The sequence below is a fragment of the Lethenteron reissneri genome, chromosome 12 (genome assembly GCF_015708825.2).
Source record: "Lethenteron reissneri isolate LAM-NWPU_2019-01 chromosome 12, ASM1570882v1, whole genome shotgun sequence".
Lineage (NCBI taxonomy): Eukaryota > Metazoa > Chordata > Hyperoartia > Petromyzontiformes > Petromyzontidae > Lethenteron > Lethenteron reissneri.
The window spans coordinates 607,994-731,863 of NC_083790.1; the positions used below are offsets into that span (position 1 = coordinate 607,994).

Consider the following 123,870-nt stretch of genomic DNA (forward strand, 5'->3'; position numbering starts at 1 on the left):
CACAAAACCTGGCATGGAGTTTATAATTGCGGATTGGATTCCTTAACCCCACCTGCACCACTATCTATGTCGAACCTCTCCAACAGTGCGAATCGGATGTGCGGAGGGTAACAACAAACTAAACACTCAACCTGGACTGGCTCACAAATCGCGGCCTGAATCTCAAAACTTGACCTGGATGTCACAACCGGACTGCACGATGAAAAATGCGGCCTGGATTTCAAAATCCAAGCCGCATTTTTCATGGTTATTCTGACCCTTCTCATCGTTTTCTCTGCTGCCCCCCCCACTCCGCGCCCCACTCCCCGCTCATTTCGCAGTGGCTGTAATGGATGATCAGTTGGCGCTGAGCGGAGCTCATTAAGGGCTAATTGACCAGGCGCTGCTAAGGACTCTTCTCTCTTCAAAGGCTCGCCATGCGGGGGGAGGGGCTCGGGGGGGCGGGTCAGTGTGGTCGGGTTTCAGCGGGGAGAACATCACAAGTATAAAGATCCCCCGTGTAGCCCTAACAGCCTGTTCGGGCAAGTGCTGTTGGCGAGCGCATAGAAAGGCCGCCTCGACACATGAGGGGGTTGGTGGCCAGTACCATCCCCGGCCGCCTTTGTCTCCCACCGCACCAGGTACTCACTGGACTCCACGACCACTGAACTCCACAACCCGCTCGAGTCCGAGCAGTGGAGTCGCCGCACACCGAGGCCCCTCCCCCCGATCCCCCGCCTCCCAAGCCCCCACCCTCCCCCCGAGGCCCCCCCCCCCTCCCCCCCCGCAGTGAGAAGACGCGTGGCCTGCCCTGGAAGACGTTGAATGTGGTGAGTATCGTGACGATGTTGTAATGTGAGGAGGGGCGTCATGCCCAAGTCATGTCACCCTGGGCGTGTGCTCGCCACCCCCCCCCCCCCCAGTTGAGGAGTTGCGTAACAGGAATCGAGGGATGTGATGGCTCGAGCCAACAGAAACATGCGTCTTGATTGTTTGGATAATTATTTTTGCTACTTTAAATTTCCACACGATGATAACATGTCGCTTCCGAAGCTAATAGCTCAGGGGGGCCCTTACCTGGTAAAATAAAAATAGTTTAGTTTTATTTGTATACTTTATAAAGCGATGTGTTTACCTTCCCTCTGCTCTATCGTGTGTGTGTGTTGTTTGTTGTTGTAATGTGCTGACCCGGCCCTACTGGACATCTGTGAAAAAGAGCTTTATAGCTCATCGGATTCCTCCGGTACAAATACAGATTCTGATTCTATCCCACACTCAAACTCACCGCGCCCCTCCTGCACCTTCTCCTCCGAGCTCTGCTTTTACCACGTGAATAAAATTATTTTGTTTAATGTTATCGAAAGGATCTGTGGAAAAAAATTACCTTTCGTTTATGTGGACAGACAAATATGTGAAGGAAGCACATGTCTGATGCATTGTGTTGCTGGCGTTGTCCAGGACCACGCCGATTTGTTTGCGCAGCGCAGCCGAAGGAGTGCGAGTGAAGATGCGGGCAAGGAGTGGGAGGCGATGGTGGAGACTGCTCGAGTGCAGCTGCTGAGAGGATTGTCACGTCGCAGGGTCGTGAGAAGTGTCGGCGGTGGATGAGGAAGGCCTTCATCCAGCAGTGGCTTGACCATGGTTACTGATGAAGATGGTTATGATGACGCAATAAGTCGTATTGTGGCTCATGAAGAGCACAGGACAAGCACCCCCCCCCCCCACCCCCGCAGTGTGGCAGGACCCTCCTGACCCAAAGAGTCTTGAGACTCGTCGACGTTTTCCTGGGTAAAATGACGCCGTTATTACCAACAATAACAACAACAACCAGCAGCAGCAGCAGCAGCCCCCTCCCTCTGTTCGTGGGGGGTCTAGAGTAGTGGGGTCGCTAGGGGGGTCCCTATGCATTGGGTAGTGGGACCCCCCATGGCTCTGGAGTGGGATGGGGGGGGGGTCCTGGGAACGCACGTGGGCACGCGGCGGGGTGTTGATGCAGCTGCGGCAGGGAGCGCCGTGTCCAGGCAATTAGCGAGCAATTAATTGCCAATCAACTCTGATTGGTCAAAGCACCCGTAACGCCCAGAGCTCTCCAGCTCTGCTTTGATGATGATGATGGTGGTGCATGGCGGTGCTGCTGGTGATGGTTGTGGTTATTTTGGTGGTGGTTGTGGTGATGGTTGTGTTGGTGGTGGAGCCCTGACCCCATTAGCCACCCGCTGCCTTTAGCAACAAGAAAAACAAACAGCGAGGAAGCCGGGAAGGAGCCGCGTGGCCATTGGGAGCGAGGAGCGACTTGGGGCGAGGAGCGACTTGGGGCGAACGCTTCCCGGCTTCAGATATCCACCCCAGCCATCATAACCACCACCATCATCATCAGAAGGAGCAGCAGGCATGCTCACTCCACTGCTGGATAGAGGCCCACCCGCCGTAGTCGATCGTGCGATGTAGTAATCCACCAGCACCTCGACCTACCAACCCATGTCGCCGCTTTCCGCTGCGCGAGTCATGGCGGCTGCGCTGCTGTGTGACGCCTGCTGCGTTTGGGTGGTCGCGGCGTTCGGCACTATGTCCGACGTTTCGCGCCACGTGCTGGAAGCTTCTTCAGGGATTGTATTCAGAAGCTTCTGGAGGAACTAAAGGCGTGCGTGTGTATGAGTTTATGCCCAAGAAGAGTGTTTTAGAATGTTACGTCTCTTTTTGGGAGCGTTGCTGTTGTAACTGCCACCAGACCTGTCATGGTCATGATCATGATCCTCTCCACTGCGGGAAGAAGGCCTCCCCACGCCGTCGCCATCTCTCACAATCCATCTACATTACTGTCGCTCCGCTCGGAGCGTCCTCAAGGCGTCGATCCTCCTTGTGGCTGCCACTCTCCGCCGTGAGTCTCCACCACGGGCCACCACCACTGCGCCGTCTCCCCTCCGCTCCTTCCCCTCTCTGGCTCGGGGTGCAATTCCAAGCGTGCTTCTTTGCGCACTTCCACATACTTTAAGTCGGAGGGGGGGGGGTATTTGAATAAATAAATAAAATATATTTTCTTAACAGTCATTGCTCGCTTGATGTATGAATGTAAACACCGATCATGCGAGGAATGGGCGCTAATTAAGAGCAGGCCGCGTGCTCCGGGTGATGAATTTCCCTCCTTTTGCTGCCAATCCGTCCCGAGTCTCGACCACCGCCCACTGTTCCGGAGCGCTGAGTCGCGCGCACGTGCGTGACGGCTGTTCTGTCACTTAATACGGAGCCCCCTGCCTCCCCCAGCTCGCCATACACGTGCGGAGCGGATATAATTAGGGTGCAATTGTGTGTGTGTGTAGTGCTTGCCTGTGTGTTGTGTGGGCCTTCATAGGTGCTCGCTAAGAGCACTTGCCCCGACAGTCTCTGCAGCCTGTACGGGATACCTTTGCCTATTTGTTTTTCTGTGGGTGTGTCGGTATGTGTCGGTGTGTGGAGGCTGGGGGGGGGTGTTTATTCGGGGAGGTGGGGGGGGGTGCGATTCGTTTTAGTGTTGGGTGTGGGGTGTTTTTTTGGGGGGAGCGGTGGCGCAGTGGTTAACGCACGCTGCTCACAGCCAATATAGGTGACGCATGTCTGAATCGGTCCTGGGGATCCCCTAGGTCGAGTCAGCCTTAAATGGGTACCTGGCGCTTTGTGTTAACATCGCCACTGGGGAGACAAAGGCGGTCGGGCATGGTGCTGGACACCTACCCCATTGTGTGCCCTGACGGCCTTCATAGGTGCTGCTCGCGAAAAACACTTGCCTCAACAGTCTGATAAAGGCTACACGGGGGAGCTTTGTGTTGGTGTGTGGATTTGAGGCGTACGAGTCATCAGGCGCGTGCAGTGTGCCACTAAATGTGCACTTGGCCGCAAGATCACGATGGACGTGACACGTTCCTACCTCGCGCAAATCTTCCACAAGGCAGAGTCCGGTCCCGAGTTTGCGGTCAACTTTCCTAGTTAACGGGAGTCAGCTGGGGCCAATCGATGGAGGGTTGGCAGCCCGTGTCCAAGCAGTGCACTACCGTGTGCGCACAGCGTGGTGGTGGCCACGCTGCACGTGACCTGTGTCACCCAGCACCGTGGAGGCAGCAGCGAGGGTTGGTGGATCACGCACAGATGGGGTGTGAAGCTGCCCATGCCGAGGGTGGGTGTCGAGGATGTGCCGTGCCCTGGCTCGTTAGTCAGAAGGCGGTACAGCAAGTGGGATAGTCGCCAGCTGTTTATTCCGTCTGTACGGGGAGAGGCGTGGGGTTATCTCCCGGCTCCTTCCCACGTGAAGAATAATAAACACGACTCATCATTCATTGTATGAACAACATCGTAAAATAAACACCCAATGTGGCAGCAGCAGCCGCAGCAGCAGCGGCTCTCGTGGGCACATAAATAAAATAATAAATAATACACCTAAATAGCCCTGTGTGAGAGGCCGTGGGCGATGCTGGCGGGATGTTGTTATTAATTCGTGGTTGCGCATAAACCACAGAGAATGTCTTAATCGCCGCGATTAATTATTAATTACTGGGAAGATCCTCCCACGTCCCTCCTGGTGGCCATCCCCAATCCACCTTCCCCCCCCCAGCTCGCCTACCCCCTCCATCACCCCCGCTCGTAATGGGCTGGGGGCAGAGTTAGTGTGGGAGGGCGGAGCGAGTCCCTTCTCAAGTGGTCATTAACTCCCCTCCCTCCCTCCCTCATTATCTACCTCCTCCCCCTCTCCCTCCTCCTCCTCCCTCCTCTCCTCGGGATCCCTTCCCGCTCCGTCTACGCTCGAGGCGTGTCCGCGCGGTGCACGTGGACGGGCGAGCGGAGAGACCCACACAGACGGACAGGCAGTGGAGGCGGACTGACTGACTGAGTGACCAGCAGACCGGCAGGCAGGCAGGCAGGCGGACTGACTGAGTGAGTGACTGGCAGGCGGGAAGGCAGACAGACTGAGTGAGTGAGTGACTGAGTGAGTGACCAGCAGGCCGACAGGCAGGCGGACTGACCGGCTGAGTGAGTGACTGGCAGGCCGGCAGGCAGACAGACTGAGTGAGTGAGTGAGTGACTGAGTGAGTGACCGGCAGGCCGGCAGGCAGGCAGGCGGACTGACTGACTGAGTGAGTGACTGGTAGGCAGGCAGGCAGGCGGACTGACTGAGTGAGTGAGTGACTGAGTGAGTGACCGGCAGGCCGGCAGGCAGGCAGGCGGACTGACTGACCGATTGAGTGACTGGCAAGTCAGCAGGCAGGAAGACAGGCAGGCGGGACTGATGGTCAGGGATCGACACCACTCAAGTCAAGGAGGACAAACGGACGGAGACGTCGATAAACACATAGACACACAAATAGACAAACACACAGACACACATAAAAACAAACACACGGACACACAAATAGACAAACACACGGACATACACATAGACAAACACACAGACACACACATAGACAAACACACAGACACACAAATAGACAAACACACAGACACACACATAGACAAACACACCCACAGAAGTTGACAGACAAAGACACACAGACACACGACGCGTCTCGCGCGAGAACGGCTGTCTCGGCATGTGGAGTTGACCCGCCCGAGGAGTGACCGAGACATGAGTTGGATCCCGGGTGCGGCGCGAGGGGGCACAGCGAGGCGCGATCGAAGCTCCCGGGCCCCGCTGTGGCTCCCTCTGCTCCTGCTGCTCCTGCTGCTGCTGCTGCTCACCCCGTGGGCCCTGGGTGTTGGTGGATCACGCGCCGCTCAGGTGAGAGGCGTCTCGCGGCATCAGCGCGCTCTGGTGACGCCACCGCGGCGCGGACTGCGATCGTAGCGGTGCCCCCCACTCGGAGTCTCACGACTGATACTCAAGAGGGTCGTGCCACACACACGCGAGGTCGTTTTGGCCACGCGCGTGGTGTTGAAAGCGTTGACGCACCGGCTCCGTCTGTGTCTCAACGGGGGGGGCGGGGGGGGGGTCACGATGGAGAGGGCGGTTCCGCCGTGGTGGTGACACTCGCAGCAAGAAGGGGTCTGGGTTCGATTCCCGACTCGGGCGCGGTGCTGTGTGCAGTCTGGAGGAGTTCTCTCTCTCGCTGCCTGTTCTGCAGCGTGACCGGTAATGGCCCAAACACATTCCAATGCTGAACGAGTCCCTGCAAATCACTCGATCGGGATGACCCAGCAGCAGCAGCAGCAGCAACATCGCGCCCCTCGACTGCGATCGGCAGGAGCCCCCTGAAGGAGAAGGAGTCTCGTGTGTGACTCAGTGAGACCTTTGCTGGGTAGAGGAGCGGGATAAACAACAACAACAACTGGCGGAGCGACGAGGCCATGTGCGCGAGACTCCAGCGTGAAGTCGCGTGTCTGGTGGGGGCTTGACGGAGAGAGAGAAGCGGGCACATGGAGACGACTCGCGCCCCCCCCCCCACTGCCGGAGTCCCGTCGCGACCCGCGGCTCCCCACGGCCATCCCCGTGTGGCCCGGCGAGGCCGCGAGCGCTGCCGTTGCCTCGCGTGCCCCCCCCCCGTGCCCCCCCGTGCCTCCCCCCGTGCCCGCCCTCACGCGCCCCCCCCCCCCGCGTTCCTTCCCCTTCCCGAGCGTCCCCCCCGCATGCCCCCCCCTATCGCGTGCCCCCGCCCCCCCCCCCGGCGTCGCTCTTCCCGAACCGCGTGCGGGCACGGCGGCGAGGAAATCCCACAGGAGGAGGAGGGAGTCGCCGCGCCCCGCGACGATTGACGCAGACTGCTGGGGGGGGCACGAGTTCCAAACCACAGCAGCAGCATGAGCAGCAGCAGGAGCAGCAGTAGCAGGAGCAGCAGCAGCAGGAGCAGCAGCAGGAGCAGTAGCAGCATGCAAACAGAGCAAGCGAAACTCGACCCTCAGCAGTTCCTGAAGGACTGCACAGTGGGTCACCAGCCGAGTGCATTCGACCAAATGTGACACGGCTCGCTCACAACTGCAGCTGCAGCAGCAACCGCAGCGGGGAGACGGCGCTGTGCTGACGAGTCCCAACGAGCACGAAACCGCTCCACAGCCGTCTGTCACTGCAGCTCTACTGCGGCGGGGTCACGTGAGCTCGAATGTAAGGTGATGGTGAACCAAGGTGATGATGATGCTTCTCTTGGTGCTGATGATGATGTTGACGATGTTGGTGTTCGTGTCTCTAGGAAGAGGTGTCGCCACTCGACTATCGGCCACCCCCCGCGCTCACCCCAACGCTGACCCCCAGTCTACCCCCTTACCGGCCGGGACGCGACCCCCTGCGCGCTCCAGACCCCCGCTGGCAAGGGGACCACCCCCCTTCGCTTCGCCAGGAGTCCCCTCTGTTGTCCGGACCTCGCCGCGTCCGACTCCCTCGGCGCGCGGCGTTCGCAATGGGGGTTGACGGCGCATGGAGAGATGGGACGGGCCACCGAGAATTGGCGGGTCTAGACGACCTCCCGGGGTCCCAGGAGGAATTTCAGTTCGACCTCAGCGACCCTGGCTCCTGTAACCCCGGCGACCCCATCTGTGAACTCAGTGACCCCGCTGACCCTTGCGACCCCAGTGACCCCAACTGTTCATTTGACCCCAATGAACTCAGCGACCCCGTTGAACCATGCGACCCCAGTGACCCACACTGTCCATTTGACCCCAATGAACTCAGTGACCCCGTTGAACCATGCGACCCCAGTGACCCACACTGTCCATTTGACCCCAATGAACTCAGTGACCCCGTCGAACCATGCGACCCCAATGACTCCAACTGTCCATTGGAACCCAATGAACCCAGTGACTCCTGCGACACAAGTGACCCCAATTGTCCATTTTACCCCAATGAACTCAGTGACCCTGCTGACCAGTGCGACCCCAAGGACCCCAAGTGTCCGTGTGACCCCAATTCCTTGTGTGACCCCAATGAACTCAATGACCCCAATGAAGCCCAGGATTCGGCCGATTCGCCCGACTCCCGTGACCCCGCCGATCCCTGTGACGTCAGCGAACCCCTCGGTGACCCCATGGAACCCAATGACCTCTGTGATCCCAATGACCCCGGCGAGCCAGAAGAACCCACGGAGCCTCCAGAAAGGCCCCCCCTCGTCCTGCCGCCGAAGCGGGGCCCCCCTGGGACGTCAGGGTCCCGCGGACCCCCAGGATCACGGGTAACACGCCACGTGATCAGTGACGCTGCGTGCCCCGGTGGTGATGGTGGTGATTGTTAATGGTGATGATTGTTAATGGTGATGGTGATGATTGTTAATGGTGATGATTGTTAATGGTGATGATTGTTAATGGTGATGATTGTTAATGGTGATGGTGATGATTGTTAATGGTGATGGTGATGATTGTTAATGGTGATGATTGTTAATGGTGATGATTGTTAATAGTGATGGTGATGATTGTTAATGGTGATGATTGTTAATGGTGATGATTGTTAATAGTAATGGTGATGATTGTTAATGGTGATGATTGTTAAGTGATGGTGATGATTGTTAATGGTGATGATTGTTAATGGTGATGGTGATGATTGTTAAGAGTGATGGTGATGATTGTTAATGGTGATGATTGTTAATGGTGATGATTGTTAATGGTGATGATTGTTAATAGTGATGGTGATGATTGTTAATGGTGATGATTGTTAATGGTGATGATTGTTAATGGTGATGATTGTTAATGGTGATGATTGTTAATGGTGATGATTGTTAATAGTGATGGTGATGATTGTTAATGGTGATGATTGTTAATGGTGATGATTGTTAATAGTGATGGTGATGATTGTTAATGGTGATGAATGTTAATGGTGATGATTGTTAATGGTGATGATTGTTAATAGTGATGGTGATGATTGTTAATGGTGATGATTGTTAATGGTGATGATTGTTAATGGTGATGATTGTTAATGGTGATGATTGTTAATGGTGATGATTGTTAATAGTGATGGTGATGATTGTTAATGGTGATGGTGATGATTGTAAATGGTGATGATTGTTAATGGTGATGGTGATGATTGTTAATAGGATGGTGATGAAGTGTTAATGGTGATGGTGATGATTGTTAATGGTGATGATTGTTAATGGTGATGGTGATGATTGTTAATGGTGATGGTGATGATTGTTAATGGTGATGGTGATGATTGTTAATGGTGATGATTGTTAATAGTGATGGTGATGATTGTTAATGGTGATGGTGATGATTGTTAATGGTGATGATTGTTAATGGTGATGATTGTTAATAGTAATGGTGATGATTGTTAATGGTGATGATTGTTAAGTGATGGTGATGATTGTTAATGGTGATGATTGTTAATGGTGATGGTGATGATTGTTAAGAGTGATGGTGATGATTGTTAATGGTGATGATTGTTAATGGTGATGATTGTTAATGGTGATGATTGTTAATAGTGATGGTGATGATTGTTAATGGTGATGATTGTTAATGGTGATGAGTGTTAATGGTGATGATTGTTAATGGTGATGATTGTTATGGTGATGATTGTTAATAGTGATTGGTGATGATGTTAATGGTGATGATTGTTAATGGTGATGATTGTTAATAGTGATGGTGATGATTGTTAATGGTGATGAATGTTAATGGTGATGATTGTTAATGGTGATGATTGTTAATAGTGATGGTGATGATTGTTAATGGTGATGATTGTTAATGGTGATGATTGTTAATGGTGATGATTGTTAATGGTGATGATTGTTAATGGTGATGATTGTTAATAGTGATGGTGATGATTGTTAATGGTGATGGGTGATGATTGTTAATAGTGATGGTGATGATTGTTAATAGTGATGGTGATGATTGTTAATGGTGATGATTGTTAATGGTGATGATTGTTAATAGTGATGGTGATGATTGTTAATGGTGATGAATGTTAATGGTGATGATTGTTAATGGTGATGATTGTTAATAGTGATGGTGATGATTGTTAATGGTGATGATTGTTAATGGTGATGATTGTTAATGGTGATGATTGTTAATGGTGATGATTGTTAATGGTGATGATTGTTAATAGTGATGGTGATGATTGTTAATGGTGATGGTGATGATTGTAAATGGTGATGATTGTTAATGGTGATGGTGATGATTGTTAATAGTGATGGTGATGATTGTTAATGGTGATGGTGATGATTGTTAATGGTGATGATTGTTAATGGTGATGGTGATGATTGTTAATGGTGATGGTGATGATTGTTAATGGTGATGGTGATGATTGTTAATGGTGATGATTGTTAATAGTGATGGTGATGATTGTTAATGGTGATGGTGATGATTGTTAATGGTGATGATTGTTAATGGTGATGGTGATGATTGTTAATGGTGATGGTGATGATTGTTAATGGTGATGATTGTTAATGGTGATGGTGATGATTGTTAATGGTGATGATTGTTAATGGTGATGATTGTTAATGGTGATGATTGTTAATGGTGATGATTGTTAATGGTGATGGTGATGAATGGTGATGGTGATGATTGTTAATGGTGATGGTGATGATTGTTAATGGTGATGATTGTTAATGGTGATGATTGTTAATGGTGATGGTGATGAATGATGATGGTGATGATTGTTAATGGTGATGATTGTTAATGGTGATGATTGTTAATGGTGATGATTGTTAATGGTGATGATTGTTAATGGTGATGGTGATGAATGGTGATGGTGATGATTGTTAATGGTGATGATTGTTAATGGTGATGATTGTTAATGGTGATGCTAGTGATGATTGTAAGAGAATTGGTAGTGCTAGTGATGATAGCAATGGTAATGAAAGTGATGATTGTCATGGTGATGATTGTGACATGATGGTGATGCTGGTGATGATGCCATCATCATCACTAGCACCATCACCTTTTCAATGATGATCAGAGTGATGATTATGACAATACTGATATCAGTACTATACTGATAATAATCATAATCGTATATCTGATCATAGTGATAATTATAAAGTTTACGATAGTAATGATGATGATTATAAAAGTTGTGATAACGCATTGACGATAATGCTGCTCATGATGAAGCAATGTTATTGATGTTTAGCATCATTCCTCATTACGCTTCTCTACTCTGCAGGGTACCGAGGGAGAGATGGGCGAGAAAGGGGACAAGGTGAGACCCCCCCCCCCACCATGACCCCCCCATGAAGAGACCCCATTCATGTGGAGTCGGGAGCCCCCCCCCCTCACCTCAGCGCGCAGCGAGCCGTGTCGGCTCTGGTGGAGTCGAGGTGGCCGAGGGAGCTGATTGGGGCTCGCAGGGTTGAGTCGGGGCAATGCTCATAACGGTCCCCCCCCCCCTTCTCTCTCCTTCCCCACTCTCTCCCCCTCTCCCCCCCCACCCCCCTTCTCTCTCCTTCTCCCTTCTCACCCCCTCTCTCCCCCCTCTCTCTGCTCTCTCCTTCCCCACTCTCTCCCCCCCACCCCCCTTCTCTCTCCTTCTCCCTTCTCATCCCCTCTCTCCCCCCTCTCTCTGCTCTCTCCTTCCCCACTCTCTCCCCCCACCCCCCTTCTCTCTCCTTCCCCACTCTCTCCCCCCCCACCCCCCTTCTCTCTCCTTCCCCACTCTCTCCCCCCCCACCCCCCCTTCTCTCTCCTTCCCCACTCTCTCCCCCCCACCCCCCTTCTCTCTCCTTCTCCCTTCTCACCCCCTCTCTCTCCCCCTCTCTCTGCTCTCTCCTTCCCCACTCTCTCCCCCCCACCCCCCTTCTCTCTCCTTCCCCACTCTCTCCCCCCCACCCCCCTTCTCTCTCCTTCCCCACTCTCTCCCCCCCACCCCCTTCTCTCTCCTTCCCCACTCTCTCCCCCCCACCCCCCTTCTCTCTCCTTCCCCACTCTCTCCCCCCCACCCCCCTTCTCTCTCCTTCCCCACTCTCTCCCCCCCACCCCCCTTCTCTCTCCTCTCCCCCCACCAACCCACGCCCACCTGTAGGGGGATGAGGGCCCCCCCGGGCGAGTGGGGATGACGGGGGCATACGGTCCCCCGGGCCCCCCAGGGCCCCCCACCTTCCTCATCTGGAGCCACGCCCTAGAAGAGTGGGAGGAGTTCTTGGTGAGTTGAGAGCGATGGTGGTGATGGTGGTAGTGTTGGTGGTGGTGATGGTGGTGATGGTGGTGATGGTGGTGATGGTGATGGTGGTGGTGATGGCATATTGGTGGTGATGGTGGTGATATTCATGACACTAATGGCGACGATGATGATGACGATGTAGCTGTGATGTTGGTGGCGATGATGATGGTGGTGGTGGTGGCAGGGAAGGTGATTTGTGATGATGACGCCAGACAGTGGCAGACATCGCCAATAGTGATGTTGACGACGATGGTGGCTAGTGGTGATGCTGATGCTGGTGGTGATGATGATGTTGATGGTGTGGTTGTGGCAGCGGTGATAGTGATGGCGATGATGTCAGATAATTGATGGCCGTGTCAGGCCATGACGGCCATCGGTGGTGGTGGTGGTGATGATGTTGATGTGATGACAGCGATGGTGGTGATGTCATCCTCCCTCCCCTGTGCTCACAGAAAACCCCCTTCTACCGCGTGCTGTCCACGGGCTGGCCAGTGAGTTGTGACTCCCATCCCGTGGTGATGGTGGTGATGGTAGTGCTGGTGATGGTGGTGGTGATGATGGTGGTGATGGTAGTGCTGGTGATGGTGGTGATGATAGTGGTGATGGTGGTGGTGATTGTTATTGTATTGTATAACATATGTTCCATAGCAAAACACCCGTCTTCACGGGCCCTTCCAGCTAAAATAAATTACGTTGTACATTTTAAATGTGAATCATCCCCTCGTGTGCTGTGCCAACCTCCATCGGTGCTCGCTAGCAGCACTTTCCCCAAAAGTCCGCCAAGGCTATCCGGGGGATCTGTGTCATGTTAGTTGCCTGTAGAGTAATTAGTTGAAGCTGCCCTGGGCGATGATGATGGTGGTGATTGTGATAATGTAGTTAGCGACTTTGCTGCTGCTGGTGATGATGCTGCAGGTGGTGATGATGTAGGTGAGTGAATGATTAGGTGATGAGGATGATGAGGATGTTTGATGATGATTTCACCGACTCCTCTCTCGTTCCGTCTCTTGACTGGCAGAGGAAAGGAGAAGCGGGGCCTCCGGGATTTCAGGGCCTTCCCGGGCCCCCCGTAAGAACACCCTCCCCTGCCCCCCACAAACACAACCTCCGACATTCACCGTCACAGTTCAACAGGTGTCAACGCCATCGTGACTTTTTTATTTTATAATTTCCTCCAAGTTTTTTTTGTTTATCGCGGGCCACCTTCTCGACGCCACGAGACGACGATCTGTTACGGCGCGGTGCCGTTGTCGATTGGCAACGTTGTCCGACGTTTTGCTCCGCATGCAGTGCCATTCTCCCATCGTCGTCATCGTCATCAGCCGTGGTCGATCCACTGCTGAATGGAGGCCCCCCTAAGCCGCCACCGCCTCTCACGACTGATCACAGTGCTACATCTCGGTGGACGTCCTCTCGGCAGGCGTTCCATTCCGTTAGCTGCCGCTCCGTCGTCAGTCTCGACCATGGCCTCCATCGTACCGTCTGGCCGTGACGCGTTCTGCCCAAGCCTAGCTTTGCGTCACAGTTTGAATAGTTTGAATGACGTCATTGATCCCAGGCGCGCGTCCGTGTTTCGCTGTGAACCTGTTTTTGTTCATCCATTGTATCGTTGGTGACCACGTGTCTGACCCGTGCGTCATAGCAGACAGAGCACACCCGGCCACGTGACTCAGATAGAGCACACCCGGCCACGTGACACAGCGGCAGAGCGAGCGGCTTGCAATCCCACGGTAACGAGTTACAATCTTGGTTGGGGATTTGACTCATCATCCCATCTCTCTCTCCGGCATCGAAAAAAGCATTGCCACTTAGTGGATAAATCAACAACGATTGTCCTGTGGATAGCATCATCCTCGTCATAGGAACGTGGAATTTACGCCACCGGCCCTGCAGCGGTCAAAACAGCGGAAGAGTCCTTCCACGGGGTGGTGACGCGATGGCGCAGAGGTAGCACGTTCGCTAATTGTTGCCGCGGTTCACGTTCGAAAGGCCACCCTGGTGAATACTGCGGGAGCATGAACGATAAGAACACGAATCGCCACCCGCTTCACCGTGCACCTCGGTGATCCCGTGACGTCATTTGAAACGAGTTGTCGGCCAATTGTCCAAATTTTTGCCATATTCGAAATGTTCCCCCGAAGAGCGATGGCACAAACTGCAACATCGCCCCCCTGAAACCGCCCTGCGCTCTAGGAACGATGGCGTCAATACCAAATGTACTCAGCTATTATCGAGTCGTATCATGACATTTTATATTTCTGGACTAAAAAAAAAGTTTTGCTGGCTGGCTCGGACAGCCACGTCCTGAGGACGCGCGCGTGCCGGGTTGTCGCCATCATCATCATCATCGTCGCTTTGGCTTCGTGAGCGACGGTGCTGGAGACTGTCCCGGGCCAGGCTGCGGGTGAGAGACAGGCGCGGGGAGTCGGGATAATTGTCCCCCGCCGCCCCTCCCCCTAATAAAGTGGAGCCGTCGCGTCCCCAGCTCCCCAGCGGATGTAATCGCGTGGTAATTACGGCGATTACTTCCCCCCCCCCCCCACGCGCAATGTAAGATTCGTGCAGACCCAGCAAAGCGCCTCCACACGTCAATCAGTCCACTTATGGCGTTGTTTATTTATTTACTCACGAGACGACTCGGTGTGGCTCCTGCTGCTGCTGCCACGTGGGGTTCTTTTATCTGTAAGATGTTGTCAGCCGACGTGATGATGGGTCTCTCGCCCGCGTGTGTCCGCTAATCCACGTGCTCCTCTCTCCGTCTCTCGGTGCAAACTCAGGCGTGGCTCTCTCCATGCTTCTCTGCGCACTTTCCCGTAGAGCTGTTGTTGTTGTTGGGGTGTTTAGGGAATGACCGCGGTGTTTCTGACTGTGACACAGGCGGCGGTGAGGCTGTGCGTGTCACCTGCCGTGTGACCCAAGTGAATAACCAGCGGACCTAGTCCACAGACGATGACTCCATGCCTCATGGTGGTCGTGGTGGTGGTGCTCGTGGATGACCATGGCGATGATGTGATCGGTGTTGATACTGCTGAGAGAGTGGCAGTGATGACAGCGGTGGTAGTGATGTTAATGATGATGATAGTGGTAGTGGTCGTGGTCATGTTGATAGATATCATCATGATTATTGATGATGATGAATATTAGTTATGATGATGAGGAATATGATGATAGCAGTGTTGATGGTGGAAATTATGTGGATGATGTTGATGATGCTGATGTGATGGTAATATTACAAAAATAGTTATGACAGCAGTGATGATAATGGTGCTGGTGGTAATTGTACTGTAATGTTAATGATGAAAATGACAGTGGCTGCTGCTGCTGATGATTGTACTCATCATGATGGCGGTGATCGTGACGGCAATGATCGTGGTGTCGATGATGAAGATGATGACGATGGGGGTTCAACTAACAAGGTCCCTTCTCCTTCACAGGGGCCTGATGGGGAGCGGGGTCCAGAGGGGCTCAGAGGGGACCCGGGGAAAGAGGTAGACAAGCGTGATGCACCGTGCAACCCCCTACCCCCTACCCCCTCGTTCCCCCCGCCCCTCCACACAGAGTCACCGCCGCAACTCGGCAGCAGCAATGGGGGAGCACAGCGACTGAACCCTCTCGGTTTGTGCTCCCCGTCACAGGGCCCCGTTGGACCCCCTGGGAGACCGGGACCCCCGGGTCGCTCCGCCTCGCAGGGGACCCCGGGGGTGAATGGACGCGCGGGACCCCGAGGAGTCCCCGGGGACACGGTAAGGGGTCCTGGCCCCCTGCCCCCTACCCCCTAAGCACGCCGCCCCCCCCCCCCCTCCCAACTAAACGCAACGCAATGCGGCGGCAGCGCACAGGGGATGGCGCGCAGTGCGATGGTTGGTGACCTGACCACACCGGCTCGACTCCGTCTCCCTGCGCAGCAGTTTGGGTAATTGGGCAACTTCCGCGTCCTCCCCACCCCCCGCGCCTGCGCCCCGCCACCCAGCAGTGTGCAGGGGTCACGTGCGGTGGGGTCAAGTGTGGCTACTGACACCTCCTCCAAGACGTGTGGCCAGCGAGGAAGAGTAGGCCAATGCCCCAGGGCTGCGCCTTCACCCCGAGCTGGGGTCACGATGTGCAATGACCTCATGGCCTACTGCTGCCATTGCAGGAGTCGTGTGGAAGACAGAGCCTCGTTCCCACTTGGCACTGGGGCTGTGCGGTGCACCAGCAGCGCTGCTCGATATTTTACTGGTCATATTTATCTAAAAAGATGAGTTTCTTTTGCAGTAAATACGTTGCAGTTATTGAAGGGGGTTTGTCTGTTACTCGATAGCTGCTGATAGTGCAACTACTCATCTGCCGATTTACACGACTGGGTCAATAACTGAAGTGGCTTCAACACTGAATTGCCATCAGGCCCTTCCACGGTGTAAACCAATCCAGTGTCTCACTCTTATCGACTGGCCTCTCTATCCACGAGCTTTGAAGGATTAGGGCCATAGCCCGAAACGTCGCCTGCATACTTTTGCTTTTAAGACTGCATTCAGCGTTGTTCGCGACCGTGTTATGTATTAATTAATTAATTTAGCTTGTGCACCACTGCCAACGCAGTAGCAGCGTCAACATCATCGCCACATTATTCGTTTGAAGACCCAATGACCTTATGACCTGCGCATCCCTCCCACCCCCCACACCCCTTCCCCTGCCTGGCCCCCTTTCCCTGGCAGGGTCCTCAAGGATACTCAGGGGACAAGGGACGCAAGGGGCAGAAAGGTTTTGCGGTAAGACAACACCGAAGCCAACAGAGGCAATTTCACATTCCCATGACAGGCTCAAGTCAGAGGGGGAATTATACATTCCTTCTGATAAAATTATTATAATAATGATCATAACTCTGCTGCTGCTGCTGTTGAGTCAGCCCATCATCCGCCCCTCTGGGGTCGATAGAATGAGTACCATTTTGTGGGGGAAGTCAGCAGTGATTAATATATGGTCAAACTCACCCTCGCCATAGGAATGTGGAACGTCCACCACTGGCTTAGGACTGTAGGCAGATGAGCACCAATGTACGGATGTTCGTGTGAACAGCAGCCAATATATTTTATTTAGATTGTATTATTATTTTATTTAGATTGTATTATTATTTTATGTAGATTGTATTATTATTTTATTTACATTGTGTTATTATTTTATTTAGAGTGTATTATTATTTTATTAAGATTGCATTATTATTTTATTTAGATTGTATTATTATTTTATTTAGATTGTATTATTATTAAATTTAGATTGTATTATTATTTTATTTAGATTGTATTATTATTTTATGTAGATTGTATTATTATTTTATTTAGATTGTATTATTTTATGTAGATTTTATTAATATTTTATTTAGATTCTATTATTATTTTATGTAGATTGTATTATTATTTTATGTAGATTGCATTATTATTTTATTTAGATTGTATTATTATTTTATTTAGATTTATTATTATTTTATCTAGTTTTGTATTATTATTTTATTTAGATTGTATTATTATTTTATTTAGATTGTATTATTATAAAATTTCGATTGTATTATTATTTTATTTAGATTGTATTATTATTTTATGTAGATTGTATTATTATTTTATTTAGATTTTATTATTATTTTATTTAGATTTTATTATTATTTTATTTAGATTGTATTATTATTTTATGTAGATTGTATTATTATTTTATGTAGATTGTATTATTATTTTATTTAGATTGTATTATTATTTTATTTAGATTGTATTATTATTTAATGTACATTGTATTATTATTTTATTTAGATTGTATTATTATTTTATTTAGATTTTATTATTATTTTATTTAGATTTTATTATTATGTTATTTAGATTTTATTATTATTTTATTTAGTTTGTATTATTATTTAATGTAGATTGCATTATTATTTTATTTAGCTTGTATTATTATGTTATTTAGATTGTATTATTATTCTAGTTAGATTGTATTATTATTTTATTTAGATTGTATTATTATTTTATTTAGATTGTATTATTATTTTATGTAGATTGTATTATTATTTTATTTACATTGTCTTATTATTCTAGTTAGATTGTATTATTATTTTATTTACATTGTATTATTATTTTATTTACATTGTATTATTATTTTATTTACATTGTATTATTATTTTATTTACATTGTATTATTATTTTTATTCCGTTTCTTTACCGAGGAGAGCCTCATTTTTTCTGGAGAGTCCTGCCACATTTCCACAGTAGGAGGTGGGGAGGGGAGAGGGCGATGCTGCTGCTGCTGTTGTGCCTGTGCGGTCCCCGTCGAGTGACTTGCAGGCGATTTCTCAGCATTGGGATGTTGGTCAATATCGGCTACGCTGGGTGGGTGGGTTCAGCCATGGGGGGGAAATCAGCGAACCTGGAGAAAACTCACGCAGAACAGGGAGAGAGAGAGAGACCATAACACTCCACACAGAACAGGGAGAGAGAGAGACCATACCACTCCACACAGAACAGGGAGAGAGAGAGAGACCATAACACTCCACACAGAACAGGGAGAGAGAGAGAGACCGTAACAATCCACACAGAACAGGGAGAGAGAGAGATCATAACACTCCACGCAGAACAGGGAGAGAGAGAGAGACCATAACACTCCACACAGAACAGGGAGAGAGAGAGACCATAACACTCCACGCAGAACAGGGAGAGAGAGAGAGCATAACACTCCACACAGAACAGGGAGAGAGAGAGAGACCGTAACACTCCACACAGAACAGAGAGAGAGAGACCATAACACTCCACACAGAACAGGGAGAGAGAGAGAGAGACCATAACACTCCACACAGAACAGAGAGAGAGAGAGCATAACACTCCACACAGAACAGGGAGAGAGAGAGAGACCATAACACTCCACACAGAACAGGGAGAGAGAGAGAGACCGTAACAATCCACACAGAACAGGGAGAGAGAGAGATCATAACACGCCACGCAGAACAGGGAGAGAGAGAGAGACCATAACACTCCACACAGAACAGGGAGAGAGAGAGAGAGACCATAACACTCCACACAGAACAGGGAGAGAGAGAGAGACCATAACACTCCACACAGAACAGGGAGAGAGAGAGATCATAACACTCCACACAGAACAGGGAGAGAGAGAGAGACCATAACACTCCACACAGAACAGGGAGAGAGAGAGAGACCATAACACTCCACACAGAACAGGGAGAGAGAGAGACCGTAACACTCCACACAGAACAGGGAGAGAGAGAGATCATAACACTCCACGCAGAACAGGGAGAGAGAGAGAGACCATAACACTCCACACAGAACAGGGAGAGAGAGAGAGACCGTAACACTCCACACAGAACAGGGAGAGAGAGAGAGACCGTAACACTCCACACAGAACAGGGAGAGAGGGAGAACATCCACACTCAGCGCAGAACCGCGCCAGAGTCGGGAATCAAAGCGAGGCCCTTCTTGCTGTGCCGCATCCACGCTGCTCACGACGTTGATCGTCGGAATGACGCCATCAACCAGTTGAAGTGACAGCTAGCTGTGATGTCGACATCCTGCCACCTTCTGATGTTTGTTGTCATTTTCCCCGTGGCTTCGGCTCTCCGATTTCACGTTAACAGTCAAATGTCTCGCACCGACACAGCCACCTCCACGATCTGACATGAACATGCTAATCTCTCACATTGACATGCTAATCTATCACATTAACATGCTAATCTCTCATATTAACATGCTAATCTCTCACATTAACACGCTAATCTCCCACATTGACATGCTAATCTCTCACATTAACACGCTAATCTCCCACATTGACATGCTAATCTCTCACATTAACATGCTAATCTCCCACATTAACATGCCAATCTCTCACATGAACATGCTAATCTCTCATATTGACATGCTAATCTCCCACATTAACATGCTAATCTCTCACATTAACATGCTAATCTCCCACATTAACATGCTAATCTCTCACATGAACATGCTAATCTCTCATATTGACATGCTAATCTCCCACATTAACATGCTAATCTCTCACATTAACATGCTAATCTCCACATTAACACCTGCATAATCTCTCACATGAACATGCTAATCTCTCATATTGACATGCTAATCTCCCACATTAACATGCTAATCTCTCACATTAACATGCTAATCTCCCACATTAACATGCTAATCTCTCACATGAACATGCTAATCTCTCATATTGACATGCTAATCTCCCACATTAACATGCTAATCTCTCACATTAACATGCTAATCTCCCACATTAACATGCTAATCTCTCACATGAACATGCTAATCTCTCATATTGACATGCTAATCTCCCACATGAACATGCTAATCTCTCACATTAACATGCTAATCTCCCACATTAACATGCTAATCTCTCACATGAACATGCTAATCTCTCATATTGACATGCTAATCTCCCACATTAACATGCTAATCTCTCACATTAACATGCTAATCTCCCACATTAACATGCTAATCTCTCACATGAACATGCTAATCTCTCATATTGACATGCTAATCTCCCACATTAACATGCTAATCTCTCACATTAACATGCTAATCTCCCACATTACTAATCTCTCACTGACATGCTAATCTCTCATATTGACATGCTAATCTCCCAATAAATGCTAATTCTCTCACATTAACATGCTAATCTCCCACATTAACATGCTAATCTCCACATTAACATGCTAATCTCCCACATTAACATGCTAATCTCTCACATGAACATGCTAATCTCTCACATGAACATGCTAATCTCCCACATTAACATGCTAATCTCTCACATGAACATGCTAATCTCTCACTATTGACATGTAATCTCCCACATAACATGCTAATCTCTCACATTAACATGATGATATCTCACATAACATGCTAATCTCCTCACATTAACATGCTAATCTCCCACATACATGCTAATCTCTCACATGAACATGCTAATCTCTCACATTAACATGCTACTCTCTCACATTAACATGCTAATCTCTCACATTAACATGATAATCTCTCACATTAACATGCTAATCTCTCACATTGACATGCTAATCTCCCACATTAACATGCTAATCTCTCACATGAACATGCTAATCTCTCACATTAACATGCTAATCTCTCACATTAACATGCTAATCTCTCACATTAACATGATAATCTCTCACATTAACATGCTAATCTTTCACATTGACACGCTAATCTCCCACATTAACATGCTAATCTCTCACATTAACATGATAATCTCTCACATTAACATGCTAATCTCTCACATTAACATGCTAATCTCCCACATTAACATGCTAATCTCTCACATTGACATGCTAATCTCTCACATGAACATGCTAATCTCCCACATTATCATGCTAATCTCTCACATTGACATGCTAATCTCTCACATTAACATGATAATCTCCCACATTAACATGCTAATCTCTCACATTGACATGCTAATCTCTCACATGAACATGCTAATCTCCCACATTAACATGCTAATCTCCCACATTGACATGCTAATCTCTCACATTAACATGCTAATCTCCCACATTAACATGCTAATCTCTCACATTGACATGCTAATCTCTCACATGAACATGCTAATCTCCCACATTATCATGCTAATCTTCCACATTGACATGCTAATCTCTCACATTAACATGCTAATCTCCCACATTAACATGCTAATCTCTCACATTGACATGCTAATCTCTCACATGAACATGCTAATCTCCCACATTATCATGCTAATCTCTCACATTGACATGCTAATCTCTCACATGAACATGCTAATCTCCCACATTAACATGCTAATCTCCCACATTGACATGCTAATCTCTCACATTAACATGCTAATCTCCCACATTAACATGCTAATCTCCCACATTGACATGCTAATCTCTCACATTAACATGCTAATCTCCCACATTAACATGCTAATCTCTCACATTGACATGCTAATCTCCCACATTAACATGCTAATCTCCCACATTAACATGCTAATCTCCCACATTGACATGCTAATCTCTCACATTAACATCACTAGCCCCGCCCACGTCGTTTGTGACCCTTGGGCTACACCCATTCTAAACCTTTACAACAGTCTGCTTTTATACTCTAAAATTAAGTCTGCTTTTAGCAGCTTCCCCCTTTGTTTCCCTCCTGATGATGCTCGCTTGTGTTGTCATCGAAACGTCGTAGTTTTTATTTTATTTTTATTAATTTGAACCTATTTACGTGACTTTACCGAACCCAACGACCCGGGTTCGATTCCAGTTTACGGCCAATACCAGTGACAATTATCTGAACCGGTTCTGGGCCTCCCCTAGGTCGACTCAGCCTTAAATGAGTACCTGGTATGGTGTGTAAACATCGCCACTGGGGAGACAAAGGCGGTCGGGCGTGGTGCTGGCCACCCACCCTCTCGTGTACCGTTGCGGCCTTCATAGGTGCTCGCTAACAGCACTTCCCCCTACAGTCTGTTAAGGCTATACGGGGGATCTTTGTCTCTTTTTTGCGTGTGTGGCAGGGTGGTATCGTCGCACGCTTCATAGGTGCTGCTCCTCGCTAACGGCACTTGCCCCGGCAGTCTGTTCAGGCTACAGGGAGATCTGTGTCTGTGTGTGTGTCTGTGTGTGTGTCTGTGTGTGTGTCTGTCTGTGGGTGTCTGCGTGTGTGTGTCTGTGTGTGTTTGTCTGTGTGTGTGTTTGTTGGTGTGTGTCTGTGCGTGTGTCTGTCTGTGGGTGTCTGCGTGTGTGTGTCTGTGTGTGTCTGTCTGTGTGTGTGTATGTGAGTATATATTTCTGTGTATGTCTTTCTGTGTGTGTGTCTGTGTGTCTGTGTGTGTGTGTCTGTGTGTGTCTGTGTGTCTGTGTGTGTGTGTCTGTGCGTGTGTGTGTCTGTGTGTGTGTCTGTGTGTGTCTGTGTGTCTGTGTGTGTGTCTGTGTGTGTGTTTGTGTGTGTCTGCGTGTGTGTGTCTGTGTGTGTCTGTCTGTGAGTGTGTCTGTGTGTATATATTTCTGTGTGTGTGTGTCTGTGTGTGTGTCTGTGTGTGTGTCTGTGTGTGTCTGTGTGTGTGTCTGTGTGTGCAGGGTCTCCGTGGACTGAGGGGCCCGCCTGGCGATAAAGGCGAGAAGGGATTAAAGGTAACGCCAATTATGGGGGGGAGGGGGGGTCCGGAACTCACCCCCCGCCCTCTAGAGCCCCCCCCGACTCGCCCCCCCTCCTCCCCCCGTGAGCTGCCAAACAGAAGCAAACTCGGCACGGCGCCATGGGAACCGACGCACGCGGGGAAGGGCAACTCGAGCACGAGGGGGGCGTGTGGGGTGTGAGTGGGGGTGTGAGTGGGGGTGTGAGTGGGGGTGTGAGTGGGGGTGTGAGTGGGGTGTGAGTGGGGGTGTGAGTGGGGTGTGAGTGGGGGTGTGAGTGGGGGTGTGAGTGGGGGTGTGAGTGGGGTGTGAGTGGGGGTGTGAGTGGGGGTGTGAGTGGGGGGTGTGAGTGGGGGTGTGAGTGGGGGTGTGAGTGGGGGTGTGAGTGGGGGTGTGAGTGGGGGTGTGAGTGGGGTGTGAGTGGGGGTGTGAGTGGGGGTGTGAGTGGGGGTGTGAGTGGGGGTGTGAGTGGGGGGTGTGAGTGGGGGTGTGAGTGGGGGTGTGAGTGGGGGTGTGAGTGGGGGTGAGTGGGGTGTGAGGGGTGTGAGTGGGGGTGTGAGTGAGGGTGTGAGTGGGGGTGTGAGTGGGGGTGTGAGTGGGGGTGTGAGTGGGGGTGTGAGTGGGGGTGTGAGTGGGGGTGTGAGTGGGGGTGTGAGTCGGGGTGTGAGTGGGGGTGTGTGGGGGTGTGAGTCGGGGTGTGAGTCGGGGTGTGAGTGGGGGTGTGTGGGGGTGTGAGGGGGTGTGAGTGGGGGTGTGAGTGGGGGTGTGAGTGGGGGTGTGAGTCGGGGTGTGAGTCGGGGTGTGAGTGGGGGTAAGTGGGGGTGTGAGTGGGGGTGTGAGTGGGGGTGTGTGGGGGTGTGAGTCGGGGTGTGAGTGGGGGTGTGTGAGTGGGGGTGTGAGTGGGGGTGTGAGTGGGGGTGTGAGGGGGGGTGTGGGGGTGTGAGTGGGGGTGTGAGTGGGGTGTGAGTGGGGGTGTGTGGGGGTGTGAGTCGGGGTGTGAGTAGGGGTGTGGTGGGGGTGTGAGTCGGGGTGTGAGTGGGGGTGTGAGTGGGGGTGTGGTGGGGGTGTGAGTGGGGGTGTGAGTCGGGGTGTGAGTGGGGGTGTGAGTGGGGGTGTGAGTGGGGGTGTGAGTGGGGGTGTGAGTGGGGGTGTGAGTGGGGGTGTGTGGGGGTGTGAGTGGGGGTGTGAGTGGGGGTGTGAGTGGGGTGTGAGTGGGGGTGTGAGTGGGGGTGTGAGTGGGGGTGTGAGTGGGGGTGTGAGTGGGGGTGTGAGTGGGGGTGTGAGTGGGGGTGTGAGTGGGGGTGTGAGTGGGGGTGTGAGTGGGGGTGTGAGTGGGGGTGTGAGTGGGGGGTGAGTGGGGTGTGAGTGGGGGTGAGTGGGGGTGTGAGTGGGGGTGTGAGTGGGGGTGTGAGTGGGGGTGTGAGTGGGGGTGTGAGTGGGGGTGTGAGTGGGGGTGTGAGTCGGGGGTGTGAGTCGGGGGTGTGAGTGGGGGTGTGAGTGGGGGTGTGAGTGGGGGTGTGAGTGGGGGTGTGAGTGGGGGTGTGAGTGGGGGTGTGAGTGGGGGTGTGTGGGGGTGTGTCGGGGTGTGAGTGGGGGTGTGAGTGGGGGTGTGAGTGGGGGTGTGAGTGGGGGTGTGAGTGGGGGTGTGTGGGGGTGTGAGTCGGGGTGTGAGTGGGGGTGTGAGTGGGGGTGTGAGTGGGGGTGTGAGTGGGGGTGTGAGTGGGGGTGTGTGGGGGTGTGAGTCTGGGTGTGAGTGGGGGTGTGAGTGGGGGTGTGAGTGGGGGTGTGAGTCGGGGTGTGAGTGGGGGTGTGAGTGGGGGTGTGAGTCGGGGTGTGAGTCGGGGGGTGAGTCGGGGTGTGAGTCGGGGTGTGAGTGGGGGTGTGAGTGGGGGTGTGAGTGGGGGTGTGAGTGGGGGTGTGAGTGGGGGTGTGAGTGGGGGTGTGAGTATGGCGGGGGGTGTTAAGTGCGGTGGTGTAGGGAGCGGTTGTGCAGCGGTTAGCGCGCTGCGCTCCGAACCCGGCAAGCCGAGGTCACAGCCACCATCGTTGGCCAATGTCTCAGCCAGGTCGACTTGGCCTCAGTTGATACGGCCGGGCGCGGTGCTGGCCACCCACCCACCCACCCCCTCGTGCGCCGTGCCGGCCTCCATAGCTGCTACTCGCTAACAGCACTTGCCCCAACAGTCTGCTAAGGCTGCCCGGGGGATCTGTGTCTGTGGGGAGTAGAAGGGCAGGGGGGAGACATTGCTACTGTCACCACGACTCGCTGGGTTATTCGTGAATGGCGGTCAATGTGCGCCCCCCCCCCCCAATCATTCTACCCACCCCCCCCCTGTAATTACCGCCCGTGCTGTTGCCGAGAGCAAGGTGGGTGACACGGGCCACGGAGGCGTCTTTACACTCGGCTAGAGTCGCTCTTTGGCCACTCTGAAGTTTCCAAAGAATTACTGGAAATGTTTCAAAGACAAGACGCCCGGAGTAATACTTCATGTTATAAACTGAAACGATAGACAATGTGCAGCTCTTAGTCAGTCCCCTGCTGGATGAAGATATCCACACGCGGTGTCGGTGGCCACGGCCATACACCGAGGGGTGTATACTGGATGTGATGTGCCGGGTACAGAAATATTTTCCCGGGGATGCCAACTTCGGAACTGGCCCGGCCGAAACGAATCGGTTTGCCATTGTACGCGTGGTGGCTTTCCTCCGGGGAGACAGCAGCACGGCAAGTGGGTTCGTGAATCCATCTGTGCAGAGCTTCGAGCGTGATCCCTTCCTGTACAGCGCGTCGCTGGGTTGTCGCCGGCCAAGCCTCCCACGGCAGCAGCAGCAGCAGGCTCCTCCTGGGAGCGAGACTCGAGACTCGCTGCGGCTCTCCTGCAGGGTAAATATCCATGCCGTGTCACCTTCTGTCATCCCCAGGGCAGCGACGGGGACGAGGGATTCCCTGGGGGATACGGAATGCCGGTACAGATCTCTCCAACACACGTGCACACATAAGTATACACATGATGCATACGCACAAATATCCCCCCTATAGCCTTTACCAGGCTTCTTGGGCAAGTGCTGTTAGCGAGTAGCGCCTAGTAAGCTATTAAGGCCGGAACGGCAGAAGAGGGAGTTGTGTGGCCCGAACCACGCCCGGCCGGAGGGTTCGTTGTGCGGTGCAGCAACCCCTGCGCCCAGCACTCCCCACACACACAGACAGGTGTACAACAACAAGACAGATCCCCCATACAGCCGTTTACAGACTCTGTTAGCAAGCACCGAACGATGGATGTCGCAGCACATGACGAGGGGCTGGGTAGCCAGGAGCCCGCCCGGTCGCCTCTGTCTCCGCAATGCTGATGTCCACACGCCGCACCAGGACATCGTGTTTGAGGCTCATTCGAACCCAAGCAAGGGAGAATAGAACTTTAGTCCCCCGGGTTCGTAGTGCAGTGCACTAACCACTGCGCCACCGCTCCCTACATGAGCACGCACCACGTGTGCCCTGCGCTCCTCCTTGGAACGCGCACACCAGATGGAGAGGTATTTCTCTCTCTGTAGTGGCCTTGATGATGATGATGGATGATGATGATGGTGGTGGTGGTTATTATCGTGCAATGTGCGCCAGATATTGCCTCGCGGCGGTTTGGCCTACAGACCTCCGTGTTTGATTCAGGGGCCCCTATATCGGACACCCACCCATGATGATTACCCTCCCTTGAGGACAATCGCCCCATCACCCTCGCATTGCTCGCCCCGTCACTCCATTCGCACTTAAACGAAACAAAGACAAAGATCCCACCGTGAAGCCTTCAATAGACTGTTGGGGCAAGTGCTATTAGCGAGTAGCACCTAATGAAGGCCGGCACGGCACACGAGGGAGTGTGTGGCCAGCACCACGCCCGGCCGCCTTTGTCTCCCCCAGTGTCGATGTTCATTACACTACACCGCTACGCCAGGTACTCGGTTGCCGGCCGAGATCTCAGCACTCCGTGTGGGGTCCGGACTGGGGGTTGGGAGTGACATTGAAGGTTGAGGGGTGGGGAGGGAGGGGGGATACCTGCTGGGGGAAGGGGGGGGGGCACTGTGCCCCCCCCTTTTCTCCTCTTCCTGTCCCCACTGAGCCACTGAGTACATCGTAGGTGGTGAAGATGGTGGTCGTGATGATGATAGTAGCGATGATGGGGATCCTGATGATGGCCAATTATGATGATAAGTGTGATGAGATGATAATGATGATGGTGGATTTTTTTGCAGGGCATGCTCGGACCACGTGGTCCCCGTGGTCTACCTGGGCTGTCGGGACCTGAGGTGATGCACAGACACGCACTCACCTGTACTCGCACACACCTGTACACACGCCAGTGCACACACCTGTACACGCGCATGTGACCACACACATACACACTCGCCTGTACGCATACCCCTGTTTACTCACCAATAAAGACACCGCTGCACACCTGTACTCTGAACGATGTACACTCATCTGTACGCACACTTGTACGCTCTCACCTGTACACACCTGTACACTCACCTATAGATACACATGTACACACACCTGTGCGCACCTGTACATACACCTATTCCCGCAACCTGTAGACACATCTGTTCGCACTATGGTCACCCGCTCAAGGCCAACGCCGGTGACGATTATCTTAACCAGTCCTGGGCCTCCCCTAGGTCGACTCAGCCTCAAATGAGTACCTGGTATGGTGTGTACACATCGCCACTGGGGAGACATGCAACGGAGCGTGGCGCTGGCTCACCCACCCCCTCGTGTGCCGTTCTGGCCTTCATAGCTGCTACTCGCTAAGACTATGTTGAAGACATACGGGATATCTTTAATTTATCTTTGTATCGGTGTGCACAGGTGGGTCACGTGTATGTCGGCGTGTCCTATAGGCACATGCACACGCCTGGTCACTCACTCACCTGGTCACTCACTCACCTGGTCATTCACCTGGTCACTCACTCCCTTGGTCACTCACTCACCTGGTCACTCACCTGGTCACTCACTCCCTTGGTCACTCACTCACCTGGTCACTCACTCACCTGGTCACTCACACGCCTGGTCACCGTGAACGAGTGCTAACGGCGCGACACGCGTGTCCTGCAGGGCGGATATGGAGACGAGGGGAGGTATGGAGCACGAGGCAAGCCGGTGAGAGTCCCTCTTGGAGTCAACCATTCGTTAACTGGCTCATTAAGCAACTCTAACTACCGTACTTACTGGAGTATAAGAGTAAGACGCACCCCAAAACGTGTGCCCGGTGTCAATAGAGTTCGACAGATCGAGTCACACCAGAACCCCATCGCATCATCGTCTCAGCGGCTATTATCTGAACCCATCCTGGGCCTCCCCTAGGTCGATTCAGCCTCAAATGAGTATCTGGTGCAGGTCGGCCGGGCGTGGTGCTGGCCACCCACCCCCTGGGATACCGTGCCGGCCTTCACAGGTCCCACTCGCCAACAGCACTTGCCCCAACGGCCTGTTGCGGCTATATGGGTGGAGGGGGGGGGGTCTTTGTCTGTGTCGTGTGTCACGGGGGGGAGGGGAGTGGGGACAGCTCTCGTCGAGTTGTCGCTGTCGGAGCCAAACTCTCGCGTCAAGTGGCGTGGGAGTGGGGGACTCACCCTTGTTGTCGTCGTTGTTGTTGTTGTTGTCGTTGTTGTTGTTGTTTGTTGCTGAAGGGTCAGAGGGGTCCCCCGGGGACGAAGGGGATCAAGGGTTACCCCGGCCCACGGGTGAGACACCACACCCCCCCCCCCCCTCCCGAGTGACGTCCCCCGTGGAGACGGAGCGATGAAGTCGCCTCGTGTGCTGGGTCTGGGTGGTGCGGGCTCGTGAGGGATGGCGAGAGGCGCGGGGAGGGCTTCAGCCAGCAGCGGATAGAGCAATGGCTGACGAAACCCTCTCCGCGCTCTGCTCCCTCTCCACTTTGATCTCGCTCAGGGGGATCACGGGAGCGCGGGTCCCCCGGGCTTCGCGGGGCTCCAGGTGAGTCGACGGTGTGTCTGTGTCACTGGGGAGACAAAGGCGGCCTGCGCGGTGCTGGCCACCCACCCACCCCCTCGTGTGCCGAGCTGGCCTTTCTAGGTGCTCACTCGCTAAAAGAACTTGCCCCGACAGTCTGTTGAGGCTATCCGGGGGATCTTTGTGTTGTTGTTGTTGTTGCTCACAGCAACGAGTGGGGAGCACCGCTGGTGTGCATCTGCCGGTCAACTCAGTCAGGCCACCTGCAGTCTGCCACGTGACCCGCTGTCAGCAGCGAGCCTTCGACACTTCACGTGGCCTTGGAGTGCACCTAGTCTGGCACAGCCGCCGTGGTGACGTCACCGCCACTTAGTGGTTGTTGTTGTTGTTGTTGCAGGGACCCTCAGGTCCCCCTGGCTCCAGGGGTCTCAAGGGGACCCACGGCTTGCAGGTGACCCCCACTCGACACACACAACACCTGCACACGCACACACAGACAAAGATCCCCCGTGTAGCCTCAACAGACTGTTGGGGCAAGTGCTGTTAGCGAGCACCTATGAAGGCCCGCACGGCACACGAGGGGGTGGGTAACCAGCACCACCCCAACCGCCTTTGTCTTCCCAGTGCTAAAGTTTTATACACAGCGTACTAGGTACTCATTTAAGGTCGCGTCGACCTAGAGGAAGCCCAGGACCGGTTCAGATATTCTGAATTCGAACCCGGGTCGCTGGGTTCGTAGTGAGCTAACCACTGCGCCACCGCTCCCCGAATACACGCACGCACGCTGACACACACACACGTGGGTGATGAATTGCTACACACACACATAAATATTAAATGATTGCTAGATCAGCGATCACACCTCCTGATCCGATACAAACAATAAAGCAACAGGGATTGCCTCTCCCCTTAGAGAGAGAGAGGAAGAGAGCGACAGCCAGAGAATAAAAATGCGTTGAATTATTAATCTCTGTGTAGTTACACGTGTGTTTGTGTGTGTGTCTGTGTGTGTGTGTCTGTGTGTCTGTGTGGGTGTGTCTGTGTGCCTCTCGTGTCTTGCTGTGTCTGAATGTCTCTCTGCGTGTATGTCCGCATGCCTGTGAGTTTGCATTTCTATGTGACTATCTGCATGTCTGTGTATCTGCATGTCTATGTGTCTCTGCGTGTGTCTGTCTCCATGTCTCTGTGTGTATCTCTGTGTGTCCGTGTGTCTGCCTGTATGTCTATCTGTGCGTTTGTATGTATATCTGTGTGTATGTATGTCTATCTGTGTGTCTGTATGTTTATCTGTTAATCTGTGTGTCTGTATGTCTATCTGTGTGTCTGTATGTCTATCTGTGTGTATGTATGTCTATCTGTCTGTCTGTGTGTCTATCTGTGTGTCTGTGTGTCTATCTGTGTGTCTGTGTGTCTATCTGTGTGTCTGTGTGTCTATCTGTGTTTGTGTGCAGGGAGTCCCTGGTCTGGACGGGTTGCCAGGGGACACGGGAGACCCGGTTCGTCTCGCAACCCGCCAGACCCCCACTCCTTTGACGAATCCCATCATTCACTATCGCCCATAGACTCACACGGAGCCCATAGACTCACACAGAGACCCATATACTCACACAGAGACCCATAGACTCACACGGAGCCCATAGACTCACACGGAGCCCATAGACTCACACGGAGCCCATAGACTCACACAGAGACCCATAGACTCACACGGAGCCCATAGACTCACACGGAGACCCATATACTCACACGGAGCCCATAGACTCACACGGAGCCCATAGACTCACACGGAGCCCATAGACTCACACGGAGCCCATAGACTCACACGGAGCCCATAGACTCACACGGAGCCCATAGACTCACACGGAGCCCATAGACTCACACGGAGCCCATAGACTCACACGGAGCCCATAGACTCACACGGAGCCCATAGACTCACACGGAGCCCATAGACTCACACGGAGCCCATAGACTCACACGGAGCCCATAGACTCACACGGAGCCCATAGACTCACACGGAGACCCATATACTCACACGGAGCCCATAGACTCACACGGAGCCCATAGACTCACACGGAGCCCATAGACTCACACGGAGCCCATAGACTCACACGGAGCGGAGCCCATAGACTCACACGGAGCCCATAGACTCACACGGAGCCCATAGACTCACACGGAGCCCATAGACTCACACGGAGCCCATAGACTCACACGGAGCCCATAGACTCACACGGAGCCCATAGACTCACACGGAGCCCATAGACTCACACGGAGCCCATAGACTCACACGGAGCCCATAGACTCACACGGAGCCCATAGACTCACACGGAGCCCATAGACTCACACGGAGCCCATAGACTCACACGGAGCCCATAGACTCACACGGAGCCCATAGACTCACACGGAGCCCATAGACTCACACGGAGCCCATAGACTCACACGGAGCCCATAGACTCACACGGAGCCCATAGACTCACACGGAGCCCATAGACTCACACGGAGCCCATAGACTCACACGGAGCCCATAGACTCACACGGAGCCCATAGACTCACACGGAGCCCATAGACTCACACGGAGCCCATAGACTCACACGGAGCCCATAGACTCACACGGAGCCCATAGACTCACACGGAGCCCATAGACTCACACGGAGCCCATAGACTCACACGGAGCCCATAGACTCACACGGAGCCCATAGACTCACACGGAGCCCATAGACTCACACGGAGCCCATAGACTCACACGGAGCCCATAGACTCACACGGAGCCCATAGACTCACACGGAGCCATAGACTCACACGGAGCCCATAGACTCACACGGAGCCCATAGACTCACACGGAGCCCATAGACTCACACGGAGCCCATAGACTCACACGGAGCCCATAGACTCACACGGAGCCCATAGACTCACACGGAGCCCATAGACTCACACGGAGCCCATAGACTCACACGGAGCCCATAGACTCACACGGAGCCCATAGACTCACACGGAGCCCATAGACTCACACGGAGCCCATAGACTCACACGGAGCCCATAGACTCACACAGAGACCCATAGACTCACACGGAGCCCATAGACTCACACGGAGCCCATAGACTCACACGGAGCCCATAGACTCACACGGAGCCCATAGACTCACACAGAGACCCATAGACTCACACGGAGCCCATAGACTCACACAGAAACCCATAGACTCACACGGAGACCCATATACTCACACGGATCCCATAGACTCACACGGAGACCCATATACTCACACGGAGACCCATAGACTCACACGGAGACCCATATACTCACACGGAGACCCATAGACTCACACGGAGACCCATATACTCACACGGAGACCCATAGACTCACACGGAGACCCATAGACTCACACGGAGCCCATAGACTCACACGGAGCCCATAGACTCACACGGAGACCCATATACTCACACAGAGACCCATAGACTCACACGGAGACCCATAGACTCACACGGAGACCCATAGACTCACACGGAGACCCATATACTCACACAGAGACCCATAGACTCACACGGAGACCCATATACTCACACAGAGACCCATAGACTCACACGGAGCCCATAGACTCACACGGAGACCCATATACTCACACAGAGACCCATAGACTCACACGGAGACCCATATACTCACACAGAGACCCATAGATTCACACGGAGCCCATAGACTCACACGGAGCCCATAGACTCACACAGAGCCCATAGACTCACACAGAGCCCATAGACTCACACAGAGACCCATATACTCACACGGAGCCCATAGACTCACACGGAGACCCATAGACTCACACAGAGCCCATAGACTCACACAGAGCCCATAGACTCACACGGAGCCCATAGACTCACACGGAGCCCATAGACTCACACGGAGACCCATATACTCACACGGAGACCCATATACTCACACAGAGACCCATAGACTCACACAGAGACCCATAGACTCACACGGAGACCCATATACTCACACAGAGACCCATAGACTCACACGGAGCCCATAGACTCACACAGAGACCCATAGACTCACACGGAGCCCATAGACTCACACAGAGACCCATATACTCACACGGAGCCCATAGACTCACACGGAGACCCATATACTCACACGGAGCCCATAGACTCACACGGAGACCCATATACTCACACAGAGACCCATAGACTCACACGGAGCCCATAGACTCACACGGAGACCCATAGACTCACACAGAGACCCATATACTCACACAGAGACCCATAGACTCACACAGAGACCCATAGACTCACACGGAGCCCATAGACTCACACAGAGACCCATAGACTCACACGGAGACCCATAGACTCACACAGAGACCCATAGACTCACACAGAGACCCATAGACTCACACGGAGCCCATAGACTCACACAGAGACCCATAGACTCACACGGAGACCCATAGACTCACACAGAGACCCATAGGTTCACAGGAGGACCCATAGACTCACACAGAGACCCATAGACTCACACAGAGACCCATAGACTCACACGGAGACCCATAGACTCACACGGTGACCCATAGACTTACACGGAGACCCATAGACTCACAAAAGACCCATAGACTCACACAGAGACCCAAAGACTCACACAAAGACCCATATACTCACACAGAGACCAATAGATGTACACGGAGACCCATAGACTCACATGGAGACCCATAGACTCCCACAAAGACCCATAGACTCACACAGAGACCCATGGACTCGCACGTAGACCCATGGACTCACACAGAGACACATAGACTCACACAGAAACCCATCGACTCACACGTAGATCCACAGACTCACACAAATACCCATAGACTCACACGTAGACCCACAAACTCACACAAAGACCCATACCAAATATTCTGGTGTTTGGTGAATTTGAGATTTTAGTTCGGGGGATGGAGGCCAGAGGGTGTGGGTGGGGTCACTAAGGGTGAGGCCACCATCACAGGGGTCCTTGATACCCGTGTATCCCCTCTGTACTCCCCATGCAGGGCCCTGGAGGAACAAAAGGGGTCCATGGGGAGTGGGGTCCAACAGGGGACAAGGTTAGTGTTGCTTTGTCGTGCTGATGATGGTGGTGGTGAGGGTGATGGTGGTAGTGATAATCATGGTTGTGGTGGTGATGGGCATGATGGTGGTTATAATTGTGTTGGTGATGGTGGTGATAATTGTGGTGATGGTCATGATGGTGGTGATAATTGTGGTGATGGTGGTGGTGATGGTGGTGAGTCGTGCTCTTTGTCTTCTAGGGTGACCCTGGGAACTTGGGCCCCCTGGGACCTAAAGGAGACCAGGTGGGTTGATTCACATCTTCCCACCTCGCGCGTCTCACTCACCTGTACCACTTACCTGTATCCCTCATTCACCTGTCACACTCACCTGTGGAACTTACCTGTCTAACTTATCACGGCTGAACTTCACATCAGCGTCTCGCTCGAATGCCGGTGATCAATCCCGGGACTCTTCCCGAGGCGCCACCAGTGCGGAGGTGGGGGTGGGGGGTTGAGGGGGGTGGGGGGGGAGGAGGGGGGAGGAGGGGGGTGAGAGGGGGGTGAGAGGGGGGAGGAGCTTTATCTGTCAGAATTTGATGGACACATCCGGACGTTGTTAAGAGAAATGCGATGATAATACTAATACTAATATCTGCGTAAACGTGACCATCTCGTCGGGTGGTGGAGGGTTCCATGACAAGGGTGTCACCACGCAATCCCTGCGCACACGGACTCGGTGCGTCGGCTTCTACCGCGGGCGCGTTCAGGTGAACATGCTCCTCGCGACGCTTCGAGGCAATCCGGGTCAAGTCACACCACGTGGGAACTTGAGAGTGGAGGTTGGCGTGACCAGTGGTTAACGACGATGTGGTGATTGTGGCTTTTCTTTGACATTGAATACTGGCGTCCATCGACATCATCACCATCATCACCACTATCACCATGATTGTCATAACTACCATCACCATGATTATCATCATCACCACCATCACCATGATTATCATCATAACTACCATCACCATGATTGTCATCATCACCACCATCACCATGATTATCATCATAACTACCATCACCATGATTGTCATCATCACCACCATCACCATGATTATCATCATCACCACCATCACCATGATTATCATCATCACCACCATCACCATGATTATCATCACCACCACCATCACCATGATTATCATCATCACCACCATCACCATGATTATCATCATCACCACCATCACCATGATTATCATCATCACCACCACCATCACCATGATTGTCATCACCACCATCACCATGATTATCATCATCACCACCACCATCACCATGATTATCATCATCACCACCATCACCATGATTATCATCACCACCACCATCACCATGATTATCATCATTGCCATCATCACCATGATTATCATCATCACCATCATCACCATGATTGTCATCACCACCACCATCACCATGATCATCACCATCATCATTGCCACCCCCCCCCCTTCCCACAGGGAGTGACTGAAAGAGGCCAGAAGGGGGACACGGGACCCCCGGGGTCAAAGGTGAGCCCCCCCCCCAGTCCCACCTTGCCCCCTGAACCACCCTCACAAGGTCTCTACCATCACCACCATCATCTCCATCACCGCGTGGATCCCCATTCATAACGCGAGCCGCCTTTGTCTCCCCCAGGGCGACCCTGGGGCCCCAGGCCCTGGGGGCCATCGAGGCCCCCGAGGGGCGGATGGCGACGTGGGGGCCAAGGGGGAGGAGGGGCCCGAGGGGGAGCCGGGACCCCCCGTGAGTTGGGGTCTGGGGGACAGGGGTGGGGGCGGGGGGTGGTAGTTGGGTGGGAGGGGGAGCAGGGGGGGGGGTGTGTGGTTGACTCAGTGTGGGGAGCGGTGGTGCAGCGGTTAGCGCGCCGCACTACGAAACCGGTGACGCGACTTCGATTCCCGCTCAACGCCAGTGACCGGTACCTGTGTGTAAACATTGCCACGAGGGAGACCAAAGGCGGCCAGGAGTGGTTCTCGCCACCAAAGCCCCTCGTGCCGGCCTTCATAGGTGCTCGCTAACAGCACTTGCCCCAGCAGCCCGTCCTGGCTATACGGAGGCTCTTTGTCTCTGTGCGACTAGCGGCGGGCCCCGGTGCGGTGCCGCCCTCTGGCGGCGCTGCTGGGAACTCCCACGCGGGTTCCCCCCCCGCCCCTCCGCCCCCTCGACGTTGAACTTCATTCGCACCGTACGTAGGTGCGGGGCAAGGACGACCGAACACAAAAGCGCCCCCCCCCCCCCCCCCCACTTTACTCTCCTAAATCTTCATGCTTTCATGGCCCCCCACACTACAACCGAGGTAACCCCCCAATCCTCACTCTTCACCCGGCCCCCCTTTCCAAATCACCGCCCCCCCCCACCACCACCACCGACCCCTTCCTCTATTGGCTGCCACACCAAAGTTCCCACGGCCCCCCCACACCTGCACACATCCCCCACGCAATGAAGCCCCCCCCCCCTCCATTTACATAATTGTTTTTTATTGCGTGTAATTGAAGGCCTCGATTTGCATAAAAGGGCTCGAAGTTGGTGCACGCGAAAGCCCCAATGGGTGTGAGGGGCCCGGCTCCGTGACTCCTCCGGAGATGCATCACGCGCCGCTCCCGATCACGGCGATCAGGAGGGGGGGGGGGGTGGATCACGCAGCAGGAGGAGGCAAGGGGGGGGGTGGATCACGCAGCAGGAGAAGGAGGCGAGGGGGGGGGTGGACCACGCAGCAGGAGGAGGAGGAGGCGAGGGGGGGTGGATCACGCAGCAGGAGGAGGAGGAGGCGAGGGGGGGGTATACCACGCAGCAGCAGGAGGAGGCGAGGGGGGGGTGGATCACGCAGCAGCAGGAGGAGGCGAGGGGGGGGGGTGGATCACGCAGCAGGAGGAGGAGGCGAGGGGGGGGGGGTGGATCACGCAGCAGGAGGAGGCGAGGGGGGGGTGGATCACGCAGCAGGAGGAGGAGGAGGCGAGGGGGGGGGGGTGGACCACGCAGCAGCAGGAGGAGGCGAGGGGGGGGGGTGGATCACGCAGCAGGAGGAGGAGGCGAGGGGGGGTGGATCACGCAGCAGGAGGAGGAGGAGGCGAGGGGGGGGGTGGATCACGCAGCAGCAGGAGGAGGCGAGGGGGGAGTGGTGGATCACGCAGCAGGAGGAGGAGGCGAGGGGGGAGTGGTGGATCACGCAGCAGGAGGAGGAGGCGAGGGGGGAGTGGTGGATCACGCAGCAGCAGGAGGAGGCGAGGGGGGGGGTGGATCACGCAGCAGCAGGAGGAGGCGAGGGGGGAGTGGTGGATCACGCAGCAGCAGGAGGAGGCGAGGGGGGGGGGGTGGATCATGCAGCAGCAGGAGGAGGAGGCAAGGGGGGGGGTGGATCATGCAGCAGCAGCAGGAGGAGGCAAGGGGGGGGGGGGTGGATCATGCAGCAGCAGCAGGAGGAGGCGAGGGGGGCGGTGGATCATGCAGCAGCAGCAGGAGGAGGAGGAGGCGAGGGGGGGTGGTGGATCACGCAGCAGCAGGAGGAGGCGAGGGGGGGTGGATCACGCAGCAGGAGGAGGAGGCGAGGGGAGGGGTGGATCACGCAGCAGGAGGAGGAGGAGGCGAGGGGGGGGGTGGATCACGCAGGTGGAGGAGGAGGCGAGGGGGGGGTGGATCACGCAGCAGGAGGAGGAGGCGAGGGGAGGGGTGGATCACGCAGCAGGAGGAGGAGGCGAGGGGGGGGGGGGTGGATCACGCAGGTGGAGGAGGAGGCGAGGGGGGGTGGATCACGCAGCAGGAGGAGGAGGCGCGGGGGGGTGGATCACGCAGCAGGAGGAGGAGGCGAGGGGGGGGGGGTGGATCACGCAGCAGGAGGAGGAGGAGGCGAGGGGGGGTGGATCACGCAGCAGGAGGAGGAGGCGAGGGGGGGGGGTGGATGACGCAGGTGGAGGAGGAGGCGAGGGGGGGTGGATCACGCAGCAGGAGGAGGAGGAGGCGAGGGGGGGGGGGGTGGATCACGCAGCAGGAGGAGGAGGCGAGGGGGGGTGGATCACGCAGCAGGAGGAGGAGGCGAGGGGGTGGGGTGGATCACGCAGCAGGAGGAGGAGGCGAGGGGGGGGGGGTGGATCACGCAGCAGGAGGAGGAGGCGAGGGGGGAGTGGTGGATCACGCAGCAGGAGGAGGAGGCGAGGGGGGGGGTGGATCACGCAGGTGGAGGAGGAGGCGAGGGGGGGGGGGTGGATCACGCAGCAGGAGGAGGAGGCGAGGGGGGGGGGGGGATCACGCAGCAGGAGGAGGAGGCGAGGGGGGAGTGGTGGATCACGCAGCAGCAGGAGGAGGCGAGGGGGGGGTGGATCACGCAGGTGGAGGAGGCGAGGGGGGGGGGTGGATCACGCAGCAGCAGGAGGAGGCGAGGGGGGAGTGGTGGATCACGCAGCAGGAGGAGGAGGCGAGGGGGGGGGTGGATCACGCAGGTGGAGGAGGAGGCGAGGGGGGGTGGATCACGCAGCAGGAGGAGGAGGCGAGGGGGAGGGGTGGATCACGCAGCAGGAGGAGGCGAGGGGGGGGGGGGGTGGATCACGCAGCAGGTGTTGTGCTGCCGTCGGGGCTCTGCCGGCTTCCTCCGGCCACGCGGAGAACCGAGACGCCGCTCCACCCCCAGTGAGACGTCGCTCCACCCCCAGTGAGACGCCGCTCCACCCCCAGTGAGACGCCGCTCCACCCCCAGTGAGACGCCGCTCCACCCCCAGTGAGACGCCGCTCCACCCCCAGTGAGACGCCGCTCCACCCCCAGTGAGACGCCGCTCCACCCCCAGTGAGACGCCGCTCCACCCCCAGTGAGACGCCGCTCCACCCCCAGTGAGACGCCGCTCCACCTCCAGTGGGATGCGTGGCCCAAACACCCCCGAGGCGGCAGGGCCCTGAGACTCCCTGAGGCGGTGTGGGGGGAGGGGCTGGGTGGGTGGCGAGGGGGGTGGATGAGGGGAGGGGTTTGGTGGGGCGTGAAAGGGGGGCGGGTGAGGGGCTGTGTAGGGTGTGAGGGGGGGTGGGTGAGGGGGGGGGGGCTGAGTGCGGGGTGAGGGGAGAGGCTGTGTGGGGTGTGAGGGGGGTGGGTGCGGGGTGAGGGTAGGGGCTGAGTGAGGGGGGTGGGGCTGGCTGTGAGGGTGGGGGGGGTCTCTTAATCTGCGTTTTGTCTTCAGGGACAGGAGGGGGCTCTGGGGGTCCCCGCTGGGACCAACGGCACCGAGGGGGCCCAGGTGAGTTCGCTGCGTGTGGCGGTGTCTGTCGCTGTCACCACTTCCCCTCACGGTCTGCGGAGGCGACGTGGGGCACCTGTGGACGTGTCGTTGTTTTTGTGCGTGTCACTGTGCCTGTGTCGTGGGGAGCGGCCGTGTCGTGGTTAGCGCTACGCCTCGCTACGAACCCGGCGACCCGGGTTCCATTTCTGCTCACGGCCACCAACACCAGTGACGATTATCTGAACCGGTCCTGGGCCTCGCCTAGGTCGACTCAGCCTCAAATTAATACCTGGTGCGTCGTGTCGACTTCGCTACTGGAGAGTCAAAGGCGGTTGGCCTTCATGGGTGCTTCTCGCGAACAGCACTTGCCCCAGCAGTCTAGTAAAGGCTACGCGGGCGATCTTTGTCTTTGTGTGTCTTGTGCAGGGAGCGATGGGAGCGGAGGGGGCGGCTGGCGTGAAGGGCAACCCAGGGAAGAGAGTGAGGCCCCGATGAGCACCGCTCCCGCCCACGGCAACACCTCCAGATCATTCACAGCTGCAGCTGCACTTGCCCCGGCGGTGTGTTAAAGCCATACGGGGATCTTTGTCTTTGTGTGTGTGCAGGGTCGCACGGGGCAGAGGGGACTGGGGGGTTCACCTGGACTGCAGGTACAGTGACGTCACGTGGCAGGCCACTACTCACCCTGTGCCCTGCTGCATCCAGGGGTTGGTGGACCGTGCAGTGACCACCGTGCATTGCTCGACTTGAAGGTGGCAGTACAGAAAATAGGTTGCTGCCCGCTCAGTGTGGTGGAGCTGTACCGAGTGCGGCAATGTATCAGCATCCCCCAACAGAGCCAGTGATGTAAATTCCATATTACTATGACAGGGACGTGGCTCCCCATAGGATGAGCACAGTTGAGCTCACATGCACACTGGTACCAATGTTATCAATCCCGGAGTGATGATGGGCTGAGATGACCCACCCCGCTCCAGGATGTAATCTTGTGAATTTGATGGAAATGTTCCTTGACATTCTGCCCCAGTTGTATTCCTGTTTGGCCCCCCACTCACCCTAGGGAGAGAAGGGAGCGCAGGGCCCCCCAGGATTGGATGGAATTCCGGGTACACAGGTTCCCGCAGCACAACATGACCCCTACACATGACCCCTGCACATGACCCCTACTCATGACCCCTACATCACAACATGACCCCTACATTACAACATGACCCCTACATCACAACATGACCCCTGCATCACAACATGACCCCTGCATCACAACATGACCCCTGCATCACAACATGACCCCTACACATGACCCCTACTCATGACCCCTACATCACAACATGACCCCTACATCACAACATGACCCCTACACATGACCCCTACATCACAACATGACCCCTACACATGACCCCTGCATCACAACATGACCCCTACACGTGACCCCTGCAGCACAACATGACCCCTGTGTGTGTCTGTGTGTATGTGTCTGTGCGTATGTGTCTGTGTGTGTCTGTGTGTGTCTGTGTGTGTGTGTCTGTGTGTGTGTCTGTGTGTGTCTGTGTGTGTGGTCTGTGTGTGTCTGTGTGTGTGCCTGTGTGTGTGTCTGTGTGTGTGTCTGTGTGTGTCTGTGGTGTGTCTGTGTGTGTGTGTCTGTGTGTGTGCCTGTGTGTGTCTGTGTCTTTGCAGGGCGTTCCTGGAAGGGCAGGAATCACAGCACGGAGAGGGCGCAGGGTAAGTAAACGGTGGTGGGTGAGTGGTGGTGGTTGAGGGGTGGTGAGTGAGGGGTGGTGGGTGAGGGGTAGTGGGTGAGGGTGTGGGTGAGGGGTGGTGGGTGAGAGGTGGTGGGTGAGGGGGTGGTGGGTGAGGGGTGGTGGGTGGGTGAGGGTGGTGGGTGAGGTGGTGGTGGGTGAGGGGTGGGGGTGAGGGGTGGTGGGTGAGGGGTGTTGGGTGAGGGGTGGTGGGTGAGGGGTAGTGGGTGAGGGTGGTGGGTGAGGGTGGTGGGTGAGAGGTGGTGGGTGAGGGGTGGTGGGTGAGGGGTAGTGGGTGAGGGTGGTGGGTGAGAGGTGGTGGGTGAGGGGTGGTGGGTGAGGGGTAGTGGGTGAGGGTGGTGGGTGAGGGGTGGTGGGTGAGGGGTGGTGGGTGAGAGGTGGTGGGTGAGGGGTGGTGGGTGAGGGTGGTGGGTGAGGGTGGTGGGTGAGGGGTGGTGGGTGACTGGTAGTGGGTGAGGGTAGTGGGTGAGGGTGGTGAGTGAGGGTAGTGGGTGAGGGTGGTGAGTGAGGGTTGTGGGTGAGAGGTGGTGGGTGAGGGGTGGTGGGTGAGGGGTGGTGAGTGAGTGAGGGGTGGTGAGTGAGGGGTGGTGAGTGAAGGGTGGTGAGTGAGGGGTGGTGAGTAAGGGTGGTGAGTGAGTGGTGAGTGAGGGGTGGTGAGTGAGGGGTGGTGAGTGAAGGGTGGTGAGTGAAGGGTGGTGAGTGAGGGGTGGTGAGTAAGGGTGGTGAGTGAGGGTGGTGAGTGAGGGGTGGTGAGTGAGGGGTGGTGAGTAAGGGTTGTGGGTGAGGGTGGTGAGTGAGGGTGGTGAGTGAGGGGTGATGAGTGAGGGGTGATGAGTGGTGAGTGAGGGGTTGTGGGTGAGGGTGGTGAGTGAAGGGTGGTGAGTGGGTGAGGGGTGGTGAGTGAGGGTGGTGAGTGAGGGGTGGTGAGTGAGTGAGGGGTGGTGAGTGGTGAGTGAGGGGTGGTGAGTGAGGGGTGGTGAGTGAGTGTGGTGAGTGAGGGGTGGTGAGTGAGTGAGGGGTGGTGAGTGGTGAGTGAGGGGTGGTGAGTGAGGGGTGGTGAGTGAGGGTGGTGAGTGAGAGTGGTGGGTGAGGGGTGGTGAGTGAAGGGTGGTGAGTGAGGGGTGGTGAGTAAGGGTGGTGAGTGAGGGGTGGTGAGTGAGGGGTGGTGAGTGGTGAGTGAGGGGTGGTGAGTGAGGGGTGGTGAGTGACATCTGTGAGCGTGGTGAGCGCCCTACGCTACCACACTCCCCCTCGAGTTTGATTCCCGCTCACGACCAACATCAGTAGCAAGTGGAGTTCAAACTTGTTCTGGGCATCCCCTAGAACGACTCAGCCTTAAATGAGTACCTGTTGTTGCGTGTGTAAGCATCAGCATTGGGAAGACAAAGGCGGCCGGACGTAGTTCCTAGCCACACCACTCCCACAATGAATGTTATTTGTATGTAGCGCGTTAGTTGACAGCACCCCAGCAGTCGATGAAGACGATATGGAGGATCTTTGTCTGTATTTGTCAGGGTCTACGGGGGGAGCCTGGCCCCCCGGGATTGAACGGAACTCTGGGCCCCCCGGTGAGACGTTCCTGCAAATCACAGCGAGTCTAGAGACAAACACACACACACACATACACACACTCACATACACACACTCACACACACTCACATACACACACTCACATACACTCACACATACACTCACATACACTCACATACACACACTCACACATACAACAACAACAACAACCGCCATTCGCCACTAAGTGGCGGTGACGTCACCACGATGCTTGTGCCAGGCCAAGTGCACCTTGAGGCCACGTGAAGTGTCGAAAACCCGCTGGCAGGAGGTCACGGGGCAGACCCAGGTGCCACGGGTCGACTGACCGAGATGACCAAGATGACTGGCTGTGCCTCCTAATGTGCCAACTTGCTGTGCTTTAGCCACCCGGCGCTCCGCTCGTTGTTGTGAGCGTCGCTCCTCCGCCCTCCGTTATTGTTGGAGGGCGACTGCCTCCAACTGCCCAGTAGCGTCCTTCACGAGCCTCCTCCACAGAAGCCGATCTTGACACCGCTGGTACCAGTCATCGGCAAGTCCACTCGGATCTACGTCCTCCTGTACCACATTACTCCATTTCTTGTCTAGCCCGTGCCGCGCCCATTTAGCCCCCTCGATCCGGCCGAACAAAAGTCGTTTAGTGGTGGCTCACACCTGTACACACACACACACTCGACACTCCAGACACTGGCAGATCGACTTCCCGTTGGGGGGCGGTTTTGAAATGTCAGTCTTTTAAATTGCGCCCCCCCCCCCCCCCCCCGTATTAGGAGAACAATAACAGGACATGTAGTTTGCTAAATATCAATAAAATACCAATTGTAAGTCACCCCATAGGCACCCCTCCCCCCTTGAAACCGCCACTGCACAAAATATATCTGCACAGTCCATGCAAAGGCAAAGATCCACCATATAGCCTTATCAGACTGCTGGGGCAAGTGCTGTGAGCGAGGACCAACAGGCACACACACACACAACAACAACAAGTACCGTTCGCCATGAAGTGGCGGTGAGGTCACCGCGGCGCTTATGCCAGGCTAGGTGCACGCACACACGTCACGGTGTGCCGAGTCACAGCCCCTCCCCCCAACTCCCTCCCCCCAACTCCCTCCCCCCAACTCCCTCCCCCCAACTCCCTCCCCCCAACTCCCTCCCCCCAACTCCCTCCCCCTCCAAGACTCCAATGAGGGGCGCGCTACAGAGCCGGCCACCTGAGTTTGATTTCCAGCCACGGCTAACATCAGTGGCGATTGATATCTGAACTGCTGAACCGGTCCTGTGCCTCCACTTGGTCGGCTCAGCCTTAAATGAGGACCTGCTGCAGTGACTTTAAATACAATTAGCCACAGGCGTTCGCCAGCAGCACTTGCCCCAGCGGCCTGTGTAGGCTACACGAGGGAGCTTTGTCTCTATCTCTATGTATGTGTGTGTCTGTTCAGGGATTGCCTTCAAGCCCTGGCAAGAGAGGGGACCCGGGGCCCCGTGCTGAGAGGGTGGGAGCCGTCACCCACACCACACCACGTTTGTGTCAATGTCTTTGTGTATGTGCGTGTCTGCGTATATACGCGTGTGTGTGTGTCGTTGTACGTGTGGGGAGCGGTGGTATAGTGGTTAGCGCGCTGCGCTACGAACCTGGCGACCAGAGTGCGATTCCCTGGGCCTCTCCTAGGTCGACTCCGCCTCAAATGAGTACCTAGTGCGATGTGTCAACACCGCTACTGGGGAGACAAAGGCGGTCGAGTGTGGTGCTGGCCACCCACCCCTTCGTGTGCCGTGCCGGCCTTCATAGGTGCACACTAACAGCACTTGCCCCAACAGTCTGTTAAGGCTACACGGGGGATCTTTGTTTGCGTGTGAGACAGGGACTACCTGGAGCCCCAGGTCGTCAGGGACCGCAGGGATCTGTGGGGATGGAGGTGAGTATCGAACGCACGTACACACAGCAACTTACATACATACACCAACACACGCACACACAGCAACTCACATACATACACCAACACACGCACACACAGCAACTTACATACACCAACACACGCACACACAGCAACTTACATACACCAACACACGCACACACAGCAACTTATATACATACACCAACACACGTACACACAGCAACTTACATACATACACCAACACACGTACACACAGCAACTTACATACATACACCAACACACGCACACACAGAAACTCACATACACCAACACACGTACACACAGCAACTTACATACATACACCAACACACGCACACACAGCAACACACGCACCAGACACACACAAGGTGTGCGGTGTGGACGGGCCGTGCGGTGTGTGCGGGTTGTGTGCTCGTGTTCCGAAAGGGATTCCCGGGTGAGCTGGGTGAGCCGGGTCTACCGGGAGCCGTGGGTGTGCAGGTATCTCTCACCAGCACCACTCACCCCACCACTCACCCAGCACTCACCAGCACCACTCACCCCACCACTCATCCCACCACTCACCCACCACTCACTCCACCACTCAGCCCACCACTGACCCACCACTCACCACTCAAACACGCTCCCACCACCGCTGAGAACTCGTGGTCTAACCACCTGCGCTGGACCCAGGTTTCTCAAGGTCAGAAGGAGTTGATGGTCTTAGCCCGGTCACCAAGGACCAGACGCAATCGCTGCCATCAAATCTGGCAAATTCGAAACATGACTCCACAATGTTCTCACTTGGGCTGGCACAGTGGCAATGGCGGCCCACTACCGGCAGACTCGCGCTCGCTCGCCGCAGGAGCAGTCGGCTCCGTGTCTCTGACCCCTGAGTCGCTCGGTGACCTCCTGCAATGGGCTTTAAGCTCAAGTCACACCCAACACAAGTGGACTTCCGTCGGCAACATCACGATTCGCAATGGCTGTGTCAGGTGGTGGAGGGTTTCACAAAACTATCTATCCCGGTCACAATGTGGCCTAAACCGAATAATCAATTATGGATCGTATCAGACAGCCCTGGGACACATCTTACTGGGACGTAGGTGTTCCTGGCTTGTGCGTCAGGGCTGTCCCACGCGAGTGCGTCTGGCTCGCAGTCGGACGAGCGAGTGGTTTTGTCTGCGCCAGGGAGCGCGAGGAGACGGCGGAGACCCCGGGGAGATCGGAGACCCTGGGGCCAAGGTGAGAGAGAGAGGAGAGTCCTCGTTTCATTTCGGAACAAACACAAAGGTCCCCCGTGTAGTCGCGCGGGCTGCACGGGGCGTGTGTTGTGTGGCTAGCACCGCGTATGACCACCTTTGTCTCCCCAGTGGTCATGTTCGCACACTGCAACAGATACTAACTTTAGGCTGGGTCGACCTAAGGGAGGCCCAAAAACGGTATCGCTCGCCACGCATGTTAGCCATGGTTGTGGTTGTGTATGGGAGATGGTTGCGTGTGGACTGACTACTAACTTTGTGTGTGTGTGTGATGTGGTGGCGTGTGTGTGTGTGATGTGATTTGTGTGATGTGGTGGTGTCTGTGATGTGGTGGTGTGTGTGTGATGTGGTGGTGTGTGTGTGATGTGGTGGTGTGTGATGTGGTGGTGTGTGATGTGGTGTGTGCGTGTGTGTGTGATGTGGTGTGTGCGTGTGTGATGTGGTGTGTGTGATGTGGTGGTGTGTGTATGATGTGGTGTGTGTGATGTGGTGGTGTGTGATGTGGTGGTATGTGTGTGATGTGGTGGTGTGTGTGTGATGTGGTGGTGTGTGTGATGTGGTGGTGTGTGTGTGATGTGGTGTGTGTGTGATGTGGTGGTGTGTGATGTGATGACGTTCTGTGGCAGGGTGAGCCTGGGCTCCCAGGGGAGGCAGGAGCTGATCGCCTCCAGGTGAGCGACACCTCACCTGTAGTCTCACCTGTAGACTCACCTGTAGACTCACCTGTAGACTCACCTGTAGTCTCACCTGTAGACTCACCTGTAGACTCACCTGCAGCGTCACCTGCAGCATCACCTAAACAACTTTCACCTGTCCAAGACTCACCCGACTCACCTGACTCGCCTGCCTCATCTATTTCACGGGCGTCACCTCCACCATCACCGCCCCCACCTCTCTAGCCAGTTTCACCTGCCCACATGTCCCAGCCAGTGTATTTCACTCTGTGTGTGTCCGTGCCGGTCTTGATATGTGTTTGCTAACAGCACTTGTCCCGACATCATATGAAGGTTATACGGGGGGACTTTGCTTTTGTCTTTGTTTCTCTAGGGTTTTCAAGGAGAACCTGGACTCCAAGGCCTTCCCGGATCCGCTGTAATTACAACACCCACTGACCAGCATCATCATCGTTGTGGTTCATGATGACGGTGATAATGATGATGATGAACACATGTTGATGATAATTAGTAGCGTAAGTTTGTCGTGATGATGATTGTGGGAGTGATGATGCTGGTGGTGGTAGTGATGTTGATGATGTTTGTGGTAGTGGGAGTGGTGGTGATGATGGTAGTGATGTTGATGATGAGTGTGGTAGTGGTGATGATGATGATAGTGATGTTGATGATGTTTGTGGTAGTGGGAGTGGTGGTGATGATGATGGTAGTGATGTTGATGATGAGTGTGGTTGTGGTGATGATGATGATGATGATAGTGATGTTGATGGTGAGTGTGGTAGTGGGAGTGGTGGTGGTGATGATGATGGTAGTGATGTTAATGATGATTTTGGTAGTGGGAGTGGTGGTGGTGATGATGATGGTAGTGATGTTGATGATGATTGTGGTAGTGGGAGTGGTGGTGGTGATGATGATGGTAGTGATGTTGATGATGAGTGTGGTAGTGGTGGTGGTGATGATGATGGTAGTGATGTTGATGATTGTGGTAGTGGGAGTGGTGGTGATGATGATGGTAGTGATGTTGATGATGTTTGTGGTAGTAGGAGTGGTGGTGATGATGATGGTAGTGATGTTGATGATGATTGGTAGTGGGAGTGGTGGTGATGATGATGGTAGTGATGTTGATGTTGAATGTGGTAGTGGTGGTGATGATGATGGTAGTGATGTTGATGATGAGTGTGAGTGGTGATGATGATGATGATGGTAGTGATGTTGATGATGAATGTGGTAGTGGTGGTGATGATGATGGTAGTGATGTCGATGATGAGTGTGGTAGTGGTGATGATGATGATGGTAGTGATGTTGATGTTGAATGTGGTAGTGGTGGTGATGATGATGGTAGTGATGTTGATGATGAATGTGGTAGTGGTGGTGATGATGATGGTAGTGATGTTGATGATGAGTGTGGTAGTGGTGATGATGATGATGATGGTAGTGATGTTGATGATGAATGTGGTAGTGGTGGTGATGATGATGGTAGTGATGTTGATGATGAGTGTGGTAGTGGTGATGATGATGATGGTAGTGATGTTGATGATGAATGTGGTAGTGGTGGTGATGATGATGGTAGTGATGTTGATGATGAGTGTGGTAGTGGTGATGATGATGATGGTAGTGATGTTGATGATGAGTGTGGTAGTGGTGGTGATGATGATGGTAGTGATGTTGATGATGAGTGTGGTAGTGGTGGTGATGATGATGGTAGTATTGTATTGGAAGTGCTGCTGGTGCTGGCCATGACGACGTGATGATGACGATGATGACGAAGATGATGACGATGTTTCTTCAGGGGGATCCTGGGAGAGCAGGGACAGCGGGGTCCACGGGGGTTCAAGGGGGAAAAGGGGACCTGGGCCCCCCTGGAGAACCAGGCCCACCTGGGCCCCCCGGCTACCCTGTGAGTGGACTTAGTGTGTGTGTGTGTACGTGTGTATGTGTGTGTACGTGTATACGTGTGTGAGTGTGTGTGTGTATATGTGTGTGTGTACGTGTGTGAGTGTGTGTATGTGTGTGTGGGGAGCGGTGGTGTAGCGGTTAGCGCGCTGCGCTATGAACCTGGCGACCCGGGTTCGATTCCCGCTCACGGCTAACACCAGTGACGATTATCTGAACCGGTCTCGGGCCTCCCCTAGGTCGACTCAGCCTTAAATGAGTACCTGGTGCGGTGTGTAAAACATCGCCACTAGGGAGACAAAGGCGGTCGGGCGTGGTGCTGGCCACCCACCCCCTCGTGTACCGTTCCGGCCTTCATAGGTGCTCGCTAACAGCACTTGCCCCAACAGTCTGTTCCAGGCTATATCGGGATCTTTGTCTTTGTTTGTATGTGTGTGTATGGTGAGCGGTAGTGTAGCGGTTAGCGCGCTGTGTTATGAACCCGGGAACTCGGGTTCGATTCCCGCTCACGACCAACACCAGTGATGATTATTTGAACCGGTCCTGGGCCTCCCCAAGGTCGACTCAGCCTCAAATGAGTACAGTATCTTGTGCGTTATACCCTCGTGTGCCGTTCCGGCCTTCATAGGTGCTCGCTAACAGCACTTGCCCCAACAGTCTGTTGAGGCTACACGGGGGATCTTTGTCTGTGTGTGTGCGTGTGTCCCCAGGGCGGAGATGGGGAGCGAGGTCTCGCAGGGCCCCCCGGCCCCCCAGCGAGGAAGGTAAAGGTCACCGCCCCCTCAAAGGTCACACACAAAGGCCGCGGAGCGCCGTGCGGACGGAGCTGTGGTCAAACCGCGCGCCGTGCGCAGCATCGGCGTCACGGCGATACAATAGGCGCGTCGCTGTGAGTGTGGCGTGTATGTGTATGTGGCGTGTATGTGTGTGTGGCGTGCAAACGCGAGTGTGTGTGGCGTGCGAGCGTGTGTGTGTGATGTACGTGTGTGTATGTATGTGGAGCGTGCGAGGGTGTGTGGCGTGCAAGCGTGTGTGGCGTGCAAGCGTGTGTGTGTGTGTGATGTGCGTATGTGTATGTATGTGGAGCGTGCGAGCGTGTGTGTGTGTGGCGTGCGAGCGTGTGTAATGTGCGAGCGTGTGTGTGTGCGTGGCGTGCGAGTGTGTGTGGCGTGCGAGCGTGTGTGTGTATGTGATGTACGTGTGTGTATGTATATGGAGCGTGTATGTGTGTGTTGTGCGAGCGTGTGTGTAATGTGCGAGCGTGTGTGTGTGTGATGTACGTGTGTGTATGTGTGGCATGCGGGTGTGTGTCTGTTGAGGTATTTCTGTCGTGTAGGGGAGAGGCAGTGCAGTAGTTGGCACACGGCGACATGAACCCGGCGACCCGAGTTCGATTTCAACGTCTGTAACGAATATCTAAACCAGTCCTGGCCCTCCCCTCAATTAAACATCGCCACTGGGGAGACCAAGGCAGCCAGGCGGGGTGTTGGCCACACCATCCCCTCGTGTGCCGTTTCGCCCTACAAGGTGCTCGCTAACGACGCTTGCCCGGGCAGTCTGTCAAGGCTACACGGGGGAGCTTTGTCTTTGGGGATTGTGGTGATGGGGGTTGTGTTTCAGGGTGACGCTGGAGCTCAGGGGGACCCGGGACACTGGGGCCTGGAGGGAGAGCAGGTGAGACGCGGCCTGGAGACACAGGCCGCCACGAGCACTGGCCCTCACCTTGTCTGTCATCGTCGGCGTCATTAACCCCATCCTCGACACCTGAACCAAAACCACTAACCCCTTACCACATTCCTGATCCTCCTGTGATCATCAGTGAACCCTGACCCTCACTCTGGCTCCTCGACCATAGTCGCGACAGGTTGCCACCTCTTCTGCCGCAGACCAAATCCGGGCTCATCTCTCAGTGGGCACTGGGGGCGCTTTATCCATAGACACGGTGCCGCTCGCTCTGATGGTCATCGCAGCGACACCGGCACCAGATCTCGGTAGGAATCAGAATATGTATTTATATTGGAGGATTCCGATGAACTATGCAGCTCTCCTACACAGATGTCCAGCTCCAATGCCCGTAACCTTAACCCTGACCTTAAAACAAGCCCTGACACCGTACCCCTCAATGTATATTGAACTTCTTTGGCACCGTACGCAGCAAACTGCTAATCGTCACGTCACGACACCGTGACCCCTCACGCTATGGGGCGGCCCGGCGGTCGCGCCTTCGCCGCTTGTTGTCGTGCCAGAGGTTCGCGGTTCTATTCCAGCGACCGCCATGGTTAATGCTGCGGCGTGGAATTTACAAAAGGACGCTACGCGCCATCTGCTTCATGCCGGACGTTAAAGAGCCCCGTGGCGTCGTTCGCGAGATGAGGCCGTTGTGTGCCGGCATCCAAATTTGCTGAATTTTAAAATGAATTTGTGATTATAGAGACGGCAGAAAACGATGGCTCCCTACTGGCAGCATGTCCCAGCTCTCTAACGATGAACAGAAAACGCCTGGGCCCCCTCCACACGCCGTGGACATATTTAGGGTCAACCTTCCGGAGAGTAGCCACAAGATCGCGCATGAGTGTTGGACCCTTCAGCAGCAGCAGCAGCAGCCTTGTGCCTTTGGGTTTTATTATAAATTCGTCAATAATTATCCTTTTCACGACAAGTCCTGGGAAACGAGGCATGTGTTGAGCATGGACCCTGCAGCCAACAACCGCCCTCGCATTATTTGCTGTTTTACTATCGATTATTAATCGCGTTCTTCGATGATAATAACAACAAACGTCGATTGTGCAATACGGTATTCACATTGCCCGTCGCTGCAGTAAACGGTTGGTTTAAAAAGACGGTGAGCGTGGAAGCCACGTGGTTGACGTCTCAGTCGTGGTCTCCCTCGTGGTCTCCCTCGTGGTCTTCCTCGTGGTCTTCCTCATGGTCTCCGTCGTGGTCTCCGTCGTGGTCTCCGTCATGGTCTCCGTCGTTGTCTGTGGAAGGCGCCGTGTGCCCCACCGCTCGGTGTTTCCCCTTTGCCGTCCGGCCCCGCGGGCGGCGAGACGCCAACCATTGCCGACTGGGAACCCGAGGTAACCCCCCTCTGATGTGCCGTGTGTGCTGACCGCGTCTCCCCGCAGGGCTCCCCGGGGCCCCTGGGCCGGCAAGGGCGCGCCGGCGACAAGGGGGCGGAGGTGAGCGTGACCATGTCACCTCGTGACCTGTGACCCAATGGCCTACGATCCCATGACATCACGTGATTCTCATGACCTCGTGACCTGTGACTCCGTGACCTGTGGCATCACCATCTATGACCTCGTGACCTGTGACCCTGTTTACATGGCATCACATTATTCTCAAGGCCTGTAACCCTGTGAGCCCGTGACCCTTGACCCCATTTACTTGACCTAAAAAAATCTAATAATTCCCATCACATTGTGACTCGTGACCTGCGACCCCATGATTATCATGACCCTGTTACATGTGACCATGACCCAGTTACCCCATGACCTCAACTAACTTGACCTCTCCCCATTGACCCCCTCCAAGCCAAGCTCGCTGCAGCGATGACGTGTTCACAAAGGGCGTTGTATCAGAAAGCCCAAGTGGCCTGGTAGCTCAGGGCGTTTTTAATGGCCATGTCACGGGCACACATTTCAACCAGGGTGCTGTTTGCACGTGACAAGTCGTATCTGAACCTGTTGTGAGCCTCCCCTAAGTCGACTCAGCCTCGAGTGAGTATTCGGTGCGGTGTGTGAAAACATCAACACTGGGGAGACAAAGGCGGCCGTGGGGGCGTGTTGCATGGCCACGCTCCGTCCTGGTGCGGCTCCAGCCTTGATAGGAGCTCGCTACCAACACTTGCCCCAATGGGCTGTTAAGGCTCTACGAAGGATCTTTGTTGTGTGTGTGTGTATATACGAGAGTGTGTGTGTAAACGCATTAAAGCTCACTCCATACATCACGCAGTAGAAGGCTTATTGATGCGGGGGGGGGGGGGGGGCGTGTCCCAGGACGCCTCGACACTCACGCGGTCCACCCACGGCCAAGTGCAGACAAAGTCCGCTCCAGACGATTGACATTTCAAGCGATTCCTCTCAAACCTCTCAGCCCACATCCCCTACGACTCTGTATTTCTATTTTCGTAGAGACCAGCGAGACGTGGAGCGTTCCACGTTCACTGTGCGGAGGAGAGTGATATCTGAACCCGTCCTGGGCCTCTCCCACGTCGAGTTGTCCCTACACATGAGTACCTGGTGTGGCGGTATGAGGGTGGCCACACCAAATACTCGCGCAGCACAACCCTGGTGCTGGCCACCCACCGTGACGATGTCAAGAGGTGCTCGCCAACGGCACCTGCCCCAGCAGTGTCAAGGCTGCACGGGGGACACACGCATTGGTTGTGTGTGTGTGTACGTGTGTGTGTGTGTTCATGCCCCTATCTGTACAAGCAGGGGGCCCGAGGCCACCCAGGCGATCAGGGCCACACGGGGGCTGTGGGGGAGCAGGGGGAGGACGGAGATCCGGGGGCGGAGGGGAGCCCTGGAGATCGCGGAGTTCAGGTGTGTGTATGTGTGTGTGTGTACGTGTGTGTGTGTGTGGGGAGCGATAGTGTGGGGAGCGATAGTGTAGCGGTTAGCGCTCTGCGCTATGAACCTAGCGACCCGGGTTCGATTCCTGCTCACGGCCAACACCAGTAACGATTATCTGAACCGGTCCTGGGCCTCCCCTAGGTCGACTCAGCCTGAAATGAGTACCTGGTGTGGTGTGTAAACATCGCCACTGGGAAGACAAAGGCGGTCGGGCGTGGTGCTGGCCAGCCACCCCCTCGTGTACCGTTGCAGCCTTCATAGGTGCTCGCTAACAGCACTTGCCCCTACAGTCTGTTAAGGCTATATGGGGGATCCTTGATCTTTGTGTGTGTGTGTACGTGTGTGTGTGTACGTGTATGTGTACGTGTCCGGCAAAACAACCTCCTACCTCCTCGCGGTGTCGGACGGGCAACACTGTCGTGGGCAGTGCTGTGGGGGGAGGGCCAATGCCCATTGGCCTCTCCCCTCATGGCGTCTGTGTCCACCACAGTGGCTAAACGGGGGCTCTGGACGGGTGCGAGGGGCTGGTAACCCCTCCACCTTCAATTAACCACCAGTAAACTACAAACTAAACATAAACCGGTAACTAATAAGCTTGTTCCGGAGGCCCCGGGGGGTCAGGCTTTTATGACGTCTCCTGGCCAAACCCCATTTGGCGGAGCCAGGAGATTGAATTTTCACCCTCGGGGCTCCTCCAGAAACAACAAAAAACCATTGCGGATGGCCACGTGGAATGTTCGAACGCTCACTGCGGAGGAGAGGCTGCCACTCCTCTGTCGGGAGCTGGACCGGTACCGCCTGGATCTCTGTGGCATTCAGGAGGTCCGGTGGACCGGTTCTGGCTCCTGCCACCATGAGGGGTGGACAGTCCTATACTCGGGGCAGGAGACTGCCAAACAACAGGGTGTGGCTCTTCTTCTGAACAAAAGAATGAAGGGGGCGTGGGAGCGTGGCGGTGAGGTGTGGGAAGCTGTAAGCCCCAGGATACTTTGGGCTCGCCTTCCCATCAACCAGAGGCGAGGAGTGGTGGTCGTGGTTACTTATGCCCCCACCGAAGACGAACATCCGTGGAGGGATGCAAGCAAAGCCGATGAGTCAGACGCTTTCTATGACCTCCTGTCACAGGTGCTGGCTAAAGTGGCCACTCGGGACAGAGTCATCTTGTTGGGTGACTTCAATGCCCGAGTTGGTCATGATGCTGACACCTGGTCTAAAGTGATTGGAAGGCATGGGCCAGATCAGCTCAATAATAACGGTAGGAGGCTGCTAGATTTTTGTGCAGCCCATGGGCTTGTAATTACCAACACGCTCTTCCGGCATCGGCGCATCCACACAACATCATGGATACATGCCGGGTCCAAGCAAGAACATCTGCTGGACTACATAGTGACGGACCAGCGAATGCGAGCCCATGTCCTTGACACCAGGACCTACCGTGGAGCTGATCTGCCCTCTGACCATCGACTAGTCATCTGTAAGATGCGCCTGCCTTTCTTCCACTCCGGTGGTGGGTGTACACCCAGGATCCCATTCCAACCAAAAGTGGCCTGGTCTCAGTTAGCTGATGAAAGTTGCAAGCGAGAATTTCATCATCGCTTGCAGCTGGGGTTGGCCACGTCCCCCACTCCACCTGATGTCGAGGGTAATGGGCGAGGTTTAAGACTGTGACTCATGCAGCTGCAATGGCTGCTTTGGGTACGCGGTCCAGACCTCCCCAGAAACCCTGGCTGACAGAGGAGGTGTTCAGGTTAATTGAGAAAAAGCGACAGGCCCACTCTCATCGCCTACAGCATCCCACGTCAGAGAATGAGGAGGCTTACCGCAGCCTTCGCTCGGAAGTTCGGAGAGCCGTAAGGCGCTGTAAGGATGGGTGGTGGTCGCGGGTTGCTGAGGAGATGGAGTCTGCCTCAGTGGCCCGTGATCACAAATCACTATTTAACTCCATCAAAAAAGTAACCTGCAGCGCCACACCTATTACCATCATTAGAGGAAAAAACGGTGATCCAATCTCCGACCCCCAGGAACAGGTTTGCAGATTTGCTGAGCATTTCTGTGAGGTCCTGGGGGAGGGAAATTCTCTCAGCCAGGAAAACATCATGGCACAAAGTGGTGATAACCCTGCTGAGGCTGCGGTGCCTCAAATATTGGAAGAGGTCACCCCCTGTGAGTGGCTGGCTGAGGTGCCAGCTGTTGAGGAAGTACTGAGGGCGATCCGGAGTCTGAGACCAGGGAAGGCACCGGGCAGAGATGATCTCCCAAGCGAAATGCTGAGGGAGGGTGGCGTTTGTGCACAGACTGCCCTATATGACATCATAACAACAGTCTGGACCACTGGACGGGTTCCTCAGGACTGGAAGGATGCCCTGGTGGTCCCCCTCTTTAAGAAGGGGGACCGTACCGACTGCAACAACTACAGGGGCATCTCACTCCTCAGTGTGCCGGGTAAGGTCCTGGCAAGGATTATTCAACATCGCCTTGCTAGGCACGCTGAGGAGAGGCTTGCGGAGCCCCAATGCGGTTTCAGGAAAGGGCGGTCCTGCACAGATGCCATATTTTCTGTCCGTCTGCTACAGCAGAGGTGTAGGGAATTCCAAAAAGACCTACATCTCTGCTTTATTGACCTGGTCAAGGCCTATGATACCATCAGTAGGACTGGGCTCTGGGTTGTTCTTCGTGCTTTCGGAGTCCCTGACCCTCTGCTCACGATCATTAAGGACCTTCATGATGGTGAGCGGGCCCGGGTAAAACTACGTGGCCGGGAGTCGGAGCCTTTCCCTGTACACCTTGGGGTGCGACAGGGATGTCCTCTGGCTCCCACATTATTTAACATCTATTTTGACCGCGTAGTTCGTGAAGCCTTCAATTGCTGTACCGGGGGAATTTCCATTTGGTACAGATATAATGGGAGGCTGATCGATGCCCGGGTGCGATCAAGGGATGGCTCCCTATTCGTCAACCACGTTATGTATGCCGATGATTTGGTAATAGCTGCTCATTCAGAAGAGGAGTTGGAGACGCTGCTGCTGAGACTGGAGCGTGCCACTAAGAGGTGGGGCCTTACCATCAGCCCCACCAAAACTAAGCACCTGCCTGGGTATTTTGTACCATCGGACACTCCACCCCCACAACTCCCAATTGGTGATGGGGCAGTTGTGGAGAGAGTGGAGAGTTTCCCATACCTGGGCAGTGTGCTTATGACCGGCTCCAGTTTATCAGCAGAGGTCTCACTCCGAATCAGTCGAGCGGCAATATCTTTTCATCGGTTGCGTAACGCTGTGTGGAAGCTACCTGGTCTGTCGCTCCGCACGAAGCTTCAGGTCTTCTCGGCTACGGTCATTCCCTCCCTTCTCTACGCTTGCGAAACGTGGACCCCCCTGGTGGAGCATCTTCGCCGGTTGGAAACATTTAGGCTGGCCTGCCTACGATCCATCCTGGGTTTAACCAGGCTGGATTGTGTGAGGAGCTCACAAATCCTTGAAAGATCTGGGCAAAGTCCCATCAGTGAGCTCCTCCGGCAGGCAAGGCTGCGTTGGCTGGGTCATGTAGCCCGCATGCCCAGCCACCGCATGCCTAAACAGCTTTTGTTCGGCCGGATCGAGGGGGCTAGACGGGCGCGGCACGGGCTGGAGAGGAGATGGAGTGATGTGGTACAGGAGGACGTGGAGTTGAGTGGACTTGCCGATGACTGGTACCAGCGGTGTCAAGATCGGCCTCAGTGGAGGAGGCTCGTGAAGGACGCTACTGGGCAGTTGGAGGCAGTTGCCCTCCAACAACAACGGAGGGCGGAGGAGTGACGCTCACAACAACGAGCGGAGCGCCGGGTGGCTAAAGCACAGCAAGTTGGTACAGTAGGGGGCACAGGTGGTGCATCAGCCAGTCATCTCGGTCATCTCGGTCAGTCGACCCGTGGCACCTGGGTCTGCCCCGTGACCTCCTGCCAGCGGGTGTTCGACACTTCACGTGGCCTCAAGGTGCACTTGGCCTGGCACAAGCATCGTGGTGACGTCACCGCCACTTAGTGGCGAATGGCGGTTGTTGTTGTTGTTGTGTCACTGTGTGTGTGTGTCACCTCATGGCCTCAAGGTGCACATGGCCTGGCACAAGCGTCGTGGTGACGTCACCGCCACTTAGTGTCGAATGGCAGTTGTTGTTGTTGTTGTGTACGTGTGTGGGGAGCGGTAGTGTAGCGGTTAGCACACTGCGCTACGAACCTGGCGACCCGGGTTCAATTCCCGCTCATGGCCAACACCAATTACGATTCTCGGAACCGGTTCTGGGCCTCCCATAAGTCGACTCAACCTCAAATGAGTACCTGGTGCGATGTGTGAACATCGCCACGAGGGAGACAAAGGCGGCCGCGCGTGGTGTCGGCCACACCCACCCCTTCCTGTGCTGTGCCGGCCTTCATAGGTGCTCGCTAACAGCACTTGCCCCAACAGTCTTTTAGAGGCTATCTGGGGGGTCTTTGTGTTTGTACATGATCGATGCCCGGGTGTGATCGAGGGATGGCTTCCTATTGGTCGACCATGTTACGTATGCTGATGATGTGTGGAGCGGTTTCTATCCCTGTGTAGTGAGTCACTTCTGAGACACTAATAGTAGGAGGTAACACACGTTTATCCTACACTCGTAACACCGTTCACACACGGGATAACTATAAACGGGTCAGAGCAGCCCACGCTGTCTGACCCACGACGCCGGAGATGAAGACGTAGCACCTCGGGTTCCTTTCCACCGACAGACAGCCCCGATCCAGCCTCGGGACTTCCCTTTTATGCCCCCCGGCGTGGCCTGGCTCTGCCCTCGGCCACACCCCCACCTGGAGCCCACCAGAAGGTTCTGGGCCACCTTCCACGTGTCCCCTTGGTCATCTCTGCCCCACATCCTTTACCCCGGCCTGTCGCGTGCTCCACCAGCCGGCCCGGGTGCCACGTCCTCATGTGCCCCCTGCTGCCAACAGCCAGCGCCACGCACCCTCGTGACCCCCTCCGTGGCATTGCTCTGCCGGCAGAGCAGCTGCCACACCCCGCTCTGCCGGGACGTCAGCGTTAGGCCACATTCCCTCTCTCTGTCAGTGACCAGCGCTACGCGCCGTAGTGACCCATTCTATGTCACTGCACCTGGGCACGGTCTGTGTGACCAGATGCGGTTTCACAGCAGAGGCCTCCCTCCACCAGGGGTCGATGGCAGCGGTCTCGCTCAGAATCGACGGTGACCCAACATGTTTACCGGGGCGGTGGCGGTGACTCACAAGTACTGGAGTTAGCGAATCGGTGGTTAAGAATGCGTGCGCGTGTGTGCGTGCATTTCCCCAGTGGTGTGGAGTCGGCATCGAGTGAGCGCCGTAATTGCAGGGGGCTTGAAAAAAATGTTAACACTTACATGGGACTCTCGCTTTTAATGGAAAAAGAACGGATAATGGTAATTGCGATATTGTGATGATGATGCTAATTATGATTTCCCATCAGGGGCATGTTGGGCCACTGGGCCCCAGAGGAGACCTCGGGGAGAGAGGGGAGTGGGGCACGGAGGGATCTCGGGGCCCGCCCGGTCTCCTAGGCAACAGGGGCCTCCCCGGGCTCAGAGGGGCCCCTGGGCCCCGGGGAGAGACGGGGAGCTCGGGGTTTGTGGTGAGCTCCTTTGCCGACCCACGCACCCAGTCTCATTGTTGCGCCTCCCGAAGATCGACTCAGCCTTTAATGGCTCTTATTACATACAGCATGCGCGCGCACCAGGACATACGTACGTGAGAAAGACAAAGCCGTCCGATGTAGCCGACACGGCGTGTTGGAGCAAGTGCCGTTCACACTCATGGCAAGTGCAGCGCACAACAACAACCAACATTCGCCACAAAGTGGTGGTGACGTCACCACGACGCTTGTGCCAGGCTATGTGCACAACACACACACACACACCACTACAAACAATAACAATAGCTTCAATTTTTCACTCAGTGGCTATGAACCCATTGATAACCCTGGTGCCAGGCTAGGTGCATGCACGCACCCATTCTGTGCTGTGTTGCTGCTGTTGTTTCAGGGTTCGTCTGGTGTCCCGGGGGGTCCTGGCCGAGGGGGTCTTCCCGGAGTAAACGTAAGTTCACGCGGCTCGGCTCCCTTGCCACTCCACTGCTGGATGAGATTTGCCACGCTGTGCGCAGTGGTTAGCGCACTACGGACCCGGTCATCCGAGTTCGATTCCCGCTCACGGCCAACAGCCACTATCTGAACCAGTCCTGGGCCTATCCCTTGGTAGACTCAGCCGTGTGCCGTGACGGTCTCCATAGGTGCTCGCTAACAGCACGTGCCTCCGCAGCCTGTTGAGGGCATCTTTGTCTTAATTATCCCTGCCCTCGCGGTCTTGGCGCGTCCATCAGATGACGGACACCTGTGAAAAGAGCTTCATAGCTCTGATTCTGATCTTTGGAAGCAGGGGGTCGGATCTCGGGAGTTGTTGTTGTTGACTTGGTTTCTGTCGCGCCGTTTGCAGGGACCCCCAGGGCTCCCGGGACCCGCGGGCCCCGGTGGGCCCCCGGGAGAAGAGGTAGAGCACCACCTCGTCACACGCCACCACCGCCATCGTCCTCATCGTCACCGTCGTCACCGTCATTATCGTGATCCACACTTTTGACATCATGATAATGATGATCAGCATCATCATCATTGTCATCACCACTAACATCACTACCATCATCATCATCGTCATCATTATTGCCATCACCACTAACATCACTGCCATCATCATTATTCCCATCACCACTGACATCACTACCATCATCATCATCATTATTGCCATCACCACTAACATCACTGCCATCATCATCGTCATCATTATTGCCATCACCACTAACATCACTGCCATCATCATTATTCCCATCACCACTAACATCACTACCATCATCATCATCGTCATCATTATTGCCATCACCACTAACATCACTGCCATCATCATTATTCCCATCACCACTGACATCACTACCATCATCATCATTATTGCCATCACCACTAACATCACTGCCATCATCATCGTCATCATTATTCCCATCACCACTGACATCACTACCATCATCATCATTATTGCCATCACCACTAACATCACTGCCATCATCATCTTCATCATTATTGCCATCACCACTAACATCACTGCCATTATCATCGTCATCATTATTGCCATCACCACTAACATCACTGCCATCATCATCTTCATCATATTTGCCATCACCACTAACATCACTGCCATCATCATCGTCATTATTATTCCCATCACCACTAACATCACTGCCATCATCGTCATCATTATTGCCATCACCACTGCCATCATCATCGTCATCATTATTGCCATCACCACTAACATCACTGCCATCATCGCCACCATCACAATCATCACCCCGGGTTGTGGTCTCCCTGTGTGCAGGGGGAGACGGGGGGAAGGGGTGCAAGGGGGAGGGGCGGAACGGGCGGGATGCAGGTACACACTCACACGCACTCACTCACACACACTCACACACTCACTCACACGCACTCACTCACACACTCACTCACACACACACTCACACACTCACTCACACACACTCACACGCACTCACTCACACACACTCACACGCACTCACTCACACACACTCACACACACTCACACACTCACTCACACACACTCACAAAGATAAAGATCCCCCGTATAGCCTTAACAGACTGTAGGGGCAAGTGCTGTTAGCGAGCACCTATGAAGGCCGGCACGGCACACGAGGGGGTGGGTGGCCAACACCACGCCCGGCCGACTTTGTCTCCCTAGCGGCGATGTTTACACATCGCACTAGGTACTCATTTTAGGTTGAGTCGACCTAGGGGAGGCCCGGGACCGGTTCAGATAATCGTCACTGGTGTTGGCCGTGAGCGGGAATCGAACTCGGGTCGCCGGGTTCGTAGCGCAGCGCGCTAACCGCTACATTACCGCTCCCCATTACACACACTCACGCACTCACTCACACACACTCACTCACACACACTCTCACACACTCACACTCACAGACGAGATCTGAGTTTCCCACTGCTGTGCAGAGCGATCACGTGCAGCAGCGCGTGACACGTCACGTGCAGCAGCGCGTGACACGTCACGTGCAGCAGCGCGTGACACGTCACGTGGGTGCAGCAGCGCGTGACACGTCACGTGCAGCAGCGCGTGACACGTCACGTGCAGCAGCGCGTGACACGTCACGTGCGTGCAGCAGCGCGTGACACGTCACGTGCATCAGCGCGTGACACGTCACGTGCGTGCAGCACGTGACGTGTCACGTGTGTGCAGCAGCGCGTGACACGTCATGTGCAGCAGCGCGTGACACGTCATGTGCAGCAGCGCGTGACACGTCACGTGCAGCAGCGCGTGACACGTCACGTGGGTGGATATGCGTGAGTGTGTGTGTCTATTAATGTGTGTGGTTGTGGGTGGATACACGTGTGAGTGTGTGTGCGTGTCTATTAATGTGTGTGGTTGTGGGTGGATACACGTGAGTGTGAGTGCGTGTCTATCAATGTGTGTGGTTGTGGGTGGATACACGTGAGTGTGTGTGCGTGTCTATTAATGTGTGTGGTTGTGGGTGGATACACGTGTGAGTGTGTGTGCGTGTCTATTAATGTGTGTGGTTGTGGGTGGATACACGTGTGAGTGTGTGTCAGTGCGAGTCTATAAAGGGGAGTGGTGGTGCAGCGGTTAGCGTGCTCCGCTACAAACTCGGCGACCCGAGTTCGATTCCCGCTCACGGCTAACACCGGTGACGATTATTTGAACCGGTCTTGGGCCTCCCCCAGGTAGACTCACCTGGTGCGGTGTGTCAACATCGCCACTGGGGAGACAAAGGCGGTAGGACGAGGTGCTGGCGACCCACCCCCTCGTGTGCCGTTCTGGCCTCAAAAGGTGCTCGCTAACAGCACTTGCCCCAAGAGTCTGTGAAGGCCAAGAGGGGCGGATCTTTGTCTTTACTTGTTTTGCGTACAAAGATGTGTTGTGTGTGTGTGTGTGGCGTGTCTATAAATGGTGTGTGTTTATAAATACTGTACGTGTTGGCCTTAATCGGTTCTCGTTAACAGCACTTTCCCAAACAGTCTGTTCAAGGCAATGTCGGCCATAGCACGTGCCTCTGTCTGGTGACCTCCTGCACCTTCCACAGTCCACGTGACTGCCCCGAAGTGCACCTAGCCTGGCACAGGCAGCGTGGTGGTGTCACCCTCGCTGAGTGGCGTGTACACATGGCGGGCTGTGCTGGCCACCCCACCCCCTCGAGCGAGGCTACCCAGGGGGTCGTTGTCTCTTGCCGTGTGGCGTGTACAGGGTCCACCAGGAGAGGTCGGGGAGAAAGGGGACAGGGGCCCCCCAGGAATCCAGGTAATGCATAGTCAGCACCATGATCAGCAGCAGCAGCAGCAGCCATGCTCAATCCACTGCTGGATGGAGGCCTTCTCAAGCCGCCTTTGTCACTGGGGAGACAAAGGCGGTCACGCGCGGCGTGCTGGTCTCCCCCCCTCCGTAGGTGAAGCGCTAACGGCACTTGAACCCAACAGCCTACTAAGCCTACACGGGGAATCTTTGTCTTTGTTCTTTCCCAGGGCGTTGTGGGACCAGCGGGCGAGAAGGGGTTCCGGGGACTGAGGGGACCTCACGCGGCCCGGGGGTTAAAGGGCGACCGAGGGACGACGGGGGAGCTGGGCCACGAGGGAGCGGAGGGGCCCAAGGGGCCGGCGGGGCCCCGGGGCCCCCCAGGATCCCCGGTACAATCACTTACATGGAACACAAGTCGTCACCGTCGTCATTGTGATCACCATCATCATCAGCAATAACCACGATCTATCCACTGCAGAATTAAGGCCTCCCAAGCCATCACCATCATTCATGGTCAGGCGATACACGAGCCGATTCCGTCGCTGCATCTCCACTTTGAGCGTGACGAAGGCCTTCATCGGTGCGATTCGCTCACAGCACTTGCCCCAACAATCTGTTGAGGCTATGCGGGGGGTCCTTTGTGTGTGTGTGCCACAGGGGGCCACGGGGAGCAGGGGTCCGTGGGGGCCTGTGGGCGGCGTGGGGGTTCAGGTGAGTGCTCCGCTTAGCAGCTGCGGCTCGCGGGGCCCTCTGGGCCGCACCGCGGCGCCGAGACGCAGCGAGACGCTCGCCGCCGCCGTGGCCGCCGCCGCTCTCATCGCCGTAGCCGCCGCCGCCGCGCGACATTTCGGATGTTGATTTCGTGAGTGCCAGATTGCCAAATCGGCCTGCCACGAACCCGCCGGCCCAAGGCCGATTCAAGCTCACGGACAATATCGGAGACGAATATCGCAACCGGTAATGGGCCTCCTCTAGGTTGCACGAGCACCTGGTGCGGTGTGTAAACAGCCGCACTGGGGAGACAAAGGCGGTCGGGCGTGGCGTTGGCCGCACACCCCCCCCCTCCCCCGTGTGCCGTGCTGGCCTTAATAGGTGCTCGCTAACTTGTCCCAAGAGTCTGTTAAAGGCTGTACGGGGGGGAGGGGGAACTTTGTATGCATGTGAGTCCAGGCGCATGAGTCTATATTCTTGTGTGTGTGTGCGTGTGTGTCTGCACGCTATTTTCAGGGTCCTTTAGGGCTGCCAGGGCTCGAGGGTCCAGCTGGGATCCCGGGGTCAAAGGTGAGGAAGTGGTGGATTGGTGAGGAGATGGTAGGTACCCGCTAACAGCACTTGCTCCGACAGTATGTGTGGGCTACACTGGGGATCTTTGTCTTTGTACATCTGCGTGTGTGCAGGGCGAGAGAGGCTACAGAAGGAGGGGCTCACCAGGAATTCGAGGAGTGCAGGTGAGTGGGTGAGTGAGTGGGTGAGTGAGTGATTGGGTGAGTGATTGGGTGAGTGATTGGGTGAGTGAGTGAGTGAGTGAGTGATTGGGTGAGTGAGTGAGTGAGTGATTGGGTGAGTGAGTGAGTGAGTGATTGGGTGAGTGATTGGGTGAGTGAGTGATTGGGTGAGTGAGTGATTGGGTGAGTGATTGGGTGAGTGAGTGATTGAGTGAGTGATTGAGTGAGTGATTGAGTGAGTGATTGGGTGAGTGATTGGGTGAGTGAGTGAGTGGGTGAGTGATTGGGTGAGTACGTCAGTGAGTGGGTGAGTGAGTGAGTGATTGGGTGAGTGCGTGATTGGGTGAGTGAGTGATTGAGTGAGTGATTGAGTGAGTGATTGGGTGAGTGATTGGGTGAGTGAGTGAGTGGGTGGGTGGGTGGGTGAGTGCGTGAGTGAGTGGGTGAGTGATTGGTTGAGTACGTGAGTGAGTGGGTGGGTGAGTGAGTGAGTGAGCAGGTGAGTGGGTGAGCGGCTCAGGGTGAGTGTCGCTTGGGGGTAATTGTAATATTAATGTATAGTTACATTGCTCACTGAATGTTCGGCTATGTCGCTGGGTTTCTGGTGTATGTTGCTTGAGACTTGAGTATCCACAGCCATAGCGAGAGGTATGGTGGATGTGGTGTGCCGGGCGTGTCAATGTCATCGCAGACAAATCTGGCTGAAATGAAGCCCTGTGGGTGGCGGTGCCTATGTCTGGATGTGTGTATGTGTGTGTGTGTACATGCTGTGTGCGCGTGTATGTGTGTGTCTTGTGGGGAGCGGGAGCGCACTGTGCAACGAACCCGGTGACACGAGTTTGATCCTTGCTTGGCGACGAATATCTCGACTGGCGCTGGGCTTCCCCTAGGTCAGGGGTCGGCAACCAAAATAACAAGAAGAGCCATTTCTTTCCAATTCGGTACAAAATTCAGTATTTCAAGAGCCGCAATGCATCTGAGTACATACTGTACATACGTACATATCGTCAAGAAGCAGCCCGTAAAGAGCCGCATGCGGCTCCGGAGCCGTAGGTTGCCGACCCCTGCCCTAGGTCGACTCGGCCTCATGCGTGGTGATGGCCACTCATCCCCGCTTCACGTGCCATGCCGGCCTTCGTAGGCGCTCACTAACAGCACTTGCCCCTGGAGTATTAAGGCTATACGGGGGTCTTTGTATTTGTGTGTGCGCACGTATTAATTTCAGCCAGTGGTTTGTGTGTTGATGTTGTGTGTTTGTTGGCGACTGCGGTTGTTGTTGTTTTTGTTGATGGTTGTCGTCGTTGTTGTTGTTGGTGGTGTTGCCACGTTGCTCGTGACCACGCTGGCGTTGCAGGGAGAGCCGGGCCCCCCAGGTCCGGCAGGAGTGGGGGGCCACCCCGGGTCCAAGGTAACGACGCCGCCAATCAGACACCTCGCGTCGCGAGCCACGGAGACCTGGGGTTCGTCAGGGCGGTGACACAGGGCTTGGGTGTAGGGTGATGGTGTAGAGCTCGGGTGTAGGGTTTTATTGTAGGGTTCGGGTGTAGGGTTTGGGTGTAGGGTTAGGTTGTATATTGTTCGGGTTCGGTGTAGTTTTAGGTTGTAGGGTTTTGGTGTAGGGATAGGTTTATGGTGTAGGGTTTGGGTGTAGGGTTAAATTGTAGGGTTTGAGTGTAGGGTTAGGTTGTAGGGTGTAGGGTTAGGTTGTAGGGTTAGAGTTCAAGTCTAAGGTTAGGGTTTGTTGTGGGGGCAGCAGTTCGGGTTCTGGACAACATGAGGGTTGGGGATGCTGCGTGCTGCTATATGCTGCTGTAACACCTGTGCTGTAACAGCTGTAACAGCTGTGTTGTAACAGCTGTAACACCTGTGTTGTAACAGCTGTAACAGCTGTGTTGTAACAGCTGTAGCAGCTGTGTTGTAACAGCTGTAACACCTGTGCTGTAACACCTGTGTTGTAACAGCTGTGTTGTAACAGCTGTAACAGCTGTGTTGTAACAGCTGTAACAGCTGTGTTGTAACAGCTGTAACAGCTGTGCTGTAACACCTGTGTTGTAACAGCTGTAACACCTGTGTTGTAACAGCTGTAACAGCTGTGTTGTAACAGCTGTAACACCTGTGCTGTAACAGCTGTAACAGCTGTGTTGTAACAGCTGTAACAGCTGTTGTAACAGCTGTAACACCTGTGTTGTAACAGCTGTAACAGCTGTGTTGTAACAGCTGTAACAGCTGTGTTGTAACAGCTGTAACAGCTGCGCTGTAACAGCTGTAACACCTGCGTTGTAACAGCTGTAACACCTGCGTTGTAACAGCTGTAACAGCTGTGTTGTAACAGCTGTAACACCTGTGTTGTAACAGCTGTAACACCTGTGTTGTAACAGCTGTAACAGCTGTGTTGTAACAGCTGTAACACCTGTGCTGTAACAGCTGTACCACCTGTGCTGTAACAGCTGTACCACCTGTTGTGTAACAGCTGTAACACCTGTGCTGTAACAGCTGTAACAGCTGTAACACCTGTGCTGTAACAGCTGTAACACCTGTGCTGTAACAGCTGTAACACCTGTGCTGTAACACCTGTGCTGTAACAGCTGTAACACCTGTGCTGTAACAGCTGTCACAGGTGTGCCGTGCCCCCCACAGGGCACACAGGGCCCGGTTGGCAGCGAGGGGACCCCCGGACCTTCAGGATTCCCGGTGACTCCTCCTGCTCATGATCGGTCCCCCCCTCTCCCCCCCCCCCCACATCTCCTCCCCCCACCTCTGTCCCCCCTCCCCACCACGTGTGGTCGTGTTTCACGGCTGTCCACACTCGTGCGATCATCGCCCTACGATGTCCGCGTTGATGTTTCTCGAACTCAATTTTACTCAGAACGTTTTTTTTTTAAGTGATTTGTCCGAGTTCACTCTTTTCGCTGTAAATGTATTTCACATTATCGTGGTTGACCACCGCGTCAGAAGTCCTCTATCTCGAGATCGTTTTTACTCCGATTCCTGTTTACCGCATTGCTGGACTTTGTCTTTGTAGTGACCCCAGGTTACTCGCCATACAAATGAGGGTCGTACTGTTCTCTTGACTTCTCACCTCGCACAAACAAAACCAACTTGGAACCCCCCCCCCCCCCTTGTTGCTCCTCCAGGGACCCCCGGGAGCGGGGGCCGAGGCGGGAGACGCGGGGACCCCGGGGCCCGGGGTGTGTGAGATGTTGCCGGACGTCCCCCCGCTCGCGAGGCTCTCCTCTTCTTCTCGGACTACGGCTGCCCCTTGCCCTCTGTCTCTCTCCCACTCTCTCTCTCTCTCCGCTCTCTCTCCCACTCTCTCTCTCTCTCCGCTCTCTCTCCCGCTCTCTTTCTCTCTCTCTCTCTCTCCTGCTCTCTCTCTGGGGGATTCTAGTTCCCGTTTTGCTTGGCTAAGTCACATTCCCTGAGGAGCGTGACCCAGGGATTGTTTTCCCACTGAATCGTTTCCAGGTGACTTCAAAATAACCCCAAAGCTATCCCCGCCCCTATGCCTTAGACTAACCCTAACCCCAACACTAACCCCGTCCCTATGCCTTAGACTAACCCTAACCCCAACACTAACCCCGCCCCTATGCCTTAGACTAACCCTAACCCCAACACTAACCCCGCCCCTATGCCTTAGACTAACCCTAACCCCAACACTAACCCCGTCCCTATGCCTTAGACTAACCCTAACCCCAACACTAACCCCGCCCCTATGCCTTAGACTAACCCTAACCCCAACACTAACCCCGCCCCTATGCCTTAGACTAACCCTAACCCCAACACTAACCCCGTCCCTATGCCTTAGACTAACCCTAACCCCAACACTAACCCCGCCCCTATGCCTTAGACTAACCCTAACCCCAACACTAACCCCACTCTATGTCCCTTAGACGAACCCTAACCCCAACACTAACCCCACTCCTGTCCCTTGGACGAACCCCAACACTAACCCTATCCCGATCTCTAACCCATCCCTATACTGAACACTGTCACCCCAACCCTAATCCCAGCCTTGACTCCATGAAGGGTGATGATGTCAGTGGTGGTGGCGGTAGTGGTCGTGGTGGTGGTGTTGTGTGAGTAATTGCTCAGTTTTAATTGACGTCAAATGTCGGAGTGTGGGTTGGGGGTTGGAGGGACGGTATGAGATGGGGGTAACTGGGGGAGGGGGGGAATTGGGGTGGGTGGGGGGGTGTATTGCCATGTTTGAGGTGGTGTTCATTTCGTGGTCAGGGGGTGCAGGGAGAGGTGGGGCCCACGGGGGAGAAGGGACGCACGGGGCCCAAGGTGAGAGAGTGCCTGTGTGAGTGACTGTGTGAGTGACTGTGTGAGTGACTGGGTGAGTGACTGGGTGAGTGACTGTGTGAGTGACTGGGTGAGTGACTGGGTGAGTGACTGGGTGAGTGACTGGGTGAGTGACTGTGTGAGTGACTGTGTGAGTGACTGGGTGAGTGACTGAGTGACTGTGTGAGTGACTGGGTGAGTGACTGGGTGAGTGACTGGGTGAGTGACTGAGTGACTGTGTGAGTGACTGTGTGAGTGACTGTGTGAGTGACTGGGTGAGTGACTGTGTGAGTGACTGTGTGAGTGACTGGGTGAGTGACTGTGTGAGTGACTGTGTGAGTGACTGTGTGAGTGACTGGGTGAGTGGCTGTGTGAGAGACTGGGTGAGTGACTGGGTGAGTGACTGTGTGAGTGACTTTGTGAGTGGCTGGGTGAGTGACTGTGTGAGTGACTATCAGGGAGTGACTGTGTGAGTGACTGTGTGTGTGTGTGGGTGTGTTTATTTGAATGTACAATTGTCTGTGTGTCTACGTAGGGAGGTGGTGGTGTAGCGGTTAGTGCACTGCATTGCGAACCCAGCGACTCGAGTTCAATTCCCGCTCACGGTAACGATTATCGGAACCGGTCTTGGGCCTCCCCTGGGTCGACTCAGCCTCAAATGAGTACCTGGTGCTGTGTGTAAAGATCACCACTGGGACGATTTAACCGGTCGGGGGTGGTGCTGACCACCCACCCCCTCGTGTGCCGTACCGGCCTTCATAGGTGCACGCTGACAGCACTTGCCCCAACAGTCTGTTAAAGGCTATACGGGGGATCTTTGTGTGACAGTGTATGTGTCTATCTGCAGGGGCCCACGGGTGGTATTGGAGAAGCTGGTACCGCTGGAGCCAAGGGGCCGCAGGTACTGAATACACTCACCACGTACACACACCACGTACACTCACCACACTCACAGACTATACTCACCAGAGCCATGTGGAATCTGACTGCCTGTGTTATCATGGGTTGAGTGCGTGTTGTTTTATGTTGTGTACGTTTTGTGTTGTTGTGTTGTCTGCAGGGCGATGTCGGGTCTCAGGGTCTGCCCGGGTCACAGGGGCTGTTGGGTTTACCAGTGAGTGGCAGCCAACTCCTCTCAGCCCCTCACTCCCCCCGCCCCTCACTCCCCCCGCCCCTCACTCCCCCCGCCCCTCACTCCCCCCGCCCCTCACTCCCCCCGCCCCTCACTCCCCCCGCCCCTCACTCCCCCGCCCCTCACTCCCCCCGCCCCTCACTCCCCCCCCCCCCCGCCCCCTCACTCCCCCCGCCCCTCACTCCCCCCGCCCCTCACTCCCCCGCCCCTCACTCCCCCCGCCCCTCACTCCCCCGCCCCTCACTTCCCCCGCCCCTCACTCCCCCGGCCCCTCACTCCCCCCGCCCCTCACTCCCCCCGCCCCTCACTCCCCCCGCCCCTCACTCCCCCCGCCCCTCACTCCCCTGCCCCTCACTCCCCCCGCCCCTCACTCCCCCCGCCCCTCATTCCCCCCGCCCCTCACTCTCCCCGCCCCTCACTCCCCCGCCCCTCACTCCCCCCGCCCCTCACTCCCCCGCCCCTCACTCCCCCCGCCCCTCACTCCCCCGCCCCTCACTCCCCCCGCCCCTCACTCCCTCGGCCCCTCACTCTCTCAGCTCCTCACTCACCGCTCATCCTACAGGTTTTCCTCCCACACTAAGCCCAACTCTGATTACGAATGGATTTCAAGGCCAAACTTCCCAAAGTAGCCGCGCCCTCTTGATAAGCAGTCTTGAGACTCAGGGACGCTTTCATAGCCAACCACAGAATATTATTGTTGTGATTCTGTCGTTTTTCTCATCATCGTTATTAATCATTGTTTGTGTGGGTTTTTTTATTCCTCCAGGGAATGTTTGGAAAAAAGGTAAATGTCTATTCTTATGAAGTCTTTTATACTTTCAGAAAATAATGTGAAACCCACGAATATATATTTCATGCATATTCAGCAGTGCGAGTGGTTTCCACCGGGCTGAGTATGGGGCAGTGCTCGTATCCTGCGCATTTGACGGCCCTGAGCCAGTGGTGTGAAATTCCAAATTCCTTTCCAATGGCCAAGCAGTGTTCAATGTCAGTGTTTAATTGCCACCCTACCTGCTTCGTGTTGTGTATCTGCGTCGTGTCTCCGTGGCGTTGTGACTGGTTCGTGCTGTGTTCACCTCCATACCCTGTACTATATCTCGTTTGTGTTGTGCCTCTGCGTTGTGCCTCAGACTATATTTAAAGTCGATGTGGTTTCAGCGTCTTGAGATGCAACTTGCACGAATGTCGTATATAAAATACAATAATTATTGTTACGTTATAATCACTGTTCAATCGTAACTTAAAGCTTCCGTGACTGCAGGAATTAATATTCTTTGGGTCTTTTGGTAAAGTCACGTAGATCGGTCCTATCTACGTGACTTTACTGAAAGACCCAAAGAATATCGTCATTGCTATTTGGGTTGTTATTACGCGTGCCCCACGCACACCTAAAGTGGTTGATTATAAGTTATTGTTTTTTTATTTCATTTTCTTTCCCATCTGTTGCGCTGTTTTACTTCTCTCGTACAAGAGCTGCATGTTTTCGCTACAAAGTGTCCGGAAGGTCGCGTTCCTCTGCCGTGTAAATGCCGACCGTTGTCTCGTCTCTCCGCTCCCGCCGTGACGCGTGGCTGCCGTGCGGGTCGCTCGTGCCGTGTTCATCCCTGCCAGGGGGAGAAGGGGATACGGGGCCAGCGAGGGGATAGGGGGCCCTCGGTGAGTGCCAACGCCCTCACGGACATACGCACGCATGGACCGCACAAAGATGATCCCCCGTAGAGTCGTAACCCACTGTTGGGGCAAGAACTGTTATCGGGCACCTTTGAAGGCCAACACTGAACACACGAGGGGAGAGCGTGGCCAGGACCACGCCCGGCCCGACCGTCTTTGTCTCTCCTGTAGCGATGTTACACACCGCACCAGGTGCTCATTTAAGGTCTGAGTCAATCTACGGAAGGCCCAGGACCGGGAGCGGCTCCGATGTTCATCGCCGGTGTTGGGCCCGAGCTGGAATAGAACTCGGTTCGCCGTGTTCAGGGTGCGGCGCGCTAACCGCTGGAGCCGCCGCTCCCCGCGCCGCTAGCAGACACGGCGACGCGCTCCAGCCGTGGCCCTCCGCCGCTCGTTAAGAGCAATTAGGGATTAATTACACGCGCGGCCACGTCGTTCCTGCGCCGCCGTTTCCACGGGTATTTAACAGGTGCACACAGAGGCAGTCACTTCCATCCCGATTAGAGCCCTTGACAGCTTTATGAGCGGCGCGGCATTAATGGATGGGGTGGCGGCGACGATGATGATGATTTGGTGGGGGGTGGGGGGGAGGACAGCGTGAGTTGATGAACTCACGCCGCTCTTCCCGTGCGTGCGTCTGTGTTCAGGGCCCTCCCGGGCCTCCGGGGCCCCCCGGCCCTGCAGGCCCGTCGACGGGACTCGGACACCACCGCCCTGGCGCTACGGCACGGCCCTCCTGGGTGAGCGCGGCGCGGTGTGTGGGGGAGACACCGAGCGGACGGCGCTCGAGACGGCCTTCTCGTTGGGGCTGGGTACACGCACTGCTGGATGAGGGCCTCCCCACGGGTTTTGGGGGTTGTTTGACCTTACTCTGCCATGCTGGTCAGCGCGGGTTAGTGAAGGGGGGATGTTCGAGCATAGAAGTACAGTACAACGATGAATCTTGCTGCACTGCCCTCCGCTACCTGCACAATACCCCGCGGCAGCCTATAGCACTTCTTCTATGCGAGGTGGATACCCGCCCAAGCGCTTTCCGGCTAAGTCCTGCTTAGCTTCTCAAATTCGGGTCCCTCCGGGCGATTCAGTCCTGGGCCTGCAATCTCCAGAACGTGAATTTGTCCCACGACGTCTGGGTAGAGGAAGGGAAGCGTTGCCAATTTTAAGATTAAGTCTAAGCTGTTTAAATCAAATGAAAAATTGGGGACACATCCCTAGTCCCGGATGTCGCGGGACGTCAGATTCATCTGAAAAATGTAATCAAATGGGACCTTATTACATTAATTAGTTAAATAGTGAGAAAACATTAAATAGTTACTGATCGATTCCAAAGTCTGGCTTCACAGTAAACGAGGTCACATTTTCTTGCTTCCATACTTATTCCTACGGAGAGTGGCATCATCGCGTGGCGTTGGGTGGCATCGCTTCTGCGAGCGTGGCGACGCGTCACAACGCCGCAGAGCGCGCAAGATAAAAATAAAAACCCCAAAAAGATCCGATATCGTCCTTAGAAATTCCCCAAATCTTAACATTTTTCGATCTGAAACTTAGCCCGAGTTTTGCGCCGGGTTTCTCGCGGCGCGATCGTCCCGCAGGAGTGGCCTGAGGACTGGCCGTTGTGGGGCCCTCCATGGGCCCCGGGCGAGGCCACGCGGAGCGGCGCGGGGGAGCCAGCCGGGGCCGCGTCCGCGCCGGGCCCCCCGGGCCTTGTTGGCGAGCACCCGCCGGCCACGTGCCACGAGCTGCAGCTGTGCAGGCCGGGCCTTGTCGACGGTGAGTCCTGGATGTCGGTGAATATTCCCAAATCGTCTACCCAATCTGTGCTGCCCGCTGCGGAATGAGTGGTGAAACACACACACAGAACTACACTCACACACATACACATACGGGACTACACATACACAGAACTACATACACACACCGAACTACACACGTGCAAAGACAGAACTACACACACGACGTACTCAAACAGCCCAGCACACTCGCGTCATTCACTGGTACAACCAGAAGCCACACGTCAGAGCAGTGGTCTCGATGGTTTTATGCAGCTCCTGAGCAAAAGGCCCAGAGCCCCAACATGTCAATCGGTCAGTAAGAAAAGAACACCGTCACAGTTGTGATGGATAAATGGAAAGGTTGCTGGTATTATGAACTTCGTGCCACCGTTTACTTATTTAATTAATGAAGAGCTTCCGCTGGCAGCGAGCCGCCGTTTCCAGGAGCCACGGCCGTAACTCATCCCCAAACACAGACGCTTCCTGAAGGGTCGTTAGTACCAATTAGACGTGATTATCATAAAATCCGCATTTGTAATGTTCTATAAATGTGCCCAATGGATCTCTCTGTCGTGACTTCCCCTCCCCTACCACATTCCCCCCCCCCACGCCGACCGCCCCCGCCCGCCCCCCATCTCCGTTACCCGGGAGACGCGGGAGTTCGTCGTGAGCGAGGGGAGTTGATTGACGGTGGTCTCGCGTGGCGGCACGCGACTCGGATTACGCAAAATTTGGTTCAACGATCGCGTGGCGGTGAGAACCCAACGCGCCCTCCCGGTGGGTGTGCAGGCGGTGCAGCTGCACCGGCGCCACGTGTTTGAGGGGCACCGGCGCCGGCCTTCGGAGAGACAGGGGGAGGGGGGGCGTGCCCAGTTTCTTTGCTTCCACCAGGGCCCATTCCTACCACCCTACGCCACTGCAAGTTAAGAGTTTGGGCTGGACGCAATCCAGAGCCTTACGGAAGCTTGGAAGGATGCAGTGAACAGGCAACGTTGGCCCACGTTGGCCCACGTTGGCCCACGTTGGCCCACGTTGGCGTGTGGTTTGGAACCATTGGACCAACGTTGGCGTGACATTGGCGTAACGTTCCGTGTCCCCTCCGGCTAACGTCAGTGTGATGACAGTGGGTGTGGATGGTCCGAGCCAGCGACCCAGTGCGATAATGGGACTTTCGGCTTTGAAAGAGGGGAGGCCTCCATCCAGAAGTGGATAGACCATGGCTGATGATGATGACGCTCCTACGTGCGATGCCCAGGGCACTACTGGATCGACCCCAACCAGGGCTGCCCGCTCGACGCACTGCTCGCTCGCTGCCACTTCTCGGCCGGCGGCGCCACCTGCGTTGGCGGCGTTGGCGGTGCGGCGGCGGCGGCGGCGGCGAGCCAGCGGGCCCCGCCGTACCCGGGCCTGGGCGCCGTCCAGCTCAAGTTCCTGCGCCTCCGGAGCGGGCGAGCGTGGCAGCACGTCCGTGCCACCACGCGAGGGGGCGGCACGGGGGGCGCCGAGGGGGGCGAGGACGAGGAGGGGGAAGAGGGGCCGACGCTCGTGGGAGACGACGGCACCGAGATCGGGCCGGGACACGATGCCTACCGCGTGCTGCGTCGCGACTGCACGCAGGTGCCGTGTCGTCAGCTTCGTTGTCATCGCCGGTGTCGCCATGATTGTACTTCGGTCATCACAATCATTATCATTTGTGGTTATCAACATCATCGTTTGTCATTTGATTGTCGTATTCATGGTCATCGTCGATGTCGCAATCATCGCATTTAGGAATTAGCACGTTGGCTACATACGGTGCGAAAGAAGTACAACATACAAACATCAATATCATTGTCATTCTGATCATGACCATGATCGTTGCTTTCCACTTTTAGGAGTTTGCAACATGGGTGTGTGGGTATGTGTGTGTGTGTGCATGCGTGCGTGCGTGCAGGCCGGAACGCGAGACGAGGTGTGCGTCCTACACCTCGTCGTTTCGACGAGCAGCACGGAGTCTCTGCCCATCCGCGCCATGCCCCTTCGGGGGCCCCGCCGGTGGGGGGTCGCCCTCTCGCTGGGACCTCTGTGCTTCCTCTAGCGAGGGCAGCAAGGGGGGGAGGCGGGGGGGGCAGTGCTGTGCGGGTGAGGTGGAGGGGAGGGGGAAGCAGGAGCGTTGGCTGCTGTGGTTGAGGGGCAGCAGGGATGCTGTGGCACTGGTGGTGGTGCTGGTGGTGGCGCTGGTGGTGGTGCTGGTGGTGGCGCTGGTGGTGGTGGCACAGCGATTTGCTCGCCAACACCAGGCACGATGATATGAATCGGTCCTGGGCCTCTCCTCGGTTGACTCAGCCTCAAATGAGTCCCTGGCACGCTGTGTAAACATCTTTACTGTGGAGACAAGGGTGGGCAGGCGTGGTGCTGGTCACTCACCCCATCGTGTGCCGTGCCGGCCTTCGTAGGTGTTACTCGCTAACAGCACTTGCCCCAACAGTCTGTTGAGGCTATATGGGGGCTATTTGTCTTTAGTGGTGCTGGTAATGGGCCCATGCTTCGTCAACGTTTTGCGACGTTTGCGCGAGCGGAGCGTCGAGCAGTATTCCGCTCGTTACACGCACGCCGTCAAGGCCGCGCGTCGCTCGGCACGCAGGTATCTATTTAAAACACCAGGTTTTTTTTTTATACAAAAATGTATAAATGTGTTCCCATTGTAAACCGAGACCTGTCAGAGTCGAAATGTGTTCCGTTTATTAGACGGACAACCTGCCGGCAGTTGCATGAAGACAATTAAAATCGGCGTCAATGAGAGGAGGTATTGACCCGAGGGTTGTTGTGCGACTGCCCACAGGCATATTGCTGCTGTGTTAGTTTCGTTACGATGCCCCCCGGGAGTGACAAGAGGAGGAGGGGGGGGGGCGTTTATGGAGACAAATTGGCGAGGGGAGGCTCGAGATGATGTTGGAAGGGGGAGGACTGAAAGAGGAGTGGGCGTTGGGGGGAAGGGGGGAGAAAGGTTGCTAAGTGAGTTTAAGATTTGTGGGGTTCGGGTGTGAAACGGAGGCTTATTAGAGATGGGGGGCGGGTGAAAGATGAGTTGGCAAAGCCTCGCCGAGTCTCACCACTCCTTGTTCGGAGTGTCCTACCACGGGTTGTGCTGTAGGGGAGGACAACGTTGTTGCTGTGTATGTCTGTGATCCCGGTCGAGTCATTTGCTGGTTATTATTCAGCAGTGGGAGGTTTGGGCCAATACCAGTTACACGGTGATTTATCAGAACGAGAGGACATAGAAACTCCACGCAGGAAGGCATCCGAGTCAGGAATCGAACCCAGCGGCTTCTCACTACGAGGCACGAGTATTAGCAATGCACCACCACCCTGCCAGACCCTATTGCATACCGTGTGTAACATAGGGAGTCTGCCAAGTAACGTTACATTCTACTTTACCTCGTTATATTTATTATCTGTTTGTAAAATGTTGGGTATTTTTCACACGGTTTAATTTTTTTAAGAATAAATGTAGATAACTTTGTACAACTTATAATATTGATACTCTGTGCTATTTTCTATGTTTCAATGTGAGTCTTCGTGAGGTGAGGTGACATTGTGAAGTCCCATCTCGGTAAAGGCTAACAAGCCCTCGGTGTCTTGCTTGGATGAAGGCCACACAGTGACGCGTGGATCAGAGACGCCCACGACCACAAGGAATCTGAATGTGTTTCGAGACTGGAGGAATCCGACAAGCTATGAGGCTATACTCTTAGGTTTTTTCGGTAAAGTCACGTAGGTAAATCACGACGTTTCGGAGGTAACACAAGTCTCCGTCATCAGGTGGGACCGTCACAGCTAGATTTTAAAAACTCTGACAGATAGGTGAAATTCCTCCCCGTCGAGGGTATTAATTCTGAAACGTCGTGATTTACCTACGTGACTTTACCGAAAAAACTTAAGAGTATATGACCTTGCAGTCACGAAAGCTTCAAATCTAGAGCTATGAGGCTCTGTTTCACACTCGCGGAGAGCGCACATGTCAGGGTGCAGGGCTTCTTCGTATCTCACTGGGCTCATCTGGCCGGGTGCCTGGCCACGGTGAACATCGGTGCTGAATGATATCACCGGCGGCCCTGCCCAAGCCGTCAATCTCCCAGGGCACCAACACCGCACATTGAGCGGACGACTCCCAACAGCGAACCGTGACCCCGATGAGGACAGCGGCAGCCCTCTGCCCCGGCTCGACCCTCAACAACCGCCGCCGGTCCAGGGAGCGCCGGGCGTAGCTCGCACGGCCACTCCGCGTGATTGGCCTCCAGACGACGCCGCCGCTGCCGCCTTCCCCGTGCGTCCGCGCCGGCGTTTGGTGCAGCCCCCCGCGGCACTGCGGCTCGCAACAAACTCCGAGCGAAAGCGCCGTGTCCAGAGAGCCCTTGACACCGCACGCCGCCGGCTGGGCCTGCTGCCCGGGGCACACGCGTGCCTGTGTGTGCGCGTGTTACATCGCTGGAGGCGCCGTCTAATTTGCTCGGCCGAATAATTGCGGCGGGGTGGGTTGGGGGAGGTCGTGATTGCATTGGCGTCGAGGAACACAAACGACTCTCTGTTGTTCGTGTGTTTTTTTTAAACGCCAAGCTCCGTAACGCAATAGACGGCGGCGTTTGCGGTGATTCTAATCGCTGCAATCACGGGTTCGCCGTAGCCGAGTGGCGATGATGACGACTACCCCGCTTGTTCACCACACAAGTGGTGGCGCTCTGGGCGGAGCGGGAACGCCGCCCGGTGCCCTCGGCCCCTTCACGCGAATTTGCCGCGACGCAGGAATGTGAAGGAGTCGTGACCTCCTCATCTTGGGGGTTGCCACGCCGTGATCCAACTCACGATGTTGCACCTTCCTCGTCGCTCACGACTCCCCCTGCCGAGCCCCCCCCCCACACCCAGCCAGCCAGCCAGCCGTCCGTGCTGTCGACTCCGTCCCATGCTCAAGGCCAACGCGTCCCTTTCCTCTTTCTCTCTTCCGCCTATGCTCCTTCCTACCTTTTGTAAACACCTACACGGCACCGGTCCAGCTATCGCACGAGGCACCAGGGTGACATTGGCCGTGTTCCAGAAATCAAATCTCGGGTCACGCGCTGCACCGCCCCAAGCACTGCGCCACCACTCCAGGACTCCGCAATGCAATCTCGCGCGCCTCAACAAATTGCCAACAATTACCAACATCCGACAACACATTCTCTGTTTACGTAACCGGCAGCCGCAGCATTAACGCCAACGCTGTGGTAATTTCCAGCGCGAGAAATGTCTCTAAGGCGAGCTCGCTCCCTCGTGTCGGAGCGCGGCCGAGTGTGATTATTGAATGCGAGACAAATTTATCACGGGGGGTGGTGAGAATGATTAAGACTCGCACGCTGTGATCACACGCGCAGTGAGTGGCGCGATTAGTGGGATAATCTCCATCCGCGACATGTGGAGACGCACACACACAGACACACGCACACACAGACACACACGCACACAAACACACACAGACACACGCACGTACACACAGACACACACACAGACACACACGCAGAGAAGAGCAGGGATACACGCGGCGTGGATGCAACGAGACACACACACAGACATACACACAGACACACACATACACAGACACACACACAGACATACACACAGACACACACAGACACACAAACTAACACACACACAGACACACATACAGACACATACAACCACACGCAGCCGACTACTCAAAGATTCCGGTGCTGCTGCTGCCATGCACGTCGACAACGAGCAGTGCCAACACGGACACTCAGCACGCTCGTCAGTAACGCCGCGACGTTTCGGACAATGGGCCTTCTTCACACCGCACACACACATGCACACAGACCGGAGAAGAAGAACGGATAGGAAATGGAATTCGCACTTGATATGCCATGGGGCCTGATAAACATCACATTCGAAATGTGTCCCGATGAAAATGTTTTACAGACTCCACTTCATGATATATTCCTGTGCACGCCACCTCCAGTCTGCACACAAAGGACCTTCTGTACACATCTGGAGATTCGACAAAATTGGGTTCCGGCAAAGCCCGACCCTGCTGATGAGACACTGCAGCGTCGAAACCGGTCCAGAGTTCTCCCTTGCGGGTGAACTCACAATGCTGCTGAAATTATTCAGTCCCAGAAGGAGTCCGTGTGTGGCTGATGGGATGTGTTAAGTAAAAAAAAGCTAATCTGTGTTGGAGAACAGACGCGTGGAGGGATGGTGGAAATTGTCTGCTTGTTGAATTTGTCATCTCCACTGCGAGGCGAATGTTGATGAGCGGTGTGGTTAGTGGTAGATGAGTGGTGTGGTTAGTGGTAGATGAGCGGTGTGGTTAGTGGTAGATGAGTGGTGTGGTTAGTGGTAGATGAGTGGTGTGGTTAGTGGTAGTTGGCAATGCGGCGTCAACAGCGCCACCTTGCGTCAGCCCTCGGTTCGCGTGACCCCCGCAGCCACTCACCGCAAAGTAACCACAGCGGCAGCTGTTCACAAAGAAATCAGAATCATGAAACTGCGCTTTCAACAAATGTGCAAGTTAATTTATTAGGTATAGCCCTGTGAGCCATTCGGCTCTTGAATCGGGTGCAACCGCAACAAACAAAAAACAAAAACATGAACAAGAAAACATCTTAAAGTGACAGTGTGCCAACAGAAAATCCAAGAAAAGACAGCAAAATATTGCAGAAAAAGCACCGTACACCAACACTGTGTGCACAAATCCCAGTGTGATGCAAGTCAAACAACAACAACCACAAGACAACTTAGATTAAGGCCATCAGTCTAACTCTGTACTACAACAAACATGGCCAAACCGAAAAACTTTTCGAAAATCACCAAAATAAAGCCATAAAAGCAATGAAACAATGATCATAGGAACTGTGACCGAATTTTCACAATAGTAAAGGCCCTTCCTCCAGTATTTGTACGGCAATAGGGAATGAGAAGCTGGTAAATGAGCGAAGACCTTAGGTCAAATTTGTTCTTTGAAACAGAGAGGAGATCCAGCAGGTAATCTGCGGATTTCTTTGTAAGTACATCATGAATAAATAATATCTGATGCACAAGCCGTAGAACATTGAGAGATGTTAAGTTTGACCCAATGTAGAGATCACAGTGGTGAGTCCTATATGGGCAGTTCAATGCAAATCTTAAGGCCGAGTGATACATTGAGTCAAGCTTCTTCAGTACAGTACTTGGGGCTGATTTATACACAATGTCACAGTAATCAAGTAGAGGCAGTACGGTAGCTTTTATCAATTCCAAACGGAACATAGGGGGGAAGCAGTGCTTGTGTCGATACAGAAAACCAATTTTTTTTTGTCTTTTTACCAATATAATCAACGTGATCTTCAAAATTCAGTTTTGAATCAAGAATGACCCCAAGATACTTATAGATCTTGACTTGCTCTATTTGATAATTATTTAAGGAATGTAATTGGGGATAAAATCGCCACTAAGTCGCGCGCGATGAGCAACAGTGGCAACTCTCAGGGCCGCGGCGGCAGAGAGGAGGAGCTCGCCCCTCGTGGGCCGCACACCCCCCGAGGTGGCGGGGCGGCCGCGAACCACGCGTCGGAGCGCTCGGCCAGAGGGGCCAGAGGGGCCAGAGGGGCCAGAGGGCCCAGAGGGGCCAGAGGGGCCAGAGGGCCCAGAGGGCCCAGACGGGCCCAGACGGGCCAGAGGAGCCAGAGGGGCCAGAGGGGCCAGAGGGCCCAGAGGGGCCAGAAGGGCCAGAGGGGCCAGAGGGGCCAGAGGGGCCAGAGGGCCCAGAGGGGCCAGAGGGGCCAGAGGGGCCAGAGGGGCCAGAGGGGCCAGAGGGGCCAGAGGGGCCAGAGGGGCCAGAGGGGCCAGAGGGGCCAGAGGGGCCAGAGGGGCCAGAGGGGCCAGAGGGGCCAGAGGGGCCAGAGGGCCCAGAGGGGCCAGAAGGGCCAGAGGGGCCAGAGGGGCCAGAGGGGCCAGAGGGGCCAGAGGGCCCAGAGGGCCCAGAGGGCCCAGAGGGCCCAGAGGGCCCAGAGGGCCCAGAGGGCCCAGAGGGCCCAGAGGGCCCAGAGGGCCCAGAGGGGCCAGAGGGGCCAGAGGGGCCAGAGGGGCCAGAGGGGCCAGAAGGGCCAGAGGGGCCAGAGGGGCCAGAGGGGCCAGAGGGCCCAGAGGGCCCAGAGGGGCCAGAGGGGTCAGAGGGGCCAGAGGGGCCAGAGGGGCCAGAGGGCCCAACGCGAAGTGAATGGCGGACCCCGTACCAAGATGGCGCCCGGCCAAGGGGGGCGGACTTCGTGGTGGTGACGTCACCGCGGGTAGCGCCTGAGGCTGTCTCCATGACAACCGAGCCCGCGGCCTTGGGGGCCATCCAGTCAGTGCGAACGCATGGAGGGGGGTGAAGCCTCGATCATGCAGGTAGTCCCCGAGTTACGACGATAGTCCCCGAGTTACGACGGTAGTCCCCGAGTTACGACGATAGTCCCCGAGTTACGCCGATAGTCCCCGAGTTATAACGGCCCGACTTACGCTATTTCGATCTTACGATGGCGATTCGAGAAAATTTGCCATCAACAACCAAACATCGTTCAAGTATGCAGACGACGGATAGAATCTTGGTAAGTACAGTACAATATGATACGTTACGATACGTTCAATGCATGTATGATACGTAGCTTTAGCGATTTCATTTTAAGGTTACCACCATAAATTGCTTTGTTTTGCTAAATGATCACCATTCTTTAAGACTCCTGGGTAGGCTATAGGCCATCTTCGACTTACGCTGGGGTCGTCGTAACGCATCTCCATCGTAAGTCGAGGACTACCTGTAATGTGTCTACATTGGCCTTCAAATGAGTTAGATAGTCCGGCGGTGGACTATCTGTTTGCATAATCACGTGAATATGATTAACCCTTGATCGTTTCTGCGTGGATTAAATATCGGCCGTTCTATAGGATGGGGGGGGTCAGGTTCTGTGCCTCCTCCATGGGGGCCCCACCCCTACTGAGCTTCATAGCTCTTCGGAGTCTGAATAAAAGATTGTGCATGTTGTGGCTTTGCTCTCCCACACAACCGGTGTGCTGTACCAGTGGCAACCCGCTTACGAGCCGGCTGTGTCGGGTGGTGGCGGGTTTAACGACACCACCTTTGCGGACAGGATTCTGATTCTCTAAGTCGCAAAGTGTCGTAAAATCAGTGGGCGGAGCCCTCCACGTCGCCCCGCCCCCTGCCCCACGTGCGCTGCCCATGTGAACTGGGATTTTCAAGACGCGGCGCGTCCACATTTCCCACCGCGCATCGGCCGCTCCGACCAGGCAGCGGCGGCGTGGTGCGGGCCACGTGTTGAGAGTGAGCGCGGCGCTCGCTGCCTTCGTGTTTGCGAGCGCACGTTGCCGCTGCCGCAGCCACCACCGCTGCGACAGGGGCTGGACGCGAGGCGTCTCTTGTTTGTTTGGGGCAACAGCAGCAGCAGCAGAAGGTGAAGGTGATAGCAGACGCAGCTCGTGTCGTACTGTCACTCCACTGTCGCCATCGTCACTCGTACAGTGCTGCGCATCGCCGATGTGGAGGCACGGTCGCCGCTTAAATCGATTCGCTCTCCCGGCAGTTAAATCTTGTCAATCCGTAAGTATACATTGGGGGTGGGGTAACGTGGCTACTTCCACCTCTTCCAACACGTCTCGCCAGCGTGCGGGAGTGGGCCACCTCCCTCGGCGAGCTCGAGAGCTCAGCCTGCTCAGGGGTGTCCCGACTCTGGAGGAACCCGAAGACACCCCGCGTGTACACGAGAATGCCGGTGCACTGTCGCCTGTATGTTGGAAATTCCACATTCCTATGACGGGGGGCAGTATATACACAGGACAGTTCGTGCTTTACAAGGCAGTGCAACTATGGCTGTACGCGTTGTCTGTCAGGAGATGGCAGTGCAGCAGTGGATTACTAAATGCATCGCTGCGTCACCGACTGTCACCCCCAGCCTCGTGTGCACCGTGTGTTGCATTTTTTCCGGGCTCTTCGGTTGCGTCCCAACACAAATCCGAGCTCTCGTTGATGGCATTCTTTGGCAAAAAGCAGAGGCACCCCTCCTGCAAACGAAACCCGAGGCTCCCGGAGGCGCTCCCAATCTCAGCTATCACCCGTCTCCAATGCCCCCCCACCACCCCTTAAACTCACTTGACCCCCCCAGCACCCACTCTTTCAATCCTCCTCCCCCTTTCCACCACCATCTCGAACCTTACCTCGCCAATGTGTCTCCCTTAATCTTCCCATCCCCCCCTATCAACCCAATCATATCTCGATCGCAATGTCATCCTCCCGCCCACCACCTCTCCTATTGTTCTCTCACCCCCTCCACCCTCCCCAGTCCACCTCCATCCCCTCTCCTCTCCCGTCGTCGTACCCCTCCCTCGGTCCACCCACCACCTCCCTTGACCCCCATCATCCCCTCCCCTCCACCGATATATCCATCCCTTTGGCCTTTAAACTTCACCCCCCCCCCGCCCCCAGGGATGAGCGCCGTGTCCCGTGTCGGCCGCGCTCTGGCCGCGACCCCGGCGCGCGCGTTCGCGACCTCCTCCTCCTCCTCGTCGTCGTCGTCCACCACTGGGACGCGAACCGCGACCCGAACCGGACCTGGAACCGGTGGTGCCGAGCGGCGAGGGCAAGTCGCCAGGATCGCGACCAGAACCGGACCAGTGCCCAGTGCCAGAGGCCGATCTGGGTCGGAAGAGGCTCTCGCGGGGATTCCAACTTCGCATCGGCGTTCAAATCCGACCGCGACGCTGATCCGGACCGGCAGCCCAACCTGGACCGCAACCGAGAGCTGGACGTGGCCTCCAGCGCGCGCTCCATGGAGTACGAGGCACGTGCGCGTACAGTAGACACGTGCGTTCCGTGTACAGTGCGCGTGCGAGGCGTACACGCCGCGCACGTGCGCGCTCTGTGGACAAAGCGAGTTGTGTACCGTGCGGGTTCCTCTCTTAACGGTGTGCCTCGTCGCAGCGACCACGGGGTGGGTGTCCATGGTCGTGGTGCACACGGAGATTGATGTCTCTCTGTGTGTGTGTGGGAGTGTGCACGTGTGGGGAGCGGTCGTGTAGTGGTTTGCGCGCTGCGCTACGAACCCGGCCACACACGAGTTCGAGTCTGGCACGCGGCCAACATCAGTGACGATTGAATCGATCCTGGGCTTCCCCGAGGTCGACTCGGCCTCAAATGAGTGCCTGGTTCGATGTGTAAACATCGCCACTCGGGAAACGAAGGCGGCTGCGCGTGGTGCTGGCCACCCACCCCGCCGCATAGGCGCTAGTCGCTGACAGTCTGTGTGCGTTTGCCCATTGGACTGGTCGGTGACAGTCTGTGTGCGTTTGCCCATTGGACTGGTCGCTGACAGTCTGTGTGCGTTTGCCCATTGGACTGGTCGCTGACAGTCTGTGTGCGTTTGCCCATTGGACTGGTCGCTGACAGTCTGTGTGCGTTTGCCCATTGGACTGGTCGCTGACAGTCTGTGTGCGTTTGCCCATTGGACTGGTCGCTGACAGTCTGTGTGCGTTTGCCCATTGGACTGGTCGCTGACAGTCTGTGTGCGTTTGCCCATTGGACTGGTCGGTGCTAGTTGGCGTGCTGACTGACTGATAGCAGTAATGAGAATGATAACGGGGATAAGCACAGTCAGAGTTCATGGGGACTTTGATACCGGGCTGATGTTGACCTTTTGCAGTGGCGTCTAAAGTGAAGAAACACCACCAGCATGGATGGTTTGAGTATATCACGAGAAATGGTGGTGGTCCAGGGCTTTGTGGAGTTGTAGCCCAAGTTGTATTTTTTCCCCGCAAACTCATCCCGATCGCTAAACTATGAAAATGAAAACTAAACGTTTTAACAGGATTTCGCTACCAATATCATCCATAATAGAGGTGTTTTGGGTTCGATCGTGTAAATATATAAATGTGTCGTTAAAACCCGCCACAAATAATGATGAAGCTAGTTGTAATTACTGGTGAAAAGTCGTACTCGGATTGTAAATGTTGTAGCTTGGCTCACAACATTTAGTCTTGGGATATATTTGGCTAAACCTTTGTTGGTTACCAGAGTGTCGAGTAATTTAATTGACTCGTTGACCGGAACCCTCGTGCACAGAGAAGTCGCATCAAAACCTACGAGGATATCAGTCGGGTTAAGCGTAACATATTTTATTATATTTACGAGATGTTCGGAGTTTTTGATGAACGAAGAGGTCCTACCGATGTAGGGCTGTGTGATGCCGCCGCCGCGAAGCCGTTCGGCAGGCACCAAATCCCCGACCTCGCCACCACCAAGCAACGGAGCCGACCCCGCGTCCCCCTCACCTCACCTCACCTCACATGAACACACCCGCACTCATTTCCCCCCCCCCATAGAGCTCCGAGGGGAGGTCGCCTGGCCGACCGGTTTTTATCCGAGAGACCCTTATCGGGATTAATTCTCACGGTTTCCGGCGATCAGGGAATTGGATGACCTCCCCCGTGCTACGTGGCACCGCGGCGCTGCGGCCGGCCTTAATATGGTGTGGTCGCGGCGTGGGGCATTCGGCCACCGCGGTTGAGGCGCATTTCCCCCCACACACACCCCCACGAGTCGACGGGGCAAGCAGGGGAGGCACGGGACAGCATGAATAGCGGGATCACAGGGGCTGTTGCGCATAGTCATGGAGGGTTGGGATAATTGCGCTTGAGCGCGCAGGCCCCATTGTTAGGGAGGGTAAGGGATTAATTAGGATTTACGCCTTGCACGCCGCACACTGATTAGCATATCAACAGCGCCCAGAACCGCCGTGCGCGTGCCAGAGGATCGCGAGCCCATTGTTTAGCGCAGCATCCCCTTTGAGGTAGGGAGGATAAATAGAGGGGCGCAGAGGGGAAATAGCTCTCTTCTCTCCAGGCCAGCGGATCAGCAGTAGCTCCAGCCAGCGACCCGGACGTCCGTGCGACGCATCGAGGTACGCTGTTAGCGCAGAGAGCAGCGAACCTCCGCGAGCACCAAACAGTAAGTGGGGAGGTGAAGTAGGGTAGCGTAAGCCGATAAATAGGGAATAGGTACAGGTTTGGGTGGAATAGGCCAGCCTCGTCGACTCACTGATTCAACATCAATTCGCAGGTAACATATAATAAATCATTAATAGCGAAGCGTGGTCTCGCGTGATCTTGTCGTGCAGTGTGAGCGTGTGGGTGCGCGTGGGTACGCAGTGATCCTGTAGTGCTGCGGCTCGCCTCGGGGGAGCGCTGCGCAGAGCGGTGCGAGAGTGGGTGTCGTGTGTGCTCACTCCGTGTGTGATACAGGTGCGCGATCGTAACTTGAGTAGTCCGTGTGGAGTTGGAGTGCACGAAGTGGTGTGTGTGTGCGTACGTTCGTTACGTGTCGGATACGGATGCGCATTGGGAACGTGCCGCACAGGGCTATACTGCGAGCACGGCGTTTGATTGATGATGCTGTGCGCACGTATGCTCGCAGTGTGGGAGCGCGGCGCGAGGCTGTAACAGTAGGGGCGTCGCGTTCGAATGCCGGCGAAACCGTAGCGGGTAATAGGGAGGTGGGGTAACGTAAACGAAATAGGGGATGCAGGCGGGAGGGACCCCGGGGGCCAACGGCCCCCACAGCTGTATTTGTTTCGTTAGGTATTGTGCTAATTTGTACGTGGCAGAGCCTATTGTACTATGGGTCTTAATGCGACATCAGGTTTGTGAATTTTTGGTAGCCCATAGAGTCTTGGTGTTTTTGATGCCCTTGGTTTGATCAGGTATTGCAGTTTACGTGACAACCCTTACTAGTTAGCTGTGTCGGGTGGTGGCGGGGTTTAACGACACATTTATTTATGCCATCTAACCCAAAAAACCTCTTATGAACTAAACTTTTTGCTCGAACGCCAGCGCCGTGCGACGCTTTGGGTGACCGACGAGAGCATTTTTAATCGGTGAGATTTGCAGACGCACAAGTCTGTTCGGTGCAGAGATCCGATGTAAAAGAGCGATGCATCATTGTGCATATTTAACCGTCTTGTCTGAGGTGCACCGGCTTAGGTTGCGCCCTAGAGCGTCTTGGAAACGAAGCACCCATTCCCAACTCTGTCACAAGGGCACGGCAACCCTTCGCGTTCGAGAACTGCCCACGGAAGGGACGCCGCAGAGCTACTTTCTATGTTCCACCCAGTGGAAGGCAGAATTCTCCCAAGTTGCCCTCGCACAGAGACAGTAGTGTCCCATTGGTATGACGGTCACGTTGCTTTATGTTAATTCTCAGAGCTGGGATTGGACCAAATTAAATGTACAACGAGATTTAATGTGATTGGGTTTATTGTGCAGTCATTGTTGACCGGGGCTGAGACCATGAGCTCACGACACTTGAGAACCCGGTTTAACTTACATCCCAGTTCACGTGAGCCTATGCGAGTCTGGCGGTCTCTGTGTCGGTCGTCTGGTGACCCGGCTGAGAACATCGTCGACTGAAACCCGATTCCGAACCCCGTTGCTGCTGGCCTCAGCGCTCTTGACAGCTCAGCCACCTGGCCACCTCTCTTGCTGGTTGTGTTTGTGTTGCTGTGTCTGTATGTTCATGTTATTGTGTCTATATTTGGATGCTGTCGTGTGTGTGTTTATGTTGTCGTGTCTGTATGTTCATGTTATTGTGTCTGTATGTTCATATCGTGCGTGTCTGTTTTTGTTACTAGTTGGCTGGGATGTAATTTTTTGTTATGAGCTCAGCACAGCAATGTTGGTGTCACCTGCTGCATGGAGTTTAAAACTCCAGTCCTCGCGGCCCTCAAGAGTCCAGGATTTTGTGTTTTTGTGTTACCAATGTCGGCTCTCGGTTGAGGAGGCTACAAAGTCTACCCCGGGTTGTCCAGATGGATTTAATGATAAAATGAAATGTACTAGCATTGTTATCATCACTATCTCACAGAGACCCAGAGTTTCCGCAAAGAACCGTAGACCCACATAGAGACCCTTAAACTTTCACATAAATCCACAGACCATTCAACATGCGCAGAAGCCCATAGACTCACATATAAGCCCACATAATCACACAGAGACTCCTAGACTCACACACAGACCCATAGCTTCATATAGAGACCCATAGATGTGCATGTGGTGAGTATAGATGATGTGAGTGTGGAAGGTGAGTGTGGTGAGTGAGTTTGGACGGTGAGTGTGGTGAGTGTAGACCGAGCGTGTGGACAGTGAGTGTGTGGACTTTGAGCGTGTGGCGAATGCTTGAGTGTGAATGTGGTTGTGCTCAGGAGGCCATCAAGGTGCTGAACCGGCTGCAGACCAATGCCCAGACACTGGAGCAGACGCGACGCGAGCATGGCCGCCAGGCCTCCAACCAGCTGCCCTTGGTGGAGCGCTGCCTGCAGCGCTGCCAGATCAACGTGAGCACTCGCACGCCAGTCTGCCCTCTCTCGCATATGCTCACCTGCGCTCTCACCCAGCCGCTCGCTCACTCCTCTACACACCTGCACGCTCCCCTACACGCTCATGCACTTGCTCTCCTACCTGCTCGCCTGCTCGCTCACCTACGCTCTCACCCAGCCACTCGCTCACTCATCTACACACCTGCACGCTCCCCTACACGCTCATGCACTCGCTCTCCTACCTGCTCGCCCGCTCGCTCACCTACGCTCTCACCCAGCCACTCGCTCACTCATCTACACACCTGCACGCTCCCCTACACGCTCATGCACTCGCTCTCCTACCTGCTCGCCCGCTCGCTCACCTACGCTCTCACCCACCCGCTCACTTGCCGAGCCGCTCGCTCGCCCCAGCAGCAGCGCAGGCGTTGGTCATCCCGGCGGGGGTGGCCGTGGCCGGTGCCGGCGGGAGAGGTTTGTGGTGTCGCCCGTGACCGCTCGCCGTGTGCCGTGTGCCGCGTGCTGCGTGCAGGTGGGCGACCTCGATCGGCTCAACGTCATCCACGTGAGCGGCACCAAGGGCAAGGTGCGTCACCCGCAGAACCCTGCGTCCGTCGATGTGCCGGTCCTTTTGTCCGTCTGTCTCTTTGTCCATCCATGCGTCTCTTTGTCCGTCCGTCTGTGCGTCTGTCCAACCGTCCTGCATTCAGACGACCCGCGGGCATTCTCTTTACTATTTTAAACTTTTTTTTTATCATGTAAGGCCCACAGCTATATAGCTCTTTTTCAGAAACAACCTGGCCACAAAATTACAGCTCAACTTAGTATCTTTTCACATGGAAATCTATAGCAGCTAAATACTCTTAACACATGTTTCTAAATGTGGAGGGAAAAACAGGAGGACCCTAGAAAAATCTACGCGACCACGGGGAGAGACACGCAAACTCCAAATGTACAGGCATCAGCGTCGGGATCGAACTCACGAGCTCCTGCATATCAGACGAGGTATTTAACATCTCCCCGCCCATGCATTGGGGGGCGGCACTTACCCACCCGCTTTACAACCGAGAGTAACATCCGTCGTACGGCCGTCAAAGCGATATTTAAAGGGGTGGGTTTTTTTTTTTGCAGTCAGTCATCAACGCGCTACACTCGAGAAACCGGTTTAATCACGGACAGCGGCCGTGCCAGCTCAGCGGTCTGACCTCTGAGCCACATCTCCCTCATCCAAAATTTTGTCCATTAATAGAATTGCCGAGGGGAAGGGGGGGTCGTTGGGGGGCGGGGGGGGCGTGGTGAGTTGCTGCATGTGGAGGAAACAATGGGTGCTGTGCTGTTCTTGGATAGAGAGCGATGGGCACGTGGTGTCGCGTGGGTGGCTGTGAGTGTGAATTAGCTCTGCGTGTCTGCATGTGTGTATTTGCATCTTAGTCTTTGTGCCTACATGCCTTGGTATGCTTGCGTGTATTTGCGTGTGAGCGTCTGTGTTTGTGACATTCACAACAATGAGCGGAGTGCCGGGTGGCTTAAACACAATGATCTCGGTCAGTCAACCCATGGCACCTGGGGTTGTCCAGTGACCTCCAGCTAGCAGCGAGCCTTCCACACTTCACGCTTTAAAGTGCACCTAGCCTGGTGCAAGGGCTGTGGTGACAACACAATTACTTGGTGGCAAATTATGATTGTTGTGTTTGTGTGTGCATCTGCAGAGAGGAATGGTAGTGTAGTGGTTGGCGACTCAAGTTCAATTCCCGATGACAACCAATAACAGTGGAGAATAATTTAACCTGTCCTGGAACTCCCCTAGGTCGACTCAGCCTTGAATGAGTACCTGGTGCAGTGTGTATTAAACATCAGCAATAGGGAGACAAAGGCGGCCAGTGCGTGCTGTTAATTATCACCGACCCCCCTCTTGTGCAGTGCTGGGCTTCGTAGGTGCTCTCTTAACGGCACTTGCCCCAACGGTCTATATGGGGGATCTTTGTCTTTATTGTTGTCTCTGCGTGCGACGTCTGCAGGGGTCCACGTGTGCGTTCACGGAACGGATTCTGTACAAGTTAGGATTCAAGACCGGCCTGTACACGTGAGCATCGGGGTGACGGCGGGGGGGGACACAACCGCTCGCCACGCTTGTGGGATTTTGAACGTCACGTTCACACTCAAGCTAGTTGCGCAAACTCTTCAAGCAAACCAGAGTTGTTAATTTGTTTCCCATAATCCAGAACCTGCCTTTCAGGCGGCGTGACAAACGAACGACCACACTTGCGTTTGTCTGTGTGACGAACAGTCGCGTCCTGTGCCGTGTGGTGTGTGTTGCGTTGTCATGATGCGCCAAGATATCGTGACGTGACGTCACGACGTCACGTCATGTGCAGTTATGTGATGTTGTGATATGACGTAATGTGCCGTGATGTGGCGATGGGATGCGACGCGATGTCTTGATGTTATGTGCCATCACCACGATTCGCCAGACCGTGGTGATGGTTCGTGCCGCGATGTTGTGCCGCGTTTCACCTCTGCTGTGACGGTTTTCACTTGCTGCAGCTCTCCACATTTGGTGCAGGTGCGGGAGCGGATCCGCATCAACGGCCAGCCAATCAGCGAGCAACTCTACACCAAGTACTTCTGGGAAATCTACAACCGCCTGGACGAGACCAAGGCACGGCCTGCGCACCTCATCCTTGTGCTCCACCTCTTTATTGGCTTTCACATCAAGGCTGGCTTGGTGACATTCAGAACAATTTCTTTCCACTGACACATCTGATCCGAGCCAGCGCAGGGGGTTATCCGCTGGCTATTTGTCAAGCCGAGCCAGAAATAAACCGTGACAGACACGTTGCGTCCGCACACTGGAGCGTGTGACGTGAATGGCACCGCTCAGGTTCTACAGTGAAAAAACATGTTTGTTTAGTGACGAGGCTGGTTTAGAGGGGGACGGGTTGCTTAACGGTCAGGGTGCTGAGCCGGCAGCACTGAGAGCCACGGTTGCAGTCCGGGTTTTACCGCCTACAATTAATGTCTGTAGTGAGCTGATGGTCTCAGCTCAGTTACTCATGAGTGCACACAAAAAAATCAATCGCATTCAATTTGCTTTTGCACTAAATTCCGGCTCTGAAAATTCCGTATATCAGCTTGTCTGCCATGTTGTGAGCATTGCTCTCTGGGAAAGTGCTGCCCTCTATTATGTGGACCAGAGATCACTTGAAGAAGGGATCTGGGATGTTGCTCTGTAATATCCGCTTCCGTGGACCGCTCCCTAACACGAAGGGGGAGAGTTCCGAATGGATTCTCCGTCTCGTGACGATGGGACGCCAGTAGCGCGATTGGGATTACATCGGGGCACCAATCGAAGCGATGTGGCTGGTTCGGGGAAGCCGTGCCTGGTTGTGACGGCGTGAATCATTGTTGCCGTAGGATTCTGGGAACCCCATGCCCGCATACTTCCGCTTCCTGACCATTATGGCCTTCCACGTCTTCTTGCAAGAAAAGGTAAGAAAACATTCACATATTTAGTGTTCGGTTTAAGGTCATATCGCGTCATCGCCGTTCACGCAAATCGCGCCGCTCCCTGTCGCCAAAGAACCGCATTCGAGTGGGAAGGCAGCGGCCAGGCGACGATCAACCGGCACCACCAGCAATTGCCCAAGCTCTGTTGTCCTTATATATTGGGATGTATTCAACCAATTACCTCGTGTTGACATGTGGGAGGAAACCAGAGCACCCGGAGAAAACCCACACGTATGAGAGGGGGGGCGCTCTATCCCATAGGGACATGTCGCTGTCGCGCCTTCTGGAAAAGCCAGGGTATCGCGAAAACGAAGCTCCTTGACGTTGAGCACGGCGGCGCACTTTGGTTCACTCCCAAAACCACGACGGGCGCTTACTCCGGCTCCGGAACCTGCTTCGAAACCACCACTGAGCGGCGAATTCCGGGCAGCTCAAAATACGGCCAAGCAGGGCACAGTGACGCGGTGGCCTCGGTGGTAGCCACTTGTTGCAGAGGTGGCTGGTTCGATTCCAGCGGCCGCCCTGCGTAATACTGCGGTGCGCGTGAACCCTAATAATGCTATCGGCCTTCTTCTTCACGGTGGACTTTCAAGATCCCCGTGACGTTACGGCGTCGGGGTCCAAATTTGCTTAATTTTAAAAACTACCTCGCAAATAGTTCCTTTGCAATCCACCCAGGTCATGACTCTCCTGGGTAAACAAGCATAAGAATAACAATAACGGTAATGTATCACAAATCTCTGAAAAATATTTGAAAAGTGCAAAAAAAATGCGTCGTTCGCTGGAGCCAAGTTGATTGGCATTTCAAGTCCGATTGTTGCGCAAGACTCCATAACAACTTGCCAAAACGCTCGGTAGCCGTGTTTGTGTTTGCACAGCGGTGATGTATTAACGTGAGAGCGTAAATCAACAATGGGAGGTAAACACGTCGGTCCTTCCCCCTCGTGTGTGCATGTGTGGGCCTCCCCTAAGTCAGCTTAGGCTCACATGAGTACCTGGTGCGGTGTGCAACCATCACCGCTTGGGAGACAACGGCGGCCGGTCGTGGTGCTGGCAACCCCCACCGCCTTGTGTACCGTGCCGGCCTTCATAGGTGCTCGCTTACAGCACTTGATCATGCGGTCTGTTAAGGCTATACGGGGCATCTTTGTCTCAGCAGCTGCAACCGTGACCATTACCTATAAACTTCACCGCTGGGAAGATAAAGGCGGCGGGGCGTGGCACCAACCATAGCAGAGTCCGTTGAGGCCGAGGGGGGATGTTGGCTCGTTCCAGGTGGACCTCGCCGTGGTGGAGGTGGGGATCGGTGGGGCCTACGACTGCACCAACATCGTCAGGTGCCGCCCCCCCCCCCCCCCCCCTTTTTCAAAAGGTTCAGAATGGTTGATTTGACCTTCTGGTTGTTTGTCAACGAGGCTGGTGCAGAGGTAGCCGGGTGACTCGGAGGTCGGAGTGCTGACCCGGCACCACTGAGGTCCTGGCTTCCAAGCCATAATTAAACTGGGCTCTCTAATCGTAGTTGGATGGTGGTCTTGGCCCAGTTGCCAGTCACTCTCCCTTCCCTCTGCTTTAAATTTGGTTTTGCACTTCATTTTCCAAAATCCCAGCTCTGTCAGGCAGCGCGTGCTCTGCGTGCCGTGCCGTGCGTAACGTGCCGTGCGTGCTGCGTGTAGGAAGCCCACGGTTTGTGGAGTCGCCTCCTTGGGCATGGACCACATGAGCATCCTGGGCAACACCATCGAAAAGATCGCCTGGCAGAAGGCTGGCATCTTCAAGGTGGAGACGCCGTGCCCGCGAGCCACCCACGGTTATTTATTTATTTATTTGCTCGCTGGACTGGGACACCCCGGTGGTCGGGTCGATGTCTCCGCGACGGAGACAGATTTTGGAAGAGGTGGTCGATTTGATTGCTGCCATTATGTGGAATGTCCGATGCAGTGTGTTTGTGTGTACGTGTGTGTGTCTGTGTGTGTGTTGAGTGTGTGTCTGTGTGTGTGTTGTGTGTGTGTGTGTCTGTGTGTGTGTTGAGTGGGAGGGGGCGGTAGTGTAGCGGTTAGCACGCTGCACTATGAACCTGGCAACCCGGGTTCGATTCTCTCTCACGGCCAACACCAGTGACATTATCTGAACCGGTCCTGGGCCTCCCCTAGGTCGACTCGGCCTCAAATGAGTACCTAGTGCAGTGTGTAAACATCGCCACTGGGGAGACAAAGGCAGTCGGGCGTGGTGCTAGCCACCCACCCCCTCGTGTTCTGTTCCGGCCTTCATAGGTGCTCGCTAACAGCACTTCCCTCAACAGTTTGTTTAGGCTATACAAGGGACCGTTTTTGTTATTGTCGTGCGTTAAAGCAAGCACGCATGAGTAGCAGTGTGATGATGGTGGTGGTGGTGACAGGGTGATTTTGGATGATGGTTGGTATTGTTGGTGGTAGCGGTGGTAATAGTGACCTCGGCGCTGGTAGTGGTTAGGTGTGTGTTGAAGGCAGGCAGAGGTAGTGATCAGTGCTGAGGGCAGGCGAGTGTAATGGTGGGCATTGCAGGGCGACAGCGGGAAGAAGGCTTTGTGTGTAAGGCAAGCGGATGTAATGGTAGAGGAGTGCTGTGTGTTTAAGAGAGGAAGGTAAGTAGTGGGTGAGTATTGGAGACGGGCACGGGTTGCCGAGTCTCGCTGCGTCTGTGAAGCTCTCGTCGCTGGCACCGCCACCTCTCCCGCTTCCCCCCCCTCTTGCAGCGCGACGTCCCGGCCTTCACCGTGGAGCAGCCTCCGTCTGCGATGGCCATCCTGCAGGAGCGCGCACGCGAGCTCGACGTGAGTTGACATCCTACAAGCGAGCGTTTTCCCGCGTTATTGTGGAGCATTTTGGGTGAAAGTAAATATATACTATGTTCTTTCTCTCCACGTATAAATAAATGAACACGTTGGCTTTCCAGACCAGTGTTCTCGAGCAGCAGCAGCTGTGTAAGCAAACAAATTCTGTTACGCATCTGCTCACCGAATGATTTCGATTTCCCACGCTACCTGCTTCGGTTGAGACGCTGGAGACTGATAGGAGGCGGCGTGCTCCCCTTGCGCGGACCCTCTGTGTCCTCTCCACCCCTCGTCACTCTCTCCCTTCCCTCTTCTTCTCTCTCCTGTCTTAGTTCACAGCCGGTTTCTCCTGCCGATCCACGCTGCTGCCGGTTCACAAACTCTGCGGCGGACGCCGACAGCGCGACGGAGATAAAACAACGAGACGGCAAAACGTTAACTGTGTCGTTCGCTGTGCCCCCCCCGCCCCACCACCACGTGCGCAGTGCCCGCTGCAGGTGTGCCCCCCGCTGAGCGCCTATGCGGACGACGCCGGCCATCCCGATCTGGGCCTCGCCGGCGAGCACCAGCGACTGAACGCGACGCTGGCGCTGCAGCTGAGCCGAGCGTGGCTGCGTCGGTTTCCTGGGCCCGGACTCGGAGCGCCGCCGGCTCCGCCCACCACCCTTGACGGTCGGCGTGCGAGGGGGCGGTCGCGGTCGGCGTGCGAGGGGGCGGTTGATCTCGCGGACCGTAGAATCGCCGTACGTGTTTTCGGGTTGTTACCGCGATGCGATGTCCGACGTTTCGCTGCGCACATCGGGAGCTTCTGGAGAGGCTACTGCTGCATCCAATAGCTTCCAGCACTTGCATCGAAACTCCAGCAGGTGGAAGGAAACGTCGGACGTTGTGCCAAATGGCGCCCGGTACAATACGAAAATGCTTGGGCGAGGGGACTTTTATGTTGCCATCAATACTTCCGAAACTTTCGTTTTTGTTTTATTATTTTATTCCGCATCGTGCCGCTGTAAAATGTGCGAAATTCCGTGAGTCGTCGTCATCGTCGTCGTCGCGTTCTCCAAGCCGGTCGCGATCGTTCGGGCGGGGGGATTTGAGTGTCGCGACGCCGCAGTTCGCGATCGTAACCCCGAGTGGACTCGTGCGCAGACGGGAGCGAACGGGCACGCGAGGAGACGAAGACAAACGGCGACACGCACCATGACGCGCACGACTCTGCCTCCTCGCTGCCAACCGCCGACCCCTTCCCCCCGAGCCCAGCGATGCTGCAGGGTAAGTGGCAGGGTCCGGCCGAGCAGAAAGGTGCCCGAGGAAGGGAATCAACCTCGGGAGCCGTTTGCCTGCCCCCATAGCGGACGATGATCTGCGCCGTGCATGATCCTGCATGCCCGCCCGCCCGCCGGCTCGATCGCACGACGATCGTTGCTCTGCATTCCAGGTTTGAAGGAGACGGAGTGGCCGGGGCGCAGCCAGATCATGCGGAGGGGGCCCGTCACTTTCTACCTGGACGGAGCGCACACCGTGCAGAGCGTCGAGGTACCCCCAAACCCACGCCGCGGCGACCCCCTTCGTGCTCCCGCCGCCCAGCGCGAGGCGATGGACTCGTGTACATTCACGGGCAATTGTCGGCGACGGACGCCGGCCGGTGACGTGGTTGGCAAGGGACCCGGTGACGTGGTTGGCGAGGGATCCTGGCGCAAATGTGAATGGATCGGAGACTCGCGACCCACGACGAGTGGCGCTTTTACCAAACGACGATAACGGCGCAAGCCGTGCGTTAGGCCGTGGTGGGCGACGTGCGCGTGGGTGGGTGGGTGACGTTGGCCAACCGCATTTTTCTTCTAGAATTAACCCGAACCTGTGAGCTGTTTAGCCACTCGTAATATCTCTCCCACTTACCTGAACCAATTCATCTGGCAACTCCACCTACACCACTCTGACAGATCTCCTTTTAATTTCCTGTTTTCCCGTTTCGGTTTTTATGACGCCAGGTGCGTCGCTCAGACTTGACACCCGCCCTGTATTTACACAAATTCCTAATCGTGCCTCTGTCGTTACAGGCTTGTGTCGGTCGTGTGTGTTGTGTTACAATACAGTGTTGTGTCTCGTATGTGTGTGTTGTGTTACAGGCTCGTGCTGTGCGTGTGTGTTGTGTTACAGGCTTGTGTCAAATGGTTTCAAAAGAGTGTGCTGGAAGAAGAGGGGACGACAAGGTCTGTATTGCTTGTCTTGTTGGAAGTAAAAATGACGAGCAGTGTTAAGCGAGTGGCCGTATTGGCCCGGGTTAGTGCTGTTGGCTGTCGGTGTGCCGTGTCCGTCCATGCCTTGCAGTCCGTCCCACGCCTTCCAGTTCGTCCCACGCCTTGCGTGCAACTCCTGGGTGCTGTGCAATGCCCGTGTCTGTGTGTACCGTCGCGCTCTCAAAGTGCTTCAAAGCGCTTTGGCCACCACCACCACCACCCAGTGTTGCAGCAGCGATTATCTGTGAACCGGTCCTAGGCCTCCTCCCCTCGGTCGACTCAGCCTCAATTTAGTACCTGGTGCGGTGTGTAAACGTCATCACTCGGGAGACAAAGATGGCCGGGCGTGGTGCTGGCCACCCACCCCCCACCCCCTCGGGTGCGTGCGTGAGTGTCGCGGTGCGTGCGTGAGTGTCGCGGTGCGTGCGTGAGTGTCGCGGTGCGTGCGTGAGTGTCGCGGTGCGTGAGTGTCGCCGTGCGTGCGTGCGTGCATGTCGCGGCGCGTGAGTGTCGCGGTGCGTGTGTTGCCGCAGGGACCGCGTGGTGCGAGTGTTGCTCTTCAACATGACCGGCGACAGGGACTCGGCCACCATCCTCGGTCTGCTGCAGGTGTGGCCACGATCCCTGACCTTTAACCTCCCCCCCCACTCTCCCCCTTGGCCCCCACGACCCCTCCCCACTACCCCCTCCTCCCCAACACACGCAAAACAATACGCTGTGGATTTACACGGCCGAGTCTGAATGCGGGCGACCGCATCGCAAGACGCTGTACGGAACCGGTGGGCATGTTTATTTTATAGAGGCTTTGCCTCACGATGTCTCTCTCCCTGCAACCCTCCCATCCAAAACAGGCCTGCCAGTTTGATTGCGCGGTGTTCTGCCCAAACATCACCAACATCTCACCGGACAGCTCAGGTGAGCAGTTGAATAAAAACACAAAGTCGTCGTTGTCATTGTCAGCCGGTAACTTCTGACTGCTGGGCAACGGCCTCTCTGCCCCCATCCTCTTCCTTTCCCTCCTCTCCGTGGTTTCTGCTATCAAGTGGTGGCCTCTGAGCTCTTTGCTTGAAACCAGAATAAAACCCATTCATCGTGGATTGCAAGGGTTCTAATGAAGCTATCGTTAGTAGCGCATCTCACTAAGATGATGATAATGCTGATGAACAGTTGGTCAAAACAACAGCACAACTCGAAACAAAAGTTCCGTTCATCTTGACCACGTCTTCACGAGCGTCACCGTTTTATCGGTAAAACCGCTTTTCCCCTCGGCTACTCACTGCGCGTTCGCAGATCAGGTGAACTACACGGTCACTCCGGAGAGGGTCATGGCTCAGTGCGCGGAGAACCAGACGGCATGGGACCAACTCTGCCGCAACAGCACGACTCCCTCTCGAGCTGCCGCCCTCTGGGACCCGGACCGCGGCGACGCCGCCGCCCCCGTCCCACGCCCGCTCTCGCTCGCGACCTCCCGCAACTCCGCCATGCCCTCGTCCGCCGTCTTCCCGTGCATCTCGGAAGCCCTGCGCTGGATCGGCTCGGAGTGGGAGCCGGAGCTTCTGCGCGTTCAAGTTCTCATCACGGGCAGCCTGCACTTGGTCGGAGGCGCATTAAAATGTTTAGAGTCCGACCTCTCCTGAGATCGTAAGCTCGCCGGATCGTAAGGATCGCGGAGTCGTGATCTTGGTGGTGGTGGTGTACGACCGCTTGTGACCCTTCGCCCTGGTCAGCGGTTGTTGTGTCCTGGCGAGGGGCGATGTCCGGTCGTTGCCCGAACGATTTGCTGCCCCACCCCCGCAACCGCTTTGCTGAACTCTTAAGGGTCTTCGCCGTTGCCGCGCTTGGGCTTAGATTCGCGCTTCAAGGCCGCGGGTTTTTTAACGGAGAGTTCTGTGCGGCTCGAACACTGCTTTGTGGTCGTGACACGGTGGGGCGATACGAGGAGGTTAGTGGCTGTGCCAGGCTTGTTGTGTGAGCGATGTTGCAGTTGTAGCCAAGGGGGAGCCCTTAAGTAAGTGACATTGAGGGGGGCACGGCATATGGCTTTGTCCCACTCTCTAAATATTGGGAAGGGCAGCTGCGCCCTATTTTCCAACGTTACAGCTGCCAGCTGTTTTGAGCAAGAAACGCACCAACTGTGACTGTATATCCAACAGTGAACCGCTACAGCTATGCCAACCTAAGTCGTGTATTTTTTGTGGTTTAATGTAACTGAAGTATGCAGAAAGATTGCAGTTCACTCAACGTAAGCTACAAGATGTCCCATTGTTTGAAGCTATTCACCAGATTCACACGATGTGTAAGCTATCCCCGACATCTCTGTGTTGTTCTCTGGTGTACTGAACCAGCTTCATTGCTTTGGCTTATGTGCCAATTTTATCCCAATTGTGCCATTGTATGTCACGAGACATAATCTATTCGGAACTCTCACAGAGCAGTGTAAAAATGGCCCACGGAAGTGGATATTACAAAGTTACCAATTGGATCCCTTCGAGTGGACCTCTGGTCCACCACGCACGGGAGGGCAGCACTTTTCCACCACCCGTCCTGTTCGTCGCGCGAGTCAAACCGACATTTTTTACGATTTTCAGAGCAAGAATTTAGCCAAAATGAGTGCAGCTCCGTGTCAAATTGTATGGGTTATTTGATACCATGAGTTGATGATGTTGGTTCGCTGGTATGATGTGCTTAGAGACCGTGGTGTTTCGTCATTAGATCGATCGACCTACCAGAACAGGTGGAATGGGGGGGACGGGGAATACAAACACAAGTGACCTTTTTTCTGGATGGAATTGTTGCAATAAATCACCCTTGTTATTTACTTGCTGTGCAGCGCATTAAAGGTAACGCCTCTGTATAAACTGACAATTCTTTAACCTATATTATGGACAATATTGGTCGCGAAAGCCTACGTGTTAAAAATCCCTTTTCATGTCGGTTTATGCGGACCTCTTGAAAATGGCGCCCCCCCCCCCCACAACCTGCCTCCCGAAGGTGGGAAACCCCCTATGAGCCACGCCTATTGTGACGTGGCTGATGACGCCATCAAGCCCAACCCATGACTTCCTGTCCAGCGGCACACACGTTCTATAGTTTGAATAACTAAAACCGGTAATCGTTAAATAAATAATCACATAACTACAGGAATTGGATAGCCCAGAACTAGATATTACTATTCTCTAACCATGTATTGCACACTGTATATTAACATGTCGAAAATGATTCGTGCACTGTAACTGGTATTGGCTAAACATCCCCAGAGTTCCCTGAAATGTCCTCGATTGGGATCGTGCAGCGGCAGCAGCACCTGGCAGGACCCTCCTGAGACTGAGGCTCTCCAATAATGAACAACAATACAATGAATTTTGATGTAAAGCTTTCGTGACTGCAGGGATTCATATTCTTGGTTATTTCGGTAAAGTCACGTAAAAGGGAAATAATAAAATAATACAAATATTAAACAATTAAATTCTCACGACGTTTCGACTGCAACACAAGCAATCATCATGAGGTGTGAAATCCACAGCAAATCCACAATTTTTTTCAAATTTTCTTGCTGTGGATTTCACACCTGATGATGATTGCTTGTGTTGCAGTCAAAACATCGTGAGAATTTGTATTGTTTTCTATTTGTATTATTTTATTATATCCCTTCTACATGACTTTACCGATATGGCTTAACCCCGTATTCTTATACAGGGAAATTGGGTGTACATCCGTTTCAATAGGGGCAAACATTTTTGTCTATTTGTGTTTCTCCCTTTTGAGAGGTTTACAGGTATGAGATTTCTGCACTAAAGTTAAAAATTGTATTCATAAAATATACCTGGTTTCCTTTAGCCTCACGGTTTAAACGAGCAGAACAGGACAGCATAGATTACATCCACTGTTACCATCCAGTTTAACATGCGGCAGGCTTTCGCGACCAATAGCCATACGAGAGGCTGTCGGGTTCGATCGCGTAAATATATAAATGTGTCGTTAAAACCCGCCACCACCGACACAGCCAACTAGTAAGGGTTGTTATAATCCGATGACAATCATCGACGACAAGACAAACCGCATAAAGCATCGATTACCCACGCAATTCCAATGTATATCGAATCTACTGTGACGTCGCCTCGCCTCGTGACGTCACCTCGCCTCGTGACGTCGTCTCGTGACGGCGCCTCGTGACGTCGCCGGCCGGAAGAAGGAGGAGGAGCCGTCGCCATGGTGAGCGAGGCCTGGTCCCTTCGCCTCCGTGGAGCCGGCCTCGGGTCCGGCTCCCGGGCTCCGCTCCTCCCAATGCCCCCGGAGACTTGCCAGGGTCGGGTTCGACTCCCTTGGCGGGGGGTGGGGGGCTCCTGCGGGGCCCCCCGGCGTCGTAGAAGGCCCCTGAGTCAGGTTATTCGTACCCCGCCGCGGACCCCCCGGCTGGTGCTGGTTCTCTGCGGGGGTAGGGGCGGCTCTCCCTGGCCGCAGCCGCTAGTCGAGCACGGAGCTGAACGCACGCGTGTGGGATTAAATATGCTTAGCCCGTGAGTTTTAAAGTTAGTTTATGACTTGTTTAAATTGTCTAAAGTGGCTGAACTGTCAGATTTAAGTTAGGTTTAATTGGCAGGCTTAAAGTTGTGTTTATTGTGAGGTTTAATGTAGGGCTATGGGTGGCTTAATGTGCGGTTTATATCGACTGAAGTGTCAGGTTTAACACAGGTTTGTGATTTTGTTTGACTTGAATTGCGAGACTTGAGGAATCATATATGCGTCGTGTTCATTCATCTTAAAGTGCGAGGTTTAAGGTCGTACGCGTGGGGTTGCATTCGGCTCAGCAAGGCGAGCACAGCCGGCATCGCGAGTTGAATGAATTCACTGCTGACTGGAAGACTCTCTCACTCAAGGACACCGTGCGGGTCGTAGCAGTTGCTTTGGCCATACTTCACCACGCGGGTCAGTGAGCGGTGAAGGTGTTGAGTGGAGACGCGAGAGCTTAGACGTACAGTACAACACTTGCTTCGCTCCCATCACAACTCGCAGGACGTTCCGCCAGTTCCATTCATTATCGTTTGGCTTCGTATGACAGGGATTGCTGTACTGCCAATTGCTGCTGTGCTGTTATATGTACGTGGAATTTATTCCACTTCATTTGTTTAATGCAACCATCCTCTGGGCTGCCCAGTGTCTTGAGTCGCAATCATAATCTGTGTGCATCTCTGTGATGTTGTGATGATGTCCTATATCCAGGAACGCCTCGCGGAATCACGACTCTTTTTTTCACGAGGGGCATGCATCATACATAATATTATTTGGTTCCTTCATTAAAGTCACGTAGATAGAAAAAAAAATACAAATAAAGTGAATAAAAATATCACGACGTTTCGATCGCAACACAAGCGGTTATCATCAGGAAAAGGGGAGTTAGCCTCTAAAGGCAAACTGTTTATAAAGGTTTGGAGATGGACGCAGCCCAAGTGTATTAGCATCACTTTTGCCTTTAGAGGCTAACCTCTTTTCCTGATGACGACCGCTTGTGTTGCGATTCGAAACGTCGTGATATTTTTACTCCCTTTATTTTTAATTACTATTTTTCCTGTCTACGTGACTTTACCGAAAGAACCAAAGAATATGAATTCCTGCAGTCACGAAAGTTTTAAGTCAAAATCATACATAATGTTTGGCCAATTCCATCAACGGGTCTTTGGCATGTCATAGGAAACCAGAGTATCTGAAGACAATCCACCACGTGTACGAGGGGATAACTCTTGAAGCTGTGCGCAGATGGGTTCATGGGTACACTGTACTGTCATCCCCTGGCATCCTCAATCCAAGGGGGTTTGGGAGTTGCACAAATCTCTACGCGATCCACTGACATTTCCCTCCCAAGCGCTAAATCACAGGAGCACATTACCATCACCGCTCCTGGCCAGGTAACGCATCGCGACGAGCGTGTTGGAGTAGCAGGTGTGGGTCAGAGAAATCCCACCACGGTTACAATGGATGAACACTGTCACTACAACACTACGACGGATGAACACTAACGCACTGCATCCATCCGCCTGTCGCCTAGGGAACTCCGGTTAAGGACGTGGTGATTGGGCCCGACGCGCCCAGCTCCCTGCTGCTTTCCAAGCATGCGGACTACATCGCCGAGTACAGCTCCAAGAAGGACGACTATGTACGCCCAGCGTGCCTTGCGCGTTCACGCACTCGCACCCTCACGCACACGGTCAGGCGCTCGCACGCAAGCCGGCTGTGCTGCTCTCGTATGTTGGCAGGGATCAATGTTGTGCTGGTTGCCATCAGAGCTGACCCGGTTGATGGTCAGCGCGGGCCTGAAGGCCGTGAACGCAAAGCGGTCAGCAGCCAACTTTAAACGTGAACATCAGCACTGGGGAGGCGTGGTGCTTCCGGCGGCAGCCCTTCACATGCCATGCCGGCCTTAATAGTCGCTCGCTAACTGCACTTGTGTCAATGGTCTGTAAAGATCACACAGGTGGGGATCTTATATATATATATATGTGTGTGTGCACGTACTGTTTAGGATTTTACTCGAGGGATCCGTAATCTGTTATGTTTATAGGACTGAAAAGCAGAGTTATTGTTTGAGTAAAACCATCGTTGTTCAGTTAAGTAAAGGGTGAGGAGGGCATTTCAATGTTGATGCCCAGTGAGACAGTTTTATATTGTGTGGAGGGGGGAAGTCACGTCGGGCTTTTGTACACGTGGCAGTGAAGTGTTGCTTTGTCAGATAAATATGCAAAGATAGTTATCGACAGGCCAACATTTTAAGGCAAGTATGAGAGACAGTAGAATAGACAAGTTGCCCCAGCGGTCTGTAGCGGCTATGCGGTGGTGGGGCCTTCGCCCGTTCGCAGGAGTACTGCATCACGGAATACCTGCGCATGAGCGGCGTGTACTGGGGCCTCACCGCCATGGAGCTCATGGGCCAGCTGGGCCGCATGGACCGCGACGAGATCCTGCGCTTCGTGTCCGAGTGCCAGCACGAGTGCGGCGGCATCAGTGCCAGCCAGGGTCACGACCCCCACCTGCTCTACACGCTCAGCGCCGTGCAGGTAACTGGAGGAGCGGGGATATCTGATTCCCGAGGTAGTCGATCACTCGACCGATTATCGATTACCAATTATAATCCGTAATCGATTATCGGTCGAGTTACTCGACTCGTCCGGATCAGGAGGGAGTGAAGCAATATGTTGGGACCCTCTCTGAGTGTTATTCCTTCAGACTCTTCACCCGGAGCAACTGAAATGCCAAATAACTGCATGAGTAGTATCTGGCTAAATCAATTTTGTAGTTACAATTGGATTTATATACCGACTATGGCAGTAAACGAGATGATATCACCCCTATAATCCAGTCGCTCCACTGGCCCAATCCAATCCCAACCCGAGTCAGTTTCGCGATCGCACTCCCCGTCTTCAAAATCTTTCAAATAATCCCCACAACCCGCACGGCGTGGGGAGCCCCTCGACCAGCGGTGGTATTGACGAGTGTCGCTGTGCGCTCGTCTCGCCATCGCTAGATCCTGGTGCTGTACGACAGCCTGTCGAGCGTGGACGTGGAGAAGGTGGTGAGCTACGTACGCGGCCTGCAGCAAGAAGACGGTTCGTTCGCCGGCGACAAGTGGGGTGAGGAGATGCTGCGTTGACCCCTCTCTTGCCATAGAAGTTGAATTTTATTGAAGGATGCTAAAGATTGTATTTCTGATGTGGCGTCTGCATTGAAAGTGACACCTTCTGCCGTGCAGGTGAGATCGACACGAGGTTTTCCTTCTGCGCTGTGGCGACGCTCGCACTGCTGGTAAGACGCGTCGTTTCTCCGTAGGCCGCATAACGACTCGACTTGTACAATCGTCTCTTCGGCCGACTCGAGCGGGCCCCGCACGAGCGCGCCGCTTTCCTTGTCGTCCTCGCTGTGCGCAGGGCCGCCTCGACGCCGTGGCCGTGGACAAAGCCGTCAAGTTCGTCCTGTCCTGCATGAATTTTGACGGCGGCTTCGGGTGCCGCCCAGGCTCGGAGTCCCATGCAGGCCAGGTGATCGATCCGCCCTCTTGCCCGACCTCTCACTCACTCACCCACCCGCTCACTCGCCCGCCCGCCCGCCCGATCAATCACCCTCTCACCTGTTTGCTCATCCACTCACTCATCTGCTTCCTCGTCCAATAATATTAATGCTATTATGCTATCGGTGTCATGTCATTCAAACTAAAAATCTATTCAGAACCCTTGCAGAGCAGTGCAACCCTAGCCCCCCCCCGCCACCACCGTATTAGAGAACAGTCCATAAGTGGATATCACAGAGTTACCTCTGAGATCCCTTCAAGTCACCTCTGGCTCGCATAGGGCAGGGCAGCACTTTTGTCTCATTTGTACGGATTTGTTTCGATTCCTGAGCCCAAATGTAACATTCTCAGTGTAGGGAGCGGAGTATTGGGTGTGACGTGACTCGCTCGCACGCGCGGGTCTAGATATACTGCTGCGTGGGCTTCCTGTCGGTGACCGGGCAGCTTCACCACATCGACGCCGACCTGCTGGGCTGGTGGCTCTGTGAGCGACAGCTGCCTTCCGGCGGGCTCAATGGACGACCGGAAAAGGTAACGCCACAATCATACCATACCGCATCACGCCACGTCACTTCACGGTACACCGCGTCACTCCACCCCGCACCACATCATGCCACCACACGGCATCGCTGCACTCCACAACACACCATGCCGTACCACACTGCGTCATGCACACGCCACACCACACCGCACTTCCATTTGACCAACAGTAGTGGTACGTTTCGCTCGTCAAAACCGCTGTTGTGAATATTTTTCTGGCCAAGACGAAGAAAGCCTCAGTTATTGTTGTTATTCATGAGGAATCAAATATTCCAAATGAATATCGCAACCAAATATCATCCACGATTTCAGACCTTTAAAAAGCCACGGACATTATTCTTGACCGACTCAGATCTTTAGGTGCACGGCGCAGCACACCATCCACTGCATTACTGCTCTGAAGAATAAGATCAATTTCACATTGCGGTCTTGTCTTTTTAACATTTTGTTTTAAATCTCCCATTCCTTGTGTTCACCCTAAAACGGTGCTGCCACCGCTGCTGCGCACTTGTTGCCACTGCCGCCAGCTGCCGGACGTGTGCTACTCGTGGTGGGTGCTCGCATCACTGCAGATGATCGGGCGCCTGCACTGGATCGACCCCGACAAACTGCGGCGGTTCATCCTCGCGTGCCAGGACGAGGAGACGGGGGGGTTTGCCGACCGCCCGGGAGACATGGTGAGTGCCTGGCCGCGGGTGAATTACGGTTGTGGGCTCTGTAGGTGTGGGTTTCATCACGATGTCCGATGTTTGGCTCCATATGCCTGGAGCTTTTTCAGTAACTGAATTCAACTCGATTCGTATTCAGTTCCTGAAAAAGCACCCAGAACACGGAACGAAACGTCAGACATCGTGCCTAACAACATGCAGTACGACCCGAAAACACGTTGGGAGAGCTCATCACAACTGATGCCAGCTGCGGCTGGGAATCTAACTAGAGGAGCTGGGTTTGTCGTGCACAGTGGGCTCAGCACTATGCTACTGTTGCACCCATACACATGCACAAAAATACATAGACCACATGGACTCTTGAGGCAATTGCTGTAAGCTAGAATCTATGAAGGCGTATTAAAATAACAGCCAAAGCTGCCATTTGCCACTAAGTGATGATGACGTCACCGTGGCTCTTGTGCCAAGCTAGGTGCACTTTTAAGCCGTCATGTGAAGCGTGGAAAGCTCTCTGCTGGCAGGTCACGGGACGGACCCAGGTGTTATGCGTTGACTGCGATGACTGGCAAATGCACAACCTGTGCTCCACAATGTGCCAACTCACTCTGCTTTGCAAGGCTTGCCCCGTGAAGAAGGTCAGTGGGCATGGGTAGAACCCGTCGCTGTCGAAGCGATAATGACCGGCGGTTGAGAACAACTACGGAGTGGCAGCCAAGAAAGGGAACACGAAATTGGTCATGGCTCAGCTTGGTGGTGTTTTTGTCTTTGACCAGGTGGACCCTTTCCACACACTGTTCGGCATCGCGGGGTTGTCCCTGCTGGGAGAGGCCCAGGTGCGGCCCGTGAACCCTGTGTTCTGCATGCCCGAGGAGACGCTGAGGCGGATTGGCCTGGATCCCGACATCTTGGACTAGGGCGCCGCCCCCCCACCTCGCACGAGTCACGGGACACGGGGGCGTCGCAGCCGCCCTGGTTCCAGGAAAGCCGGCTCCCAGTCACGTGACCAATCTCAGCGCCAACGCGAAACTTGACCAACAGGCATGTGAACGATGGACAGGGTTAATATATACTCTTGGGTTCTTTCGGTAAAGTCACGTAGGTATAAAATAAAATAAAATAGATCACGACGTTTCGGGCGCAACACAAGTGTCCGTCATCAGGTGGGAAAGCATGCTTTATTTTATACCTACGTGACTTTACCGAAAGAACCAAAGAGTATGGATTCCTGCTGTCACGAAAGCTTCAAATCAAGAGGGTTAATATAGTTTAACATTCATCATTGCACTTAACCTGTAATGACTCATCAATTAAAGTTAATGCTCAACTAAAACCTTGACTCGTGAGTCATTGATTGATCAATTAAAAATCTGTTAAAGCCATCAATTAATATGCTCACGGCACATGCATTGATCAATTTAGGAATCCATTTATGAATCCTGGGATAATTGGCAAATTGTATTCAAGCGTTACGTACAAGTTGGAACCAGACAGAACTAAAGAGACCCAGTACAAATGTATAGCTGTGACAATATTTTATTTTTTGGTAATCCAAATTATGACAATTCACTTTGTATAAGGTCACGCGGTAATCAAATAACGATGTAAGATTTGTGACGTTTGATTATGATTTTACACCACTGCCAACTCTACTCACGATTTATCCCCCACCGAATGATCCCACGGTGTGCATGAATGTATCTGCCCTATGATGACTCTGAAGCTTCATAAATGAGTGACGTTCAGGTGCATACTGGGTATGTCAGTCTTTGGTGATGGACAGGGTTCAGGCACAGACACTCCTCCCCCTCCCCCACTCGGGGGTCCATCAACAGGAAGGACACGGCGTGTGGTCAGGTGCTCATCGTGTGACCCGACGCAACAAACGATGATGAAGCGGAATTGTGCGATTCCTGTTGGGCATTGTTGGAATAAATATTTTGTGGACACGCGTTAACATAGCCGATGGTTATTATTGTGCATTGGGATTGAGATAAATGCTGAAGAGGCCTTTTTAAAAGAAAAAAAAAACACATTTTTTTGTCCTCCGAAAGGTAACCCCCTTAAATAGTTTCATTTATTTGTCAATTGTTATCTATGGTTGCCTGTGGTCTTGTCGACAATGTGATATTTACAATCTGTCAGTATGCTTCTGTAATTTTCGAGGTGCAGGATATTCACCACTTTAAGAAAAAAAAATGGCATAGTTAAGCTAATAATTCTGATTTTGGATGGAAAAAGTAAGATGTACTTCCTGATGTTCTTGAATATGTAGCAGTGTAGCATAAATGTAATGCAGGAATTCACTTTTTATTTAAATATATAGCCACTAGCTTTACTATTCAGGATTCACCATGAACTTGGCTACCTTAGTCTCCCCAGTGGCAATGTTCACACACCACACCAGTTACTCATTATACAAGCCGAGTCGACCGAGAGGGAGGGGGCCCAGGACTGGTTCTAATAATTTAGTTTGGTGGCCGTGAGTGGGAATTGAACTCGGGTCGCTGGGTTTGGTAGCGCAGCGCTCTAACCACTACACTACTGCTCCCCCCCCCCCCACACATAAGCGCGTCCATAGGTACATATACACGCGCTTGCTGCAGACACGCAACTTTCAGGGTGCGTACGGCAGTAAACGCCTAAAATAAAGCAATTCTGCGCGAAGAATGCCTTAGACCTGCAACACATTTGCATTTCACTTTACCCGCGATCAGCTTCCGCACACGGGTCACATGACAGATGTGACGTCACAGCTCACATGCCGTGCAAATTATGCTTTATTGCGCCCCCCCCCCCCCCCAAAATACAAAAGTCTATTTTTATAAATTTTGCATGGTGTAGTCTGGAGAGTACCCACATGGCAAATTTAAAGTTTGTTGCAATTTCGGGAAGTACGCTAAACATTATGAACAGACACAATCACAAATTTCCCTTTTTTATATATATACTGTCGATGAATATTTCGCCATTTTACACTAAAACGACATGGGTTAGTATGTCGATTTTATTGGGCGAATACATTTTTGTGAAATTTCCCACTTTTTATCTCACGTGTGGCATGGCACGGCCTACACACAAGGAGGGGATTCACTCTTGGATAAATGCAGCCATAACATTTTTGAGGGAAAATTCTTTTTGGTATTTTTTTTATTCTGGACACCGTATTTTCATGAATAATGCCAAAAACGCCAGGGCAGTATGTGAGGTTGGTTCAAGATGGGTTACTAATTTGTTCAAGTCAAACACAGCTTGCACAGAATGCCTAATTTTCATTTACAAAATGTATTTAGCATGCATACTTATCCAAACTCGAGTTTTACTTAAATAGTCAAGAACCTTGGGCCACTTTTGTCAATTAAGGAGGCAAACTCAAGAGATTCTGTAATTTTTATTCAGCACACAAGTGCGTTTGCCACGCATACAAACATTCATTCTCTGGTTTTTATTGACCCGTTCAGCTACCACTTACCACCGATGTTAGCCATGGCAAGGAATGAGCTCGGGTCGCCAAGCCCATAGTGCATTTCACGAACCATTGCTCCCATATGCATGACGCTGCGAGTGGTGACGACCTTGGAACGCTGGACACCGCTGCCACCGCCACACATGCACTTCAATCACCAAAGACACAAAAAAATCACCCGTATTGCCTTTTTAGGGCACGTGCTGTGAGCAAGCACCTATGAAGGCTGGCACAGCACACGAGGGTGTGTGTGTCTGTGCGTGGGGCCCACAATATAAACACGGCAAGCCTCAAATTAAAATAAACAGACGCTAAAACAATCCTGGCTTCTCTACAAATAAACCCAACGGGACACGGAGATGAAGGCGGCATCGCTAATTCAACGACAAATCCAGACGCCACTCAGCGCAGACTGCCCGGCGATTTCCACCAACGCACACACACCTTGATTCAAGCAAATTCTGCCACAGCAGGGTTAGAGTTTGTGTGTGGGTTGGGTGGTGGTGGGAGGTGGGTGTGACGATTCACTCCCTGGCGATCTGAGGAATTGCCACCACTTTGAGGCCCAGGATTTGATTAAAGAATAAAAAGAAAATTTTTACTCCATGCGATATGAGTATTTGTACCCCAGGATTCAAATATTATATAATATTCTGAACCCAGGGTCAAAACTATGGAGTCAAAAGGCTACCCCACGCTGGCACCACTGACATCCTGGGTTTAAATCCGGGTTTCGGCCACTGCCTGCGATTAAACCAGGTTTCAAGTGCAACCAGTTTGATGGTCTCAGCTCAGTCACCAGTGACTCACAAAGAGACCCGTACACTCACAGGGACCCAGACTCCCATTAGACCCATAATTAACGATAAAACTATCACTCGTCAACAACACTGCCTTAAAAGAAAAAGAGGTACAATCAGCGGCGTTCATACGCTATGAAGAAGGGCCACTGCCCCCGACTTGTGTCTTTATAGGCCATTGCCAACGCAGCAACACCAAACAGTTTAATCACCGGGGTCCAGAGACCAACTTAACCCGAGTTGTGGTGAAACCAGGCCCTTAAACGTAGTGAGGTAAGTGGTGTCAACCCGGTCACCAATGACTGCGCAAAACCCCCATCGAGCATGACCAACAGCGCACACCGCCGATCGGCACTCGTGCCAGGGTTTCCGTGTGACCCAAGACCCTGTTACCATGAGTGGAGGTCGCAACGTACACACACACACGCATGAACGCACAAGCGCACAGGCAGAGGATTTCCCGGGAGACGGGGAGGGAGAGGAGGATGATGTGGGGAGGAAGGGGGAGCGGCGATAATGGAGGGGGGGGTCTTCAGGAACGCGAGAAAAGCGCTGGCACCTGACCGAGGAAGTAAACAAACACGGCCCACGTAGCGCCACCGCAGAGGTGGGCACAGCGCCACGGCACAAGTCCTGGCTCAGTGCCCACCCCTGCCCCTCCCCACCGGTGGGAGGTGGGGAGGTGGTGGGGGGATGGTGGGGGGATGGTGGGGAGATGGTGGGGGGATGGTGGGGAGATGGAGGAGATGGGGGGGGGGGGGCTGTGTTCTCGCTCGCGACTCGAGCGCCCGGTTTGGATTTCTGATTTCCCCGGTGGCCAGAGCGGCCATCTGGCGAGACGCAAAGCCGCATAACGGCATACCTGCACCACGGTAAAACAGCATAACCAGATATCCAAATAACCGCATATACAGTACAAATGTGTCACCGCACAAACCTCGCGAAATAAATAATGCGGCCGAAGAATCTGCAGCCATCACAGGGCTCTGGAACCAATCATGTAACGTGGTGTGCAGAGTGTGCGGTGTGCAGAGTGTGCGGTGTGCAGTGTGCGGTGTGCAGTGTGCGGTGTGTAGTGCGCGGTGCATGCAATGCATAATGTGTGCGCGGTTCGTGTGGCATGGTGTGCAGCGACGCGGCGTGGGCCGGTTACGTGTGCAGCGTACTGTGGCGTCGTGTCGGTGCCGCGCGGATTTGCCAACGCGGTGCTGCGTGGCACGGTGCGGTTTGTCGGTGCGCCGCGGTGGGGCCGTACGCGAGGGGCCATTGTGGCGCTCCGAGGGTCACCGCACTCCACCGCCGCCGCCTGCAGCCGTGGTGGCGGCGTCGCTAGAAGATGAAGGGGAGGTGCTTGGCGCCATACGCCTTGAAGAAGACGAGCAGCACCAGCGCCCAGAAGGAGAGGATGAAGGCGTTTGGCGGGTGCCACTCGCGACGCTTGCCCTGCCACCGCGCAAACCGTGGGCGCGCCGGGGTCACGCACAAGGACTTCTGGTGGCTTGCGCTAACCACATCAAGCCCACTATCCATAACCACACAAACCGCTCCGACACGAGCCCAAATCACACGAACCACCCGGACACAAATCCAACAGTTCTCAACCCGCGGGGCCTTTAAAGGGGAGGGGTGCAGGCTGCGGTATGGATACCGTGCAGGAGAACTTGCTAACGAAGCCTCTGTAGCCTCCTGTATGCTATTAGTGAGTCACTGCATGCCACACTTCATCAATACTCCCCCACAAGTGGGGCTTGGGAGGGTTGTGGGGGCCAGTGGTCTCGACTGGGATGCACCATACACCCTGTGCTCGCCCTATCCCTACCTAACCACACCATCAGGGTCACTGGCCCTGAAGTCTGAGAAGGTTATTCCAGCCTTAATAGGTGCTCACTAACAGTACTTGCTCCGACAGCCTGTTAAAGGCGACATGGAGGATCTCTGCATATGGTGTGTGTGGTGGTGAGGGTGTGTGTGGTGGTGAGGGTGTGTGTGGTGGTGAGGGTGTGTGCGGTGGTGAGGGTGTGTGTGGTGGTGAGGGTGTGTGTGGTGGTGAGGGCGTGTGCGGTGGTGAGGGCGTGTGCGGTGGTGAGGGTGTGTGTGGTGGTGAGGGTGTGTGTGGTGGTGAGGGCGTGTGTGGTGGTGAGGGTGTGTGTGGTGGTGAGGGCGTGTGCGGTGGTGAGGGTCTGTGTGGTGGTGAGGGTGTGTGTGGTGGTGAGGGTGTGTGTGGTGGTGAGGGTGTGTGTGGTGGTGAGGGTGTGTGTGGTGGTGAGGGCGTGTGCGGTGGTGAGGGTGTGTGTGGTGGTGAGGGTGTGTGTGGTGGTGAGGGCGTGTGCGGTGGTGAGGGTCTGTGTGGTGGTGAGGGTGTGTGTGGTGGTGAGGGTGTGTGTGGTGGTGAGGGTGTGTGTGGTGGTGAGGGTGTGTGTGGTGGTGAGGGTGTGTGTGGTGGTGAGGGCGTGTGCGGTGGTGAGGGTGTGTGTGGTGGTGAGGGTGTGTGTGGTGGTGAGGGCGTGTGCGGTGGTGAGGGTCTGTGTGGTGGTGAGGGTGTGTGTGGTGGTGAGGGTGTGTGTGGTGGTGAGGGTGTGTGTGGTGGTGAGGGTGTGTGTGGTGGTGAGGGTGTGTGTGGTGGTGAGGGTGTGTGTGGTGGTGAGGGCGTGTGCGGTGGTGAGGGTGTGTGTGGTGGTGAGGGTGTGTGTGGTGGTGAGGGTGTGTGTGGTGGTGAGGGTGTGTGTGGTGGTGAGGGCGTGTGTGGTGGTGAGGGCGTGTGTGGTGGTGAGGGTGTGTGTGGTGGTGAGGGTGTGTGTGGTGGTGAGGGTGTGTGTGGTGGTGAGGGTGTGTGCGGTGGTGAGGGTGTGTGTGGTGGTGAGGGTGTGTGTGGTGGTGAGGGCATGTGCGGTGGTGAGGGTGTGTGTGGTGGTGAGGGTGTGTGTGGTGGTGAGGGTGTGTGTGGTGGTGAGGGTGTGTGTGGTGGTGAGGGCGTGTGTGGTGGTGAGGGTGTGTGTGGTGGTGAGGGTGTGTGTGGTGGTGAGGGTGTGTGTGGTGGTGAGGGCGTGTGTGGTGGTGAGGGTGTGTGGTGGTGTGGGCGTGTGTGGTGGTGAGGGCGTGTGTGGTGGTGAGGGTGTGTGTGGTGGTGAGGGTGTGTGTGGTGGTGAGGGTGTGTGTCGCTCACCATTCGGATGATGTCTGCCACCGGCAGTGGATCCACGAAGTCGACCTCGAGAGGCCCAGGGCTGGTGAGTGTCTCTTCTGACCTGAAGTGCACAGCAGATGAGATCAGAGGTTGTCGGTTCGAATCCCGTGAGCCGCCCCGGTTAATACTGCGGTGTAGTAATTTACCGTGAAATACGACACGCCGTCTCTGCTTCATTCTCAGCGGACGTCAGAGATCCCGTGACGTCACTCGAAGAAGAGTCGGCTATCATGTGCCATCATCCCGGTACAAATTTGCCAAAAATTCAACATGTAAACCCTAATTGGGAAACACAAATAAGTCGCCGCGCCCCCCTGCTGCCAAATCTTGGTAGGAACCTCCTGAAAAAGCCTTGAGCCTTTCCTCGGCAAAACAAGTGTAATAAATTTTAACGACCATCCGACAAAATCTAAAGAGAAGCCCTAGACATGCCATCTCAGATTATCAGACAAAACTCTCGATCTAGCACAATCCGACCCAGATATCTTGAAAAGTGATCCGGCACAGCGGCCAGCGAGCCTCACCGCGGGAGCTCGGCGAGCGGGGGGCCGGTTTGCCGCGGCAGCGCCACGGTCTCCATCGTGAGCTCCACGTTGCGCACGCTGCCGAAGAAGTCGGTGATGAGCACGGAGCCCGGGTCGCGCGTGAACAGGTCCGTGCGCCAGCCCGGCGTCGAGATGCAGTCGCGCGGAGGGCACACCTGGAACTATGGGGGAGCACATGCGGACACAAACACACACACACGCACGCAGACACATGGACACATACAGAACTATCACTTAAACACGCAAACACACACACAGAACATGGACAGACAGAGCTCGCATTCACACACCTGGAACTATTGTGGTGGTGGTAGCAGCAGTGATGGTGAAGGAAATAGGGATGATAGTAGTAGCTGTGGTTATGGTAGTTGGTAGTGGCGGTGGCAGTGACGGTGGTGGCTGTGGTGGCCGTGACGGTGGTGGTGGTGACGGTGGTGGTGGTGACGGTGGCTTTGACGGCGATGGTGTTGGTAGTGGTGGCGGGCGTGACGGTGACAGTGATGGTGGTGCTGTCCGTGATGGAGGATCGTAACACACCAGGTCGGTCATGGTCTTGCGGGTGGCTGGGTGGATGTTCTCCAGGAAGTCGAGCAGGTGGTAGGTGTAGCGGTCAATCACAAACACGCCGATGCTCGAGTCCATGTGGTGCTGGTCGACCCCGGGGAGGGGTGGACATCAGGGAGGAGACAGCGGTGAGGGTCGTTAGCGGTGGGACATTCACGCTAAAGAGCGTCCAGCGGTGGAACTGTTCACCCCCTTCCCGGCGACTGTTGCGATTCACAGCGTTGTTCTTGTTTCCCAGCGGTCTGACCCCAACTGCGCTTTTGCCGTCGCGGCGTCGTGAGACAAAGAATCCGTTTGGAACCCTCACAAAGCAGCGAGACCCTCCCTATTCTAGTACAGCCCATGGAAGTGGATATCACAGAGCTACCTATGAGAACCTTTCACTTTGCAAGGCCAGTCTTGTGAGCAAACTGGGACCATCAAACTTACCAAGTTTGCTTACTCAGGAAATCCTCATGACTCCCTTTCAGGAAGGTCCTGCCAAGTTATTATGGGAGAGGGCGATGACGATCGATCCGTGAATTGCGATCGAGAATTGTACGGGAGTTACACTTTGGGAACGCGGCGCTTCAGGTGTCTCCGACCCCACAAAACTGCCCGGCCACCTCGCCGGTCACTCGTTTTAGGCCTAGTCAACCTAGGGAAGGTCCACACCAGGGAAGGCAAGCGGGCGGGGAGTCAGACACCCAGGTGAGTTTGGGCGAGCGGCAAGGCGGCCCTCACCGATAGAGAGTCCTCTCCGACCTGGCTGCTCCCGATCGCCATGACGTTGGGGGAGTAGAAGCGTTGGTACAGAGACACGGCCTGGCACGTGTCCACGATGAACAGCACCTCGTGGTACCTGCGGGCACACATGATACCACGTGATACCTGGAAATACCTCTCACACCCGCGCCTCTCACCGTCTCTCTCGCGTCCTCTCTGAACCCTCAGATTACACGGAGAGCCGTAGACTCGCAAAGATACCCGGAGACTCGTGAAGCGATCGGTGATCGGCCGCCTCTATAAAGTAACATGGATACACAGAGACGTGCATAGGGACCGACACTCACACAGACACCCAGAAACTCACATAGGGTCCGGTAAGATGAAACAATAAGAATAGGCGTCACCCTTTCTGGCAATAACACACTGGTGTTAAGATGTTCAAACAACAAATAGACGTCCATTGCAAGGCATCAAGTCTGCATTAGCCACATAGATATTCACCGGCTCTCATAGAGCTCCATAGACTTGCACAGACACACAGAGACTAACTTAGGGAGTTGACAGACTCGCATCTTAGATAAGCAGAGACTCGCATAGACCTATGACTGGCTCTCTCTATAAGTGAAACATGTCCACTCTTTCTGCAGAGCATCTTGAAATCACATTTTTCAATAAATCCATGTATTGTACTACGTAAACTCACACGCAGCACTGTAAACTCCCAAAGAGAGCAAAAGGCTCACATAGAGTACCATAAACTCACAAAAAGCCCCATGGACTCACATAGAGACCCATCGATGCTCACAAGAGACCCATAGAGAGAGAGAACGAAACTGGGAGAGCGGAGTGAGCTGCCTCTGGGATTCGCTGCCGATTTCATTTCATCCCAGACAGTGTTGGTAGCACAGCATGCTGTCCGCTACATTACCGCTCCCCGCACGCTGATACGCACACACCAATACGCGCACACACAAGCAGTGGCTGAGACAGATTGAGACGGAGAGAGTGAAAATCCTGCACTACAAAAGAAAGGGTTTCACAAACGCTCTTTGGATTTTATTTTTTTCATCTACATCTGACGCAAGCTTTGCTGCAGAGAAGCACGGACACCATCACAGACGCCTTCCAACGGAATCGCAAACAAGACGCATGCATCAACTTCTGAGCATGCGTGCGTGCGTACATGTGTGTGGGCGTGCATGTGCAGTGGTTAGTGCACTGCACAACAAACCAGGAGACCCAAGTTCGATTCGAACTCATGCCCCATAATAGGGACGAATATTTGAACAGATCCTGGGCCTCCTGTAGGTCGACTCAACCTTAAATGAGTACTTCGTGCAATGTATAAACATCAGCACTCAGGAGACAAAGGCGGCCGGGTGTGATGCTGGCCACACCGCTGCATCATGAGTCGTGCCTGCCTTCACAGCTCACTAACCGCACTTGCCCCAACGGTCTGTTAACGGCTACATGGGGGATCTTTGTCTTTGTGCGAGTGGTGCGAGGTTCAGCCTCACCGCTGCTTCTGCCACATTTGCTCAAACGCGTCGGCGAGCTCCACGTTTGAGATCTCCTCTGCGTCCTGGAACTTCAGGAAGCCATCTCCACCGTGTCCTGAGTGCGTCAAACACACACATACCCAAAGTGAGCGTCACCCATACACCCACAGTGACCGTCACACACACATCCACAGTAAGCGCCCACGCACCCACACACCCACAATGAGCATCACACACACCGACATAAGCGTCACACACACACACACATACCCACAGTGAGCGTCACACACCCACATACCCACAGTAAGCATCACACACACACGCACAGTGAGTGTCACACACACACACCCACAGTGAGCGTGTGTGCCTGTGTATGTGTGTGCGTGTGTATGTGTGTGCGTGTGTATGTGTGTACCTGTATATGTGTGTGCGTGTATATATGTGTGCGTGTGTATGTGTGTGCCTGTGTATGTGTGTGCCTGTGTATGTGTGTGCGTGTGTATGTGTGTGCCTGTGTATGTGTGTGCGTGTGTATGTCTGTGCTTGTGTGTGTGTGCATGCGTCACACCAGTCATGTAGATGAGGATGTTGCTGCGATCGTCCGTGAGGAGCCGTTTGGAGCGGGGAGTGCTGGGAGGCAGCCTTCCCGTCAGCACGCGCAGAAAGTTCTCCACCGTCACCTGCCGGGCCCAGCGGTCGCGACGCTATCAACACGGCAATAGCCACTTTGAAATCGTTTGGCCCCAACAGATACACGTCGCCCCTCACCGCCAAATCAATAGCGACGTCACCCCACGCGATGGAGCGGCGAGCAGGAAGCTCAAGCGGCAGAGCGCGAAGGCGAATTGACGGTGGATGCGTGGTGGTGGTAAAGCGACGGCGCGTGGTGGAGTGGAGCGACGGCGCAGTGGTGGAGGTGGAGCGACGGCGCGTGGTAGAGGTGGAGCGACGGCGCGTGGTGGAGTGACGACGCGTGGTGGAGGTGGAGCGACGACACGTGGTGGAGGTGGAGCGACCGTACTAAAATGTAGACTGTGGGGGGGGGGGAGATTGTGTGGCGAGGTGGACCGTGCCGGCAGGACCTCGTATCCGCGGTAGTCCACCTCCACGTCGTCCCCGTACACGTTGATCTGCTCGGCCGCGTTGTTAAACACGGTGGCGGGGCGGGGGTTGCGGGGGTTGCACGCCATGTCGTCCGCCAGCATCAGGATGATCTGGCTGTGGGACGGCCACGCACAACCACAGCACTCAACCACAGTTCACCTCATCCGCTCCCCGTGCACCCTACTCCCGATACTCCCTATAGTTATTCGTGAAATAATGCGGACAGTTTAGTTAATTTGGCACTCCTCTTCGTAACCACTGTCAACCCTGCTCCCTTTTAAAAAGGCCTACGGGAAGGGATATTTGGATGCACTAATTGTAACATAAAATTAACAGCCATCTATTGTTGAAGATCTCCCCATGTTGTGTTGGTCGTGAGGGTTGTTTCACCATACTTCACCACGCTGGTCAGCGTGGGTTAAAGCCAGGGGTGGGGTTCCTAGGAATGGTTGAAATATCACTCGCTGCCACCAATGGCCGGGTTCACAGCGCAGCGCACCAACCACTGTGCCCCACCGCTCCATACTGGGTGGCTCTAACAAATGATACAATTACGACACCAATGGGGGGAGGCCATTCTGCCAGCAGCAGAGTGGGCAAGCAGTTAGAGGGTTGCATCTGCAATGTGAATACGACGCACCTGTCCGGAATGCCCAGACGCTTGACGCTGCGGTAGACAGACAGCACGTTGGCGACGTGGCGGTAGTTAAACCAGAAGCGAGATGTGCACACCTTGAGAGGAAAACACACACACACAGAGATCCCCACAGGTAGCCTCTATAGACCCACTGGGACAAGAGATGTAAACAAGCGATTGTTCAGGCCGTCACGGCACACGAGGGAGTGGTGTGACCAAACTTACAGCCGGCCACTTATTTCTCCCTGGCAAATGTCAGCTCATCTCAACCATGCCGGTGCCATGCTGCAGTCCAGCCGAGGGGAGTCCAGCGGCAGCTGTCCCTGTGCAGCGCCAAGTGTACGCGGCACCGACCTGCAAGCGGGCGTTAGTCCGCGTGTAGGGGCTGATGTTTCGGTGAGGTTCATCATAATATATGCTAGGTATTTATAAGATTTGGAAATGTTGGACCGTGGCAGCCACACGCGTGGTCTGCTCTGTGTAGAATCACGCCAGGTGATCTTGAACTTCCACCATGAAGCGGAGAGTGCTTGGCGTTTGTGGTTAATACGCACGCAGTATTAATGAGGGCGGCCTCTGGGCTGTAACCATCCAGGAGCAACACTCACCAGCACCGCCCAGTTGTTGGTATGGCCACTTTTGAAGAAATGTTCAGTTTGTCCCTGAATCACACAGACACACCACACGCAGCCGGCAACCTGAGTTAGATTCCTGGCCACAGGTAACATCAGTGGCGAGCGAGCGAGCGACACCTGAACCGGTCCTGGGCTCCCCTCCATACTTTACCAACCTGCACTGAACATCGTGGTGAAGTATGGTCAAACAATCCACATGACCGAGGCGGCTTGTGTGTAAGGGAGTTCTCAACACAGCCTGGGAGTGTAGCTACAAGAGTCGAGGAGTAGTCCTACACGGAGCCGGCAGTGTGGCCAGCCCCACGCCGACCGCCGCCTTTGTATCCCCACTTCTGAAATTCACCGCCACCCAAGTGGTAATCATGTATGTGCCAGTCAGCCCACGGGAAGCTCAGTGCAGATTCATGCACCACTCAGCCACACACACAGAAAGCAACGTCTGCCATCATTCATCACCATGCAGCGGTGATTTCAGCACGGCTCCTGTACCAGGCTAGGTGCACCTTTGCGTAGACGCATGTAGCTCGCTACCGCAGGAAACGTGTATTTTGCGGGTAGCGTCTGCCTTCACACCTGTACGTCTTCAGCCGTGGAGGCGAGGAGCCCAGGAAGAGGGAGGAGGAGGAGGAGGAGGGAGACGAGGAAGAGGAGAGGGAGGCCGGGCCCGGCTCGGCACGGCGAGCGACGAGACGCGGCCATCGCTGCAACCGGCAACACCACGGGAGCGGTGACGTCACGGAAGCCTCAGGCAGCCATCTTGGTCGGGGATAGAATCGATGACGGCCGCGCTTTCCATTGGCTCAGGCCGAGGATTCGGTAGTGACGTCACGGCTGTCTCGACCTATAGGAGAGGCGACAGGCCCCCCTCCCACTCCCTTAGTAAGATGGCCGCGCGACGCGGGATTGTATTTGCTAACACGCATGCGCAAAATTAATCGTCCGTGTTTGTGTGATGTGGGAAATGTGAACGTCTGCGCGAGACAAGCACAGCGACAGCAAATCGGCGATTTCGTCAACAAACGTCGCGACATCATCACGACGGTCACGTTTCATTCACAAGCTTCTACTTCGTTGTCCACCAGCGCCACGCCGAGTCGTGGGGCGAGTTCTCAGGAGGCTCCCGCTGCTGGCGGTTTTTTTTAAATGTGTAAGATGTTCACAGACAATTAACGAGGAGCCGTGCTGGTAATTATTAAACACGTGGGAGGGAGACGGAGCAGCCGGAGATGCCCCCCACGCTCAGTCAGCGTACAGATGGAAACCCCCGCGACCCCCAACAAATATGACAACAAATATGACGTGTACTATATTCTTGGTTCTTTCGGTAAAGTCACGTAGAAGGGAAATAATAAAATATAAATATAAAACAATAAAAATTCTCACGACGTTTCGACTGCAACACCTGATGATGATTGCTTGTGCTGCAGTCGAAACGTCGTGAGAATTTTTTTTGTTTTATATTTATATTATTTTGTTATTTCCCTTCTACGTGACTTTACCGAAAGAACCAATAATATGAATCCCTGCAGTCACGAAAGCTTTAAATCAAAATGTATGACGTGTACTGTTTGTCACTTACTCTTAGATTTTTTCACGTAGGTAAAAATAAATAATATAAATAATAATAGAAATAAAATAATAAATCACGATTTGTTAAAATAAAGTAAAATGCTTCAAAATTAAATACACAGATTTTTAATTATTGTATTGTTTCCCTTCTACGTGACTTTACCGAAATAACCAAGAATGTATTAGTTCTTAAGCACATTGTACGCTCACGTTACAAATACAACGGGGTTAAATGATGCACGTGCGACGGTGCCGAAGACCAGCGGCGTCAAGCTCGGCCCTCACAGCAGCAGCAGCAGCAGCGAGTTGGCAGTGTAGGGGGCACAGCTGCTGGTGGTGGTGGTGGTGCATCAGCCGGTCAACTCAATCAGTCGACCCGTGGCACCTGCAGGGTCTGTCCCGTGACCTCCTGCACCTAACCTGGCACAGCAGTCAAGCCGTGGCACCTGCTGAGTCTGTACCGTGACCTCCTCCTGCACCTAGCCTGGCACAGCAGTCAACCCGTGGCATTTACTGGGTCTGTCCCGTGACCTCCTGCACCTAGCCTGGCACTGCAGTCAACTCACGGCACCTGTAGGGTCTGTCCCGTGACCTCCTCCTGCACCTAGCCTGGCACAGCAGTCAACCCACGGCACCTGCAGGGTCTGTCCCGTGACCTCCTGCACCCAGCCTGGCACAGCAGTCAAGCCGTGGCACCTGCTGGGTCTGTACCGTGACCTCCTCCTGCACCTAGCCTGGCACTGCAGTCAACCCACGGCACCTGCAGGGTCTGTCCCGTGACCTCCTCGTGCACCTAGCCTGGCACAGCAGTCAACTCATGGCACCTGCAGGGTCTGTCCCGTGACCTCCTCCTGCACCTAGCCTGGCACAGCAGTCAACCCGTGGCACTTACTGGGTCTGTCCCGTGACCTCCTCCTGTACCTAGTCTGGCACAGCAGTCAAGCCGTGGCACCTGCTGGGTCTTCCCCGTGACCTCCTCCTGTACCTAGCCTGGCACAGCAGGCAACCCGTGGCACCTGCTGGGTCTGTTTCGTGATCTGCACCTAGCCAGGCACTGCAGTCAACCCATGGCACCTGCTGGGTTTGTCCCGTGACCTCCTCCTGCACCTAGCCTGGCACAGCAGTCAACCCGTGGCATCTGCTGGGTCTATACCATGACGTCCTCCTGTACCTAGCCTGGCACAGCAGTCAACCCATGGCACCTGCTGGGTCTGCCACGTGACCTCCTGCCAGCGAGCCTTCGACAACTTAACGTGGCTTCAAAGCGCCCCTAGCCTGGTACAAGCGCCGTTGTGGCGAATGTTGGTTGGTGTTGGTGTGCCTCAGCGTGCCACAGAGTCTGTTGGCGTGAGTGGGGAGAGGGTTTGCGAGTGTGAGAGAGTCGAGTGTGTGAGTGTGATTGTCCCTTCGAGTGTCAGGGTGCGAATGCAATGTGTGGTGTCTGTGCGTGTGTGCAGTGTTTCCGTGCGTGTGTGTCTGTGTGATGGGGAGCTGTAGTGTAGCGGTTAGCGCGCTGCGCTATGAACCCAGCGACACGGGTTCGATTCCCGCTCACGGCCAACACCAGTGACGATTATCTGAACCGGTCTCGGGCCTCCCCTAGGTCGACTCAGCCTCAAATGAGTACCTGGTGCGGTGTGTAAACATTGCCACTAGGGAGACAAAGGCGGTCGGGCGTGGTGCTGGCCACCCACCCCCTCGTGTGCCGTTCCGGCCTTCATAGGTGCTCGCTAACAGCACTTGCCCCTACAGTCTGTTAAGGCTATACGGGGGATCTTTGTCTATGTGTGTGCAGTGTTTCCATGCGTGCGTGTTTGTGTCAGGTGTTTTCACGTGTCTGTGTTTGTCTAAAACACGTGTATGGGTGTCTCTGTGGGTGTCTCAACGCGCGTTTAGATTATTTGCATTTCCACACGACGATCAGCCACTTCGTGGAGCTATCATTTGTGGCCATGTCGCTTCTGAGACAGAAGCTAATAGCTCAGTGGGCCTTACCTGGTAAGATAAAACAAAAAGTTTAGTTTCATCTTCTTGGTTCTTTCGGTAAAGTCACGTAAAAGGGAATACAAATAAAACATAATAAAATACAATTCTCACGACGTTTCGGCCACAACGCAAGCAGCCGTCCTCAGGCTGCTTGCATGGATATGTCTGTATGTGTGCATGTCTCTGTATGTGTGCGTGTGCTGCCCAACCACCCCCTCGTGTGCCGTCCCGACCTTCAAGGGTGCTCTCTCTCCAACAGCACTTGCCCCAAATATCTGTGCAGTCTATACGGGGGAACTTTGTCTTTGTGTGTCTACGTGGGGGAGCGGTGGTGTAGTGGTTATCCCACTGCTCTCGCAACCCGGCGACCCGAGTTCGATTCCATATCACGGCCACCAACGCCGATGACGATCATCTGAACTGGTCCATTGCCTCCCCTAGGTCGACTCAGCCTCAAATTAGTACCTGGTGCGATTTGTAAACATCGCCATTGGGGAGACAAAGGCGGCCGTGCTGTTAGCGAGCACCTATGAAGGCACGGCCTGTAAAGGCCACGTGGGGTGTCTTTGTCTCTATGTGTGCGTGTCCATCGAGAGAGCGAGAGGGGCCGGGCTTGTCTGCTGGCGGTGGCCCGCGTCTGCTGAGCACGCGGGGGCCCCGTGCGCTGGCGTCGTGGGAGCGAGAGGAGAGGAGGCTGGGGAGAGCAGAGAGAGCGAGAGGAGAGGGGGCTGGGGAGAGCAGAGAGAGCGAGAGGAGAGGGGGCTGGGGAGAGCAGAGAGAGCGAGAGGAGAGGGGGCTGGGGAGAGCAGAGAGAGCGAGAGGAGAGGGAGAGCGAGAGGGGGAGAGGGGCAATATGAATATCAAGAGGAGAGGGGGAGAGGGAGAGGGGGAGAGGAGCAATAGGAATATGAAGAGGAGAGGGGGGAGAGGGGGATAGTGTGGAATATAAAAGAGAGGTTGGGGAGCAGAGGGAGGGAGGGAGAGTTGGTAAGAAGGAGGGAGGGTGAGAGTGAGAGAGAGAATGAGGAAGAGAGGTGGAGAGCGGAGGGGTGAAGAGTGAGTAGAGAGCGAGGGAGAGCGGTTGCGAGACGCGGTGTGGAGAGAACGAGAGGGATAAAGTGATAGAGAGAGAGAGACAAGAGCCAGGAGGAGAGAGATGCACGGGATGTGACAGGGGGAGAGTGGCAGGGAAAGAAGTGAGAGCGGGGAGAGTGAAAGCAAAAGAGAGAAAAAAATACGAAATGATGAACGAAGCAAAGTGCCTACTACACCGAGCATCTTCTTGTTTCCACTGATCGTAAAAAAAGGAGAGACAGACGATGAAATCGACATTTGGAATAGGAGGGAGAGCGAGTCAC

General features: G+C 54.5%; 5 protein-coding genes across 9 annotated transcripts in view; 3 read left to right on the forward strand and 2 right to left on the reverse strand.

Moving 5' to 3' along the window:
- Nucleotides 1-2,486, reverse strand: part of LOC133341661 (steroid 21-hydroxylase-like) — a 19,482-nt gene extending 16,996 nt beyond the window's left edge. Inside the window, exon 1 of the mRNA XM_061550253.1 lies at nt 2,452-2,486. Within this exon, the coding sequence (XP_061406237.1) occupies nt 2,452-2,486 (35 nt within the window). The remainder of the gene's footprint in view (nt 1-2,451) is intronic.
- Nucleotides 2,487-4,752: 2,266 nt separating this feature from the next.
- LOC133341662 (collagen alpha-1(I) chain-like) lies at nt 4,753-74,824 on the forward strand. The gene is made up of 59 exons (XM_061550254.1): nt 4,753-5,722; nt 7,125-8,099; nt 11,018-11,053; nt 11,873-11,992; nt 12,463-12,501; nt 13,029-13,079; nt 15,445-15,498; nt 15,646-15,753; nt 16,705-16,758; nt 23,100-23,153; nt 26,079-26,123; nt 27,402-27,455; nt 28,261-28,305; nt 28,836-28,889; nt 29,098-29,142; nt 29,516-29,569; nt 30,570-30,614; nt 34,127-34,180; nt 34,385-34,429; nt 35,626-35,676; nt 35,804-35,911; nt 39,328-39,384; nt 39,793-39,846; nt 39,972-40,016; nt 40,427-40,480; nt 41,041-41,085; nt 42,638-42,691; nt 44,111-44,164; nt 44,534-44,587; nt 45,011-45,064; nt 45,755-45,808; nt 46,452-46,496; nt 46,873-46,917; nt 48,286-48,393; nt 49,100-49,153; nt 50,010-50,063; nt 51,515-51,568; nt 52,829-52,936; nt 58,435-58,596; nt 59,006-59,059; nt 59,456-59,509; nt 60,380-60,433; nt 62,156-62,341; nt 62,563-62,724; nt 62,993-63,046; nt 63,563-63,616; nt 63,733-63,783; nt 65,135-65,188; nt 66,418-66,471; nt 66,915-66,968; nt 68,014-68,067; nt 68,912-68,965; nt 69,125-69,178; nt 69,963-69,980; nt 70,808-70,852; nt 71,515-71,607; nt 72,460-72,637; nt 73,895-74,256; nt 74,573-74,824. Exons 1-59 carry the CDS (start codon nt 5,570-5,572, stop codon nt 74,714-74,716), a joined length of 5,232 nt encoding a protein of 1,743 aa, XP_061406238.1. The 5' UTR covers nt 4,753-5,569; the 3' UTR covers nt 74,717-74,824.
- A 6,164-nt stretch (nt 74,825-80,988) lies between these two features.
- On the forward strand, nt 80,989-99,372 carry FPGS (folylpolyglutamate synthase). 3 transcript variants are annotated; one of them, XM_061550312.1, is made up of 17 exons: nt 80,989-81,236; nt 83,126-83,480; nt 87,891-88,022; nt 88,534-88,587; nt 90,020-90,084; nt 90,546-90,660; nt 91,416-91,490; nt 92,784-92,845; nt 93,182-93,284; nt 94,240-94,317; nt 94,803-94,989; nt 95,464-95,586; nt 95,753-95,850; nt 96,475-96,527; nt 97,088-97,163; nt 97,406-97,469; nt 97,845-99,372. In XM_061550312.1, the coding sequence occupies exons 2-17, from the start codon at nt 83,469-83,471 to the stop codon at nt 98,189-98,191; spliced, it is 1,644 nt and encodes a 547-aa protein (XP_061406296.1). In that variant the 5' UTR covers nt 80,989-81,236; nt 83,126-83,468; the 3' UTR covers nt 98,192-99,372. The 3 variants fall into 3 exon arrangements, with proteins under 3 accessions (XP_061406296.1, XP_061406294.1, XP_061406295.1); XM_061550311.1 differs by lacking the exon at nt 80,989-81,236 and adding an exon at nt 81,894-82,097; XM_061550310.1 differs by lacking the exon at nt 83,126-83,480 and having other exon boundaries at nt 87,894-88,022.
- Nucleotides 99,373-100,721: 1,349 nt separating this feature from the next.
- Nucleotides 100,722-107,772, forward strand: RABGGTB (Rab geranylgeranyltransferase subunit beta). 3 transcript variants are annotated; one of them, XM_061550341.1, is made up of 9 exons: nt 100,722-100,766; nt 102,598-102,705; nt 103,406-103,603; nt 104,071-104,176; nt 104,296-104,348; nt 104,471-104,581; nt 105,016-105,141; nt 105,678-105,827; nt 106,592-107,772. In XM_061550341.1, exons 1-9 carry the CDS (start codon nt 100,764-100,766, stop codon nt 106,730-106,732), a joined length of 996 nt encoding a protein of 331 aa, XP_061406325.1. In that variant the 5' UTR covers nt 100,722-100,763; the 3' UTR covers nt 106,733-107,772. The 3 variants fall into 3 exon arrangements, with proteins under 3 accessions (XP_061406325.1, XP_061406326.1, XP_061406324.1); XM_061550342.1 differs by lacking the exon at nt 100,722-100,766 and adding an exon at nt 101,269-101,480; XM_061550340.1 differs by lacking the exon at nt 100,722-100,766 and adding an exon at nt 102,099-102,457.
- Nucleotides 107,773-109,193: 1,421 nt separating this feature from the next.
- Nucleotides 109,194-119,712, reverse strand: PIGK (phosphatidylinositol glycan anchor biosynthesis class K). The gene is made up of 11 exons (XM_061550339.1): nt 119,531-119,712; nt 118,931-118,984; nt 118,326-118,417; nt 117,664-117,799; nt 117,150-117,261; nt 116,600-116,696; nt 115,098-115,215; nt 114,348-114,458; nt 113,790-113,971; nt 113,245-113,326; nt 109,194-111,524 (listed from the first exon to the last, which is right to left on the reverse strand). The coding sequence occupies exons 1-11, from the start codon at nt 119,654-119,656 to the stop codon at nt 111,411-111,413; spliced, it is 1,224 nt and encodes a 407-aa protein (XP_061406323.1). The 5' UTR covers nt 119,657-119,712; the 3' UTR covers nt 109,194-111,410.
- Nucleotides 119,713-123,870: the final 4,158 nt, after the last annotated feature.

Bases quoted from the DNA above. Each gene is read 5' to 3' on its own strand.
- LOC133341662 (XM_061550254.1), top strand. From the start codon at position 5,570: ATGAGTTGGATCCCGGGTGCGGCGCGAGGGGGCACAGCGAGGCGCGAT. The intron at 8,100-11,017 runs GTAACACGCCAC...TCTACTCTGCAG, and splicing joins GCGGACCCCCAGGATCACGG to GGTACCGAGGGAGAGATGGG. The intron at 68,966-69,124 runs GTACTGAATACA...TGTTGTCTGCAG, and splicing joins CTGGAGCCAAGGGGCCGCAG to GGCGATGTCGGGTCTCAGGG.
- PIGK (XM_061550339.1), bottom strand. From the start codon at position 119,656: ATGGCCGCGTCTCGTCGCTCGCCGTGCCGAGCCGGGCCCGGCCTCCCT. The intron at 115,216-116,599 runs GTGAGGCTGAAC...GTGTGCCCGCAG, and splicing joins CAAATGTGGCAGAAGCAGCG to GTACCACGAGGTGCTGTTCA. The intron at 111,525-113,244 runs GTGAGCGACACA...GCGCGGTGGCAG, and splicing joins TGGCAGACATCATCCGAATG to GGCAAGCGTCGCGAGTGGCA.
- FPGS (XM_061550310.1), top strand. From the start codon at position 81,165: ATGGCGATTCGAGAAAATTTGCCATCAACAACCAAACATCGTTCAAGT. The intron at 81,237-87,893 runs GTAAGTACAGTA...TGTGCTCAGGAG, and splicing joins AGACGACGGATAGAATCTTG to GCCATCAAGGTGCTGAACCG. The intron at 88,023-88,533 runs GTGAGCACTCGC...TGCTGCGTGCAG, and splicing joins TGCAGCGCTGCCAGATCAAC to GTGGGCGACCTCGATCGGCT.
- RABGGTB (XM_061550340.1), top strand. From the start codon at position 102,317: ATGGGTACACTGTACTGTCATCCCCTGGCATCCTCAATCCAAGGGGGT. The intron at 104,177-104,295 runs GTGAGGAGATGC...TCTGCCGTGCAG, and splicing joins GTTCGCCGGCGACAAGTGGG to GTGAGATCGACACGAGGTTT. The intron at 105,828-106,591 runs GTGAGTGCCTGG...GTCTTTGACCAG, and splicing joins CCGACCGCCCGGGAGACATG to GTGGACCCTTTCCACACACT.